The following is a 142,150-nucleotide window of genomic DNA, read 5'->3' as shown; positions in this document are numbered from 1 at the left end:
TTGGCTTCCTGATAATTGAAAGAGGAAGTGAAAACAATTAGATACCATTGACGGTAATGGGGCATGGTTAGTGAAATATTTTGATACTGTTTCTCAAAGAAAATATTGGTCTTATCCATGTATTTTACATCCATGCCCCAAATAATAAAAAATAAAAAATAACTTAGGTTTCAGTAAATTGCATGAAATATGCTTCATAGAAGGACTGCATGTTATTCATTGGTTTCCGATGACTTAAAATTGACCTCACAGACTCTGGGTGATGCAAAGATACCTTGGGGTTTCTAATGAGAAACTAGGGCTTCTATATTATCAAATATAGAAACAGAGACAAATTTGTTTCTTAGGCACACAGCAAACAGATGATACATACTAAAGGATCACATTTACAGATTGGCTAGCCCCATCAGATCAACTAGTGGATGTGATACCTTCTTCACACAAATATCTTAACCCCTCCTAAGTATTAGGTTCAAGTTTCAATTTTTGGCAACAAATGCATTTATAAAGTAATTCTTTTAATGGACGGCCAAGCTTAGCCTGAAGTTAAATGCAAAACATCCTGAGCTTGGCCTAAGGTAAATCAGACTTAGATTGACTAGCACTGAGCTCAGCCTAGAGAGTAGCAAACCTCCCACCTATATGCTAAACTTTTTACCCACTATCTGATGCACTGTTAAATCCCCTTCCCATTTTTGCATTCCTTTGGACGGTTACTCTGAATCTTGCCTTGTCATAACCATGCATTCCCACTATTGTATTTCTCATCAGCCAAACAATTTGGGGGAAAAAGAACCCAATATCCAGCCCAAGCTGGTTCTCATATTTCAGGGGAACAAAAAAATAACTGGAAATTGATATAAAGAATGCTAAAAGTAGTTAAATATATGATATCATGCCTGAGCAGCAATGGCCTGAGTTACACTGTACTCTGTCTCCATCTTGAATTGCCTCCACAAATTTTTGCACTGAACAGGGGTTATCAATGTTTTTGAGGGAGGAACCTGGACAGAATTAATTAGCCACAAGAAACACTTAGTGCTTTAGAGTCAAAAGAACAAAATTTTCACACGTAGAGAGATCTTAAATAATAAAAAAGAATGAAGCTCCAAGGCAGATTGCAACTGAAGGCAATTTTCATATCAAAATTAAACAAAGGGTATTCTATTTATATTTATCTCTGCTAATATAAATCTAGACGTGGTGATTAACCAAGTTAAAAATCTCTTTCCAGCATAGATATTAACAATAAATTTGGCTGGAGCTAGACAGATCACAGCCAAAGCAGTTTAGGTTTAAATTATGTGTTACAAAAAGCCAATTCAGGCAATGCCCATCACATTGTAAGTTCACAGTCCAAAACACTTATTCTATTGAATAACACTTGTTTTCTATGATGGATTACAAAACTGAGCACACAATCAGACTTTAAGAATGCAAGAGAAAAAGAGACCTTCATCAAATGAAAATAGTTACCTCTTCCCAAGTGCTTGAGGCAAGTGGATCAACTGTTGTGATGCTCCTATTGGTAACAGCACTTTTCACATTATCCACCAAAGCAGCAGATAAAGTATTCTCGATATTATCAGTATAATCATCCAAACGTATTGCAGCCATAACAGAAAGCAACTTCAGGGACTGAAAAAAAAAAAGTTATAAGATTTACAGATACAAATGTAACAAACAACTGAAGATCCAACAATTGATAACAAAGTGAATCATACAGAAGAACGAGCAGTTTTGGTGATTGCACGAATATCTTCTTTCCCAGTCCAGACACGTGGCATTGAGTCAGAATCATGGCTAAACAATGTCGCAAACCTGCATGCAGTAAAATCCATCCCCATTTGATACAGTCCAAAGCAGTAGATCCCGATTTCTTGTAATCTAAAAATAAAAAGGGAAAATAAAAGAATTTCAAATAATGTAACAGTTGCAACCTGTCCTTCATACGGATCAGGACCCTTCCAGCTTCTTCTCTTGCTTTTGCTTCAACTACACCTCTTGCATAATTTTCTAAACTTGCAAGCATTTTATCTTTAGTCTGTTCATCCATGTCAAAACCAGAAAGTGCACTAGAGAGCCCTAAGATAGCTGATTCAGTCTCACGTAAAAGAAGCACCCTTATTGCCGGCCAGGTCTCATTGCTAGCCCCATCTAAAAGAGCTTCCACTGGTCCTGATAATCCTTCATTCAGTTTTCCCTGAAGATGTACCATTGCCATTAGTAGGGTTCTTAGTGAAAATTTAATTTGTCAACAGTAACCTGGAGAAATTCTCCAAATGTTGTAAAGAAGTCCCTAATTGTATGCAACTTTGTTATTATACCTAACTTGCTTCCATGGAATAGTTCAATAATGTACTATAATTAGCAATTATTAGCAAAATTACTCATTAACATGATGAGTGTTAGAATAATTAGAAAAACATCACAGAGAATTACAGAAGGACCATATTTGCTTCATTTTCTCCACCATGTTTTCACACTAATCAGAATTATTTGTAAACATAATAATTGTTACTGTTTTATCAATAGGTTTGCAAAATTTTCCAAATTAATTTGAAAAGTACCATGTGCCAAACAGTTCTCAAATTTCAAATTTGTCATTATAATTCAAGTCACTAACTTGAGCAAGCATAGGGTCCAAAGAAAATGATTCACATGCCATCATACCTCATACAAGGCAGTAAGTTCAGACAGTTTGGTAGCACGAACTGCAGCAACATGTGCATCTATGTCACGACGAAGCTTATCTCTTACTTTAGAGGTGTCCCAGTTTGCTTGCTCAATAACAGCATCTGCAAAGATAAAATGTCAGTATACAATTGCAATTTTGTGGACAACAAGCCTCAAACCTATGGCTTCATAGTTCCGGTTCCCCTCACCAACCATTTGACTTGTCATCAAGCCCATCCAGCAAATTATCCAGTTCTCAAGAATCATCAGGAAGAGCAAAGCTTTGTAACATAAGTAAATTTTGACAACAGTAACTGTTGATGACGTCAATTTATTTCAGTATTTTATCACATACAAAGGCAATTTTTGCTATTCCATGATTCTCATAAAACGACATTTATCTCTTTCAAAAGGATCCATTCCAGTTCTAGCCATACTGGACCACCATAAGACCACTCCATTTTTTGCTGCATTTGCTCCATACTAGGAATTGCATGTATATAAAGGGATGAAAAGAAAAATGACTAGTAAGCTGCATTATGCTTATGCTAAGCTAAGATTAACCAGATTTTTATATATATCTCAAACCAACAGTATGAAATCCTTTTGGCATTCTTTTTTGCAGAATCTCTTTAGCAATCTTGCTCATCCAGCACTGCTACTGCCATTGCTGCACCTTACTATTTTTGCTTTTTTAATAAAACTTCCTACAAGCTATGTTGGTTTGAAGTTCATTTTTAGTCAAAAAGCAAACACAACAATGATAATAAAAAATGGAAAAAACAAAAACAAAAAAGAAACTTTGATTTACCGTCAGCATCAATAGCAATATAAAGATAAGACAGAAAACAATCCAAAGGTAAGCTTGTAAGAACACGCCGTAAGTGGGCTAATGAATTGGCCTTGAGAATTTTGTAACTATACCTGCACATTCTTCATCAAATTGAGTCATGACAGCCTTTGTGCAACCATGAGTAGCCACAGCAAACCCTTCTCCTCCACTCAAAGCCTTATCAAATGCTTCCTTGAATTTATCTAGTGTTCCAGACCTTATGTGTCCCAACATCAATTGGTAGGCCGGTTGAACAAGCTAACAGATCAAGAGCCAAGAAATGAGAAAAATAAATATAAAAATAATAAATAAATAAAACTGAAAATTAGATAGGAACAACTGGAACTTTTATACATATTCAAGAAAGAATGGTATAAGAAGGCAATTGCACTAATTTAGTAATTTAAGCCCACAAGAGCCTCCTTTTGCAAGGTTCCCCAATGTTATCAATACTCTTTAGACTACGTTATTTATACTACTTTTCAACCCCATAGGCAGAGTATGAGAGGACCAAAAAAAAAAAGGAACATTCCAACATGAAGAAATATTAATAATTTGGCCAACCACCCATCACACTTCCATCATCTTCCTTCTTTCTTAGTCATCCATGATATGACAATAGAAAAATCTCCTTCTGCTAAGAGATTGGAGAGGACTAACACTTTTGCCCGCAATAACACTTTCAAAAGGACTCAAATCACTGTCTCAAAAGGTAAACCTAGAACTACAGGTTTAAAGAATGTTCTTACCACTATGGCAAAGTGGTCCCTAAGCAACCCCCCATGCTGTAATCCCTATCTACCGTGGGTTATCACCCAAGGAACATCGATCCAATTTTAACTTAACAAGACCTGTTAGAGGTGGTATTCAAAAAGCGTCTCCTTCCTCAACCTCATGGTTCTACACACTAGTTCCAATCTATATGTTGTAGACTAACCAATAAAAACACATGTAAAACAGTTTCAGATGTTTTTTTCATAAGAAAAATTATATACAGGACTCATATAAGAACACTTAAGGAAAAAGAAAAGGAGACAAACAAAAGGCCCTTCCCCAACCTAGACACCTGAGTTGTCAATGAAATCTAATAAAAAAAATATTATCAGATATTGTTTTGTTTGCCAGTTTTGATATACTTGCAGCATTTCTGCCCTTGAGACCTGTATCAAGAGGTCAGCCTCATTTTAAAGATTTATTATTCTTGATATTCTCAACCCCTAAATTATACATCACACATAAATAATTCCAATCACCTGACATCCTACATTCTCAGTTTAAGTGCAATTCTTCCATCATCTAACTATAAATCAAAAATGGCATGAAACTCCTAAACTTTATGCAAAAATACTGTTGGGAGGTATTACTTGCAGCAATTTTGCTTCCAGCTGTTCCCGCTTTGCAGATCTAACACCTTCATCGAAATATATAGCTTCTGCATCATACCTAAATGTACAAAAAAAGAAAATAAATAAATAAAAAAGCAACTAAATTTTTTGTTCTTATAGGCAAATAAAAATTTCATTAACAGACAAAGAGGTGAATCCCAGTGCATAAGGTGCATACCAACGCAAATAAAGAAAAGCCCCAATTAATCAATGGCCAAAACAAAATATCAGTGATAGACAAGTTGATATTTGAAAATTAAATTGACTGTTGTATCAAAACTTACTGACATTAGGCCATACCATCTAATGAAGCAAGCAAAGCCAGAAGATCAAATAATCAAATGTAGACATCATCTAAAAAAATGATCACTTATTCAATTCATGCTGTCTTCATACTGTAATAATGCAATAATTTTGGCTATATGTAGCTCATTCAATAAAGAAACTGTTCTTCTCCACTAATTTCACCACCATTATTAGTACTACCAATATGGTAAAAGTCAAAAGGTAACCCTGAGGCAGCATTATCCCATATTGCTTAACATGCTTACAAAAAATGAAGCATGATTAGAATATCAATAGAATAATAAAAAATAATTCCAATATTTAAAAAGACCTATCACCAGCTTTATTTAAAACAAAACTTTGGAAACAAGACTTATACCACTACAATGAGCTATGCTCTTCATTTGATGCATAAAATACCTTTCTAGCATTAAGCTTCTCATCACATAACTTTGGATATTCTATATCCTTTTGAATTGTAGCTGAGTTTCTTATCAGAGTTCCTCATCAACAAAGCTTGCTTTGTGCCAAAGGTGATAGATAAATTTGCCTTACCTAAGATGAAGACATAGCTCTACACTTAGTTTGAGCACTTATGAGTTCCTTGATTGTTTTTGACAGATTGCAATCTATTTTAACTAATGTAGCCAAATACTTAGTTTTGACAAAGCTTACGTATCAAAAGATTTTATCATAACCTACCACAAAACCACAGGGAAAATAGATAACGCCTCAAGAGAATATACTTACCCTGATAGACAAGAACCAATAATTAAACTGAGCTTCTTTCCAAAGCCAGGAACAGTACCAGTTTGCACATCCTCTTCAATTTGACACCACTCCTGGTATAATTTGAAAAGCAAATTAGCTGGTGTCAATAGTTATAACAAGAATTTTATCATAAAAGCATCAAAACAAAAACTCAGAATATTAAAGAAGCTACCTCATTTGAGGCAAAATAGGCAAACTTTTCATTGGCAATCTCTTCACAGCGAACAGTAGCCACCATTACCTATGCATGGACAGAAGACAAAAAAATGAGCACATAATGCATCTCTTGTTTGTGATTTCTGACAAGTAAAATTCACATAATTACCTTGTGAGCAGGAAGGTCAAGGTCCTTATTCTCCTTAATAACTTTCCAGATCTGCTGAGCACTAAACGAAAATCCTGAAGCAGGTACTACAGCTCGGCGATCTCCAGCAAGACCACCAGGTGCTATAGATTGGTGGAATCGCTGCTTTAAGCTAGCAACCTTCATACATGACAAAATTCAAATAATTACAAACAAATGTATGAACAAGAGGTATGGCTATGTAATAAGCCAAAATCAATAAACTAAGCAATGAAATGACGCTAAAATGCAAGGGGACACTCGATACCATGGAATCAAAATGATTCATTTTCAAGTTCCATGGGATTTGAATGCAACAAATAATGTAAAAAAGACAAATCGTCAAAACAGTGAAAAGATTCTAAGTGAAATGATTTTCTAGCCTGAAATTCCTTCTTTATGTCTTCTGAAACAAAAGTCAAGAAAAACAAACAAAATGGGTTATTATGCATGCTGGAATGAATTTTATTCCACACATGCCTAAATACCCCTTGAGAAACATCATATATGCATATTGTCCGCACCTGCTCTTTAAACAGTTCTTCCTTCTCCTCATAACTAGAAAGAGCTGTAACTTGAACCTGACCATTTAATAGATATAGTAAGCCAAACATAAATCCAAAAGCAAATCCTCGTGAAAAATAGAAATGGACATTCCTAAGCTTATCTTGCCTAAAATTGTAACATCTTACATTAAAAAATTCACTCAGCGGAGTTTCCTTATGTGCTTGTGGCTTAGGAACAGAGTCCCATATCTGCATACAGTAAAAGAACACATTACAAAATCAACAACTCATGGTTAATAAAATAAACAAGGAAACAACAAATTCTTTACCTTCTGGATATCTTCCCTTAGAACAGGTTCTAAATTTTCCAGTGGTGTCTGTATACAAAAAAAATCAGCACTTAAAGTTCAGCTCACCTTAATATCTCACTTAAACAAACAAACATACAACTAAAATACTAGCTATCCCTCGCACTATAACATCAAATAAGGCACAAGAGAGAAAACACACCCTTGTTTTATCACGAATAACAAACATCAAAGTTGTTTTTCGTGGACTAAACAATCGCATCATAACCTGTAAGGATATAACATCATAAAGTTAGACAACTGAAGCTCTTGAGATTCAGAATAATTGTCAGCATAAAGAGATACCTGGAATACAGTTTTCAGAAGAGGCTTATTTGCAGCCTGCTCACGACCAATATCATGACACCACCTAAACAAAATTCGCTTCAAGATATTACTCGCATAAACCATTAAAGAGATACCTCAAAACATGTTTAACTGAAACATAATCTGTAGAATCCAAGTTATATGCCTTGTTTTGTAATAAAACTTACATGTTGATTAGCACTATGTCTGAAACAGCAAGAGCAAAAAGGGCACTCTGCTTCTCAAATGCAGTATCATCCTGACAAGAAAGCAAAAACCAAATATTAGGTTGCAAGAAGTGCTAAAAGTAATCCATTTTCCTTCTTAGTCTAGACAGATCAAAATCATGTAAAGATCAAAAAGCTTTAACAAAGGTTACAAGATCAAGAAGCTTGGATACTGTTATGGCTTCTTTTTTGGTTTTTTTTTTTTATGTGATGAGTCAGTTATAGCATTTCAAAATATCACAAACAAAGAAGAAGATGACAGGGGTTATACACTACAAGCATGCAAGGGAAGGAACAAAAGTTTGCACAAAAAGTTCAAACGTAGGGCAAGGCATCCAATCGAAAACTATGAAGTGATCACAGCAAACAAAAGCATATTAATCCACAGGCCATGTCTCAGATGGTAAAGAGACAGGTTTGGGGTGGGAATGGGGAAAGTCTATTGTTTGAGCATCAATGTTCTAACTCCTACATATGCATCAAGTGAAAAAAAAAAAAAAAAAGGCAGATGAACTTCTATATAAAGAGCTTGCAAAGGCACCTCTCCTCGTTCTCTTCCGTCAGTACCCTCCAAATCCATTACAAGAGTACAAGGTTCAATGTCAGCACATCTTGCTAACCAAATACCTTTAGTGGTTTGAGACCTGAAAGAATTGGATCCTGTCAACTTTCCCAAGTTTGATTAAAAAAAATGAAAAATAAAAAGGTGATCAACACGAGACAATCATGATTACATGCCTTCCTCTAAAAGCATCCATCTCCCTGAAGTTGGTACCAAACAAATGATTTAATAGTGTGCTCTTCCCTGTTCGAATTATAGAAAACAGTATCAAACCTTGAGATAAAACAGTATGACGGAAAGAATTTTTGACACAGCAATATATGCAAATGAACAGATACCAAATACAGTAGTTATCCCTTAGACTTTTTGATAGAGAACCTGGTTTTCAATGACCAATGCAACAGAGTCCTAAATAGCAGCCTCATTTGAAGGCATTCTTTTTCGTTTATTCCATAGTATTAGTGAATCACTCTAACAAATAGAGCGTAAGTGAAAATTGGATAACTCAATTGTAATCTCCAACAAAAATGCCTCACTTAATAAAACACAACAAATAATAATATTGGGCATGGATTAGCAGTTCATACCACTACTCTGTGGGCCCATGATGGAAACTACAGCATATGAAAGACCACATTCAGCCAGTTTCACCTCCTTCATAAAATTTTCAAGTCCATGAACATTAAACATGCCATCCCCATCAATGAGCTGTGTCGAACAACATTCATCGGCATTACCTGTGAAAGGAGACAATCTTATTACTCAAAGAAACAATACAAAACAAAAATTATACTTCTCATATTAAGGAATGCTCATGAATTCATACTGGGTTTACTTTTTACACTAGACAATGAGCAATACTATAAATCCCTAATGTATACAAAGGAATACCATAAGAACGTATTTCTCCATAAATACTTTTGGACATTGATCTATATTAACTTTTTGTACAAATTAGCCATAAAAGAGAACATTTTCGAAGTAAGAATCTTCCTCAAGCTCAAGAAGAAGACATTTCGGACACAGATCAGCCACAAAACTCAAAACGAATCTCATACCATATCCGGGAAAATTTGCTCTTAATCCATTAACCCTTCACAAAAATTTTGTAACCCTCTATTTGGAAGCTGAGAGAACCAAACAAAAAGACATCCCAACTCGTATTTTCAATTTTGTCATCCAACCAAAATAATCGTATTAGCCCCGAAACCCGGGTAGCTACTTTCCAATATAACAAAATACCCATAATAAAAACCTCTACTCTCACTCCTTTTCCCCAATTTTCTCAGCAACCAGACAGAACGACCCAACCCAAAATCCCAAACGCACAAACCCACCGCCCTGTGATTTAAACGTAACAGATCAAATTAGGGCTGAATCAACCCCATTAAATTCAAATTAAATTCTCAAAAAAATAAACAAACCCATCAAAACCCAAAACGCCCCATCAACTCTAAACACCGCCAATCATCAACAAAACCGATATAATTGCAGTCAAAACGCATACAATCAATGAATTAAGATGAAAATTAAACGGGGAGATATAAAGAGAAAGAGCAAATCAGATGGATCCAATGGTGGGAAGTTGAGAGCATACCCATTTTGACAGAGATTCCAAAGGTAGAGATGACCTGAGAATTGTTGCGAAGCCCAAGATTTGGCAGGAAGAGCGATGAGAGGGGGCTGAGGATGGCGATGGCTTCTCTCTGTTCTTTAAAAGTGGGTTTGAGTGTAATAGATTAGGGGAAAAAAAATAGTTAAAAAAATAAAATAAACAAAATTTAGAAAGGGATTTGCAAAATTAAATTAAATCAAATTACATATTTAGTGGGACATGTAGAGTATTTGTCGCTGCCTATGCCACGTCAGCATTAGAAAATTTATTGAAAATTAATTATAAATTGGCATTATATTTTCAATAATCTCAATAAAAATATTTAAATTGTTTTATTCTTTTCCAAATTTTTTAAAAATATTAAGATCATCATATTTTTAAAAATTATTTTTAAATTAAAAAATAAAAAATAATTTTAAAAACAAATTTTATAAAATATGGTTGATTCATATTCTTTTTTTTGTTTTTAAAAATTGATAAAATTTCCGGATAACAACGGCTAAAACGATTTTCTATTTTTAAAGGTGATTTTTGTAATTTATATTTGTTTATATTTTTTTAATCATCATTTATCATTAAAATTAATAGTAAAAAAAAAAAAAGAGTAATATTCCAATATAATTATTCATTTGAGGTGGGAAATTGAAGAATTCAATCTTTTAAATAAATTAATATTAATATATTTAACTTTTTTTTAACCTAGGGTCTATGTACTAATGGTGTGGCGGTCCACGTTCACCGACTTTGTGGGGGCCAACGCCGTCCACCTACGCTTTTGGGAAAAGAGGACGGTGTGGTCGCCGGTGTTCGTCGGAGCGCGTGGAGCACACGGTCCAATCACCGCATAGCACACTGCTGACCTAGTTTTTTTGATCCGGTGTAGACCCACCATCTCAGTATCCTAGTCCAAAGGCAACATTCTCCACAGAGATTATTATAAATATATATTTTTAAAAATTATTATAATTTACTTTTGAAATCATTTCTTTGTTTTTTCTAGTGGGCTGCATTCAAGATTGGTGAACAAGCCATGTGGGAAAAGGGAATTCTATGTAGAACTATTTTTAAAAATAAAAATAATTTTTTTTTTTTTGCAATTAATCATTTATGAGGGGAATGAATTAGATGATTATTATTTTTAAAAATCTATTTATACAATTCCCAAATTTAAGAACTTATCGAATAAATACAATATTACGGGAAAACAATGAAGTAGTAAATTAAGGGGTAAGGAAAAAAATGCAAACAAATATATTGTTTTAGTTGGATAAAGCCCACCAATGTCCACTTTTTCTAAGTCTTGATAATTTTTCCCATGATAGTTGAAGAGTCATCTAACCAATAGTCAAGCACAACAAAATTTTCACGTACCAAGGGACCTCGACATATTCTTCATATATCATGATTTTCTCAATTTTCTACAAATTTACAATTGAAGAATAATTGAGAACTTCCATTTAAATGTTAAGATTTTGAGTACAATCAAGGAGTATATAAATTTATGTGGGTGTTTGATAAACCAACTTAGTAACTTAATGATATGACTTAAAGTCAAAAATAATTTTAAGTAATAAGTAAAAATAATTAATTTATTCGTAAGTTCACATATTTATTTTACATTTTTACCATAATTTATTATAATTACTTCCATAATCTCTTTTGTTACTTCATGACCTTTATTGTCACTTGACCTCTTTTACTTTAATTATAATTTATGATGATAAATATATCAATTTGATAATTTAGAATAAATTTTATCAAACAACTTTAATACTAAAAAGTAAGAATTAAATAATAAGTTTTAAGTTAATAACTTAAGTATAATATAACTTAAAGTCAACTTAAGTAATTAAGTAATAAGTACTAAGTTTTACCGAACACCCCTAATTTTGATGCACAATAAAATTAAAAGAAATGTTTGAACTTGAAGTAATAATGATTTGTAAGTTATTGGTCTATCTTAAATGAGTTACATAGTCATATATTATAACATTTTGTTAAAAAAAAAAAAAAAAAAAAAAAAAAACCTAACTATCAAACATATTTTTCCCATTGAATTGAATGATCGGATGGTTGAGCAAAAATTAATCTTGATGGACATTTCATACCATTGTAGCTGGTTGTTGGGCCTCTAAAAGTTTGATTACTTGATCCCTGATGTGTTACAAGTGATATATTTATGATATTTTATTTTATTTTATTTTATTTTATTTTATTTTTAAAATTCATGGTAGAAATAGTTGGAATAATATTGCAACTTTGATGGGTAAGGGCTAAGATGGTTTTTTTTTTTTTCATTCTATTTTATAACATTTATTTTGCTAAGTATGGATAATCTTTTTGTTTATTTTATTTATTTATTTTATATATTTTGTGCTTTACAAATCCACTTATGTTGCTAAGTGTACCAATGTAGACCCCCATTTGGGGCTCATTTTCATGCAGATTATTTTGTCAAGTGTCACTGGGAAACCACATGTCGTCTTTGGAGAGGCTGTCGGAGAATCAAGTAGTGGCTTGAAAGAAGCAATGGGAAAGAAATAGGTGGAGGGAATATTCATAGGGGAGCGTATTTTCAGTTATAGAGAGTAGGTTGTTTGTTATAGGGGGAAGATATTTTGAGAGTAGCATGGGGAGAAAGACATCCAAAGGAGCGTAGGTTTTGGGGGTAGCTAGGGGGAAAGGTTTTGGGGAGGTGAGATATTTTTGTGAGGGGTTGCAGAGAGATATTTTGTGGTGGTAACTTGAGGAAAAGTGAGAGAGAGAAGAGCTAGAAAGAAAACGAGAAAGCTTGGGAATGAGAGTATTCTGTTGCCTGAGGGGAAATATTTTGGTTGCTTGAGAGGTTATAGAGGAGCAAGATTGTTTAGGCAAAAAGAGATCGGCTAGATTTTTCTTGGAAGGGAAAGCTGGTCAGAGATAGGAGGAAACACGCAGAGAAATCATCTTGAAAGAAGGCGACTCAGGTATTATTCCTATAAGCTGCTGATCTTTTCGTGTTCATGCCATTTTTATTGTGTTTTCTGAGTATTATGAGATTTTATTCTAATATCGGAGTTTGCTCACACTCATGTTGTGTTTGATTTCTAACCTATTTTATGGGCTTTGCTTTGAGTTTTTTTTATGAGTTATTGGCCATCACGATTTGATTTCTCTTTGAAACCTATTTGAAATCCATTTTGGCCCACCCCTGCATCTAAGCTCTTTGATTGAAACATGGAACGCAGCTTTTATGGGTCCCTTTTGTTCCTACTCTGCGTTCTATTTTGTTACGCTCCTTTGTTCTTGGTATTTGGCCAGGGGGAAGGTTGCACCTTGTGTATGGAGATGAGAGTATTGGCTTGATAGGTCTGTGTTAGCCCAAGGGTTCTCCTAATCGAGTTTTAATGATAACAAACCATGGTTAAGTGACTAATTGGTTTGAATGGTAAAGAATCTCATGTATAAATTCAGAAATTCATCAAATGACCAAATGGATACAAGATTGAGACTTTTGAAAGAATTTTGATAATAGGAAACGAATGTAAGATGAATGCATGGGTGCAAAACTCTGTTTATCCTTTAAATTTCGATTTCATTAAAACCCGAGAGTTATCAAATGTACCTTACGCAAAACATTTTAAAATTGACATATTAATTCACCTAAAGACCTTACCTAAGTGTTAGAAAAGAAAGGAATTGAAAAATATAGGTTTTTAGGGCCAAAAGGCTGAACCAGTTGAGGTTTTGGCCAACAGGCTCAACCGGTTGGGGAACCGGTTGCCCTTGTTCGATTGAGGTCCGATCAAGGAGTGCCAAAAATACTCTCTCTTATCCAATAGCTTCCTCTTCCCAGTTGAGGTTCACTCCTTCTCGGTCGAGGTAACGGTAACCTGCTAAAACATTAAAGGTTCCAACAACTAGTGGATCGGTCGACCCCCAACTCGACCAATCAAGGCTGCCTTTTGTTTTTATTGGCTCCCGAGCTTAGAAACTTATAAATTGAGAGTTCCACTTCATTTATTAATAAGATAACACTTGCAATCAATTGTCTACCTACTCGTTTTTGGCCTAAAAGCTCTCATTTCTTTCTTAGTGCATTAAATCATCACTTGCATATCTTTTAGTGCACCCTTGTGAGTCATCTTAACTTTGTTTTGTATTTGAGCTATCTTTGAGCTAGGTTGAGGGATTCATTCTTGTAAAAATTGAATGTTAAAGCCTTTAAGAGGTTTGAATCTTGAAAAGATTATGTAAAAGCCCATTGGAGCCGAAATCCAAGTGTAAAAAGATTGGAAGCTTGGTTGAAGCTTCAAGTTAGTGGAACCCTCACTCGGTTAGGAAATTGAGAAGAGTGGATGTAGGCAAGGAAGTGTCGAACCACTATAAAATTCGAGTTTGAATTCTCTAACTCTATCTTTTTATTTTTTTATTATATTGTGCTTGAACTTGTTGTGTTGAAAAAGTATTTAAAAAACCCAATTCACCTCCCCCCTCTTTCCTCTTGGGTGTTTTTCTTAATTAAGCATAACCTTTATTTTCTCAGTCTGGATTCTCAAGTTGTCCATCATGGTAGAAGCCTGTTATGGGGACTAGTTCCAAGACTCTGATGTGTTTTTGTTGCTGGAGAAGCAACGATACCCCAAGGGCAAGGACATCTCCTAAGTTTCCAAGCTGCAAGGGAGACTCGCCTTCAATACTATCACTGAAACCATCAACCAAAAGGAGAAGTTGACACCATGGAAAACCATCTTGATTTCAAACTTTAAGAAGTCTTCATTGCAACGAAGTTGGGCTGAATTTACCAGAACTCGAGAGCGAGAGAGAGAGAAGCGTCTGAGGACTTAATTGACACCATATGTGATGCGCTGAGGAAAAATCTAGCTGGTGACACCATCAATGGGTATAGATATTGGGAAATATCAAAGGCAGTCTTGGACACCGAAATGAAGTGGGCTCATCTAAATGCAAGGACATGCATGCAAAAATGTAGAGGAAGAGCTGGGTACATATTCCCAATGCCCAAATGTTAGAAATGAGGGTTTTCTGATTAAGGGAAAGATAGCATGGTTACAAAGCACAATGTTATGGATGCTCCATGAGTTTGTGATAATTACAAGGATGAGAGTTATTTGAGACGGGATATTATGCCTCTTGAAATGATCTTGACTAGTTGTAAGAGATAGGTTGAGAAGAATTCTGCAATGAACGTGATTCATTATGGTGCATAATTGATGATTCCAGAGTTGTCGAGGTTTGCAAATGACACTAGATGGGAATGCAGTCACTGCAGGGTATAAGATCCTATGAGTGGGCCGTGATGGTAGGTATGAGGTTTATGACCCAATGAAGAAGTCATGGGCCCATCCAGGAAGCATGCCCTCACAATCAAGCTACCACTATCACTAAACTTCATGTCACATGTCGTGTCCGTTGACGGCCCAGTTTACTCAATGCATTCAGACCCAGATGGAATAGTGTCACGAGATATGGTTCTTGGGACCTTAAAGCAACCCATAACCCCCGCCCTGCTGCGCCTGATTGACCATACACTTGTCAAGTGTGGAGGCGGTACCATGCTCATGAGGTTGTTGACAAAAAATGCCGCCACATGTGTATGCACATGCGAGGTGGCCATGACGATATTAACCGGAATTCAGAGTATGGAAATGCAGCATGAAAGTTTGCTTCATTACTCACTCTCCCATTAAACCCCCTTCTCTGCAACTCCGTCCACCATTCATATTCCTAATCCGCTATACCCATCATCAAAACTCAACATCATACCCTCACATACCCACAAACTCATCACCAACCGCTCCTCATACCAATATTCTTCAATGTCACTCACCACAAAACCCCTTCTCTCACTACTTTACCACTCCTTTCTTACCTGTTCTCTTTACACCTTACCCACGTTTACGTGGCCTATGCATGCATGGCCCCACTAAACCTTTGCAAAACCTTCAACTAATTCCTTCCATATCACCACCTTCCCATCCTAATCAATCTTCATACCCATTTTCAAACCCGTATATCATTCTTCCTTATCCACCCAAACCCATTTTTTCTTACTACCTCTTCCACTCATTCCACCATTAGTTTCCCATAAACCTCTTTCTCACTCTCTCCTTTGTGCATATGACCCGCATGCAGGACCGTTTTGACGCATGCATGGCCTTTTTGGACACCTCATTTCCCAAGCATACAAATGCATGAGAACTTCCATCAATGGCAATAAAGGCTTGAAGACGGTAGTCTTTAACTGAGAACTAAAAATCATCATGTTTGACATGTGTTATCTACAAGGTGGTTGATTCTAGGCAATGAATTGTTTTCATTTTCCACCTTACCATCCAGAATCTTCTGTCATTTGCTTCTTAGGAACATGATTACTCTTTTTGGTTTGATAATCACGAAGGATAGTTGCTCTTAGAACTGAAGTTGTTGAGCAAAATTCATGTCTCTTTCTTGGCAGATTTTTGGAACGATAGACCCACGCGTATCTTTAATGTTGATGGCGTGATCAGGACTGTGTGCACCAGAGTTATAACCAAATGTCTTCATAGAAGCCTTCATCACCTGTTTCAGATGACACGAGTTGGAATTTTCACTCTGCATGTCTAGTTTTTAGCTAATAAGTGCACCAAATGGTAAGCGCGAGACGGGGTCTGGTCCATTAAAACCTGGTACTTATGCTGTTGAGGGATTGGATCAAAGCATCGGGCCCTCATTCCTAAATAAGTCTTGCAGTTTGTGGCTTTCTGGTTCATCGTCCTATTTACAGAAGGGCATAACTTAGAACTTCTGAGGAATTTCAAGATACCTGAAAATTGCATGGAAGACGCTAAAGAAGCCACAATAGGTACAATGGAGATGGTTCATCCGATCTTCGATTGGAGAAGAGCACTGTCTACTATAGTGAGGCTTCTGGTGGAAGGTACATTCTTTGGGCTGTTCTCATGGATCTTAAGCTTGGGACTATGGACTGTATCAAATCGAGGCCGTATGGAAGGATCTTCTGCCCTAACCATCTCGTCTTTGGTTAATCCAGTGTCGGCAACAATTGGGCCGATAGTCATTATACTGAGGGGGCAGAGTTGATTGATGCGATTCTTGATATTGTTCGCAAGAAGGTTATGAATTGTGATTGCATGCAAGGCTTATAGGTGCACTACTCACTTGAGGGAGGCATTGGTTCTGGCATGGGGCCCTCATGATATTAAAGATGAGAAAAGTATTCCCAGATGGAATGATGCCCATTTTCTCCGTCTTCTCATCTCCAAAAGGCTCTAAGACAGTTGTGGAGACATAAAATGCAATCCTCTCGATACACCAATTGGTGGAAAATGTTGACGAATGCATGGTTCTGGACAATGAAGCTCTTCATGATATTTGTTTCAGGATTCTCAAGCTCAGCACTCCTAGCTTTAATGACTTGGACCACTTGGTCTCTGCGGCTATGATTTGGATGATTTGCTACCTGAGGTTTCCTAGCCAGCTAAACTTAGACCTTTGTAAGTTGGCTTCAATGGTTCATAAGAAGCAGAGTCACTGCGATTCAAGCTTTTTAAAGGACTTTCTGTTCGGATGGTTTACTATAGTGTTCTGAGTTTTGTTATGGTTTACTATAGGATATGGGGTTATTGTGAGAGAGAAGCTTTGTGTTCAGCATACCAAGTCAATAAAGTTTAAGGAGGGATACTTGATCTCCTCTGGTCAATCTGTTGAGAATTATAATGACTCGATTGAAAGACATGTTCTCCTCAAATAGGGCGTCCCTGGTATCAAGGTCAAGATCATTGCTCGACTAGGATCCCAAAAACAAGTAGGGCCCACAACATCATTGCCTAATTTGGTGACTATTCAAGCATCTAATCAAACCTTTATGGCAGACACTGCAGGGTGCACCTTTGGCATGAAACCTTTGGGCCACGTGTCATTTCTCATTTCATCATCTTCGATTTTTGAAAATAATTTTCACAAACCCCATTTTGTAAATAATTTTCCAAATTCCGGTTTTTAAATAATTTCAAGTCTCCAAAATTTTCATCCTTAGAGTTTTTAGGTCGCAAAAATCCCATTTTGAATCAAATTTGCTGCCATTTTCTTTCTAGAAAGTAATTTTCACATTTTTCCTTTGATTTTTAAAATATTTTAAAATAAGCAAGAATCAAATTTCATAATTTCAAGTGATGGAATTTATGGAATTGATTCATGCAAAAATAAATTGGACTTTGGTGGGGGCCCAACATCAGAGAAGTTTTAAAACAAAAATAAGATTGGGTGAAGTGGAGTGTGATATCTAATAACTTCTTACTTTGTTTAGTGGCATGTGTGACATACATTGTGTTCATATTTGCACACTAACCTTATTTCCTAATAGCGTATTGTCATTTGTTGCCAAGGGACACACCCGCTCTCACTATGACCATTCTTTATGCATGTTTTGATTTCCATATGTGTATGATCGTTCTGGGTATCCATTGATTTCCTTACCAATTTCCATGATTGATCCATTTTATTAGTAGAGACCCGTCTTTAAGGACTTAGAGGGGTGCTACGGTCCCTACCATACCTTCTCGATAAGTAACCTGACCCCCGAGTCCCGATTCGATTTTTCACATACCACATTTCTCAAATAAAGAATCACACTTAGGGTTTTCTTTCTTATTTTGTTTATCCTTTAAAAATAAAACAAAAATATGTGATGACTGCAAGTCATTTTCTAAAAAACAAGTCATTTTCAAATAAAAAACAAGTTTGCCATCGAATGGAAGCGCATGAGTAAAAATGCGAGGTCCACAACCATTCTTTTATTTTTATTTTTTACTTTACAAACTCTTCTATCTTACTATTTAAATGTTTAAAATATTATATATTGCATAAAAAACTTTTGAAATTGTCAAATTTTTAAATAATATTAAAAATTAAAAAGTTCACAAACAGTTAAGAAAAGTTAAAAACTTCAATTTTTTTTAAAAAAACAACTATATATATATATATATATTTCCAAATAATAAAATTAATTTGGAAAATAATTTTAAGTAGAAAATTTGGAAAAGAGATTTGAAAAATAATTTAAATTAAAAAAAAAATCCTTTTTAATTTAAAATATGAAATCTCTCTAAAATTTGTAAGTTTCTAAATTATTTTGTAGTCAAATATGATTTCTATATTAATTCTAAGTACATTAAGTTTTCCTTTATATATGCCTATCGGGAGAGTTCTCTTTAGGGGATGTGCCAAAATTTTTAAGTCAGTATTCTCTGTGCTTAACTCAAATTGAGTTGGGAAGGAAACTATATTCCCTCAATAGTTAAGATAAGATCTGTTGGAGCACATAAGGCGTTGCATTGCAAACATAAATTATATCATAAGTTACATAAAGTAAGTTTAAGAGTAGCATCTATTAAATAATTTTGTACACTACTTTTTTTTTTTTTTTCATATAGTGGATTATTGATTTGAGGTTCTTGACTGTAGTGGTTTTTCATCTCTACACAACTAGGGTTTTTCATGTAAAGATACAATGGTATTATACATAAAAACAATAAAAGGAAAAGGAAATAATCCCATATACAATAAATAAAATAAAAACTATAAGGATTCTTCTAAGATTATCTTCATCCATAGCATGGAAAGTCAAATCTCTCTATATCTTCAATAATACTTTCATACCTCCAACATCATTTGGAGACGCTTCTTATATTTGACCTTTAGCTGGTACATACCTTCGCTGCTTGAGTTTTAGTGGGGTTTGCTTGAGTTTTGTTGGGGTCTGGGATCATTATTTGTAGACCTTTCTTACATTTGATCGTCAGCTCAGTAGCTTCGTCTATCTTCAATAGAATGTCTTTCCCAATAGCTTAGAATAAGAACAACAAATCAAAAGATTAACAACATTCTACTTTCCCATTGAATACATTTGGCACTATTTGGTAACGGTTTTCAAGAACAAAAACAATTTTTTATAATGTTGTTTGATGTTTTGTAGATCAAAAGTCAGTCAAGAAACCTTAACCAATTTATAATATTGTTCTAATAAGAAGAAAATATGACAAAACAGAAAATTGGGGAGAAAGAAATTTATTCAACAATACCGGTAATATTGATTTCGAGAAAATCGCTTTCCTCCACCCAAACACCAACATTCTTTGTCCGTTGTTGTTGCCCTGACATTGATAAGGTATGAAGGAAGCAGCAGAAGGGTGTTAGGGTTAGGGTTAGGGTTAGGCCTTGAGCTGGTAATTCATGGCTTTGTATATATAGCTGGAAAATGGACCAACTTTTCTTGCACAGCCGTGCGAATCTTATTCCAAACTTTTAGCTTTCTTGAATGTTCAGACCTAGGATTCTAACTCAGGAAAAGTACCATTCCTTGCTTTTGATCACGATGTTTCAAACTTTGAAAAAAGGAATAAACTATATTACCCCTTTGATAAGTAAATAATAACTTGATTCGATGAGTTCGGAGGATAGGTACCTTCGCCGGAAGGCTCTCGTTCCAGTTCTCGACGGCTGGTTCACTAACCACAACCTCATCTGGCCTTCTCTCTTGCCGTTTCGTATCCTTCTTCTTACGTTTCTCAATTCTAGGGTTTTCAGGTGCTCGATTCTTGACCGGTTAGGGTTAGGCTCTCGTTTCTCAAGTCTAGGGTTTTCCCTGAGTGACAGGAGTTGAAAAAGGAAGAAATAAGGGGAGTTTTGATTGGCTTTAGTTTTCTCGTTCTCTCTGTTGTTTCATTTCTCAGTTCTGGAGTTTGTGGTTCTTGATTGGTGGTTTTTGCTGAGGACTTGGATTTCAAGGAAAGGAAATGAGTGGAGAAACGAAATTTGGTGTTGTTTTGTTTTGATTTGATTTGGTTTTCTAGTCTGCAGAGCTTGCATTGTCTTATTTCTCAATTCCAGGGTTTTGAGGTTTTCTTTCTGGTTCTTGGTCAGTTGAGTTCGTCGTCTTCAGTCAGGAATCTGATTGTGTTTCTGTCGTGAAGGTGAAGGAGCGTAGAGAGGAAGTTGGATTGCTCTGATTCGTGAGGGAAAATGAATCTTTTTTATGGCTGTGTTTATGCTTCTGTTTTTCCTTCTTTTACTTTCCAACATTTTCTAGGCAACCAAATGGTCCAAATCATATAATTAATGCTATATATTGCATAAAAAGTTTTTGAAATTGTCAAATTTTTAGATAAATATTAAAATTAAAAATTAAAAAGCCCACAAACTCTTAAAGAAAAGTTGGAAAAAATACTTCATATTTATTTTAAAAAGCAACTTGATTTAAAAAAAAAAAAAAAAAAACTTTCCAAATAATAAAATTAATTTGAAAAATAATTTTAAGTTGAGAATTTGGAAAAGAGATTTGAAAAATAATTTAAATTTTAAAAGAAAAATATTTCTAAATCATTTTTATTTTAAAATATGAATTTTATATTAATTCTAATAATTTGTTTGACAATGATTTTAAAAAGCGTTTTTAATATTTTTAATACTTTGTAAATTTTTATTAAAAATGCTAGAAACGTTTTTTATAATCATTTCTAAATGCACTCTAAATTTACTAGATTTTCTTTTATATATGCCTATGGGAGGAGTTCTTTTTAGGGGATGCGTCTAAACTTTTAAGTCATTATTCTTAATACTTAACCTAAATTTGATTGAAAACGAGACCTACATTCCCTTAGGAGTCGAGACAAGATCTAATAGAACATATAAGATGTTGCGTTGCAAACATAAATTATAATATATATTTTAGAAAGTAAATCTAAGGGTAACATTTATTAAATAATTTTCTATACTACTTTCTTACAACTCTGTGAGTTTTTATCTCTGCATGTTGTATAAGGGTTTTCCAATCAATTGAGTTAAAAAGGTTTAAATCTCATTCACTGGTTTAATTAGGTTAAAAAATTTAACCTGTATTTTTTTTAAAACAATATCATTCTTTTCAATATTTGTTTTGTCGAGCATAAAAATATACATTAAAAGAACAAATGTAAAAAGATGAAATAAAAACAAAGAAGGCTTATTGGGTCTCACCGATATCATGACATCAAGAATATATTTTTCGTTGTATATTCTTTAAAAGATACAATCGTATTATATATAAAAACAATAAAAGAAAAATAAAATAATCTTATATACCATAGAAGACAATAACCATTATTTTATATACAATAAAAGTCAAATATCTTCATGTCTTCAATAATATTTCCATAAATGATACGCTTCTTGCATTTAATTTATAGTTTTCTTGGAATTTCGCTTGGGGCCTGGCATGGGGTCTCGGATGATTATTTGTAGATTCTTCTCATATTTGATTTCTGACTGGGTGACTCCATCTTTCTTCAGCTCAATTTCTTTTCCAGTAACTAAGAATGAGAACAACAAATCAAAATATTAACAACATTCTACTGTTTGGTAACGGTTTTTGAAAATAAAAACAATTTTTCATAATATTATTTAATATTTTGTAAAATAAAAGTTTGTCTATAAATCTGAAATATTCTTAACCAGATTTTAATATTTTTAAATTAAATATGCTTTAAAAATAAATTTTATATTCGATACTTTAGTTTTTAATTATTATATATATTTGTATAATTAATTTTTTTTAAACAACTTTGAAAACACAAGTAAAACAACTAAAAACAAATATCTGAAAACATTGTATTTTCTATTTTTAAAAATAAAAAATAAAAAACAATTATTACCCTATGTGTTTTCCTCTATTTTTGAAAATAGTTATCACATAAACCATTTGTTTCTAATAAAAAGAAAAAAGTTTAAAGTAAATTTTCATCAAGTAGGCCTCCGAAATAAGATGACAAAACAGAAAATTGGAGAGAAGAAATTCATTCAATACCGGTAATATTGATTTCGAGGCAACCGATTTTGTCCATCCGAATGCTAACAGTCTTTTTCTCCTCTTGTGAGCCTGACGTCCCTGACATTGATAAGGTATGAAGGAAGAAGCAGAGGGATGTTAGGGTTAGGGTTAGGCCTTGAGCTGATACAATATTAAGTCATGGCTGTGTATATATAGCTGGAAAATGGACCCACTTTTCTTGCTCACCCATGCAATCTTATTCCAGACTTCTTTCTTTTTTGAATGTACTTTAAGTCTATGCTTAGCTCCCAAAAAATTTAAGGTAATGTTGGGTTCCATTACCTTAAATATAAAAAAAAAAAAAAGTGGTTTTCTAAATAAAGAAAAAAAATATTAAGAAAAATGATTTTCTAATATTTAGTTTCATTATGAAAAATACAAAAGAAATCATATATCATTAAAATTAGATATAAATTTATGTATTTTGTAATTATTTAATATTAATATGATTGAGAAAATTAAGTTAAATGAGTTTAAAACAACATATAAAAATAATTTATTATTTTTTAATATATATTTTATTTATTTTTTACTTTTTATTTCCTTTCACTTTTTCTCTCAATTTTTTTTTCCCTCACATTTTCAAAACCAAACATAGTATTAGGTTATGTTTAGCTCCCAAAATTTTTTTTAAGGAAAGCATCTTAAAGGAATGGCTATTGACTAAATCTTATGGTTTATGGTTTTATATTGGGTGAAAGCATCTTTACCATGTAAAAACAAAAGGATATCCCTATCCCATGTTGCAGAAGTAGCATCTTCTATGCAGCTTCATAGGATAACTTATATGAATGGCTTTTTTCCTAGTAAATATTCTTAAAATTGACTATTTTTAATTTAGTGAAAAATAAAAAATAAATAAATAAATAAATAAATAAATAAATATATATATATATATATATATATATATATATATATATATATATATATATATATATATATATATATACATCCCATATGATTATCTTTGTGGAAAAAGTGAGGTTGAGGAGCATCTTCTAAGCAGCTTCATTCACCAAATTCTTTTGTATGGCCTTTTTCAAATTAGAGGCATAACCTAAATATCTTTGGTTGTACCAATAAAAAAAAACATATTAAAAAAGAAAAAAAAAGAAACCAATCTTGAAAGGGATAATTGAAGAGAATGAATTCATTCACATGCCACATGGAGAGAGGCATTGATGATGATGATGATGATGATGAGTGTGTGTGGATGTGGTCCACATCATCATCATCATCATAACCATATCCACCTCCAAAAATTCAACTTAGAAATCCATGCTATCTGCCACTCAATTATACATGCAGTGCAATTGATTGCCATTAAGATTGGTTATGAAACCAAAAAACCATTTTTTTTTAATATCTTGTTTCTTTCCTTAGTACTTTATACTTATATGAATATCTTTGATTCTTACCTATAAAAAATAAATTATTAATATTTTGATTATCTTATAAAATATGATATTAAGCATACCCATTATGAGGTCAAGACTAAAGAATTCCTTCAAACTTGACACTTCGGACTTGATTTATGGCTTTAATACCATTTAAAAAAAAATTATTTCTTTAATATTTCCTTTTAAATGGCTATATATTTATTTTTAGGATTATTTGATTAAAAGCGTGTTGAAAACTTCAAGAAATTTAACTCTCAATCATTTTTGGCATTGTTTGGACAAAAATACCCTTATTATTTTATGATAAGTATAATATATATATTTTTTAAAAACTTACATATAAATACTTGAAGTGATAAAAAAAAAAAAAAACATATATGTTAAAAATGAGTTACTTTTCAAGTAAAAACATGAAAAAAGTTAGGGCATGTTTGGTAATTGATTTCAAAAACAATTTTGAAGTTTTTGAAAATTATTCTCTATTTTTATAAAACAAAAGTTTGTTTGAAAACCTAAAATATTTTAAACATGTTTTTAATAGTTTTAAAAATAAATTTTATATCTAATATTTTATTTTTAATCATTCTTCATATTTGTATAATTATTTCTTAAAATATTATTCATAAAATAAGTGAAAACAATATAAAACAACTGAAAGATGTTTTGTGAAAACATTTTGTTTTCTATTCTTAAGAACAAAAATTAAAACAAGTTTTTGGTTGTCAAACATGTTTTTTATACTTTTTATTTTTTGAGAACAGAAAACTGTTCTAAAAAACAATTTCCAAATAGACCCTTAGGGTACAACTACTTTAAAGAACAATTTTATGTTTTTTAGAATAAAAAACAGAAAAACACGTTGGACAACCAAAAAACTATTTTTTGTTTTATATTCTTAAAAACTGAAAACAAAAAGTGTTTTCAGATAATATTTTTTTAGTTATTTTTACTTATTTTTTAAAGGTTTTATAAAAAATAATTATATAAATATGTAGAATGATTAAAAATAAAACACTAAGTATAAAAATTATTTTTAAAATATATTTCAAAACATTAAAAATATTTCAGATTATTGTATAAAATATATATATAAAAAAATTAAAATATAATATTTTTAGAACCGCTTTTTGAAAATACTTACCCAATAAGCACTTACATTAATATAGGATTATTTTATCCTCCAACTAGCTTAATTCTTATTTTAATAAACTTCCATTTTGGCAAAATTATTACATCATCAAAATCTCAAAAGCAAGCACTCTTCCTACGTGCCATAAACTTGCTTATGTGGCGAGGTTTGAGAGTTCTGCTAAAAAGGCCAGTGACAATCCCACCCACTGAATGCAGAGTGTAGCGGGAAAGCCAGAGAATGAGGAGCAGTAGCAACATGGTCAATCAATTTAGCATATTATGTAATCTTTATCTAAACATGTTATATAAAAAACATTAAATAGCAATTAGATCATAGACGGAATTATAAACTGATCGGAAAACATACCTCCCGCCATTGCCATTCTACAGGTTAAAATGGGTTTTGCTAATTTCGGGTTTCAGGTGCTTCTAAACCTTCACAATCTCCACTTAGATAGTGTTTTGAAAACTAAAAAGAGATTGCAGACTTAGGGTACCCTCCCATTAGTGTTCTGCCTCGTTTTAAAAGACTTTCTCCATCACTAAGTCTACCTGGAATGTGCACAGAACACGGGGTAGTGATGCGAACATGGTTTGGAGCATGAATCCTCGTTCCTAAATTGATGGAATGATGTGGACCACATTCCAATCACGTTTTCGGTTTATTACCGAAGATGTAGGAGAAATAAAATCCCAACATTCTCCCACTTGGTCCATATATTCCATCATTCATCATAGTAAGAAACAAAACACATGAATCATGGCGATAGGTCCTCTAATATCGAGTATTATCTTCCATGTATCACAATGCATCATGTTTCTTAAACACTAGCCCATATGGCTTAATGAATAAACCCTATGTTTATTCTAGGTCCAAACATTAATGATATTTCTCAATAAATGAATAAAAGCTTACACAAAGAAAATCAAATATGAGAAAACATCACAAATAGAGTTTCATTGAAAATAACATTCGTTCTTACAACGAAAATCACAAAAAGGAACCAAGTCCCAATCTATCTACATGATCCTTAAATTTCAACGGTGGTATGCCTTTAGTCAAAGGATCAACAATCATCAATTCAGTGCTAACGTGTTTAATAACCACTGTTTTCTCTTTAACACGTTCTCTTAGGGCTAAATACTTGATGTCGATGTGCTTGTTTCGACTGCTACTTTTATTGTTCTTAGTCATAAAAACTGCAGCTGAATTGTCACAATATATCTTAAATGGCCTAGAAATTGAATCCACAACTCTAAGCCCAAAAATGAAACTCTTTAACCATACACCATGCGAGGTAGCCTCAAAACAAGACACGAACTCAGCCTCCATAGTGGAAGTTGCAATCAAAGTTTGCTTTGCACTTCTTCAAGAAACAGCTCCACCGGCTAGCATAAAGACATATCCTGAAGTTGATTTTCGCAAATCAATGTAGCCAGCATAGTCCAAATCAGAGTAGCCAATCACTTCCAAATTATCAGTCCATCTATACATAAGCATGTAGTCTTTCGTCCCCTGAAGGTACCTCATCACCTTTTTTGCAGCTTTCCAATGGTCTATACCTGGATTACTCTAATATCTCCCTAACATCCCAACAGCAAATGCAATGTCAGGTCTTGTGCAGACCTAAACATACATCAAGCTTCCAACAGCAGAAGCATAAGGAATGTTCTTCATTTGTTCCCGCTCAAGATCATTCTTCGGGCATTGGTCCAAATTGAACCTATCGCCCTTCACAATGGGAGCTATACTTGGTGAACAATCTTTCATCCGAAATCTTTCTAAAACCTTGTTGATATAGGTCTCTTGAGACAAACCTATAAGGCCTCAAAATCTGTCTCTCTGTATCTTAATGCCAATTACATAAGTCGCATCACCCATATCCTTCATATCAAATTTTTTAGATAGAAACTGTTTCACCTCATGTAGCAAACCCTTATCTTTGGTTGCAAGTAAAATGTCATCCACATACAGAACAAGGAAACATATCTTACTCCCACTGACTTTTTGATATATACATTGATCCATAATGTTCTCCACGAAACCAAATGAAGAGATAACATCATGAAACTTTAAATACCACTGACGGAATGCTTGTTTCAATCCATATATGGATTTCTTAAGCTTGCATACCAAATGCTTACCACCACTAGAGGAAAATCCTTCTGGTTGTTTCATGTAAACCTCTTCCTCTAGATTTCCATTGAGAAATGTCGTTTTTACATCCATTTGTTGCAACTTTAAGTCAAAATGTGCAACTAATGTCATAATGACACAAAGAGAATCTTTCTTAAATACAAGAGAAAAAGTCTCCTTGTAGTCAATTCCTTCATTTTGAGTGAATCCTTTAGCAACGAGTCTCGCTTTATATCTTTCAATGTTGCCCAATGAATCTTTCTTTGTCTTGAAGAAAGACAAAGACAAAGAAGGGGATGGCATGCTGCACACATCGAGGGAGAGTGGTATTTGGAGGGGTGATGGCAGTGGATATAATTAAAAAGAAGGAGAGCCCCATTGACGTACGTCAGTGGACCGAATCTGACAACCATTCAATCAAATCCTACGGCCACGACACGGCCACACAATGCTCTCAAATGTCGTGGCCCTATCTCACTCGTTCGGGTCATGATAGCGACTTGTTAAGTCAACCACTCTCCTGTTGTGGAACACCCTGGCATCCTAACCGTTGGATTAAAAAGGTGAGAGTTTTGGATTGTACGTACCATCAGCTGGTTCAGAGAGATGGGGCAGTCACTTAGAAATTTGACGACGAGGGTCATGGCGGTCGGCAGAGTCTCCTCCCCGAGGATCATCATCTCGATCAGATCATATATGGCATAAAATGCAAGGAAAAGAAAATGCAAAGAAAATAAAAAATAAAGAAAAATTAAAAATAGATTAAAAATTGATAATTTTTTTTTTTTTACTTTAAATTCATTTTATTTTTTTTAACTCATCAATATAAAGATTAAATAATATTAAAATATATAAATTTTTAATTAATTTTATTTATATCTTATTTTATTTTATATTTTTTATAGTACAATCAAATATGAAAAAAAAAATTTGTTTTTTCTAGCAGGCTACATTCAAGATTGGCGAACAAGCCATGTGGGAAAAGGGAATTTTATGTAAAACAATTTTTAAAAATTATATATATATATATATATATATATATATATATTGCAATTAATCATTTATGAGGGGAATGAATGAGATGATGATTATTTTTTTATACAATTCTCAAATTTAAGAACTTATGGAAGAAATGCAATATTATGGGATAACAATGAAGTAGTAAATTAAGGGGGTAAGGAAAAAAATTCAAACAAATATTTTGTTTTAGTTGGATAAGGCCCACCAATGTCCACTTTTTCCAAGTCTGGATAATTTTTATGATGATAGTGGAAGTCATCTAACCAATAGTCAAACGCAACAACATTTTTACGTACCAAGGGGCCTAGACATACTCTTCATATATCGTGATTTTCTCAACTTTCTACAAATTTACAATTGAAGAATAATCGAGAACTTTCATTTAAATGTTAGGATTTTGAGTTCAATCAAGGAGTATATAAATCTAAGTGAGTGTTTAATAAACTAACTTAATAACTTAATTTAAGTCGTTAAGTAATTTAAGTATATTCTGTAAAATAACTTAATGACATAACTTAAAAATTGTATTTAAGTATATTTGGTAAAATAACTTAATAACATGATTTAAAAGTAAAAAATAACGTTAAGTAATAAGTAAAAATAATTAATTTATTCTTAAATTCACATCTTTATTTTATTTTTTTACCACAATTTGTCTTAATTACTTCAACGATCTCTTTTGCTACTCCACGACTTTCATTATCATCTGACTTCTTTTACTTTATTTATAATTTATGAAGATAAATATATCAATTTGATAATTTAGAATAAATTTTAAGTAAATTTTATCAAACAACCTTGATACTTAAAAGTAAGAATTAAGTAATAAGTTTTAAATCAACAACTTAACTATAATATGATTTAAAGTCAACTTAAGTCATTAGGTAATAAGTATTAAGTTTTACTAAAAAACCCCTAAGTTTAATGCATAATAAAAGTTAAAGAAATGTTTGAACTTGAAGTAATAATGATTTGTAAGTTATTGGTCTATCTTAAATGAGTTACATAGTCATATATTATAACATTTTGTTTAAAAAAAAAAAACTAACTGTCAAACATATATTTCCCATTGAATTGAATGATCGGGCGATTGAGCAAAAATTAATCTTGATGGACATTTCATACCATTGTAGCTGATTGTTGGGCCTCTAAAAGTTTCAATCACTTGATCCCTGATGTGTTACAAGTGATATATTTATGATATTTTATTTTATTTTTTAAATTCATGGTAGAAATAGTTGGAATAATATTGCAAGTTTGATGGGTAAGGGCTAAGATGGTTTTTTTTTTCATTCTATTTTATAACATTTATTTTGCTAAGTATGCCTAATCTTTTTGTTTATTTTATTTTATTTTATATATTTTGTACTTTACAAATCCACTCATGTTGCTAAGTGTACCAATCTTTTATTTTTATTTTATATTTTATAAACTCTTCTATCTTACTATTTAAATGTTTAAAGTTTTATATATTGCATAAAAAGTTTTTGAAATTGTCAAATTTTTAGATAAATATTAAAATTAAAAATTAAAAAGTTCAGAAACACTTAAAGAAAAGTTAAAAAAAAATAAAACTTCAAATTTATTTTAAAAAGCAACTTGATTTAATATATATATATATATTTCCAAATAATAAAATTAATTTGGAAAATAATTTTGAGTTGAAAATTTGGAAAAGAGATTTGAAAAATAATTTAAATTTAAAAAAAAAATTCTAAATCCTTTTTAATTTAAAATATGAAATCTCTCTAAAATTCTTAAATTTTTAAATTATTTTGTAGTCAAATATGATTCTATATGAATTCTAAGTACACTAAGTTGTCTTTTATATGTGTCTATTGGGAGAGTTCTTTTAAGGGATGTGCCAAAAATTTTAAGTCACTATTCTTTGTGCTTAACTCAAATTGAGTTGGGAAGGAAACTGTATTCCCTCAGGAGTTGAGATAAGATCTGTTGGAGCACATAAGGCGTTGCATTGCATTGCAAACATAAATTATATCATAAGTTATAGAAAGTAAGTTTAAGAGTAGCATCTATTAGATAATTTTGTACATTACTTTTTCATATAGTAGATTGTTGATTTGAAGTTTTTAATCCTAGTGGTTTTTTATCACAACACAACGAGGGTTTTCCATGTAAAAATATTTTGTCTCTTGCATGTGATTGATTTTTCATTATTCTCTTTAATCAATTGAGCTAAAAAGGTTTAAATGTCTTTCATAGGTTAAAATACATTTCATAGGTTTAATTGGGTTAAAGATTTCAACTTTTGTATTATAATTTTTATAAATCATCCATTCACTCACTTACCCTACTACTATGTATTTCATAAGTAAGATCTATAAACTCACTTTTGTTCGTTACTTTTTTTTCACCTTCCTTCTTTGTTCATTACTCCATTATTCTTTCTTCTTTTTTTTCGACTTACCATCATTGTGAGCGGAGAAGGGTTGTTAATACCATGACATTGAGAAAATATTTGTCATTGCATACTTTTTAAAAGATACAATGGTATTATCAATGTTTTGAAAATCAGATCAAACCGATCGGTCTAACCAATTCAACTATTGACCGGTCACATTTCTGATCCGATTTACCCTATTAAATCGTTTGGGCATTGATCTGGTCACAAACCGCCTAAATCAATTGTTGGACCGGTGAACCAATGCAACCGAACGGTTCAAGTTGCCCCTCATATTGTAGGCATGAGGACCCCATTTATAAAAGCTTTTGGCAAAAGCCCATGCTGGGCCATCTCTCAATATGACAAAGCCCATACCCACTCCAACCATTAATGGGTTGAGTTTTGAGCCCACAAGATGGATTGATGCCTTGGCCTTCATGAGGATAGCTTTTATAGGCATCCTTTGCACCCTTATTCCCCTGGATTGCTAATTAATCAATGAAAAAAACTTAACAAATGCACCTAAGAGGATTTGAACCTTAGATCTCAGGTTTTGTAAAATTAGTTTAAATTTTCATTTTTAATATATTCACATTTAAATATTATACATATTTCATTTAATAAAATTTAAAATATTAATATGATTTAATTTGATAATATCAAATATATAAAATAATATTATTGATTTTAATTTATTCATATATATTTTAAAATTTTTATAATTATTTTTAAATTTAATAGTATATAAATTATATATTTATGACGTCATCGATTCAACCATCGATCCAATCCGTGAATCGTGAATCGGTAATTTTTTCGATTCAATGACCGGCTCGATTCTGAAAATATTGAGTATTATATATAAAAACAATAAAAGGAAAGAAAAAAATAATCCTATCTAAAAAAACAAAGGATTCTTCTAAAAATATCTTCATCCATAGCATGGAAAGTCAAATATCTCTCTATCTTCAATTATACTTTCATACCTCCAATATCATTTGGAGACGCTTTTATATTTGATTTTTAGCTGGTAGCTTCGCTGCTTGAGTTTTAGTGGGGTTTGCTTGAGTTTTGTTGGGGTCTGGGATCATTATTTGTAGACCTTTCTTACATTTGATTGTCAGCTCGGTACCTTCGTCTATCTTCAACAGAACGTCTTTCCCAATAGCTTAGAATAAGAACAACAAATCAAAAGATTAACAACATTCTACTTTCCCACTGAATACATTTGGCACTATTTGGTAACGGTTTTCAAGAACAAAAACAATTTTTTATAATGTTCTCTGATGTTTTGTAGATCAAAAGTCAGTCAAGAAACCTTAACCAATTTTTAATATTGTTCTAATAAGAAGAAAATATGACAAAACAGAAAATTGGAGAGAAAGAAATTTATTCAACAATACCGGTAATATTGATTTCGAGAAAATCGCTTTCCTCCACCCAAACACCAACATTCTTTGTCCGTTGTTGTTGCCCTGACATTGATAAGGTATGAAGGAAGCAGCAGAAGGGTGTTAGGGTTAGGGTTAGGCCTTGAGCTGGTAATTCATGGCTTTGTATATATAGCTGGAAAATGGACCAACTTTTCTTGCACAGCCGTGCGAATCTTATTCCAAACTTTTAGCTTTCTTGAATGTTCAGACCTAGGATTCTAACTCAGAAAAAGTACCATTCCTTGCTTTTGATCACGATGTTTCAAACTTTGAAAAAAGGAATAAACTATATTACCCCTTTGATAAGTAAATAATAACTTGATTCGATGAGTTCGGAGGATAGGTACCTTCGCCGGAAGGCTCTCGTTCCGGTTCTCGACGGCTAGTTCACTAACCACAACCTCATCTGGCCTTCTCTCTTGCCGGTCCGTATACTTCTTCTTACGTTTCTCAATTCTAGGGTTTTCAGGTGCTCGATTCTTGACCGGTAAGGGTTAGGCTCTCGTTTCTCAAGTCTAGGGTTTTCCCTGAGTGACAGGAGTTGAAAAAGGAAGAAATGAGGGGAGTTTTGATTGGCTTTAGTTTTCTCGTTCTCTGTTGTTTCATTTCTCAGTTCTGGAGTTTGTGGTTCTTGATTGGTGGTTTTTGCCGAGGACTTGGATTTCAAGGAAAGGAAATGAGTGGAGAAACGAAATTTGGTGTTGTTTTGTTTTGATTTGATTTGGTTTTCTACTCTGCAGAGCTTGCATTGTCTTATTTCTCAATTCCAGGGTTTCGAGGTTTTCTTTCTGGTTCTTGGTCAGTTGAGTTCGTCGTCTTCAGTCAGGAATCTGATTGTGTTTCTGTCGTGAAGGTGAAGGAGCGTAGAGAGGAAGTTGGATTGCTCTGATTCGTGAGGGAAAATGAATCTTTTTGATGGCTGTGTTTATGCTTCTGTTTTTCCTTCTTTTACTTTCCAACATTTTCTAGGCAACCAAATGGTCCAAATCATATAATTAATGTTATATATTGCATAAAAAGTTTTTGAAATTGTCAAATTTTTAGATAAATATTAAAATTAAAAATTAAAAAGCCCACAAACTCTTAAAGAAAAGTTGGAAAAAATACTTCATATTTATTTTAAAAAGCAACTTGATTAAAAAAAAATATATATTTCCAAATAATAAAATTAATTTGGAAAATAATTTTAAGTTGAGAATTTGGAAAGGAGATTTGAAAAATAATTTAAATTTTAAAAGAAAAATATTTTTAAATCATTTTTAATTTAAAATATGATTTTTATATTAATTCTAATAATTTGTTTGACAGTGATTTTAAAAAGCGTTTTTAATATTTTTAATACTTTGAAAATTTTTATTAAAAATGCTAGAAACGTTTTCTATAATCACTCCGAAATGCACTCTAAATTTACTAGATTTTCTTTTATATATGCCTATGGGAGGAGTTCTTTTTAGAGGATGCGTCTAAACTTTTAAATCATTATTCTTAATACTTAACTTAAATTTGATTGAAAACGAGACCTACATTCCCTTAGGAGTCGAGACAAGATCCAATAGAACATATAAGATGTTGCGTTGCAAACATAAATTATAATATATATTTTAGAACGTAAATCTAAGGGTAACATCTATTAGATAATTTTTTATACTATTTTCTTACAACTCTCTGGGTTTTTATCTTTGCATGTTGTATAAGGGTTTTCCATGTAAAAATTTTATCATTATTTTCTTAATCAATTGAGTTAAAAAGGTTTAAATCTCATTCACTGGTTTAATTGGGTTAAAAATTTTAACCCGTATTTTTTTAAAACAATATCATTCTTTTCAATATTTGTTTTGTGGAGCATAAAAATATACATTAAAAGAACACATGTAAAAAGATGAAATAAAAACAAAGAAGGCTTATTGGGTCTCACCGATATCATGACATCAAGAAGATATTTTTCGTTGTATATTCGTTAAAAGATACCATCATATTATATATAAAAACAATAAAAGAAAAATAAAATAATCTTATATACCATAGAAGACAATAACCATTATTTTATATACAATAAAAGTCAAATATCTTCATGTCTTCAATAATATTTCCATATCTCCAATATATATTTGGAGACGCTTCTTACATTTAATTTATAGATTTCATTGCCTGAGGAGGGTCTAGCTTGGGCGCCTTGGATTTTTTGTTGGGCTCCGTGGATTTTGCCTTCTTACAATAAAAGTATCTACTAGATAATAATTTTGTGTACTACTTTCTTACAATCCAGTGGGTTTTTATCTCTTTGTGTATGTTTTTTCCATCACATCTTCAATAATATTTCCATATCCCTAGTATCATTTGCAGACGCTTCTTGCATTTAATTTCTACTGCCTTTCTGATCTTTCTTGGGGCCTGGCTCGGGGTCTTTGATGATTATTTGTAGATTCTTCTTATCTTTGATTTTTGGCTGGGGGACTCCATCGATCGTCAGCACAACTTCTTTTCCAGTAACTAAGAATGAGAACAGCAAATCAAAAGATTAAACAACATTCTACTTTTACATTGAATACATTTGGCACTGTTTGGTAACGGTTTTCAAAAACAAAAACAATTTTTCATAATGTTCTTTAATATTTTATAAAACAAAAGTTTGTCGAGAAATTGAAATGTTTTTAACCAAATTTTAATATTTTTAAATTAAATATGTTTTAAAAATAGTTTTTATATATATTTGTATAATTAATGTTTTTAAAACAACTTTAGAAACACAAGTAAAACAATTAAAAAATAATAATTTGAAGACACTGTATTTTATATTTTTAAAAATAAAAAAATAAAAAACAATTATTACCCGATGTGTTTTCCTCTATTTTTGAAAATAGTTATCACATAAACCATTTGTTTCTAATAAGAAGAAAAAAGTTTAAAGTAAATTCTCATCAAGTAGGCCTCCGAAATAAGATGACAAAACAGAAAATTAGAGAGAAGAAATTCATTCAATACCGGTAATATTGATTTCGAGGCAACCGATTTTGTCCATCCGAATGCTAACAGTCTTTTTCTCCTCTTGTGAGCCTGACGTCCCTGACATTGATAAGTTATGAAGGAAGAAGCAGAGGGATGTTAGGGTTAGGGTTAGGCCTTGAGCTGATACAATATTAAGTCATGGCTGTGTATATATAGCTGGAAAATGGACCCACTTTTCTTGCTCACCCATGCAATCTTATTCCAGACTTCTTTCTTTTTTGAATGTACCATTCCTTGCTTTTGATCTCCCACAATTTATTGGGAATTTGATAAAAGTATGTTTTAAAATTTAAGAAACAAATAAAATACTTAACTTAAGTGGTGTTTATTTTTTTTGCTTTTTTCTGAAAGCAATTTGTTTTCAGAATTTAGATTATTTCTTTTTTTACTTTTTTATGACTTATTATAAATTTTTTATTAAATAGAAAAAATCAAAATATGTAGTTTTTTTTAAAATTGAAAAAATAACATAGTAGTTTTTCTTTACTTTTTTAATATTTAATAAAAATAAAATACTATCAAAACAAACAACCTAATATTTAACACTATTAAACATTAATATTCTATTTAGAATTAAGTAAAAAAACTAAGACCACCTTAATTTATAACTTAATTTGATAAAAGGTACCCTTTGGTTTGATTAGTATAACTTAACTTGATTTGATTAGTGCATAATCATTTAGCTTGTAACTTAAGATTTTAAGTCTATGCTTAGCTCCCAAAAAATTTAAGGTAATGTTTGGTTCCATTACCTTAAATATTAAGAAAAGTGGTTTTCTAAGGAAAGGAAAAAAATATTAAGAAAAATGGTTTTCTAATATTTAGTTTTATTATGAAAAATATAAAAAAAATCATATATCATTAAAATTAGATATAAATTTATGTATTTTGCAATTATTTAATATTAATATGATTGAGAAAATTAAGTTAAATGAGTTTAAAACAACATATAAAAATAATTTATTATTTTTTAATATATTTTTTATTTATTTTTTACTTTTTATTTCCTTCCACTTTTTCTCTCAATTTTTTTTTCCCTCACATTTTCAAAACCAAACATAGTATTAGGTTATGTTTAGCTCCCAAATTGTTTTTTAAGGAAAGCATCTTAAAGGAATGGCTATTGACTAAATCTTATGGTTTATGGTTTTATATTGGGTGAAAGCATCTTTACCATGTAAAAACAAAAGGATATCCCTATCCCATGTTGCAGAAGTAGCATCTTCTATGCAGCTTCATAGGATAACTTATATGAATGGCTTTTTTCCTATTAAATATTCTCAAAATTGACTATTTTTAATTTAGTGAAAAAAATAAAATATATATATATATATCCCATATGATTATCTTTGTGGAAAAAGAGAGGTTGAGGAGCATCTTCTAAGCAACTTCATTCGTCATATTCTTTTGTATGGCCTTTTTCAAATTAGAGGCATAACCTAAATATCTTTGGTTGTACCAAAATATATATATATATATATATTAAAAAAGAAAAAAAAGAAACCAATCTTGAAAGGGAGAATTGAAGAGAATGAATTCATTCACATGGCCCATGGAGAGAGGCATTGATGATGATGATGATGAGTGTGGATATGGTCCACATCATCATCATCATCATCATAACTATATCCACCTGCAAAAATTCAACTTAGAAATCCATGCTATCTGCCACTCAATTATACATGCAGTGCAATTGATTGCCATTAAGATTGGTTATGATACCAAAAAACCATTTTTTTTTAATATCTTGTTTCTTTCCTTAGTACTTTATACTTATATGACTATCTTTGATTCTTACCTATAAAAAATAAATTATTAATATTTTGATTATCTTATAAAATATGATATTAAGCAGACTCATTATGAGGTCAAGACTAAAGAATTCCTTCAAACTTGACACTTCGGACTAGTTTGGCTTTAATACCATTTTTTTTAAAAAAAATTATTTCTTTAATATTTCCTTTTAAATGGCTATATATTTATTTTTAGGATTATTTGATTAAAAGCGTGTTGAAAACTTCAAGAAATTTAACTCTCAATCATTTTTGGCATTGTTTGGACAAAAATACCCTTATTATTTTATGATAAGTATAATATATTTTTTTTAAAAAAACTTACATATAAATACTTGAAGTGATAAAAAAAAAACATATATGTTAAAAATGAGTTACTTTTCAAGTAAAAACATGGAAAAAGTTAGGGCCTGTTTGGTAATTGATTTCAAAAACAATTTTGAAGTTTTTGAAAATTATTCTCTATTTTTATAAAACAAAAGTTTGTTTGAAAACCTAAAATATTTTAAACATGTTTTTAATAGTTTTAAAAATAAATTTTATATCTAATCTTTTATTTTTAATCATTCTTCATATTTGTATAATTATTTCTTAAAATATTATTCATAAAATAAGTGAAAACAATATAAAACAACTGAAAGATGTTTTGTGAAAATATTTTGTTTTCTATTCTTAAGAACAAAAATTAAAACAAGTTTTTGGTTGTCAAACATATTTTTTATACTTTTTATTTTTTGAGAATAGAAAACTGTTCTAAAAAACAATTTCCAAATAGACCCTTAGGGTACAACTACTTTCAAGAACAATTTTAAGTTTTTTAGAATAAAAAATAGAAAAACACGTTGGACAACAAAAAAAAACTATTTTTTGTTTTATATTCTTAAAAACTGAAAACAAAAAGTGTTTTCAGATAATATTTTTTTAGTTAATTTTTAAAGGTTTTATAAAAAATAATTATATAAACATGTAGAATAATTAAAAATAAAACACTAAATATAAAAATTATTTTTAAAATATATTTCTAAACATTAAAAATATTTCAAATTATTGTACAAATATAAAAATAAAAAAATGAATTTTAAAATATAATTTTTTTAGAACTGATTTTGAAAATACTTATCGAATAAGCACTTACATTAATATAGGATTATCTTATCCTCCAACTAGCTTAATTCTTATTTTAACAAACTTCCATTTTTGCAAAATTATTACATCATCAAAATCTCAAAAGCAAGCACTCTTCCTACGTGCCATAAACTTGCTTATGTGGCGAGGTTTGAGAGTTCTGCTGAAAAAGCCAGGGACAATCCCACCCACTGAATGCAGAGTGTAGCGGGAAAGCCAGAGAATGAGGAGTAGTAGCAACATGGTCAATCAATTTAGCATATTAAACATTATTAGATTCACATATGAGAATTAGCCTAAGAGAAAATGAATCTTGTGTATGGGTAAAATTAGAGTTTATTTGACAGTGATTTTATAAAATACTTTTAATTTAAAAATTAAAAAAAAAAAATAAATGTTTGACAAAATTTAGGAAATGTTTTTAAACATCTAAAAAATCATTTGTACTATTAAAAAATCATTTATAATGTTTTTTTGCAGAAATACGTGATATGTGATTATTTTAAAAACATTTGCAAAGGAAACACTATCAAACATTGTAGACCCCTCTTTTGGGCTTGGTTTTCATATATATATTCTCATTTCATTTATTTTGGGGTCTTTTCCCGCCACTTTAAGGATCACCTGGAGGAGGACATTGGGAGTGGGAGGGGACCGGCTTCAAAATAGCGAGCTGCTGAAGACGCGTGGCAGAGGACGTGACTAGAGCCATGGCGGTAGTTGGGACGCCAGGGAGGCTGAGGTGGTGAACAGCACAAGAGGTGCGGGTTTTCCGAGGTGAGGAAAAAGACAGGAGGAGGCAGAGAGGATGACGGGGAAAAAAAAAGTGAAGCTATGGAGGGTTTTTTTTTTTTTTTGGGAGAGAATCCTCAGACTGGAAAGGGAAGACACCTGCTACAAGGAGACGAAGGACTTCCTGGGAGCATTTTCTTTTCGGTTTGCTTGTAAATAAGCTTTTCAGGTTTGGATTTTGCTCATTATTTTCACTATCTTGTAATGGGATATCTTTGTTTGTTTTATGCATGAATCTCAGGCCATAAGATTAGCTTTTACTGATCTTTAGGATGATTACGGTTTTGTTGTCATTGCTATATCATATTTTTTCTTCTTGAAAAGACCTTGGTTCTGTTTTAGCTCCAGCGTGAGATATCTCAATGCTTGCTCCCCTGTTTTTGTGTAAACCCCTGGATCTCTCCACCCCCTTGCAAGCCCATGGACGAAACGAGGAAACGGGTCTCCAATCATTGCTTCTCTTGTCTTTGAACTCTGTTTTGTAAATGCTCTTTTTCACATTTTTCTCTGTTTTTAAGGGAATGAATCGTGAACATGGTGAGTTATGGTTTGAGTTGATGAGCATGGTTGCGGTATTTGGCTTCTGGTGAAGAATTCTGTGTGGGTACAGGGTCAGTGGAGTCCTACTCCATCTCTGACCGAAATTTCTCTATTGTACTAAAATACTTAGCTTTTTTACGTAGTAACTCTGGTCAAGAAAAACTAGAGAAAGAGTCACTACGGCTTTTGTAGTATTTCGGGTATCGTTCTCAAGGATTGGCTTATGAAAATTGTCAATACTAGAATAAATGAATTGTTTTTGTTTGAATCCTTAAGTGAAAAACAATATGTGAATAATGTGAAACTAAGTAAAAGAAATTAAATTAATAAGAGAAAATGAATATTGATTTTAAATTCAATTGATTCAAGTTTGGGGTTTTCCACAATCCAACCTAGGGTATAGAAATTATAGAAAACAAGGGTATTTTAAGTAATATGTCTTAGGGTTTTGGGATCCTTGGCCACTCGCGATCAAGTTGAGTTCTATAACTCAAAATTGCATCCGAAACCTAATTTTTCCTTTTTAAAACAGATTCCTAAAACCATCAAATGAATGAGATTGATTATCAATTTAAGATTTGACTTTTTAACTATTCCTACTCCTTATAGCTTTGTTTAGGGGCAAATAACGGTAGGTAAGATGAGGATAACTAATGATCAAGAATTACCAAGAATCACTAGTATCAAGTAATAACCTACCGTATCATTCCCTAAACGAACTCACAAGGATAGGATAAAAAAATTGATAAATTGTCACTTAACCAATAATTAATCTCATTGTTATAATAATTCACCCATTGTCCCTATAGGTTTCCTAGACCTTAGGTTTTCATGCTTCAAGCCCCAAGTTGGATCTTAGCCTCTCATGGGGGTGATGTCACATTCACAATCCATAGTAGGGTAAAATCCATAATTTGAATCAAAAGAAACTAAAAACAATATATTCAATAAAGAAGAAAAAAAAAACAAACCAAAGTTCTCGTCTTCTTCCTCCTTCAATGTCAAAAACTCCAAAAAAAAAATCCAAGATCCCTAAAACCTAGAATTGCGAGAGTTTATATAATATCCTCAATTACCTAACATGTGGCACACTCTCATTGGCCACTTATTACAAAATAATTTCCTAAAAATGATTAAAAAATAATAAAATGGTGATTTCTAGTCGTGTGGGGTCCACCTAGGGCGGATGGAGTGCTTTAGATGCAATTCCCGAGGTAGAGGAGGCGGAACATCAAAGTGGCAGTGGGTGAATTCGAAATTGGTGTCATTTCGAAGTGGATTTCGAATTCATAAGTTGAATTTCGAAATCATTTCGAAATGACCCTCCAGCTTGGTGCAGTTGTCTTCAAATGGCCATAACTTCTTCATTTTAGCTCCGATTTGCAAACCGTTTGAAGCGTTGGACTCCTGACTTCCCGAGCTTCAAAACGATATATAGTATGTATATAACGGACTCCAGAAAGTACTCCAAATTTGTCCTAAAAGTCAGAGTATATAATACCATCAAATTTTTGAGTTCTAAATTTCCATGCAGCTAAATCTTGCTTCATGTCTCATTTCCCATGCTTCCTTGCCTTCTTTCTTACTCCATAATGGTCATTTATCATCCTCCAACCTCATGATATCCTTGTTTTGCCTTTCCTTACATTCAATGAATCTTGATTCACTTATTTCCTCATTTAGCCCTTTCTTGATCTTTCAAAATCTAAAGTCATTCAATTTGCACAATTTTCTTTCCTTGAACCTGAGATAAATCTCCAAAGTATAGATTAAACTCATGGCTAGGGCCTTAGCATTGATTTAGGTCAAGTTGGGTGATTTAAATGTTCTTTGGTGCACAAATCATATCGAATATGTGTCATTAGAGCACATATTTTGGCTCCAATCAATCTCCTAGTGTGTTGTGGGGTATTTTGAAGTTGGCGACGCTAGCATGCCGATGGTCCATCTCTCATACCCCCATATCTCTTCATACCAGTATCATTTTCTCTCTCCACCATGCCACCAGTCCCATGCAAATCACCATTCACATATGCTTGCCCATATCTTCCTCTTTACACCACCATGCATATACCCATTTCTCTCTCTAGATTTCCACACTATTCTCACCACCACATCCATCCTAACCTTCATGCAACTCAGTTGCTTCGTGCCCACTAACCCATTCACACCTGCATGCGCTCTACTGTCAGCCTCGTTGCTGAAGATGAAGTCTTTTTGGCCACGCAGACGGCCCCCCTTGCGACGCGTGGCATAGCTAATTCCACCTGGACGGAAATCATCCGGAATTCTGTCCGGCCAACGTTCTACCTTATCCGGATGTCTCACAGCCACAATTCTATCCGGATGACATCCCACATGTCTCACAGCCGCAATTCTATCCGGTCGACATCCCACTTTATTCGAATGTCTCACAGCCGCAATTCTATCCGGTCGACATCCCACTTTATCCAGATGTCTCACAGTCGCAATTCTATCCGGCCGACATCCCACTTTCTCCGGATATCTCACAGTCGTAATTCTATCCAGCCAATGTTCCACCTTCTCCGGATATTTCACATCCGGCGCCTGCCGCCGGATGGGAGAGGAGGACGACTCAACTTCCCCGGTCAGACATGTTGAGATCCTCTGATAACGCTTACTCGGAGGGCATCCGCAACCAACAATTCAGATTCCCCGGACAGCTTGGCTTGTCAGACACTCGCGATTCGCCGGATCCATTTCCGCCCACAATCAAAAGGCAAACTCCGATAATATTGACGACCAAGCCTCCTGAACTGTCACTCATCTTTAATGCAAGATAGATTGGGCTTTGGTGGGGGCCCTACATAAGTGACTGTAGAATTGATTGATTGATTGGTTGATTTAATTACCATGCATGATTGATGTTATTCTGCTCTATAGCATGCTCGAAAATATTCCTTAATTGTGCACTAACCTCACTTCTTGATAGCGCATAACGGCTCGTTGCCCAGATACGCACCTATTCTCACTCTGGTCACTCTATATACATGTACTAATTCCCATATGTGCATAATCAATTCGGGTATTCATTGATTTCTTTATTAGATGTCACGATTGCTTCATTTTATTAATAGAGACCCGTCTTTAGGGACTTAAAGGGGTGTTATGGTCTTTACCGTACCTTCCCGATAAGTAACCTGACCCCCGAACCCGATCCTGTTTTTTGTAGACCAACCTTTTTCAAAACCAGGAGTCGCACTTAGAGTTTTTCTTTCTTATTTTGTTTACCCTTTTAAAAATAAAACAAAAATAAGTGGCGATTTTGAGTCATTCTTTTAATAAATAAAAATCATTTTTCAAAATAAAAAGCGAGTTTCGTCATCGAGTAGGAAACACATGAGCCGAAATGCGGGGTCCACAAACATACTCTTAAAAATATTTGGAACTAAAAAATATGAAGCTATTATGGATTCTATACCACTAATAGAAAGTTGAGCAAAAAGGGTATCATCGAAATTTTGAAAACAAACAATAGATGATTTAGCAAAAGATTTTATACCAAGGGCCTACTCATACAAAAGAAGAAGTGGATTGTAGACTTTTACGAAAAAATGAAATTCATCTTTAAATTGCGATTTGATGAACATTCATTGTACGTTGAATGGACCTAAATTGCAACTAGTTTTTGTTGTATGATCTCATATTGGAAAAGCAAGCACAACCAAACATCCTTACCATTGAGTAATTAGTTATTGCTTTGAATATCACCTTTTTGGGTGAGTCGTGTTGTAGTGTGATAGTAGGCAAGCATCAAAATATAAAAAAAATATGAAAATATTTTACGGAAATATTGGGAAATACTGAACCAAGATTCAAAAAAATAAAAATCAAAATCAATTAGATGGAAATTGATTACGATTCAAAAAATATGGGGAAAAACTAAAAATAAATAAATAAAAATAAAATAAGTAATAATATATATTTTTAAATATGTATATAATGGAATTTGTGGCATTTGGAAATAATATACAAAAATACATTTAATATTAAAATGATAATTTATTTAATTTGGATATATTTAATGATATAAAAAATATTAATATATGTACAATTATTTTTTGTTTAAAAAGTTTATAATTTTATTTACAAGTTTATATTTCTATTATATTTAATAAATATAAAAAAGATATAAAAATTCTTATTAAAAAAACTATCATATGATGGATTATATTTTGAGCAATCAGTTTATTGACATTTGAAAATGACATAATTGAAATTAATTTACTTACCACGGTGTAATTTTTTAATATTCATTTTTCTATATGAATATAAAATTAATGGCTTATACGATATTTGGTTACAAGAGCATATTAAGGAAATGAAAAAAAAACTAAGGAAATATGAAACAAGTACTAATTAAAATCAACTAAAAACTTCTGCATTTTTCACATTTTTAAATCTTTAGTAAGGAGATAAAAAAAACGAGTTTAAAAAATCATGTAAAAATAATTTATTGATTTTAAATTCTTTTTTCTTTCACTTTTATTTACAATTTTTTTTCTTGGGCTCTTTTTTATTCTCACTCAAAATTTCCACCGAGTTACTAGGTTTGAACCCAATCCTCCTATTGATCTTGGCTTTTCTTTGAGTAGTAAAATAGTGTAATTTTGTCCAAATCTATTGAAAAGTTTCACAACTAACCATACGAAACACTTGTAAACATAGAAGAAAGTAGCCAATAATCTAATAATTAATCTTAATGTTCCAAATCAAGAAAATCTAAATTTATCTTTTCTCCAATTTCATCCAATGTTTTCATAGTCGAAACAATGATTGAATCGAAAAAATTATCCATTTTTTGTCTAGTTGAACTGCTAATTAAACTAGGTGTGCAATTTGGGCAAGCTAACCCGATCCAATCCTACATTTGGGTGGGTTTGGACAATCATTTTTAATACTCGGATTGAGTTTGAGCTATGTTTTTTCAATCTAAACTCAATTTGAGTTGGGTTTAGGCTAAGGATTGAACAATCCGAAGCTAACCCAAACCGATTTAATGTTTTTATAATATTTATAATACATCTTATCATATATAATAATATTCATTTTCTTTTTCTATTTTTAAGAAAAAATATCAAATTATATTATATTATATTATATGTTTTTTATTTTTTTAGAAAATATATAAATTTATGTTTTTTTTTTACTATCTTGAAATTTTGTTCTACTTTTTATTTAAATTTTCATATAAATCCATTAAATTTTTTTAAAAAAAATTATAGATATATTTTGAATTATGCAACCCAACCAACCCGAGTTTAACTTAATCAATTTTAGTCTAACTTGAACAACCCGAAATTGACCCAAGCTTAGAAAAATGAGGTTGCATTGGGCTTGGGTTGAGTACCTCATATCAAAGTTCAAGATGGGTTGAATTTGGGTTGATTATTTCTTAATTTTGGTTGGACTTCAGCAAATCATCAACTCGACCAACTCGCCCAAGTTGCAGTCCTAGGCTAAACCCCCATCAAACTAGTAACACTATAAATATATAATTTTTATATTATATAAAATTAAAATAATTATTAAAAATTAGTATGAACATATGTTTAGCATGAAAGGAAAATATATATTTAATTTTACCAATATGTCAAAAGCTTAATATTTTGTTATTTTATAATTTTAAAAATTATTCAATTTAACTTGTATTATTTTCATATTTATATAATTATAAAATCATCATAAAAATAAATATGGAGGTAAATATTTATATTAATTTAAGGATTTTAAAGGTTGGACTGATGGATTTTTAAAAAACTTGGGTTTCATCCAAAGAACTCAAAAAACATTATGGACTTGATCTAACAGGACATTCACAACTTTCTAATTCATTTTAGTTTCCTATGAAGTAACTAATATTGGTTTACGGATGTAGGAATAAGGTGGTGGACTTCCATTGGATTGCATTTGATCCATGGACAATTGTAAGTGTATTTGATGATGGTGAAAATAGTGGTGGTGGTGGTGGTACACCCCATGTAATAAGAATCTCTCAATTTTACTTTGAAAATTCTATTTTTCTTAATCTATAGACGCATTTTATGATCATCTAATTTATTCGTTATTGATAATTAGCAAACATATCGTATGATAGAACTCATGAAACTATTTGTCAATGAGCATGATATGCATATTGAACTCAAATCTTGTAAATTTAAACTTTTAAAAAAATTGGTAGTTCAACATTATATTGAAGCTTGGTTTGGTGGGAGGTCTTGTATTTGAATCATCTCTCCATAATTTACATTTCTCCCATTTGTTTCATTGTATACTTCAAATGTGGGTATGGGTTGCACATGGGGCAAAGTCTTAAAGAGCATGATATGTATATTGAACAAAAATCTTGCAAGCTTAAGTTTTTAGGAAATTGGTAGTTTGACACTATTTGTTGGTAATATTTCACAATAATAATTTTTATTAGGGTGCAACAATATTGTTCTTAACTTGGGGTGCAACAATAGGTTCACAAGGTGTGATGCCGAAATCCATAAAATATTTGGTTTGACCTCATTAGATACTAATTGGTTTTCAAATGAGATGGTCAAAGTTCAATCCAACAACTTTGTCAAGGAACAAGATAAAACAACTTTATTGTCTCATCTCGGGTTTTTCTATTATTAATTTTAAATCCAAATTACCATCTTGATCTTGTATACTCTAGTGTTTTTCAAACATCAGACACAACTCACTTTATGCAACATGAATTGTAGCAAGCATGACGAATCACTGATTTGCTACATAAGGCAAAAGATAGGGTCTTGATCGAGATAGAAGATGCCAAATCTAAGATGGTTAGATGTTCAAAAGCTAAGTCGAAGATGCTTAAACCTACTAATTGAACATTTTTTTAGCCAATGACTTCTAGCCTCTTTTGAAAAGATCCAACCTATTTAGTTAATGCATAATGTGTAACTATGGGTGCTTCATCAAATGAAGTTATTACATATGTCATTTTTCTAGTCTCCCTATATGACAAATTTGATTGGTTTGTGTTGGAAACCCTTCAAAAAAGGTAAAAATCATAATACACCATGCTAATCAATCAAGCAAGCAAAATAAACTAAATGTTCTCAACTTTGAATTTTAGAGTATTAATAATAAACAAACATAGAAATGACATACAACATCTTCAAACAAACCAATAACTTACTCCATATAGGAATTAGATTCTTTCAAGTATTAAAGAAAAAGTGGAAGATAAATCTTATGGTTTTCCTTTTTTGCAACATCAACGAAAAAACCAAGCTCTAAAAAGATACGTTACAAAATTTTGAAGAGAAAATTTATTATAAAGATGAAGTTAATTTCATTCACATTGGTTGAGGTTTGGACTAAATATATCTTACCATCATTAGTTTGAAAACCTATCAAATATTTGAGGCACTTACTTTAAACCTAATTCTAGTAGGTGAATTAGAGTACTGTAAAAAAATAACGATCAAAATCTAAGTAAAACTTTTTATTCCTATTTCCTTTTTTAAAATCTATATATGATAATAAATTTAAAATAGAATGATTTTTTCATTTTAATTTTTTATTCTCGCATTCTAAACATATTCTTAATATAGATGTATGTCCATGGTAACAAAATAACCTTAAGTATTTTTTTTATAATATTCAAATGTCATGTAGGAATCGATATATTTGCGTATACGTGTCATTATATTTTTAAATTTAATGTATTGCATTCCATAACACATGTCATGATGTTACCTTATCATTTAATATGTTATGTTGTAGAAACCCTAAAAGTTACACATATAAATACATGGTAATCCTATAGGGCCGCCTAATGCAACTCTATAACATTTGCAACATAACCCTAAATTCTAATTTATAAATAGGAAATGACATCCGATGTAGCTTAATACAAGTTTCAAAGCAAGATTCTCAATTATGAGCATGGTAGAAAACGAAGTCGAAGATGTAGATGATGATCTTTTAATAAATTGTTGTCTTCTATAAATTGGATCAGTAATTTATCATCGATAAAACACAGGTTTGACCTCTTGATTACTATTCTATAAGTTTATACTTTTGAATTTTTTTTCATCGAGCATGAATTGAAATGAAATGATTATTAATACTTTTGCATCAAATTATATTTAAATTCATTATGTATTTTTATTATCATATTATATAAAATTAATATTAATGTTTTAAAATAAAATTTGATGAAACAGGAATGGTGGTGGTATGAGACATGATATCACAAGCCAATTGCCAACATACACTACCACCCTTCATTTTTTTCCACATCAGCGATCCTCCCAGGAAGCAGCCATCTATACCGGCCGGAACAACCAGGACCGGCGAAAAGGGGGCAGAAGAGTGATCGGCGACCATCCCCGCTGTTGGTGCATTTCAGAGTATATATATATATATATATATTTACAATTTTTAATTTTTATTTTATTTTTCTATTTTCTAGTTGTAAGAATTAAGATTGCCCCAAGGAATTTGGACTCCCCAGAAGCAATTTTCTGGTTCCTTTATCAGCTCTTTGTATTGTCATGTGGAAGGATGTATCTATTTTCCCATTTTAATATATATTTTTTAGGATTATTTTAAAAAATGATTATATAAATATGAAAAATGGTTAAAATAAAACAAGTAAAAATATAAAATAATGTTTTCAATTCCCAAATAAACCCTTTTTTAGTTTAAAAAAATAGCCATTTTTAATAAAAATATCTTTATTTTTTTAATAAAAATAATATATTTTAAAAAACCCATTTTTAATAAATATCTCTATTTTTTTTATACAAATTATATTTTCTATTAAAGCTTATATATAAATAATCGAAATATTAAAGAATATTTATACAAAATGAATTATTTTTTAAATTAAAAATGAGAGATTATATTTACAAATTTCGGATTTTTTTTTAATGGTTAATTAATTAATTCAAATTATGGTAGTCATTAATTAATTCGAGTTAAGATTAGAATGTGTAGGAGATGAGATGGGAATATTTATCAAAGAAATAATATCAATTTCCACGTGGTCACTTTTGACACCTGTATATGCCCACATCACCATATTTGGCACGTGTTTATGCCCACATCACCATAGTTGGCACGTGTTTATGTCCACATCACCCTATTGACACGTGTAAACTATTAGGACTTTGTGGCAGCATAAAACCCTGAGGGTGCTCTTAGAGGAAACTGAAGCAGTGCGGTGACTGTAAGGCAGAATCAACAGAGTGAGAGAGAGAGAGAGAGATGAAGGAGACGAGCACAGCCGGCGAGACGTCGATTTCGGTGGACGAGAGGTATACCCAGTGGAAGTCTCTCGTTCCGGTGCTCTACGACTGGCTGGCCAACCACAACCTCGTCTGGCCCTCCCTCTCCTGCCGGTTCGTATACTTCTAATTTTCTCTTTTTGTATGTAGGGTTTCGTGGAAGTTCCAGGGTTTTTTTGGGGTTTCTGATGTTTGATTGGTTGGAGTTTGGTTTTTTGACGAGGAGAAATGGTGGGTAGGCGGAATGACTACTTGGGTTTGGTACTGGGATGGGCGTTGTTGGTGGTGGGTTTGTGATTTTGAGTGATTTCGAGGGGATTTTGTGTGTTGAGTTGGTTTGAGATGTGTTTTGGAGAATGTGCTAGGGTTGGGGTTGAAAAGGAGGGGAATGGGTGGGAAAGGTTTGACCTTGTTTTGTGCCGAACGGATTCAATGAGTAAGAACTTGAAGGAGATGGTCCTCATTTTGGTGATGTTATGAAGCAGTCCATTCACTGTTTGGGGAAGCAATTCGAAGAGAAAAACATTTTCCCCCTGGAAAATGGATAGGCCAAAATGGTTGTGCGGAGGTTTTTGTTTTACAGTGTTTGGAGTTTGGTTTCTTTTATTTTCTCGGTTACCAAACGGTTTGAGTTGCGTTTTGTCATTTGGGAAGTTGAGCTAAACTGATGAAAATTAATTTTTTTTATATTGGCTTCAAAAGCTGGAGACTTCGGCTCAAGTTAGCCAAATTGTTGTCTTGGGCTTTGTTGAGTGGATTTACATTTTTCTTTATCAGCCAACCAGTGGGAAATGAGAGAGTTGATGTGTTGCTGAGAGAACTAAGGAAGAGAGAAGAAAGTAGAAATGCTCGTTCCTAGAACTCAAGATGTTTTTCTCAAAATGCAGACTTACCTCAACCTAATGGTTGTGTTAGGGTTGGTTGAATGGGTTTTTCCTCCCCTTTATTTCTTAATTTTCTGCAATTTTCCTGTGAGGGAAATGAGAGAGTCGAAGATTCCATTGCTGAGATAATTGAGGGAAAAAGAAGGAAATAAAATATTTGATCTTATGTCTTGTGTTGTTTTGTTGAAATCACAGTTCTGTTTTCCATGTTTTAAATAGGTGGAAGATGTGATGTGCATTTTGCTTCCTTTGTACTTGTGATTTTAAATGTTTAACGCTGTTAATCAGTCGTGTATTATGTGTACTGATAGATGGGGTCCGCAATTGGAGCAAGCTACCTATAAGAATCGGCAACGGCTTTACCTTTCAGAGCAGGCAAGATAATCAACTCAAACATGTTTGCATGTCTTATGTTGTTTAGTAATCAAAAGTCAGGGACATCTTATTGAGTTGGAGCAAACATTTGAACAAAATGCTCCAATTATGCGATTTTATCATTTAGGAAGCTTTGTTCTATTTGTTTGTGAATGCTAAGCTATCAACACAGTGAGTTAAAAGTTCTTCTAATTGAGTTAGGATGCGAAAAGTTGAGTTGTTTCTATACACTCAAATCCAAAGCTCAGTTGCTGGAAGTGTAATGATGACCCATTTATAGTAATAATGGATTTTGAATTTCCAAGATTGTTTCTGAGAGATGTTAGTTTGATTGTGAGGAACTGTTTGTATGTTTGTGTTTGTAGCCATACCCAAAGGATGGCCAGTTTGCCTTTTTTAGAAGAAAATCAAACTAAATTTGAATTGGCTTAGGTGCTTGCTGCTTTAGGTGCCATTTATGGAAGCATGCCGTGCTTTGGACACCAAGTTTTTTGTTTATGTAGTGGAAAAATGACAAAGGGTCATATTTTGACTAAGTTAGTTTGTTTTATAGCTTCCTAGATGGTCCCTAAAGATTTTTCTTTTTTGGCAATCATAAATGAATAATTTGCACAGCTCGGAAAAATTAAGCTAGTGGAGTCACATGATTAAATGGTGTTGAACTTGTTGGATATGGTAATTCATGATATTTGTTCGGTGTGGATAAGGTGTTCTACTTGTTTGCTCATAACAGTGTTGGTATTTTTTTTTTTGATAAGTAATAACGGTGTTGGTATGATGTTGTGATGATCTTGGTATATGCTATCTGGCATACTTATTCTTGTTCTGTCATCGTCTTCGTTGATGATCATGTTTTCTGCTTAACTTTGTTTTCTCCCAGACTGATGGCAGTGTTCCGAATACCTTAGTTATAGCAAACTGTGAAGTTGTTAAACCTAGGGTAGCTGCCGCAGAGCATATTGCTCAGGTAATGTCTCCATGACATGTCATTGTTTGCCTCCTCATTCCATGTTCAATTTTCTTTTAGTTATTATCCTATTTCTTAGTTCTTGCTCAAATTTTCAGTTCAACGAGGAAGCGCGGTCACCCTTTGTAAAGAAGTTCAAAACAATTATACATCCAGGAGAGGTATCTATTTTGAGCACTTGTTCTGTTCCTCCTGTTTCATGAATTGTCAATCTACTGATCAAAGAAGTAGGGTTTTATATTTATATATTGGTTGATTTTTGACCCTATCAAACGCAAATAATCTTCATAAAAGTTGATATTGATTGATTTTTGACTCTATCAAATGCAAATAATCTTCACAAAAGTTGCCTAATGGGAATTAAAACTAACTATGCAATATTTTAGAAATGTCAAAGGAGACATTCTTATAGCTGAACATTCAAAACTTGGAAATTAAATATGTGCAATTGATGTGGGAATGGAGATTTCAAATCAAGGTCTTTTTCACAGTCAATATGAAATGGATAAGGCTTACCAATCTTCTCCTGTGATTTCATTTCAAAATATGATTTTTTTCATTAATAGAATGAACATACTTGCTCTGAACAGAATTCTAAATGCACATCTTTAATCAAGCATAATCTTGACTGTGCAGGTGAACCGAATCAGGGAACTGCCACAGAATAGTAAGATAGTGGCCACACACACTGACAGTCCTGATGTAAGAACTCATTTTTGTATTTTTTTTTAAAAAGTCAGTTTGAATATGTAAGATTTCTTAGCTTATGTTTATTTTTTTATATGAAGTTTATTGAAATATTGATCTCAATGTTGTTTACTTTTGTTGAATAGGTCCTCATTTGGGATGTTGAAACTCAACCTAATCGTCATGCTGTATTGGGAACTCCAGAATCTCGTCCAGATTTGGTGAGTCATTTGCTTTAACTATGAAAATATTAACACTGGTACTGTTGTTGTCATATGTATTTCTAAATATGTTATGGCTTCAGTTTTGGTTTACATTTTCACTAGCTGTGAATTTACATGATGCATGGAGCCCACCCAACAAATCGGGAGAAAGATTTAGTGGCACCTTTGAACCCCGTATAACAGGTTCTGCTTATTTAGAGACTACAGAGGGGAAGGTTTTGTTCCTGGTAACTTGGTCCAGCCAACCCCTATTAGAGGATATTACCTTGTTTTGGGACAAGGTTTAAATTCTTGGTCTGATTTGGGTCAGGGTAGGATCTTACTTATTGTTCCGCCTCTCTCTTCTTGCCTTCTCTGGATGGAGAGTAAATTTACAGCTTTGCCTTATTTATTCAATTAATTACAAAATTTCCTTAGTCAATGGCATGTCTCCTCTTCATCCTGAAATTAGGGATGCCACCACTTGGTCAAAACAAGACTTCAGGGGCTGCCTTCTGTTATATGAAATTGCAAACCTTCTCTCTTGAAAATGTCCACTAACAAGGTGAGCACTTCTTGCTTGTCATCAGCAACCCCACTGTAACCCATTGCCTTTTCAAGTCCAATCATGAATATCATGATACAGGTAATAGAAAACATTTCCTTTTGATCCCATGATTGGATGGAGCAAGCACATCAACTCAGAAATTAGTAGTGTCCACGGCTTCAAATCCAAACATCTCTCCACCATCAATTCCACTAGTCATCTCATCTTCTTCAAGAACAAGCTCTTGAGGCATGGAGCTCAAGCGGTAAAGGGTTGGGGTTGGTTTAGGGGAGGTTACAGGTTCTAGTCCCAATGGGGACATATATATATATATATATATATATATATATATAACCTGTCGAAAAAAAAAAATCTTCCTCAAGAACAGTTCCACTATGTTGTCGGACTACTCCTTCCAAGCTATCAATGACCAAATCTTTGCCTGAAACTGCACCATTGTATAAACAGGGTTAGATGGAGTGGGTTGTTGACCAACTTAAAGTTCGTGAGGTTTTTGTGGGTTCAAAGCTTGGTTAAAGGTAAAGTCTTAAGTCCAATCCACATTTAGCTACATATGCTCTGTGGATGAGATGACAAAACTTGCATGAATATAAAGAATTGAGGTAGCTTGAAATTAACCTTTCTTTTTGTAGTACAATATTTAATTAATAGGTAGTTTGAAATAATACTTTATTAGTGCATTGGGGACTTTATGTTGCACTAATGTCATTAGCTGTTATATTCTCTTCAAAATTTGAAATTTTTTTAAGGAGATTCCTATATAAATGACATTTTCCTTTCCAGAGTTCAATTATCTTTTCTGCTTTTTAATGCATAGATGCCATATACGTAAAACAACACTTTATCCTGCAGATATTAACTGGGCATAAAGATAATGCAGAATTTGCTCTTGCCATGTGTCCAACTGAACCATTGGTGCTCTCTGGAGGTTGGAAGCTTCTATTTATTATTGTGAGAGTTTTAGTGACTCCTGATCTTTATGTGATATGGTTGTTAAATTTGCTGCACTCTAATTTTTTAGATCTAATGAATAATATGTTTAGTTGAGCTACATGGTGATATTGTCTTATGTCATGTGAAATAATTGTCATTATGTTGAGCCATTCCACATGTAGCAGAACTTTTGGGGGCAAAAAAAAAAAATGTATTGGTGGTGTTTATTGTAGCATAATGGGAATCAGATGATATGTGAACCATGTAGCATAACAGGAATCATGTACTTATTTGACCATGTCCTTTTTGGTCTTCTCCTTGTTGTAGCACGTTCAATGAGAGCCATTATACCTCCTTTTTTGGGTAGTTACATTTGTTTCTCATTAATAAATCATGTTAACCAGTTGTCTTTCATCTCGTCTCTAATTGGTGCTCCCTTGTTGCCTGAAACCTTACACAAATTTTTGTGAAGATTAGTCCTGAGAATGTTCTCTGAAATATGCCAAATAAGAAAAGGAGATTGTAATGAGTTTCATTTTAGTTGACTTGTATATAATATTAAGGATATGTATGCCAATGCGGGATGATGGGAGATATGACACAAGAAAAATGTTTTTTTGATAGCATGTGGAGAAAGTGAATTGCAAATTTTCAGTCACTGATCCTGATAATATGAGAAATATTTATTGTAGTGTTCTCTCTAATGCTTAAATCTTGTATAGTTTTTTGTTGAGATATAGATGCCTTTCTTTTAATCAACATGAAATGTTGGTTCTTTGTTTGTTTTAATTGTTTATTTCTTATAGAGGGTGGTTGTGGTGCATTGTATAATTCTGTAATTCAGCTTAATGATGTATTCTTTAAAAAAATTAAATAATAAAAAAACAAAAGAAGGCTTGGAGTTTCAATAATCTTGCTGCTTTTTCTGCCAGCCAAAAATCTCTATTCTTTTCATGCTTTTGTGGAGATGTATTGATTTTTCTTTTAATAGCGTCTAATCTTTTAAATTCTCATGACAGGCAAGGATAAGTCTGTGGTGTTGTGGAGTATTCAGGATCACATCTCGACTTTGGCAGCAGATCCAGGGTCAGCAAAGAGTACCTCTAAGGCTGGTGGTGGTAATGATAAACCTGTAGAAAGCCCTTCTATAGGAGCACGTGGTATCTACCAAGGGCATGATGATACTGTTGAAGATGTGCAATTCTGCCCATTAAGGTATTGAGCATAATCATGGCAGATATATTCATTAGGTGTAGAATAGTGATTGTATATTCATGACATTCCATTTGGCATAGAAAAGTACCCTTGGTTAAGTCACACGCACTTCACTTAGAAATCAGGCATGTTGTTTGATTTATTTATTGTTCGGCATTAAGTCAGATGACTTGTACATAGAAATTGCCCATATGAAGTTATTTCAAAAAGATGAAGAAAACAGAAGCTCTTTCCCATTTCCTGAATCATTTTTTTTTCTTAGTTTGGTTGCAAATAATTTTGTGCTATTTCCCTATTTTCTGATATCCTCTTTCATTTATTTTCATTCTTTGGGTGCTAAAAGCGCACAGGAGTTCTGTAGCGTAGGTGATGATTCTTGCCTTATCTTATGGGATGCAAGATCTGGCACCACTCCAGCCATCAAGGTTAGGCTCCAACCTTATATCTGTGAAAACGATTCTATCTTTTGGTCTATTTTGATAATTATGTTGTGTAGGACACTTGGTCCCTCTTGATGAATGGCATGATAAACACCTGTTGACATGACACTTGATGATGATGTTGTAATAACAAATGAAATATCCTTTTTGGCCATGGTACATGACGCCATTCACTGTACTGACTGCTTAACTGTCAGCTCAACACTATCTGAATTTTACTTAAATTTACTCCTTGCTTAGAATGTGCTGGACATTCTTTTTGGAGAACATTCCATCACTTAACCTGTATTAAATTTCAATATCCACAATTAGATTTAAATAAGGCAGTGGAATGATTTACCTCAAGCACAACCAAGGAACTGTCCCAAGACATCTCACACTGTTCTAAAGTGTCATACTCATCTGTAAGTGTAGGGCTGAGACCTAATTGTCAAAGTGGTATTTTCACTTGGTAGGAAGCCCGGTATTCTCATCTATTCTGCAATTGGTTAGTTTTAACCCAACAACCTGTGCAACAAATTGCAATTACAATATTAGAATGTTTCTTCATGGCTATTACTTTGTGGCACTATTAATTGCATTCACTGAAGATTGGTCTGTTGATTTTAGTAATGTATTTTCCCTGGCACTGTTGGTTTTTTGTTGTTGTTATCTGTTAGGTCGAGAAAGCTCATAATGCTGATCTTCACTGTGTTGATTGGAATCCTCATGACATAAATCTTATTCTAACTGGGTATGTATATCTCCCATGCCTTTTTCCATCCCTGATTTATTAGCCCAACTAGGCAAATACTGTGAACACTTAGATTTTGCCACGTGGTATTGCCTGGTGGATGTTTTCTGTTTCTGCTCCTACTTAAACTTCTGAATTTAAATTTCTATTGGAAGGAGTGCATGCAATTTATTGTTATTTTAATCCACTATGCTGCTTCTTCAGATCGGCTGACAATACTGTTCGCATGTTTGATCGCCGAAAGCTTACATCTGGTGGAATTGGATCACCAATCCATACATTTGAGGGCCATACTGCTGCTGTCCTTTGTGTACAGGTATTAATAAAATAAATTTATTGTCTTCTTTCTTGATTGTCAGGACTTGTTAGGCTTCATATTAAATTAATGTATTCTAATGGGTCACTCACTTTCAGTGGTCTCCGGACAAGGCTTCGATCTTTGGGAGTTCTGCAGAAGATGGTATCTTAAACCTCTGGAATCATGAAAAGGTGTGATGCCATGACGTATTTTTATTGCTTCTCCTTTATAAAATGGAAATCTGTGTTTGTGCATGTCCTTGACATTGTTACACCTGTTTGAGGTATTTAATATCCAATTCCCACATGTATTAGTAACCATATGTATCTGTTCCAGATTGATAAGAAGCAAGCTCCCAACGCTCCTCCAGGTTTATTCTTCAGACATGCTGGCCATAGGTATATGAATTCCACTTATTGTATTTTGTATACTTGTGCTTTGTCATATGCGATGGCGTCATATCTCCTTCACTTTCCTGGTGTGAGAAAAATTTTCTCATTCAGAGAAAGTTTGGCATAACTGATTCATTTTTTATGTAGGGATAAGGTCGTGGACTTCCATTGGAATGCATCGGATCCATGGACAATCGTTAGCGTATCTGATGATGGTGAAAGTACTGGTGGAGGCGGTACACTCCAGGTAATAAGATCCTCTCTTAAGTTGACATACATATGAAACTATGCCTTGACCTGCGCTATATTTCTCATCCATGAATACCGATATCTGGGAAAACATATCTTACCATTAAACTAGTGAAACTATGTGGGTTTGTAGTTTGACCCAACAAAATTCATTCAGCACAGGAAAAGGGTCAGTCGATCCATCATTCTAGTTTGGATTTAGGGCAGAAAATAGGGCATAACTCTCTTTCACATCGGTTCCTTGTCTCCTTGTTCTGTATATTTTTTTCCCTCGCCATCCTAATAAATAGCATTCTAACTTAACATCATCTCATACCGTTACAATCTATGTTTGGCTGCCCAATTCTTTAACTTAATGATTGGTTTGGTGCAGATATGGCGGATGATCGATCTGATTTACAGGAACGAAGATGAGGTGCTGGCTGAGCTCGATAACTTCAAAGCTCATTTGGCCACATGCTCCCCCTGAACACTCCCTCCATGGCTATGGCTTCCATTTGGTTTCAGAAAAAGCAGTAACTCCTTGGGTTAATGTATAGAGAAAATTGGAAAATGGTGCCTTGCTCTCTTTGCAGATGTTGCATTTTGATGTAATTTCATGTCCTCAATATTTGAATTTAAGCAACTATATGCTATTATGCTTTTCAACAATTTGTACTATGAAAGTATTGCAACAGAAATGTGTTCTTAGTTGTGTCTTTGGTACCAATGGAATTTTTTTTTTTAATTTTTTTTTATTTTTTATTTTTATTTTTGGTGGGTATTGATGTGAATACTCTTCTTGAACTTGTATGTGAGCTATAGGAATTTTTATTTTTAAAAATAAAATAGTAAATGTATCCAAACATGGCATAAGAAACTTATTTTTCATATTTAAAATTTTAAATATAATTTTATTTCTAAAAATAATATTTTTCTTTGAAAAAAATAGTTTTTGAATAAGTTACCACATATAAAATTTATACACTAATATTCAAAATGTCCTTTTCACTATTTTGATTTTTCAATTAATTCTTTCTTTTTTCAATTTCTTTAATTGATTTATGATGATGCCCTCTCATCTCTCAAAAGTCAAAAGTATGAAGTGTTTGAAATTATTTTAAATTGCCAACTAGCTATTATTGATGGTTGTGTAGCCTCACAAAACCCTATGTTCATTTAGATTTTCAAGGATTTAATGTAATTTAATATGATTCTTTTAGAAGTTTTTGAGGCTGTTTGAACAATTTTTTAATATGTCTAATAATTAACAATTATTTTTTTTATTATTAAAAAACAAAAAATAAAGTATTTTCATATACCATTTTTTAGTTATTTTATATTATTTTCATTTATTTTTTTAAAAATAATTATACAAACTATAAAAATTATTTTTAAAATATTAAAACAGGTTAAAAACATTTTAGGTTTTTAAATATACTTTTATTTTATAAAAACTCTTTTTTACAAGTATTTTTAAAAATAGTTATTAAACCAGTTCTTTATTTGTAGGGCGAAGATTTAGAGGATTTAAAGGGTTGTTTTTTTTTTTTTGATAATAATAATAAATTTTTATTTTTATTATTATTATGATGTTTTAAAATATCATGACTCATTATGGAAGTCTTTCTTTGATTCTCAAAACAAGACCAAGCTCATGAGCTTGGTCTTAAGTCGAAACAAATTGATAAGATCGGTATGTTTATATCCCGGAATTCTATTTGATACTTTTTTTCAAAAAATTTCAAATGTTAAAAATATTAAAAATATTTTTTAAAATTACTCCAAACTCCAAAGTAAGGACTAAAAGGATTTGGATGTAGAAGTTTATTTCTATTGAGAAGACTTTTCCTAATTTGTGCGATTGGGATGGTATGGAAGTAGGTTTATAATGATTAAAATACAAAAAAATTTAATTTCACTCCGAGAAAACAAATAATCTCTTATCAATTTTCTTATTGTCAAACAAAATAAATCTCCGATTCCATTTTCATTAATAATTTCATTGATTTGATTCTTCAACAAACCAACCGAAAAAATGATTGGATTTTGGCATTCAATTAATGATATTATTGTGTTGACAATTGAAAAGGAAAAAAAGACCCTAGTCATCATTTTCCCTCAAACCAAACAAACCCATTACCCCTTTGACCTTAAATGATAAAAGACGGTAAAATAAAATAAAAATAAAGGAAAAGGTTGAAATAGCATAAATAAGCTTGGAAATAGCAGAATCAATCTTTCTATAGAACCCACTGAGACTGCTCCAACAGCTCTCTACATTCTCTCTCTAGAACCAGCCATGGATCGAAGCTCCAAAACCCTCTTTTTCTTCGTCCTCCTGATCTCTTCGGCGCACTCGTTTTACCTTCCTGGCGTCGCTCCTCGTGATTTTGAAAGGGTATTTTCGAAACCTTAAATTTTTGTTTTGGTTTCAGTGGTTTGGATCTCTGTTTTTGTTGCTTTCCTGTGTTTGAATTTCGTGGTTCTGTGTTTTTGTTAGGTTGGATTTGGGATCTAGGGTTTTGGGTTTGATTGTATCGATTGTGGTCTAGATCTGTTTGATTGTTTGTTTGGATCTAGGGTTTGGGCTTGGGTTTGGGGTTTTGTTGCATTGTCTGGATTCCTGGAGATTGAGCTCACGATTCATTTGTTTTGAACATAATTTGAGACTGCGTCTGGTGGCATGGAGAATTAGGGTTTGTGAATCGGAGGGTCCGCCTCCAAATCCAGCGTTTTTTTCTGATTTGTATGCCAGTGGATTTGGAGTTGAATTTGAATGCCACTGACCCTTACTCCGCAAGTCAATTTCATAGAACAAGCTATACTTTTGAGTTATGCAGAATTGCAATTGCATTTCCTAGTTAGATCCAACTACTTGGATTAAAATGCAGCCTCAACGTTTCCTTGTTTGATTTGGGAGTTACTCTTGATACATTTGTTGGAAGATCTCCTAGAATTTGTATAACCAATATCAGGATTCGACGTGTATAACCAATTTCAGGATTCAATTTGACGCGTGTAATGTGCTGAATGTGGAAATTAATACAGCTGGATTGTTAGTTGCTGGGTCTTAAACAATGTGCATTTTTTAATGGGAAATAAGGAAATATATGAAACGGAAAGGAATCTTCATCGGCAAAGAATTAACCAAAATTAGACTTCACGAAGTAGACAATGTAGAACTAAAGTAAGCCAAGAAAGTCTAGGTGCCATTTAGTCTTCGAGAAAGTCTTTACTTTCATTTTGGGTGATGATGGAAAGGGAAGAAAGTATAAATTCGAATATTGTTTTGCTTCCAAATAATGAAAAATTTACCTTAGTTTCACTTGAGTGGAGATTGTGGTCTCCGGTGCCAAATGAACGACATAAGGTTTGAAAAGATTGTTTTATTTTCTTTTTGTTGATTTTTCAACACTCAATTGGAGCATTAAAGGAAGAGCATTTCTTGTAGCTAGGAAATCTCCACTTCAATTGATGGACCTTGATACGGGATGAAAAATTTCAGCCTTTTTTGATGCATATCTAATGTGGGCTGGGGATTTTGTAAATATCTAATTAGTATTACGATAGTGTTGGAATGCACTTTGAAATTAATAGCTTACGGTACCTGGGATTGATTTGTGTAACATAAATGACTGTGCTGGATAATTATATATTTAGGCATTTCATTAAGAAATATATTTGTCTTTTTGGCATCTTTCTGTTCCAATCTTATTATATCCCAATGACCAATTATTGATGTTTTCTCACATGACTGTCTTTCTCTGAATAGGGTGATCCTCTTCAAGTGAAAGTCAACAAGCTCTCATCTACAAAGACACAACTACCATATGATTACTATTACTTGAAGTGGTGTAAGCCCAAGAAGATCATGAACAGTGCAGAAAATTTAGGAGAGGTTCTCCGAGGTGATCGCATTGAGAATTCCATTTATACTGTGAGTGTTTTCTAGAAAAAGAAGATAAAAAAAGGTCTTTATTAGATGTTACCATTTTTTATGTTACTGAATTTATGCATATCTAAGTCTATGAATTTTTTCCCAGTTCCAAATGAGGGAAGGGCAGCCATGCAAAGTGGCTTGTCGAATGCATCTTAATGCTGAAGCTGCGAAGAATTTTAAGGAAAAAATTGATGATGAATATCGAGTAAACATGTAAGTACCAAATAAAACTCCTATTCATTGTGTTACCACTGTACATGTAGATAATTTTCGTGTTTTTTCTTGGAGCCCTTATTGTGAAAATTTCACTATAAGTTCTTTCTTTTCCTTGGGAACACGCGGTAATGAAGTTATATGGTGCTGTTAAATTTGCATGGGTTTCCGTTTAAGCTGAAATCTCTGGAATGGATGTGCAGGATTCTGGATAACCTTCCGGTTGCAGTTCATAGGCAAAGGAGGGATGGAAGTCCGTCAAAAACATATGAACATGGTTTCCGAGTAGGGTTTAAAGGAAATTATGCTGGGGTGAGTAGCTGAAATCTATTGCTATTATAGAATACTCACAGGTTAAATTTAATCGCCCACTTGTGTACTTTTGCAGAGTAAAGAGGAGAAGTATTTTATCAATAACCACTTGAGCTTCAAGGTCATGTATCATAAGGATCCTGAGACTGATTCTGCTCGAATTGTTGGGTTTGAGGTTACTCCAAACAGGTTCTGTAACTTATCTTTTTCTTGCAATTTTTATCAGTTCTGCATTTCTCATATGCTGCAAGCTGTGATTGACATGTGTTGACTATAGGCCTCTTTTGGTTGGGGGTAATGTTTGTTGCTTAAGTTTTTATCATTTCACCTTTCTTTTATTGCTATTTTTTATTTTGGATGGTTTTGTTGCTTAAAGTGGTAGCAAATATGTATTTCAACTTTTTCTTATTATGTCCCTTCATATTGGAAATGTTTATGGAAGAATCTTTGCCATTTGCTCATGTATATACATTTGGATCAATCACACAATAATCTAAAAGACAAGGGTATCTCAGAGCAGGCGTTAATCTGTGCTTTGTCAAATTAGTAGATATTTTCCATTCTTTGTCCTTCTCACATAAACTTTTGCAAACAGTATTAATCATGAGTACAAGGAGTGGGATGAGAAGAACCCTCAGTTGGCAACATGCAATGCAAATACCAAAAATTTGATTCAAAGTACCACTGTCCCACAAGAAGTTGATGCAGATAAGGATATTGTATTTACATATGATGTTTCCTTCGAGGTAATTCTTTTTCGAAATCCTTGCTTGTCTTCTCCCATGATACGGTTTTTTTTACTTGTTTTTGCCTTATTATTTTCAGGAAAGTAACATCAAATGGGCTTCACGGTGGGATACATACCTCCTTATGAACGATGATCAGATCCACTGGTTCTCCATCATAAACTCTCTGATGATTGTCCTCTTCCTTTCTGGTATGGTGGCCATGATCATGATGAGAACTCTTTACAGAGATATCGCAAACTATAATCAGTTGGAAACTCAAGATGAGGCTCAGGAAGAAACGGGATGGAAACTTGTTCACGGAGATGCTTTTAGGGCACCCGTCAATTCTGGTTTACTCTGTGTTTATGTTGGGACAGGTGTTCAGATCTTTGGAATGACACTCGTCACAATGATATTTGCACTGCTGGGTTTCTTGTCACCTTCCAACCGAGGGGGCCTTATGACTGCCATGGTTCTGCTATGGGTCTTTATGGGCTTATTTGCTGGTTACTCGTCAGCGCGCTTATACAAAATGTTCAAGGGAACAGAGTGGAAGAGGAATACTTTGAAAACCGCATTTATGTTTCCGGCTATTCTTTTTGCCATTTTCTTTGTTCTGAATGCCCTAATCTGGGGGGAGCAATCTTCTGGGGCAGTGCCCTTCGGAACAATGTTTGCCCTGGTGTGCTTATGGTTTGGGATATCAGTGCCTCTAGTCTTTGTGGGCAGTTATTTAGGTTTCAAAAAGGCGCCCATTGAAGATCCTGTGAAGACGAACAAAATCCCTCGGCAGATACCAGAGCAGGCATGGTACATGCAACCAGTCTTCTCTATACTCATTGGAGGCATTCTTCCTTTCGGGGCTGTCTTCATTGAACTCTTCTTCATCTTGACATCCATATGGCTGAACCAGTTCTATTACATCTTTGGCTTCCTTTTCATCGTGTTTGTGATCCTTCTAATCACATGCGCTGAGATAACTATCGTGCTCTGCTATTTCCAGTTGTGCAGTGAGGACTATCACTGGTGGTGGAGAGCTTACCTTACTGCTGGCTCTTCTGCTCTATACCTTTTCCTCTACTCAGTTTTCTACTTCTTCACCAAATTGGAGATCACAAAGTTTGTTTCAGGCATCCTTTACTTCGGGTATATGTTAATTGTGTCCTATGCTTTCTTTGTATTGACGGGAACAATTGGCTTCTATGCTTGCTTCTGGTTTGTCCGGAAGATCTACTCCTCTGTGAAGATCGATTGATACAAACATGCAGAGAGAGGGCAAAGCTGCTGGAGGGATGCGAGGCCTGGATGAAGTTGAGACGTAAAGTGAGGCAGCAAGGTGTGCACTTAGCTTCTGCAGGGTAAAGATTACAGTCTAGAAAGTTTTCCTCCCAACCTTGATAAAACCTTTTGTCGTTTTGCTGATGGTAGTGTAGGGCTTGGCTTGTATGTGCCCTTTTTTATTTTTTAATCTTCTTATCTACACTCCTGTTAACTGTTATGAACTGTACTTTTTGGTGAATTCTGCACTAGAAGTTTAAGCAGTTATCTAAATCTGATATCATCCACACGATCACAAAATTACTGAAATCTGACATGCTCTTTTAGTTAATTGTTTTGTTTTTGAACCAGTTAAAAAGCATACAAGCAAGCTTGCCGTCCAGGTATCCTTCTGAATGCCAGGGTTTGGCTGTTATTGTATTAGGGCAAAGGGTTTAAAAAATCCAGGATAAATACCAGAAACCTCAAAGAACTTGTCCATGGTTGGGATGAATGCCTTGTTCAATGAAAATGATAGGTCACCCATACCAAAAAATATGGCAATTTTTCATCAGGTGTTAACACTTTTTGGTGATATATATTGGGAATTTGGAGTTGTATTTTCCTTTAAGTGAATCGACTGTTTAATATTTTTACAATGCCAGAAGGTTAGTTTGAAGCAAGAAGTAGGAAATGAATGGTAGGTTTTGTTACAGTCAACACTGAAGAGAACTATACAAAACACCAAATTCATTGCAGCATTAAACAAATAAATGCAATATCTTCTTACCGAAAACAAAGGGTTATATATGCCTAAGCTGCTGTCACAAGGCAAATTTCCATTCCTACAACTTATTTGAATATGATGATGTATGAGCAATATGATAAGAAACCCAGTTTTTGGATAAAAATTAAGCAAACCCAAAACCGAGAAAAATCTCCCATCTTTCAGAATATTTTTTTTTTTTCCCCATACGTAGACTTGGGGTCAAATCCACAACTCAAGTCATGTCTGTTAAGTTCTGAGACACATTCACTACTTTTGGTATCAAAAGGCCATGCATAGAGAGAGGCCTTCTTGCAGCTTATCAGCAAAGTTCAACTTCCAACAGGATGGTTTTGGTTGTTAGCTAGTCGTGATATACAATGCTGAATTTCTCATCATATCTAGAGGATTTGATTGATTAGCATCCACTGGGAAAACCTAAAAGGAAAATGAAACATTTTAGTCAGGTTCTGTTCAAACAAATTGATGCAAAGAAGCATGTTGCAGCTAAAAATTGCATGAAAGGGAATGCTGGGATGATTCATCACCCGGTTATTGAATGTACGTACCACTATTGGTGAGACTTGAGTGTAGTTAACAAACAAATGCTTTCATCAGCCCGAGCAAGACCTTGGCTTGCCATTCTTCTGCCTGATATGGACAAGCAAATTATGATTATTGATGAGTAGTACCAAAAGGGATTATGAACTTGTCATTTAAGATTGGTGACTGACCAGAATGAATCCTTCTTCTCCTGAGCTAATAACTCTTCAAATGAAATGTCAGAAAATTCAGTATCTGTACTGTCTGTGCCTTCCGTCAGCTCGCCAGATTTGGCCTTCAATTCCATGCAGGCACTAATCTCAAGCATCTTTAATGAGAGAGAGAGAGATGGGTTAGAATTATTAGAGCCTGTCAGATAGGATCAAAGAGGAAATCTCCAAACTTTGAAGAGATCTCCCAAATAGAAAAAAGCAAGAAACTGGTATCCTGATACATGCTTTCCCCTACATAATTCAAAACTATTTCCACTATGATAAATGCAAATCGCCAACTAATCACCAAACACAATATGCTAGGTTGCAGTATTAATGGTGCTGCTATTGTTCAACCAAAATCATTGATGGAAATTGTCAATAATTTTCATAGAAACCACAGCACCAATTTAATTGGGAAAAATAAGGAACATGGCTGAACCACAACCAGCAGAATGTGATTGGCCTGCCGCAGCAATGACTGTTGAAAGGGTTGTGGAGGAGCCAAACATTGCCCATTATTATCACAATCAACAACTTACAAAAGAAGGATATTTGATACCTTTTTGTATGCTGGTGAGAGCTTAAGTTGTTGTTGAAGCCAGTTATAAACAAATGCATCCTCCTCTAATCTCTTTTGTTCCATTTCTAGCTTGTATATCTGGAGTCATCAATACATTAGTCCCCTTTTTATCCAGACCATATGCCAAAGTTCAATAAAGCACTCTATGACCAACCTGTTGACGAAGACGATCAAATGAAGACCTATCTGCCTTGAATAATAGAGCCTTTGTTATCGTGAACTTACGTTGGATGACCTCAGACCTGTAGTACAGAAGTTGATTTACACTCATGAATTTGAGTTTAGGAACCATTTCTTGGTAGGAGTTTGGGAGCCAAATTACTGACAAAACTATCATGAAAAAGTTTTGAGTGAGGGGGGAGGGGTGTTGAAAGCATGTTTGGACATACACAAATAATTTGCATATTATTCACGATATTTTACAGTACTTGTTAATAAATCATCTGCATTTATTTTAGTTATGAAGTTGCACAATTTGGGAATTAAAAGAAGGGAAAGTTTGCACAACTGCCACAAACTAGAGATTTGAGAAAAGACCAAAAAAAAACTTCCAAAGACTATTGGTTACAATTTCTGGACAGAGATTTATGACATACTTGTGCTGTAGCTCATTTCTAGCCTCAATCAAGCAATTAGCAAACTGTCCAACCTGCAACAAGTTAGAAAATTAAGAGAAGTTCAATTGTATGGGCAGCTCATTCAATTTTCAAATAATTTGTAGTTCCATCCTAAATTCATTTCAAAAAGATAAATGTGCTTTCATCATTTGGAGTTAAACATATTGATATAGATCCATCAATAACTTGGTCAAAGCATTTCAGCATATTATCACAATAAACTTTTTTGGATAACAACCACCAGTTGGAATTTCAAATTTCTGCTTTGTTTATGGTAAGCCCAAGTCAGAAAGCCCAAGGAGGTGGGATATCTATTCAATCAGATGATACCGAATAGAAATCCCATATTATTGGCCGTTTCTCATCTCTTAAAAATTTGTCCTCAGTGGTGTTTATGTACACAGACAGAAATATCAATGAGGCTAAGAGCAAGAAGTAGACCATTTTGGTATCAACTTCTTAGATCAATTTCTGCCCTGCAGTTTCAACAAGAACTACAAGGAGAATTGATTAAAACACAAAATGTGATAATGTAAAAAGGGCATCTCCATTAAGCTTTTTCCTTTTCTTTTCCGGTGAAAGCATTTTTCCCTTTGTTGACATATCTGAACCATAACTACACAGAAATTTGTGATCAACAGGGTAAAGTATTATACAATTTCCCAATCCTTGACAGAATTATTCACTAGACCCATGTAAGATAGCACAAATGCTTCTTAGCTGCAAGTAACCATGTCAAAATGAGTCCCGAGAAAACTTCAACTCTATAACTTCTGGACAGCCAATTTCCTTTCACATTACTCAACCAACGTGGATTCTAGAACTTTGATAGAAACCAACTTGATGGTATTTTAATTTTGTGATCAACCTACAACCCTTTCAACTACAGATCCTAAGCCATAAAATCAGTAAAGGAATGATACACAATTCAGCACTTCTCCCAGAGTTGAAACACAATATTTGATAAAATATTGGCATAGAATATTACAAAGAGATAGGTGGTTCGAAAGGCATCCCTTTTGTGCAGAGGCAGGAAGGAGCAGGTGTTGGGTTTATAGGACTGTGGACTGCCTACAGGAGTGGTTCCACCCACTAGTTTGAAATAAGAAAAAATCATCTAAAGATTCTCAAAGACATACAAATGGCAATGCATTATAATAACGGAAAAGGATGTAATATCAATAGTATAAATGGCAACTAAAATTCTCTTTGAACCAACAAATTTAACATTTGGTTCAAATTTAACATTGGCCAGACAGATCAGTGAAATCAACACACCAGATCAAGACACAAAATATAACTATTCATTAAGAGCATGGTTTGAAATCAGCCCAACTTGAATAGCTATGATGCTTTAAATAGCATTAGATGGTCCAACCCCAATTTCATGCATGTTGGGCACAAAATTACAGAAAATCACAGGCATCTCATGAAGTGTGGTGGAAAATTTGAAATGGTGCCACGCTTCAACTTGTATGATGATGTCAGCCATTTAATTTCTGTGTGACCCATCATTATGTAACCATCAACCAATGACAAACTAGGAAAGGAACCCGGCATTTAATCTGACAGAAATTAGAAATATCCAAGGTAAACAACAAGAATCAAAAAGGAACATTCAATATTAAAGGAACCCAGTTTTACTCTCATAGAAAATAGGAATATCTAAAGCAGACACCAAGAATAAAAAGTAACATTCAATATCTAAATATCACTTCCTTCTGCCTTTTTCTCCCAAACAAACAGAGCATAACTAAACAGCTAACATCTTCTCTTGTTATACATCTTATATGAACCAAATCCATCCTAACAAACTTCACAATAATTGGGCAGACCACAAGAATTTGAGCCAATATAAAACACTGCCTCTTAAGTAAACCGAGCTATTAAAAATTGTAAGTACCAAATCCTGATTTCTTTCATTTCCCTTCATTTTGCTGGCAACAACACTGATCTTAGAACAGCTAGAACTTAATTTTGGCTAGAACAAATAAAAATCCAAATCAACATCAAATAATCAATTAATAAACATCAGCATTCAAAACCTAATACTCAAAATCTTAATTTCTGTTCTTTTTCTCCATTTTCTCAGAAAACAAATAGACCCCAACTAAACAAAAACAGTAACAATCGAAAACAAAAACCATTATTATTTTACCTAAACATCGACACTCAAAAACCTAAAATTCAAAATCTTAACTTCTTTCTTTTTTTCCCCATTTTCACGGCAACCAAACAGACAATGATTAACAATAAAAAAACAAAAGCCATAGGTTTGGGAAGAAAATTGAAAACCTGAGCCAGTGTTAACCCCTTAGAGCCATGGCACTTCACAAGTTGATCATACTGTTGCTTGATTTTCCTCTGTGTAGCACTAGAAGACGATGTAAACGGGTACAAACACACCAATTCTTGCTTCTCCTTCTCTTTCTCCTTCTCCTCAACAGCATCGTCTCCCCCCTTCGCCCTCTTCTTCTTCACTCTCTTCTTCTTCTTCTTCTCCCTCTGCTCCCCACCTGAATCACCCTCACCCCTCTCCCCACCCAACCCCCCCGACCCATCAACACCCGGGTCCCCACCAAACAATCCCTCCCATTTCGCAGAATTGGAGGGTAAGATCTCCAAAAGAAGCGAATGGGTCAAATGGGTCGGGCTCAGATCACGAGGCTTGTGCTCCAAGATTGGGTTCTGGGTTTGGCCCTCTGTTCTATGGAGCCTCTTGTAGAGCGAGAAACAGAGGAGAGAAAAAGAGAGAAGAGAGAAAGTGAAGAATACAAGTGTATACATAGGTTGTTGTAGCTCTAGCAGGTGTGGGAGAAACGCCATTAATAGGCACAAGTCGGTGCCAATTGAAACGCGTCGTTTCGGACAGGACAGCTATAGAGAGAGAGAGAGGGGAAAAAAAAAAAAAAGCTCTGGTTTTTGGGGTTTTGTGTTGTGTAAAAAACAAAAGAAAAAGGAAATGGGGTTACGGGCTAAAGTAGGTTTCTCATTCGGTTCCTTCTAGTCGTTGCTTTGAAGCTTCTATGATCTTTTTCTCCCCCCCTCTCTCTCCACTTTCTAGAGAGAGAAAAGCGTTTGGCATGTCTGAATCCATTGCCTCTTTTCTAACCCATAAACACTCTTCAGCCTTTGATTCTAAAGTAAAAGATATTTCCAAACCTCAATTTTCCTCATTTCCAAACAACATTTGAGCATTTAAAAACATGTTAATTTTGTAAGATCATGCATAAAATTTTCCTTTTTTAGGGTTTTGATAATTAAGTTTGATATAATTGTTGACCTAGGTTTAATCATTTTTAGTTAAATTTGTTTTTACTTGTTTTAGAACAAATTTAAAAATTAAATTTTAAAAAATATGGCCAAACAAAACCTAACTTTTTTTTATTAATCTAGGTTGACTACAACATTGTATCAAGTATCAAACTCATTACCTCTCAATCCAACGGTTCAGATCACTCCAATCCTCATGTATGATAAAAATAAAAAATAAAAAAAATCAAAAGGGTATGGAATGAAAATGAGAAGGGTCCACCACAGGGATGAATCCAAAATGGTATGTTCATAATAAAGTCTAAAATTCCACAACGGGATGTTGATGTTTTGAGGGATGAAGTCATAAGCATCTTAACACAAATGCGACCGTATGATGTAATGACTAACCCACGATGTAGATTTGGTCAATTTGTAGTAAACAATAAGTTAATTTTTTAGTGGGTGGACTTTTTGGTCATATTCTACCTGTCTAGATTATTATTCATATAATGAGATGTTTGATTTTAACCATATCTACCAATCTTTTATTAAGAGATGTTTGATCACATTTGAAAGTAATATTTTATTGGTATTATGTCACTCGGAAAAATCTTATAAAAAATACTAAGGTATTGTAGTAGTGCCTATCGAAGAAAAGATTTGGACCGTTAAATATGTATAATAAGATCTGTCGTTAAATGAAGTACAAATGAATAAGATTAAGGTACAAATAATAAGACCTAAAAAAAAAAAATATATATATATATATGGTACCACTTGGTTGATGGAATATTTTGGATAGATACTAAAAAAATACACTTAGGTAGAGTAACCAGACCCAAATCTTATATTTTGATGCCAAGGAAACCAATGAGGCTTTTACCAAAATGCCATGCTAAAGGCTCATTTGAAGCTAAGCCCAAGTGTTTCTCACTTGGCATAGGGCTTGGTTTATCAAAGTCATCTGATTCCTTTTTTTTTTTTTTTTGGAATTTATCTCAAATATTTGCAAATATGGGTAATATGGGCTTGCCACTCCTCTCTACCATAAACCACTTTCAAGTGTTAAGAGGCCCAAACTAGAAACCTCTATTTGAAATGGAAATAGAAAGAATTTCTCATTCTCATTCTCTATTCCACCGTTCCAAACATGGCTTAAAAGGTATTATCCATGAAAGCATCTACCAACCAAACAACAATGCCACATTCTCCAAAGTGGGGATCCTCCCATTATTGCATATATCCATGGCTCAAATCCAACCCAGTATTCTACACGAAAAATCAAAACAATACAAGATTTTCCAAGAAATGAAAGCACTTGAGACACTGATAACTTGATATTATTATTGAAGTTGAAGAAAAGCAAATGAAACAATTGCTCCCTCAGGAAGTTGCAGACAATACAAAACATTGAAAATCACAGGAAACCGAAAATTTTCCATCTTCTACCATTACAATACTGGCACATGGACAAAATCAGTATCATCATCTCAATGTGCTTCTAATAACACCCCTCCCTCCCTCCCTCCCATCTTCCAATTTTCTATAACAAGTAGGGCACAGACAAAGGCTAATCATCTATATACATATTTTTTTTATCCCCCCAATCATCTTCACAATCTATACTGGCTTCTAGCCAGATGGTGTGTTGTATGTGTTTGTACAACTTCACCCTGGTCAAAGCCAAAACAAATGGTTGCGGCGATCTTGGATGTATAATAAGCTTAAATAATACTAGTTGTTTGATCTCAAAATACTGTACCTAAGTGTTAAAAATTTTCTTCAACCCTTCTTTATTTCGCATTCTTCAGATACTGCAGGTTACTATCAGCTGCAAATGGCTTCCACAGAGAGTTTCTTCATGACACTTGGACATGGATCTCCTCCAAATATTTCAGGTGCCACAGTTACAGAGCAAGAGTTCATCCCAATGCAGCTCTGCAAGAAAAAAAAGAAAAAAAACTCACGATATGATTTCAGGTGCATGGGAAAGACCACCAAAGAATCCAGGCATGAAAATGGTTAAAAGTTCAGTTAGTTCTTTAGCTCTAATAAAATGTCTTTAAAAGAGGTCATGTAATGAGATGGCTTACCCGTTCAAATGCATCATATGACTTGTGGGCATGGCAGCTTCCTTCACGGTAACTCCCACAAACTCCTTCTGGTGTTCCAAAACTAGCGAACTTGATTGATGAGATTTTCTGCCCAGGAGCACACCATAAATGGGCCTTAGGTCTCAGGGGCTTATTGACTTTACCAGAGGCTTGCATCTCGTAATTCATAAGAGTTGGCTGCCATTCATATATATCAGCACATACACTTTCGATTTCTCTTTCAACCAAAGAGATCCCAGCAGGATTTCCACCCGATTCTTCAAACACAACCAATAAATTCCCTGTTGGGCTCAACCATGAATGAGGAACATGATACCTGAAATTATTAACCATTACTTAATTTGTCAATAAATTCATATCTTCCAAAAATGGTTTGAAGCAAATAGTTTTTTCTTTTTTCTTTCTCACCATCTTTGGGAAGGTTCTCCACAGTTGCTTAAGCATTTCTTCTCACTGTATGTTCCAGCATAGTTACAATCACCACAACCACCAGTAGCTTTATATGCAGGCCAGTATCGTCCCACGTTCTGTCCATTTATCCATATTTGACCTTTACCCATACTGCCCATGTCTAAAGCCAATGGTGTATTTCCACCCGGGGCATTGAAAGTAGTCTGGAAACATGACAAGAATAAGTCAACTTATAAGCCTTCGTAGACCTAGTAAACAAGTGCACCTCAAAGCAGCATTTAGGTGCTGGTTTTACTCAAAGTTACATTATAAGGAAAAAAAATGGTTCTGCTGTAATTCATCAATTAAGATCGTCTTTTCTTCCTACTTTTGTTTTGTCAAACATGGGCATATTGTGAGGAAGCAACCTCAAGTACTTTAGTTATGAACAGGAGCAGGGAAGAAGGATGTTTTTGTGGTGTTACAAATGCTCTTCCTTCGGAAATTCAGAGAAGCAACAAAATGCTCTTGGCTGAGTAAAGAAAATACTTACTTTGTACCATGTCAGAGGTTGCCCCCGAGCCATCAAAGACCCTTCTACCCACTCAACAGAGGAACTCCCACTAAGTGAATGAAGACTCAGAGCTTCTCCTTTTAGACCAACCTGATCAATCAAATGATGCTTTAGCATATAAGGGCAATTAGACAAAAAAGTATAAATGCCTGAAGACAAACCTTGTAAGACCATTTCTGCCAAGACAAGTCTCTCCTTCCCTCATTGAGACCATTCAATGAAACCGGACCAAGAACACCAGCATTCCACGTCTCAAAATGGGGACCAACATTCTGAACTCAAATCACATGCACCATAAAGAATAGTATCATCAGACTCAGACCATCAAAAACAATGATTATAGAATATGACAACCTAGGCACACATGTATGTCCAAGAGAGAGAGAAAACCAACCGGGAGACCAACAGCAATGCTGAGTAGTGCAATCGTGTTAACACCAGCTCTCAGCTTCACACCCTGACTGAAGGTTAGTTTTGGGTTCTCCAGACTTCCATAGGCAGTTCCTGCCAATTTTCGAGAGAAAACATGTTTAGGGGAGAAAACATGTTTAGGGGAGAAAACATAAAAGGATAAAGTGATTAAATTATGAACCACTATTATCAGACAAGGTAGGAAGCAGGAGATTAACGAAGCCTGATATCTAAATTATTTCAGTATTTATTCCTGAAAGAAGTATATATCTGCTTTATTGAAATGAAGACTAATTGAGAAGTTAAAACTTAAGGTGAAGCATTTTTTGAAGTCACATAGCCAAACACTGTTTTTCCACCATTTTTTTCCTTAAAAAATTAATTCTCAAACAGGAAATTAGAATCCTTCTAATCACTTTGAGAACTTAATATTCATATATTTGTCTCAAAAGTTCCATCAATATCCAAAAAAACATGCTGCCCACCTGACAGTCGACCGTTAATGAAAACATGCAAAGCATGGCCAGCTGATAAGACCGTAAGCACAGGATACCTTCCACTCTTTAAAAATCCTTCATTGTAACCAATCTTGACACTGAGAAAGGAAAGAGGATATGCATAAATTTTCGGAATGTAAACAAGTATAGCTATTTTTACTGGAAACATGTATTTTTTCATAAATGTTCCAAGGAAAGACCATGCATGGTTATTTGTTACTTACTCTGTGGAGTACCACAAGTAATCAGAGACATCTCGGGTTGTATTTATCTGCTCTAACAATCCAACTGCTGCAAAAGAACTGTCATCATAAGAAGCCGTTTCTTCATTGTATGACTGCCATCCGAATCTTCCACTAACAGGAGTCATCTTCATTGTTGCACTTTGAGCCCCTAACTGTATGGAGTTACAGATAGATGTCAGATAGAGAAGTTAGAGGTAAAACGCCATCAACTAGAAAAGCTTTCAAAAAATCTTGTCAATGTAATGTGGTAATGATTTGGATAAGAACAATCTTATGATAAATATGCTAAAATGGAAGGAAGGATTTTCAAATTAACCGAGAATCTCTCACTCACCCTTGCAGTGTTATAGACAGTGTTCTTGCAATCAGGAAGAATGCTGATGGACCAAGGAGGCAGATTGTAATGCATATTCCTAAAAGACACTTTTGCATAGGATCTCGGGTTGTAATTTGCAAGGAATGCAGCACAAGCACCAGACTTTGAATGGAAAACATGAGCCTGTAAGGTAATTATAAAAGGAAGTATTTGTACTTTAGTTGTGAAGCCAAATTGAGGAAGAAATAAATAATTCTTCAAAAATTGAAGTGAATCTAACCTCTTCATAATTTCCAAGTGATGTCACAGTGGGATCTCCAGAAATTAATGCTGGTTCACAAAGCTTGATGGCTCTGTGAAGATCTTTCAAGTGGCCCCATTTAGGTTGCCTCAGTAATCCTGAACGGAAAAAAGAAATTGTAATTTCCGATCCCATGATCAGTATTGATATTTACATATTTAAAGATCCAGCATTGTTTGAAACATGTTAAAGGAAGAAATGTTGGAAAAAATCAGGAGGGAAAACTGTAGGCTGCAAATTAGAAAGTTCAGAAGTAAAAGTACAATGGTACTATCTCGGATTAGGACAGCTTTGAGTCATCACAATAATCATCTTTTTGGTCAACCTTTTTCCTACAAATCTCAACTATCATCATCATATGATAGATCTGATCCCATGATCAGTATTGATATTTACATATTTAAAGATCCAGCATTGTTTGAAACATGTTAAAGGAAGAAATGTTGGAAAAAATCAGGAGGGAAAACTGTAGGGTGCAATTAGAAAGTTCAGAAGTAAAAGGACAATGGTACTATCTCGGATTAGGCCAGCTTTGAGTCATCACAATAATCATCTTTTTGGTCAATCTTTTTCCTACAAATCTCAACTATCATCATCATATGATAGATCTGATCACCATAATGTCTACCAATCAAAATGCACCACACTATGATATGGAGGGGCATGGTTGTCATTTCACCAAAAACAAATCGGATGACACACTGATTTGTCCTATGCCACCAGTCATATAATGGCAACCTGATGTGGCACAGTGTGATTGGTAGCAAGCAAGTATCTGAATAGAATGTAGACCAGCCGAAACTAAACTCATAATCTCGCCTTCTTTTATTATGAATGCAGAGACAACAATTTCAAGAGAGAAACCACTTTAAGATGTTGGCCATGCAGACTTACCGAATTCATCGAGAGGAGCATCATAATCATAGCTAGTGGCAATGAAAGGACCACCAGCAGTCCTGCCAAAATTTGTTCCTCCATGGTACTGATATCATAAAAACAAAACAATAAAAAATCAGTTGAAATCTTCCCAGGTTTGGATTCAATTGGTAAAATCAACAAAATGAGTCACTTACCATATAATAATTAATGAATGATCCTCCCTTCTGTATAAACCTTGCAACCGAAAATGCCAAGTCTTCAGCAGGTCTGTGAGGAACAGCACCTCCAAACTCGGTAAACCTGTGGAGAAAACAGAGGGTACAAACCGATAATCAGAAAAAATATATATATATATCTTTATGAACTTGTAGCTCTTTCCAGAGGTCGTAAAGATACAGAAACTTGTGCTCAGTAAGGTGACAAGCACGAAAGTTTACCAGCCAGTCCAGGCTTCAGTCCACATCTTGGGCTTATAGGCCTTGTTCGGGGAGAAGTAGTCGCAATAGAAACCATTGCAGGTGTTGATCTGTTAGAAAACAAAAATAAAAGAATAATGAAATCTAATGAAACACAATATATAGAAAAACTGATCATTCAACACAATAATGTATATCATAAGATTACATATGATTTGAACAAATGACAAGTTCAACCAGATGAAAATATATTACTTCCTCTGTACATCCAAGATTGAAAAGAACAAGTACTCATTACTTACTATGGGAGTAGAAATCATATGACAATAATGAAGAGAGAGACAGCAGCATGATTCCATCATTACAAAACTTGAAAGCCAGGGCAATTAAATAAGGACAAAGAAGAACAGATAGGATACAGAAAGAGCAAAGGCCACCCATGTGCATGTGAGATAAAAATTCATACAATCCATGACTGCACAGGGAGACAACACACTGTTTGGTAACAACCCCACTATAGATGAGGAAACATAACATGAGGGCCACCAGCATTGTCTCTGGAACATTGAAGGAAAAGGCGAAAACCTACTGTGTAAACAAAAATGAATTGAAACGTTTGGTTTGGTGGCACTTACGATCGGATCGGGGGCATCATCTTGCTTGCACATGACCCATGGGACGCCAGTGCCGAGCCCCACAGCCATTTTGGCCGCCCATTCAGTGTAAGCTCGACCAGGGGCTCCAATCTCATACTCCATGGGCCCATATTCATTCTCAATCTGTGGCACACAATTTATAGAAATCTCAGTTCACAACCTTAATGTATCAAATGGAACAATTTCCATTCAATGAGTAAAATCTAAGCAAGTCAATCAAATAACAGAACAAAAAGAAAATGGACTGTTTTGCTTACTTGGGATAGTATTATCGGACCACCCTGAGATTCAAACAACCCTTCGGATTTCATCATATCCACAATCTTCTTTGTAAATCTTTGCATATGCCACTTCAGTATAGAAAATTTAGAAATCAAATTTACATGAACAAATATAGTAAAAGAGCACACATGAATTGAATAGGGAAATTTAAGGCGCATGAATCACAAGTCCCTCACCTTGAAAGGCTCATTATTTGTCCTGAAATTGATACCTTGAACATATTTCAGCCAAACAGGGAAACCCCTGAACAAAGCAGAAAATTTACTTCAAGATTTGGAGAGAGATCATAATAAAAACAGATTTTCTTCTCCTTTTTTCTCCTATTTGAGAAGCTATATGATTGATGTTTGTTAAAAGTGTGAAGTTATTATTATTATTTACCCAAAGTTCCACTCAGCACAAACATAAGGGCCAATCCTGAGATTAACATAAAGGCCTGCTTGCTTCACCAGCTTGATGAATCTTACCAGATCATACCTCCCCTCAAAATAATACTGCAAAAACAAAAAAACAAATATATATATATCATTTTTTGTTTCAAATATATATACAGATATACAAAAAACACATAGAAGAATGGAGATTGTTTCCATACTTTTCCCTGTGAAGGTTCATGCCCGTTCCAGAAAACATATGTTTGGATTACATCCAAGCCTCCTTCTTTGGCCTTCTGTATAAGATCAGGCCACATCTGGGACACCCAAAAAAATAAACAAAAACCCAAAAAAGTTATCAGAGACAAGAGAGATGAACAGAGGGAAATAGACAGACCCCTATGGTGAAAATCCAAAAAAAGCGGAAGAATAACAAGACCCATGAAGCACATTTGGGAAAATACCTCAGGAGAGCTTCTTGGGTAGTGAATGGATCCAGAAATGAGTATCCTCCTCTGCCCATTAATAACAATAGCTCTCCGGTCGTAGGATACAGAGGCTGTAACCCAACAAACCAATGAGCTCAACACCACCACCACCACCAAAAACGACACCGTTTTGGCCCTCAACCCCTCCCACATTCCAAGCTTGGAACCCATGGCCACCATCCCCAATATCCCCCTGCAATCTACACAAAGCAATGGCCTTTTTTTCTTGGCTTGGTATTCTTTGCCTCACCCCACTTTATTCTATACTTCTGCAGAGCTAGAAAGAGAAAAAGGGTAGAGAGAGAAAGTGGAGGAAAACAGCTGTAGATGTTGTTTTTCCTTTTTTTTCTGGGGGAGAAACTAAGAGAAAAGTTGCAGGCTAAATCAATGGTGGGCAAAAATGGGGGCTTTGTGGGTTCTTTTAAACACACAGTGTGGGCGCCACATCCAGCGTCACTCTCACTGACACTCACCTTCGTCCAATTACTTTTTTCATTTTATTACTAAAAAATAATAATCTTTTTTTAATTTTAGTAGTAAAGGGGTGTTTGGACTGCAAGAAAGAAAATCGAGGTGGCTTTATTAACGCGTTCTTCTAAGTGCCAAACACAAAGATTCTTTCTTCTTAATCCCCATATGGTCGGTTACGAGCCTACTAACCTACTAGTCTACTACTTTCAACCCATATTTTAGGTTGGCTTTTCAGGGTGTTTGGCTACGCAAATAGCCAGCGCTTGAGCAAAATTATTAAAAAAAATACTTTAATTTCCATGGATACTTTTACAAAAATAAAACCCATTAAATATTTTTTTTAATAAATTCCATGAGGCTCTTCACAAATATTTTTAAAAAAATGGGAATTTTGTGGCATATATTTTGTTTTATTTTTTTGTTTCCGACAATCACGAACATCCAAACAATGTGTAGATTAATTTTCCTAGGAAATATCGCCCATCACAATGTTACTAGTGTTTGATCACACCCCGAGATGGTCAAACTTCTCTTTAATTTTTTTAATTAATTATTTAATTATCATTGAATCCAATAAGATATATTTTTCATAAATTTTTTGTTGAGTATAATTAGATTTTGGTTAAATTCGTGTCCATTTTTATAATCCGTTTAATAAATAAATAGTTTTTAAGTTAATCTTCATAACAGGAATTTCAACCAAATTACCCCATTTAATAATCACCATTGATTATTTTAATTACAACTTAAAATTATCTAAATAAATAAATAAATCAACTCAATCATAAATATGTTTAATTAAGATATTAATTATATAAACTTATAAAAAATCTAAATCAACGTGATTATTAAATAAAATGATTTGATCATTAAACGAGTTAAAATGGGTCACTCGACATGTTATTTAATAATTATGTGGTATTTGGATTTATATTTTTTACATTATTATTATTTGTATTGAGTTTGAATTATAGTAGAATATCTAAACCTTGACATGATATGAACACGTCCTACCAATACTAATTGTCACCCCTAGATCAAACCATAATTGAAACTCGCTATCCAAAATTTGGCATACCCTTTGGTTCATTTGAGGGTCGAGAGGTAACAATGCAAAATCCACATTCACATCCCGACATTCAATTTTCATCAACTCAATCAAAATTTCCTAATAGATGAAATTCTACATTAGTTAATAACCAATGTATATAACCATGATTGGTTAAGTATAAATCAGTCAACCATAATTTATGACACCATCCATATAAATTTTTGCATATAACCATCTATAAATACACAAGAATGATGTCATAAATTATGGCTAGATATTTATAGTCGGCTTGTGTAATTGGTCATTGATTAATACAAAATTTAGTTCATTAGGAGATTTTGATTGAACCGATGAAGTTTGAATATCATGATATAAATCTACAAGATTGTAGGGATAAGATGGTGTACTATTAAGCGGTGGTTAGTTTTCTTAGTTTTTGGTATCTGTTTTCAAAAACATAAAATATACGTTAAAAATATTTTGGTTTGTAAATAAAGTTTTATAATAATTTAAAGTTTTTTATTTCAAAAATTATTTTTTGGAAACACTTATCAAATATAGCGTTAACATTTATGGTAGTTTGCTCGTGGGTTATTTTCTTCTTTCAAATGCCTCACATTGATGTCCTAACTTTTTTGGTGGGACAAATATTCAATGTCAGCCATTTGATTGTACTTCAATTGCCCCCTCTTCTTTTTTTTCTTAAATAAATATAATTTCAACGAATAACTTATCGAGATATAATATATAAAATAATTCAATATTTAGAAATATATAAAAAAAAATATCCTTGTTATAATAAAAATATTTTGAAATTATATATATATATAAGTTTGATAGTGAGATCATTCAAAAATATAAAAAATTATTTGAAACGATTCATGAACAATCATTTAGTAGGTGAATATTCCAAATTTTTTATGCATAATATTAAAAAAAAATTACTAAAAGGCAATTTTCTTGATTTTGTCCAAATATAATGTAATTTTATTTTAAATTAGTTGTCAAAAAATAATTAAAATATATTTTTGAAAAACATTTTATTCTCATAACGGATGTCAAATACTTTGAGAACAATCTATAACCAAATATGTTTTCATATTTTTTAACATTTTATAATCAAATATGTTTTTTTTTTCCCTAAAAACAAAAAAGTGTAAATCAAAATGCATTCAACTATCATTATGTTCAATTCAATTTTGAAAATAAAGAAAAAAAACCATTATGTTTTGATTGAAACTTATTAAAAAAAATTATAAATCAATTTTTTTAACTCGACAATTAAATTTGACAATTCTTTTTCTAATCAAGTTAAAATCTATATATTAAAATCAATACAAAATGATAGTACGCAGTTTTTTAATTAGTAATAGATGACCTAATTGAGTAATCGTTCACACAAACAACTTTTTTTTAATTATTTTATTTTTGAGAAGATCAAAATATGATTTTGCACATAAGACAACGAGTCCAATTATTCAAATCAAATTATTATAAAATTGTTAGAGTTAATTGAGCACCACATGTTATTTAAAGTATAAACCCTATCTTTTGTTTAATAATTAGGTGGATGAGTCTAGTTTCGAGTCACATGAAAATTTTGTTTAATAATTTGGTAGTTTCGTCTTATTTTCCTATAGATTCTTCACTAAAATAATAGATCTGATACACATTGGACATATCCAAAAGGATGATCACTAATCAAATTATGAACTTTCTCTCTCTCAATAATGCATGTTCATAAAGGCATGATCAATAATTATAAATAAAAAACAATATATTAAAAACTTATTTTAAAAATATTTCTAAAAATAAGTAAAATTTTAAAAATAAAATTATTTTTATTTTTGTTGTAAAATTACTCATATAAAATGTTTAAAAATTTTCACATTATTATTATTTTTTGAACTTTTCAAGATTCAAAATGATCCTAGGTGGAGGATGTTTGGAGAATCTAATCAATGAGAATGTGTTGGAAAAGTAATCACCATTAAAGTAAGAATCTTTCACTTTTGGAAATCTAGCTAGTTTGCTTGGCTGAAGGAGAAAGAAAAGAAAAGAAAAGAAAAGAAAAGAAAAGAAAGGAAAATGCTTATCCAATATGAGTTTGTTAGTTATCTTGAGAATCCCATGAACCCAAGCAAAGAAAATAATAAATAAAAAGCATGCATGCACTTCTCTTCCACTCACTAACCCCATTATGACAATCACCAAACTCCTCTCAACTTCCAAGTTTCCCACGCCAAAATCATATCTACACCACCCTTTAGCCCTAGTTCACCAAATTTTCTACTCCACTTAGGGCACAAACCCTAATGAGAAATGACCATTATGCCCTCACAATTATTTATTTTTCTAGAGTTTATGAAAGGGAGGTGGCCATTTGGCCATTTCATTTATTTTAATAAATAAATAAATAAATACCCATAAAAAATTGAATGAGACCCAATAAAGAATGTGGGCTTGAGAGTCAAACAACTTAGCTGGCAAGATAATTAAAATATTAAATAATAAAAAATAATTAAATATAATATGCAATATGGTAAATTTAATGAGAAAAGATGAAGAAAGAAATTAATTTATGAAATTTGTTTTTATTTAATTATTTATTGTTAGGTATATATCCAAATAGTGTGGAGTCTTAAAGAAAAGTTCAACATATGGGACACTGAGATCTTGTAAACCCATCTTTTAAGGGCGGGCAAATCAAAGGGAAATATTGTCTTTGAAGCATCAAAAGAGTGAATCTAAATTTTTTAAAAAATATGCAAATAATTGCATTGTTTGGTTGGAGGGAAAAAGGGAATGGAAACTTGCAAGGAAGTGGTGGTTAAAAAGATGGTAATTCTAGCCTTTAATAGGGCCCTACTTGGTGGTTTGTCCAAATTTTTTTTAAAGGGTAATTGAGAATTGATTGATTCACAAGTTCATTCATACTAAAATTGGAAATGAAGGGATGGATTTTCTATTCACTTTATGTAGCCATGTTTTTCTCTTCTCCCAAACAGCCCCTCAAAACATGGATTTTCGAGCTCAATCTTGATGTCTCCTAGGGTTGCGTGAAGCATTTGTTTGGCTGCTCTTTTAGGGTTTGAAACCTGCAAACATACCTATCTTCATTTCTACCCTCCCCTGAACAGTCCATGTCTCTTGTATTTAAATTTATATTAATATTTAAAATAATAATTATTAATATTTTCCAATAATAATTATAATGTGATGGGTTTTGGAGGTTTAATTCATTACCCATTTAAGATAATAAATCATTTTTCAAATAAAACATGTTAAGAAAATAATTATGAAATTAGTAATGTCAGATATGATTCACTTAATCTAAAATTTTTCAAATTAATATTAGCTTTTTGAGAATTGTCTATTTATCTTCTTTTTTTAATTGTCAAAACTTTAATATCTTAATAGTTTTTTTCTTGAAAAATAATGTTTTATTTTTTTAAAAAAAATCGTGTGTTTTGAATAATTATTTTTAATTGTTTTAAAATAAATTTAAAAAAATAAGAAATAGATTTAAAAACAAGTTCTCGAAAAGATTTTTGTTTCAAAAAATATTTGAAAATGGTTTTCAAAAAACTCTTTTTTAAAACTGTTTTTAAAAAACACTTTTCCAAACATTCCTCAAATTTCAATTTTTTGTTTTTTTTTTTATTTAAAAAAAAAAAACAAAATTGACGACCCAGTGAGCTCACGATCTGTCAAACTGTTTGGAAAATGATGGACAAAAAGTCAAAAAAAAAAAAAAAAAAATCTTTGCGAATTCTTCTTGGAAGACCCACAGACCAATAAAGAGTTTATATATATATAGGTTAAAAGACTGTGGGTTCACGTGGATGATTGATTATTGAATGAAGCCATGGTTTTTTGCAGTAGAAAAAGGTGGACAAAAGGAAAAAAAAAGGACAGAGAAAAACATGTGGTCAAGAAAGTGGGCGTGTGATTTTAAATTCAAACTTTTCTTCAGTAAAAGCTGTGACCAATCACTCTCATGAACCCTAAAAAATTTCTTTCCCTCTGAGCTCAGGTGAACATGTGAATCCATTTTCGTATGTTACGCGTTTGTCATTTTTTTCTAATACAATACACTTTCCATTGACTTTTTTTTTTCAATTTAATTTTTTATTTTTTGACAGAAAAACTTCAGATTATCTTTTTAAAATATCTAAAATTCGAAAAAATAGTTGTTTCACCGTTCAATTCTTTACTCCACATCATGAATTGAACCACGTTAAAATCGAAAACTACTCTGTTTCACGTTACAAAAACATTTAATAATTTTTTTTTCTTACTTTTCACGTCACAAAAACATTTAACTTTCTTTTTCAAAGAACTCTTTTTTTTCCCAACCGAAAGTAAGAGTGAGAGAGAGACTCAACCTTTTTTTTTTTTTAAATTGGGGCCATGGATAATTTTTTATAATTTCAACTCCTACTCCCTTTGATCTTTTATTTGATCGGTTCTGGTTGGGTCAGCCTAACTTAGGCACTCACCCAACTCTAACAACACTCTTAGAGTTCATTTCGTAATGATTTTAAAGAGGCGTCTCTAACCTTTTTAGTACTTTAAAATTTTTTAGATTTCAAATGTTAGGAATATGCTTCATACAATCAATATCAAATAAACTTTTAAAATGCATTTAGTAGTAATTCTAGAAATTGTTTTTATCATTTCTAATACTTAAAATTTTTTATCTTTCGTATATTATAAATGCTTTCTAAAATCACTATCAAACGCACTCTTAAAATCCGTTTAGCAGTGATTCTAAAAAACACTTTTTATTTTTTTAACACTATAAAATTTTTATCTTTCAAATATTAAAAAAACTAAAAATATTTTCTAAAATCACTACCAAATACACTCTTAATACAATATAAGGTGAGACCATGTATTAGGGTTTTAGTTCAATAAGATATGATTGATCTATTCCACAAATATATAAGAATAATGATAAAAATTAGAAAAATAATATATATATGATATTTTTTATTTTATTATTATTAAAGTGTTTAAAATTTTAAAATATAATATTTTAGCTTTTCTTAACATTTACTTAATTTTAGGGAAAACCAATGTAAAAATAATTTGTAGATAAGATATACCCATAATATATTTTTTTTCACATTATGTTTATTTTAGGTTTTTTGACAACATAATTATTAAAATTTAATGTAAAAAAACATATATTTAAGCATCCCAAAATTAAAGAAAATTAATCATCCATGTAAAATTTTGACAAATAATAATTAAAATTTAATATTAAAAAACTTATATTTAAGCATCCAAAATAAAGAAAATTAATTACAGATGTAAAATAAATAAAATTGATATTGATGTATGAATTCCCTTTTGGTCCCATGTGCTATGCAGAAGTCAAAAGCCATTGACAAAAACCCAAGACTATCATTTTTCTACCATTAAATTCTCAATTATGCAACAATATGGATAATGTGAAGATTCAACAAATTTTATTTTTTGTTGGAAGACAGCTAATGTTATTTATTTTTCTATAAATAATTCTCAATAATACCTCCTTTTTAAATTAAGAATTGATTTAAAAAATTATTATGAGATCTTCATTTGTTTTTTTTTTTTATATTTGAAGTTTGAATAAATCTAAAATTATTTAAAATATAAATAAAAATCTATATAAAAATATCATTTAAAGTTTAAATTTCAATAAAAAAAATGAAATATTTAAGAAAAATGTTAAAAATAAAATTTAATCATACCCAAAAAAACTAAAATCAATTAAAACCTTAATGAAGAAAATAAACATAATACATTATCACAAAAGTTATTCATCTTTCTAAATTAACTTTTTATAATTATATAAAAATTACATCATATACTACCAAATTTCTTTTTAAAAAAATTAATAAAATAAATTTTAAACCCAATTTTATTTTATTTTTGATAAAACAAAATTCTTTTTAAAAGAAAAAAAAATGTCCATAGTGGGTGTGAGCTTCATGCAACTTGGCCAAAGATATGACAACTTTGTTGGGTGTACAATCACAATCACCGTATGAGTGGCTCCCAATTAATAAGCACTTTTTGGGACCAACTATCATCACTTTTACCCACAATTTCTTCAAGAACCAGCTCATTTATTCTTTCTAATCACACCTATATTTCAACATTTTATTTATTTATTTATTTTCCCAAATATGAATAATTGGGCTATCTTGTGCACTGCACGTGACCCCACACCAAACAAGCAAAAGCTGTGAAAAATCATGGCCATATGATGGTTGGGAATCAAGTGCCTAATTTGAAATTATAATAATTTGGAAGTTGGTTATTGGTGGGTATAGAAAAAATGAATGAAAATGACAAAAGATGGGAAATGGATCCATTCCCATTTCCCTTCAAAGTCAAGTTTTGTTTGGTACTAATTTTGATTAATATAAGGGCTATGAGTTGTTTATAAGGATATGATTTTTTTTTTTTAGACTTTTTTTAGTATTTTCTTTTCTCACGTTGTTTTTCCTATGTTTTTTTTTTTCGATATTCCTCCGACTATTTCTCGTCTCTAATTACTTACCGCCATTAGCCGATACAAGTCATAGGTTCGGATTCTAACCATTTAGGCTTACAATTACTAAAATTCTTAAGTTACAAAAAAAAAAAAAAAATCCATTTTTCATCATCATCACACATACATTCAGCTACTAGTCTTCTCCTTACTGTTCCATTCAAAAACCTCAATTTAATATCCAAAGCCCTTATCCTCTGATGACTAGGTGCCGGTGCTCATTTCCTACACGACCTTTATCCAATATTCTTGATCAATGACCCACAAGAGAGGCCCCAAATGTCACTACATGTCTGGGCTGCTAGAAACCCGAAAATCCCGGTGGCGGCTCGGCCACGTTGGACATGACATGGCAATGGTAGGATTAGGGTTAACCCAAGATAAGGGTTGCCACATAAGATGTAGGACAATGGGAGAAAGAAAAATGGTAGTATTGGATGGTTAGGAAGAGGGGGGTTGTGTGAAGGGAGAAACCTAGAACTTATCCTTTGTGTGTGTGGATGAGTTTGCCACATGCGCCATTTGGATAGCCCCATTGCTTTTAGCCCTCTTTGATTTGGTGGGGCTCTTAAAACCCTTTGTGTGGGTCAATTTTTGTGACCTATTACTAACATATAATAATACTACCAGCAGTATTTTTAATAAAAACATTTTTTAAAAAACCACCTCTTCAATATTTGTTCAAAAAAATATTATAAGTAATTTTTCAAAATTTTAAAATTATTTTTCAAATTTCACCAAACATCTTATTTTAGGCTAAATAATATAAGATTTTGAAAAATGTCATAAAAATATTTTTTTTTGAAAAAATTGGTATTTTTTGCTAAAAACCTCCTAATAGGATGGAAACTATGGGTATAAGTACAATAAAAAAACCAATCTAAATAAACCAAAACTGATCATATCAATTCAATTTTCAATAATCATAAAAGTCAATTTGATTTGAGAATTTTGAAAATTGATTTTATTGGTTCGAATTTTGGTTTCATTGTCTTATAACCAATAAAAACTAAAATGAACCAATATTCAAAAACTTATACATAATAATTATTCTTTGATGAGTTTTTTAATATTCAATTTTATTAAAATAATTCATTGGTATCGGTTTCAATTAGTTTTAAAAAACAAATTAGACTAAAGACCTAAATTAACTTGTATCCAACCGATCCTCTAAACCAAATAAAACCGATCTTAATCAAGTCCGGTTTGATGTAATATTTCCATCACTAAAAAGTCAATTCAATTTTAATTCAAGCATAAATTGACCATATTGATTTGACAAAGTCTTTTTCACCAAAAATCAACCGAACCACACCTTTTTACACCTCTAATAGCGACCCAAATAAGCCAACCCTTTAAACTTAGAAACATTAAAAACCATACTATATATGTAATAAAAATTTTTAGGTCAAAGTTCACCTCACAACAATTAATACACAAACAACCCTAATGATGAGGACAACCCCAATGTCCACACCTACTATCATCAATGAATAAATTAGCAAGCATCAGAGTATATTGACATATTGACAAATACCTAATGCATGGCAATATTTATTGTTGATAGATCTAAGGTCAGGAGTCTACACGGCAAAGGGTTCCATGGTTGTAAACAATACAACATGATGATGTCTGCAACAATAGTGTACGGTAATGAACTCGTGTTTGTTTTTTTACTCAATTCTAAATAAAACTTTAATGTTTAAAAGTGTTAAGTATTAGACGGTTTGTTTTTATAATATTTTATTTTTATTAAGCATTAAAAGGTAAAGAAAAATCAGCATGTTATTTAGTCTATTTAAAAAAAGCCAAATATTTTCACTTTTTTTATTCAACAAAAAGTTTATAATAAGTCGTGAAAAAGTAGAAAAACAAACGACCTAAAGTTTAAAAACAAATTACTTTCAGTAAAAAGTTAAAAAAACAAACATCCTCATAGTCTCCTACCAAAATGATCGATACAAGGAAAAAATGGTTCATACAAGAATATTATAAACAAAATGATTGTCTTCATAATTGATAATGATTCTATTGTCTCAACTCATGTGTGTATCTTGTTTTTTCTCTTCATCACCAAGATTCCTTCCCTTACAATAATGTGGGTTCCATGACAGAAGGGAGAAGATAGCTAATGAGTCATAGGTAAGGCAACAATGCATGGATTGTATTTGCATGCTAGGACCCTTCTATGGTTGGATTAAGACTAGACCAGGTATTTTTCAAACCTGTGATAGTCGGACTGTTATCTTTACTCACACATACCCGTGTCGATGTGATATAATATGACAAGGGTGTGGGTGTGGGTGTGGGGATGGGGATTCCTTTTAGATACAATTATCTGCTTTGCATTTTTCCTATTTTGATTTTTTCCTTTAAATAAGGATGAAAGGGCAGAAGGAGAGCTTTGTTTTGATTTGAATTCTTGGAGAGGTGAAGGATGGGATGTCTAGACATATACCCACGCGTGAAAACTATACTCAAACCCATATAACATGGTTTGAAACTACTGTCATAAAGAGATTCACCAATGAAACTAAGGTTAATAAACATCGTCCTACCAATTTTTTATAATAGCCTTTGCTTAACATGTGTTATGGTTTATAGCTGTCTATGACAAGGTTATGGCAACTTTAGCAATAAGTTTTGATTTTGAACCATTTAAAGCTCTGGTCAGCTTGTCACTGTCTTAAGACTATGAAATCCCACCAATCTCCCAACTAAATTGACAATTTCACTAATATCACTGTCTAAAAATCATGGGTCCTAATAATTAAATCATGGGTTTTACCTAAATGTACTAGTTTTGACTAATCACTATGGGATTTCTTACTTCAATCCAGAAGTACTTTTTGTTATAGCGACATTGAAACATAAACAAGATCATCAGTAATCATAATGATACATACACTTCCACTGTTGTGATCTTAGAATAATTTCAAGCAGTCATATTACTATTATTTTAATTAGCCCTGCCTAACACGTCTCTAAAGTCAGATACTTTCAACAAAACACACAGTAATCGTGTCCTAAGTTCAGACTAGTTCTTATAAAACACTGCTTTGAGAAGATATACAAAGGAAACAAGATAAACATCCAAAAAAAGAGCTAAGTACTTTGACCTTAATGTTGCTGGAAACAGCTTTGAACCCTAGTTTCTTCTAGTTTAGAGTCCTATATGGTAATGATATAAGGTACTAAAATATATGTTTGAACTTGTACTGAGTAATTGTCGTTATGTGTTAAGGCAGGACTTAATTGACAATGAGAATAAAGCGTTAGCTCAACTACCACTACCACCTCTTTGAGAAGTTTTGACCTGCTGCTCCATTAAACCAAATATTAATGCAACTTCTACCACCCCCATCTCACTTTTTCTCTGCCTTTCTACTGTTGGTTGAGATGGGGCACAACCCATGTTCTTAATGGTCGATGTCCCAACAATTGGTCCCTCTCTCTCTCTCTCTCTCTCTTCTCCATCTTCCTCATTTCTATGGGCTTAAACCCATGTCAAGATGTGAATGAGCAATGGGCTAAAAACCTAAAGATTCTGTCCCTAAAAGGAGCAAAAGAGCCCCAAACCATTCACTGTCACAACCATGGACCACAAGCCAAATGGGTCCAATATCATGTTTGGAAGATACCCTTTTAAACCTACTCTAAAAAAAAATACATATATAGGGCACTATCCTTCACTATATCAATCCCATACAAAGGCCTAAACATCATATTGATCCCTAAACACTAATTATTAACACCAAAAAATGCATCATCAATGAGCTAACCACTTGTATTGTGTAGGCCATTTCACTAACTTCTATTTAATTAAGGATGAGGATGACACTTCACCTTACTCCTTATCACTGTCTATAAAGAAGACAAGCTCCATTTCTTTCCTGCAGCATCATCAGTAGTTATCCCTTTGAACATCCTCACTTTCTGAGAGCATTATGATGAGTGATTGATAATGAAAAAATGGATTGGCCTTATCAACATCCTTGTCATGCATGGAAGAGATCAGCTCAAAAGGCAATGAACTTGAGAGAATAATTGTGTGCAGTTTCACAATTTCATTTTTGCTTCTTGCTATTTCAGCTAAAACTAATAATAGAAAGGTGGTGAAACTTAGGAGTAAGTGCCAAATGACATGTAAAAAGTGAAAAACTTCAGGTCTTGCAAAGACATAAATTCCATAATTTAGAAATAAGGTTGAACTTGAAACCCAAATGCTTTGTTTGATCCCAATACAAAAGAGTAAGAGAAAGAAAATAGAATACAAATTTAATCCTAATAAATTCCTTATTTACTCTTTTTTCTGACTCCCATTACCTTTTTATATAAGAACTTTAAAATGTATAATTTTGTTTCTTGAATTTTACCATGTTTCCTTCTTTTTTTTTTTTTTGGATAAGTGAATAATTTCACCATGTTTCCGATGACAACCAAACAGTAAAAGTTGATGTTTCTTCCACATTTTTTTTCTTCCTCTCATTTCCAAGATCCAAACTAAACCTTTTCCTCTCCCCCATGATTTTCAAGATCCAAAAGGAGCCAAAAACAAAGGGAATGACCATCCTAGAGCCATGCAGGAAAAGAGTGGAAAAGGTTCTCTTACGATCTTATCTATCTTATCTCCTACGGACATACATGCTACATACTCAACAAAGACTCTCAATGAGAGCCATATACTAACCTTTTGGTCTGGTTGGGCCTACATGATCCATTAGAACATCTCATATGTTTGCACCTTTTTCTGACTGCATGTGGGATTTTGTTTTGAGCTATCGAGCCTGATTTGTTTTTTGTACCACGCAATCTTTAAGAATCTTATACACACGATATAAGTGAGAAAAATCTTTTGTAGTTTCTAAAGACTTCTTACAAAAAGACATTGGTGAACCTCAACTATCACTATTCAATTTCAGATTCACTGTTAAAACAGACCCAAAGCTTCTAAGCAGAAGCATAGATACAGAATATTTACCAAAATTTCAATTTTGTCAGTGCAAAATTGCCATTAATTGCAGGTAGATACCTTCGTTTGTATAGGTGATAAGGACATCTTTGAAGGATAAAAGCACATGGTAAGATACTGTGTGTGTGGTCACCCTGAAGATGGTATCAACTTCATGAGCCTCTTCTGAATTAGCTGCCAGCTGCAGAAACAATTGGAGATAGTGAATATATACCATTGGACTTTCAAATTAAATTTTAAAGCAGTTTACTGTATAGCCACAGGTCAATACATCTCTTTACAAACAATGCACAACATGGATAAGAGGCGGTGATTGTAGTGACCCAAAATGCTATGTACTAACAGCTATTCTGATAAGTTCCCAAGACAACATGAAAAAGGCTCAAAAGGACAGATTTGCTAGCATGGGACCCATGCAGCAGATCCCAAAAAAGTTGGGCCAAAGCATGAATGATAATAGTGGGGACAATGATTTATTGAATCAAAGCTAAGAAAGTGGAAAATAGGAGCATAAGTTGGTTCAGAGTATAGACAGATGATTGGCATTCTCAGAACTAAGAGGTGAGACCCGATTCAGTCTTTCAGAGCACATAATAGGATTAACTCCACATTAGGGTTTGTCAGTGCCAAGTAGAAGCACAAAAGCAGAATGACAGTTCCAACAAGGCTCTGTTTGATTTCTTTGTGAAGAACTTTAAAATTAAGATTTTCATCATTTTTCTCGTTCTTGAAAGGGTCTAAAGATTATTCAATGATATGGGTTTTAGGACTTGAGGATTATGGAGAAAATGATCCTTCTGAATTTTTCAAGAACTTCAATTTACGTCCAAAGCTGATCACAGTAATATTTAGGGAGCTTTAATATGAAGGTGTTGCAATCACAAACCAGTTAAACAGGAAACACGTGCATGCTTGCCCAGGAGGGGGTTTCAATGAGTTTATTTTACATCACACTATAGTATGATGTCAAGTGATCAGAATTTCAAATTCATTTCGCGGGAGGGAACAAAAAGAAAAGAATAAAAAAAAACTTGCATCAAATTTTATTTTGTACCGGACTGCTGTCCCATATCCAGCAATCAGATTGTCACTCATAATCCATGGAGATGAAGAAGAAAAAAGACAAGGCTGTCATTGGGTTCATCAGACTGCAGTATCATATTGAGCGATGGAGCAAAAGATGATATGAAAAAGTCGATATCATTGCACCAAGTAACAAGACTAATTAACCACCATGAAAAAGGAAAATAGTAAGTGCTGCATCAAATAGTCAGACTATAATAAAAGAAGAAAAGAAAGCACACAAGATTCTCTCACAGAAGAATTCTGATTTTAGTTTATAAGCCAGCAACCATCAGATTACACATCATCAGCAGTGCTTTAGAACACATGTGACAGCTGACAGATGCAGGAATGGAACCAAAAGGATTAGCAAAAAGGCATAGAATAAGTGAAACAATGCTCTACGAATGCATTTTAATAACATGAGTTTCTTTTTACTTAAATAAGATGATGATGTATCAGCCCTAGCATGCCTTTTATGTAAAATAGATCACTTGCCTTGCATCTTATTATAACGTCATATATAGAATTTAAAAGTCTTAATGTCATATTATAATGAAAAAAATGAAGCCCAGGTTTCACTAAACTCATTACACAAATGCATGGGCATAAAAAGGGTAGGACATCAAGGGTATGGTGCAGCAAGTTCAGTTCAGATATGTAGGATGCTCAATGTGAATTAAACAGTAAACTTAAAGCACGCCCTAAACATATGTTAAGGTCAACTTACTATCTGTTTCCTGCAAGCCCAACTGGGTAGAAGCATCAGTTGAGAATCCCAACTTACGCATCACCTCCTCCAAACGATTCACATCTGTCAGGTAAAGATAACCAACCTGCAAAATATTACCATCACTAGGATAGTTACACCAGTCCGATAACATTTTTCTTTATAGTGTCTCACCAGTTCTTCTGAGGATGTTCAAGTGAAAATTTGGCTACTAAATCAATTAAGTGCTTACCAATAAATTGGTTCCACTGAACTGCTCAAGTCACAGTACATCAAAAAATAGTATACCTAACTCTGTAACCTTATATGCAAAGTTTTCCTGTGAAACCTTGATGAGTTATCATGCAAATGCCTCATGTATCTCAACACAGCCGATTTGTTGAAGACAATACTAGTTAGTAGTTATCCTCATTTCAGTGCTAATAAACTATATAAAGTGGACAAATAATGAACCCAAGTTTAATCAAATGCATTTCCTAGTATACTAGTAAACCAAAAGCCCAAGAAAACCAACAGGTACAAGGACACTGACCAGTGTTTCCAGTGAAGATGCTCTGTTATAAACTGCAACACCAGCACGTTTTTTTGTCCGTGTTTTAGCTGAACCAATATTTTTTCCCCATCGGAGAACATCCCTGTGGAGATATTCATCAGATAACATGAGCGAATAGCAACTTCAAGTGAAGAAAATGCCACTGTAATTTTACCAATAATTTCATAAAGCTGTGAGTCCCACCAAAATACCTATGGAAGTTCTTAATGTAACAGAGGAAGTAAATCACAAACTTTGTCATAGTTTCAGATATTGTAGGTGGGTTGAAGGCAACTGAAACAAATAAATTTTTGAAGGATGGAATCAAATTATGCTCTCTCAGTTATGAGGACTCAAGTGTTTGTAATATAGAAGTCAAGAAGTTAAACAACACAATTATCATTATAAAAACATCAATCTTCATTTCCCACAGCTATAAAGATTTCTCAGATGGGTTTTGCGTGAAAACTCCTTCACAACATCAAGCTTAAAGTATTTCCCAGCCAAAGAAACAAGTTACCATGGATTAGGCATCATGAAAGGTCATTATGCATGAATACCTCCCTTACTCCCTCTCTTAAATCAGCATCCAAGGTAGCAAGGCAATGCTGTATTACCAACTCCTGACCAGTGGAAGTTTTAAGAAAGGACCCAAGTGTGTGGTTGGGAAGGAGTTTGCTCTGCATGCATGATTGGCAGCCATAAAAATTAAGCCCATTCCCAAGTCCAAGAATCTCTATTTTTCCACAGGTTATTTTAAATCCTGGACCATTGTTAACAAATCTCATGGTGTAGCATAAAAAACAAACTTGGCGGAAAGTGGCTCACAGAATTATAAAATGTTATGCAGCAATGGAAGACACGAGAACATTGGTGCTTCCTTGTGGGTCAGAGCCCAAGTAAAGTCCATGGTTCCCTGCTTTCTTTGATTTCACCATATGAAAAGAGTAATTTTTCTCTCTTTTTTTTTTTTTCTCTTTTTTCTTTTTTCTTTTTAAATGTTGTTAGGGTTAGCTCATGTTCAATTCTTCTGAAACTAAAGATTCATTATACCTTAATCATGTCAGTAAAGAAAAAAAATGGAAATCATAAAATTTTATACCAACCTTTCCTCTTCTGATAAGTAATAATCATCAAGAAGTTTCTGCAGGAGTGCATCCTGAAATGCAGCAAACACAAATATTGGAAATTTTTTCATAGCCAATGATGAAAAGGAAAGTTTTTTTTTTTTTTTTTTTTTTGATAGGTAAAGAGAAATATATTAAACAGAAAGAGAAAACACCAAATTAGTGCCCTCTAGGTATACAGGGAGTATAAAAAAGCAGCCCACAGACTCGAAACCAAGGAAAGGGAAAAAAACAACAACCCCTACCCTTACTTAGAGCCTAGCCACTCACAAAAGCTAACAAGAGAATATGGGCTCAAAACTATAAACATCCTAACCCAATACCAAATATTACATACAAAATAATGTTTCAGCCTTTGGAGTGAAAACACCTCATTCCCAAAGGCCAACAAAATTCTTTCATTACAAACTGACCAAAATATACATAAGGCGGCCATTTGCCACACCTTTTTTTTTATTTAAATTCAAAGTTGTCTTTGATATAAAAAGGAAAGTTATTTATAATCTTCTTGTTATCCAGACAATTGCAACTGAAACAGGATTCCCATAAACACTAATAGATAGTCCTTAAAAAAAAATAGAAAATATTTTTTTTTTATCATAAAAAATAGAGAATATGAAAAACTATAAAATGTGAAAGATTTCTCTAGGACAGTAAAAGCAATCAACTTTAAAACACTTACCATAAACCCATATACAAAATTAATGCCATGATCTGGAAATTCACCTGACTGAGCATTAACTTGCAGAGGAGAGTATTAAAATATAGGCTTACACAGGGAAGATAAATGTTAAGAGACGACAAATAAGGCACTAGAGAGAGACAAATATAGAAAAGGGAAAGAGTGTGTGTGTGTGTGTGAGAGAGAGAGAGAGAGAGGGAGAGACAGAGGAGTAGAAATTAACTTTAGAACCCACTAGAGAAGACACAAATTATAACACTTCATTAGTGAGGCCACTATTTAGGGCCCCAATCAATTTCTAAAGAACTACTACTAAATTGTTCAAGTTCAAAAGCAAAACTATAATTACATTAGCAAAAAGCAAAATCAAGGCAGAGATAATTATAGGACAGAAAAACCCTCATAGAACACTAAATTGTGAATTAACTCAATATCCATGTGAGGCAAGAATATATCATACTTGTGCTTCACAACGAACTACTGCCATCACACGGTCATTGTATTCTTCCATATTCAGTGGAGGAAACAAAAAGTGTCTGCGAGCATATAGCTGCAAATTTTAAGAAACAACAGGTGTGAGATGAGTAGGAATACAGAACTTCAGGAAAAGAGCAACACGGCAACATTTTAGCAAGTATATTTATATTTTATATAGATGTACTTGCTTCCTGAGAAAATGATAAGAGAAAAAGGAGGAGAATTTGTTCTCTAAAGAGGGCATTCATAGGCAGAGACTAGTGAGGTCCTTCAACCTGTAAATTTATATATTTTTAACCTTAAAGTGATCAGTCCAGATCTCAGTGTCTTACTTTTCAGTCACCATTATTTTATAACTACCAATTATTTTTATGAAAATGTAATTGCCCATTTTATTGGACAACTCCATGTAATCACCTTCCTGTTTTATTCACACATCTATTAGCACCTCGTAACCAGTATAATCTGATTTTAAGTTTTGGTAATTTACATTGTTATATTCTACAAATTTTATTGTATCCATCTCAAATATAAGATGGTTTTTCCAATAACTAGAGATTTCTATGCCTTCAGAGCCATATGCCCCATGGTAGGAACACTGCCCTTTCTATGACATCACTATATATTCCTGCAACAATTGTTCATCCATTATAATTTCACCCAACAATGCATCTATATTTTACTTGTTGAACTACTAATTTTCCTAAAGGTTTAAACTGTTAAAATTTGGGCTCATAGTGTATATCATGCTCTAAACCCCCCCTCGTGTGAGGCCCTATACCTGCTGTGGGAGGCAGATCACAATGGCAACAAACAAATCACACTTTTTGTGATCCCAATAATTAAATTGATGGGAGGAGGATATGAACCTAAATCCTCTAGTTAATCAGAGATAGTGATCACAACAAGTAGATAAATAAATTGAACTTGAACCTGAGACCACCATTTAATTAGAGCTTTGATACTCCAACATAGTTCTAATACCATGTTGGACTAGATATCCACACATGGAGAGACAAACAAGACAGCATCCTTTGGGCATAGATGTGGGTTTAATAAATTAAACACATGGTACGGTTTGAACACATGATCTCTTGCTAAGGAGAGGCCTCGATACTATGTTAAATTATCAGTTTTCCTAAAATCTTAATCTGTTAGAATTTGTACCCACAATATATATCATTCTCCAACATTACTAAACTCTAGTTGAATGGGAAGTAATTCTTAATCTTACTTCATGTGTACTACCTTTTGAAAATCCAGTTTTTTTCCTTCCATTGACACATTCTCCCCAGCCGCAAAGTCATTTGGGAACTTTATGTCCTTTATGGTGATCAACATGAGCAAGATGTCAATCCCTGATGAGACAACACCAAAAGATTTCTTAACTTGGGAAATTCCCCTATCTTGCATACCGAGATTTTTTTACAACTAATAATTTTGTTTTAACAGAAGAAGGCTAATGCCAAAAAATGCATGAAGCATGCTAAGGCAGAAGGCCAATAATGCTCTAGACCACAATACACAGCACCTGAATAATTAACAGATGACACTCCTACAAAATCCTTTTTTTTTCTTTTTCTTTTTTTGATAAGTAAAGAGAGATATATATATTAAAAAGAGGCACCAAAATGGCGACTCAAAGTATACAAGATGGATACACCCACCCCAACCCAGCTGGAACAAAAACAGCTGTCAAAAAGGAGGTACAAAAAATATCACCACCCTCAATGAGAGCCCAACCAATCAATGAAACCAACTAACATCAAAAGACCATCTTTTATGAACAATTTTGTCTACGATCAAAGAAAACAAACAAAAGAACTTTTAAGTCTTTGGATGGAAAACACATCATCTTCAAACGCAATTTTGTTCCTTGCCTTACAAACCGTCCAAAAAATACATAAGGGGCCCGCTCTTCACACTTCCCCTCTCTTCTTTGCCACACAGGACCCATCCTAGTCCAAAAGTGTCGCCCTAACTAAAGAAGGCAACACCCACTACACCCCAAGGAGAAACTCCTACAAAATCCTTAAGTACAAGGTATGCAAATAAACGAACTTATCAGAAAAAAAAAAAAAAGACATGCAAATAAACAAGGATCTAAGTAAGACCTCTTCGAGTTGAATAAAAGGGATCTCTATGTCCTAAATATGCTCCTCCTCTATACAAAGTCATGGGTTTTGACTGGGGGATGCAAATGGTTCAATTATGATAGGGAACTCACTCTTTACCAACTAGATGTGAATGCATAGAGCATTTTCAATCTCCATTCATGTTGGAACAGTTATTATGGGCTTTAGATTTTCTAAGGTACTGAGAATATGATAATCACAAGATTGCATTTGTTAGTGCAGCTTGTACACCCATCAACCCCAAGAAGTTATGCAGTATTTATTATTTATACTCTTCTATGAGAAATCTTTACTGTATCAGATATTAAACAAAATCCCGAGTTTGTAAAGTTCATAGAAACACAGCTTCCTCATAACTACACATGCAATACAAGTTTTATGGAACTTCAAAGGTAATTTCGGCACAAAGTAGTCCAATGCATTAATTTTAAACAGTGATAAAAGTAACAATAGTTTTAAGTAAAATTCATCACTCACCTCAAATATGCAATCTCCAAGATATGCCAATGATGCTGCATTGTATGCTGAACGAGGCTTCTTCACTTTTGGTGGACTTGGCAACCATATATCATAACCCATATATGATTTATCCGATTTAACTATTTCCCAAACAAATTAAAACATAAAAAATAAGCCATTACAATAACCTCCATAATTCCATTTGTAAGAAAATAAAGGAAAATAACTAGCTTTCTGATAACATTAGGAAGCTTATTTTGCTTTTGTTCCCACGTACAAAAATACAAACTTTAAAACAAGCCAAGCCAGATGGTTAAATTTGACTTGGTTTAGAGGAGGATTTTGTTTTTCTAGCTGCAAATAGTAATAAATCTAAGTGCAAGTTGGTCCCAAGTTTCAGGACATGCTTGGAAATACATTTTATGGAATTTCAGAAATGGAAAAACCAAAGTTTTGGAGAACAAGCTCATTCATGAATGAAAACTGCATTTTTTTTTTTTCAAAGAATGGAAATAATGAAAAGGGTGCAAAAACTGCATTTGATAGTCCATTTTCAATCAAACTGGATCACACAATCAAATTATTGTCTTTCACATTTTCAAGAATGATCCTTGTGATGATCTAAGTAGATTTGGTCTACTTTGGGCCTATAAGCCCTCAAACAATAAATATATAAATACATTAAATATAAGTTAAAAATATTACTATTTGATTTTATTATATTGAATTATATGTTATATATTTATATAATTTAAATTTAAATCTAATTATCAAAATCTTTTTTCCTAAATTCCCAATTGAACATGATTTCAATTCATCAAATATGGATTTCTAATTAATATGAAAAATAGAAGGTGTTTTTTTTTTTGATAAATAAGCAAGCAATAAATTAAAAGGCAAAAAGCCACAAGGCATACAGGGAGTATACACAGCAGCCTAACCCAAAGGACACAAAAAACAAACACCCTCACCAGCCCTTAAGTGGATGCTAGCCACTCCAAAAAGCCTAAGAGAGACAAGGACTCCCCACCAATGTACACCCGAGCCCAACTCCAAAGATTACAAACATATGAAAAATAGAAGGTTATAAAATAAGAATAAAGCACTAACAAAAATGACACCATTTAGTGCTTTGCCAAAATTCCTAGTCCCCAAATGGAAAACAGAAGGGGTAGAGGAATTCTCAAATCTTGGCATTACAGTAACCATGAATGGGGGATCAAGAATCAAGATGTTATCAAAGATCAACTGCCAATGAAGAAAGCCGATTCAAACTCCAACAACAAGGTTTGTGGGCTTGAAGCCATAGTCTTAGGGCATCTTATGGAAGAACTGAACGGTAAAGAAGAGGTGAGTCACGGGTCACTACCAAAATCCTCATTTCAACACAATGAAGGAGTACATGATCAACTCCTCAACCTTAAAAACATTATATTTATTCGTTAAATTCCACATATTTCGACTAAGAATTAGCTCTAATACCATTTATAATGACCCATGTAAATGTCTACTTAGGGATCACCAGTTCACATGACTCTAAAATGCATCTACACATACCAAATGAATCACCCCCTATGAGGATTAGAAACTTCTCCCCCAGGTAATGCCATGTAACACTTCTTTCAAATTCCAACCAATGATGGCAGGGCTTGAAGCACAATCAAGCGCAAACAAGGTAAGGACCATGCTACTAGGTTGTATAATTTTCTTTTTAGTGATATCCGATGTTACTTAGGGAAAGAAGTTCTTTATAAAAGATAACCCATCTAGTATGCATAGATACATTCCAAAGTTGAGAGAGTTATGGACCTCAAAAAACATCTACATTAATTGTTATTACATGCTATTATCTCACGTAGCTTAGTGAAGAAGTTTTTTACCCTTGTAAGGAGATGACTCATCTTGTATGTGTAAATGCATTACAAAACTGTGAGAGCCAATAGCCCCAAAGTGAAAAATATAGACCAATATCCTACATTATTGAGGAGAAGAAATTATTAACCCTTATAGGGAACAACTCATCTATTATGTGAGATAAATTTTAAAGTTGTGAGAGTCAATGGCCAAAGTGGAAAATGTTCAAAAGGGTCATTATGGTATCAAAGTCACCCCAGTTGGAAATATATGGAGTTTGACTAGCCATTGATCCCATGGGCTAGATTGATGACGTTATGTCTGCATTTAAAGTCATAAAGACCAATTGGTCTATTGGCCAATGGACGATATCATAATCAATCCCTAACTAGAAATGTGCGAAGTTTAGCCACCCATTTGTGTCTACATTTGAAAACCAAGAGAGCAAATGAGCTCAAAGTAGACAATATCTATAAAGATCATTACAAATAATATAGAGTCAATCCCTAGCCAAAAATCTGCCAAGTATGGCCACTCATTGAATGTGATATCACTTATCACTTGGGGAGAACTTTCTGACCCTTATAAACATGACTCATCCGATACACTTTCTTTCTTTTGAATCCAAATTCAATCAAGTAGAACTTTAAGTTCTATTATTCTATTTTATCAAACTAGTTAGCCAATCAAAATAAGTAAAAATCAGAAAATTTGAGTTTTCATTAGTGACATAGTATCTAATTTTAGAAATAATCAAAGGTTGCAAATAGTTTTTTTTTTTTTTTTTACCTATATTCCTTATTACTAATAAAAGTGTGGATTCTTCCTTTACCAAGGTTAGGCAAAGGCAAACAAAAAAATTCTGTGCGTTCCTTATGCATGTATATATAACTCAACCATGGCCAATATGGATTATTGGTATAGAGTCTTGCATTATCCTAGGTCCATCGCGAATCCCCATTTTTACTAAGAATCCCATCCTACATCGGATTTTAACAAGTCTTTTTGAAGATATGGAAGAAGTTTCTGACCATTTTAAAGTGTCTCATATGGTATGTGCAAACATTTTTTAAAACCAGCAGGTGTACGATATTTACACAATCCCACTCATTACAATCCTATTTAATAATTGAAATAAATCCAAAAATCAGCATTCAAGCTGAAATGAAAACAATGTAGGTGTCTTCAATTTTTTTTCTAGCTTATTAAACTACTTATATTTTAATACTGAAAAGTGATCAATTTTTAAAAGACTTGATCCATAACAATTTCCAAACCCTATTCATCTTTTTTATCTTCAAAACACAGACCAGCTCGACTCTTACCAAACACCACAGTCAAGTTGAACATTTCTATTTTTCAGAAAACCGTTTCATTACTCAATGTATTTATCCCCTTTCAAGCAACAACACAATACAAAATTGGAAAAGGAAAAAAAAGAACCCACAAAAACATCCGTTTGTGAGAGAAATTCATTGAGACAGTTTCACAATCCACGGCCATTGCATCATCCCAACTTCCAAAAAACACAAAAGAAAACACCTTCAAACAAACCAAACTAAATACAGCCCATTCCTCAAACCTCCAAAATTTCTTCTTCTACCCTATTTTCCCAACAACCAAACAAAACCCAGAAAAACATCAGACAACAGGTCAAAGAAAAAAGACAGTTAGTACCTTGACTGGAGTTCTGAATGTCGCGTCTGAGGAGCTCCGCAACAGGGACAACCGTACCAGTGGGTGAGGCAACTAGAGTGACAGGGGATGGGTTTAAGGGGGGTTTAAGAGAAATGGGGGTTTTGGGTTTTCTTCTGTTGTGGGGATTGTAAGGAAGTCTTGGCAGTGTATCCCATGAAGCTCTCACACTCAGTGAAGCCATTCCTACACCAGCCATGGCTGTAGCGGGTATCTTCGCCTTTTACCAATGATATCTTCCTCCACCGTTTTCTTCCTTGGATTTGGATTTATATAATATATAAGAAGAAAAAAAATATTCCATAACCTGTTTTTAAAAAATATTTCCAATGTTCTTTTTAATAATTTAAAAATATTTTTTTATTATGCCATTCGGATAATCATTTCTAGAGTGTTTCCAAAAAAAATATACTATAATAATATTAGATACTAATTAGTATTAAAACAAGATACTCTAAACCCGATTTAAGGAAAACATCTATAATAAACGAAGCTATAAGAATTATGATAAGGCTAACACTTTTATTTTTTTTATTTTTTTAGTCTAAATAGATTTGAAATATTAAATAAATTTCTACACTAATCACATAGTGACAAGTAACATTTGTTCATATCAATATTTTAATTTTTTTTTAACCCTCAAATATTTAATTCAAAAAGTAATTAAAAATCCAATTTTAGAACTTTAACTTTTAATTATTTTGATAAAAATATTTTTATATTTTTATTTTGTTTTTGTAAAAATAATATATATTTTTTAAACATATATATAAATATTTAAAATGGTAAAATGTATTTATGTAATTATTATTAAAATAAAAATATAAAAAGGATTAAATTCACAAATCCGTGGATTATTTCATTATTTTAATCTATTATTATTTCATAAAAATTTATAAAGTTTTGCCACGTCATCACGGGCCCACAAGTATGAGTGGGCCAGTGGTAGAGCACGTGTATTGCACGCGGATGACATCCGCGTAGCCTTTTGAGCGACAAAACATCACAAGCGGGTAAACGTAGTGCAATAACCCTTTCGTTCCCATCAGGTTAGCTTCGTTCTTCGTCTTTCAGCTTCAATCAACATTCTGTACCCCTGCTAATCTCACCGCTAAGTGCACGCACACATAATGAGCCGCTACGATGGTCGCTCCGGCGACCCCGGTTCGTACCGTGACCGGAGGAGGTAACCCCTCTCCCTCTCCCTCTCCCTTTCATTTTCATTTTCATTTTCATTTCAGTCGACCAAAAAAAATCGAATTTTGTTTCGTTCACGCTCCTGTTTGGCTGCTGAGAAATGGAAAGAAAGAAAAATAAAAGGAAAGATTTGGCTTAGAGAAGTCGAAAGCTTACTTAAATTTGGACATTTAGTTGTGTTAGGTTCAGTGGCGGTTGTTGCTTTGGTGATGAATTTGAGGTTCTGTTTGGGGTTTTGGGTATTTTTTTTATTACATTTTATCGTCAGTCAAACAGGGAATCGTTTTGTATTTAGTGTCATTTTGTTTTTCGGTGAACTCGAAAGCTTACTTCAATTATTTCAATTAGTTGTGCTGGGTTCAGTTGAGCGAGGATTGTTGCCCTGTGATCAATATGAGATTCAGTTTTAGGGTTTTTCTTATCGTTTTTCCTAATTTTTCTGAACAGCTAAACGGGGAATTACTCCAAGTTTGCTGTCATTTCATTATGTGTGAACTTTAAAGCTTACTACAATCTGGCTAATCGTCCGTGTTAGGTTCAATGTAGATTGTTTGTTTGTCATGAATATTTAGGTTTTCTTGTTCTTTTTCTTGCATTTTCTGACCAACTAATCAAAGAATCACCTGGGATTTAATGTCATTTTAACTTCCTTGATTTTTATGTGTTCAGTGAATCAGGGTTTGGTGGGGCTTCTGGATATGGTAGTGGTGGTGTTCGCTCATCCTCAAGCAAGAGAGATCTTGATGGGGTAGAGTCACCAAGGAAGCCGGATTTGGATGGGTTAACTCCATTTGAGAAAAATTTCTATGTGGAGTCCCCAGCAGTGGCAGCAATGTCAGAGAAAGAGGTGGAGCAGTATCGGGAACGGAGGGAAATCACAGTTGAAGGCCGGGATGTTCCAAAACCAGTCATGAATTTTCGCGATGTGGGCTTGCCAGGTACTTATTTGAACTTTGATATCAAAATTTTTTTTTTTATCAGTTGAGTTTGAACATTTTACTTAATCTGTCCCGATGCTGGTCTTGACGATAAAGCCTGATAGATTGGAATGCTGTTGAAATTTGAATTGGTTAATAAATTCTATTATGATCGTCGCAGTATGTAGTGGTGTCAAAATGTGTGTTTTCTTCCCTTTTTTGTTGTGTATATGAGGATAGGAAACAACTTCTATTTTTCAATTTTCATAATAGATTATAAATGAAATTAATTAATAAAAGCAGAGACAGAGATAAACATGGGGTGGAGGGGAATTTTCATTAATTAGTAAGTTTAGGGAGTCAAAGAACCTGCAACTTCTTCTTACAGAGGATGCCATGAACTTAATAACATCAGAAGAGTTGTCTTTAATGATACATAGAGATGGTAACTTTACAAGCCTTCTTGACCTACGTAATAACATTGTAAAGTTGTCTTCAGTGGAATCCATTGAAAAGAGCATCGATTTCAACATTGATTTGTTCCCCAAGCATGGGGTTTTGAGAATGTGAGACAGCAAAGCTGCTTAGAAACTTTCATTTGCCTTGGTTTTGAAGTAGTCAAAATAATCTGGGATCAAACACCAGTGGAAGCAGACATGTTTTCCAACTTTTATTAATTAGAGAATACAAAATGCTTTTAATGGGGTACTAGAAATTGTTGCACAAAAGGAAACTTTAATAAGAAAATCATCCACAAAAAGGGGCCTGCCTGTGCACTTTAGATGTGTCATTCCGGGTATTACAAGTGTAAGACTTAACGCTTCCCAATTAAAAACTGCTGGAAATAGTTGAATGGTGTGTAGACCTCATATCTTATTTAAGTTGTGTTTCTTACCTACTGTTGTGCATATTGTAAAATGCAACCTAGTGCTATCTCAAGGATATGTAGCATCTTATGATAAAATATTTATCATCTGTATCATAGCATATATCATAAAATATGAAATCCATACAGGAAACTGGTAGTTGTTCAAAGCTGTAGGCACAATGTCATTGTGTGATTTTATTGATTGGTTGGGTTCTCAATAAGAGAGGGAGTAATTTTTTTTTTTTTTTCCTTTTCCCTATTTTTTGGTCATCTTTTGGCAGTGGCGGCCGTTGTATACGTCCTATGTACTTTGGTGCACTCATTTTGATGTGTTTTATGCATTTCTTGTTTACCTATCAAAAAAAAAAAAAAAAAAAACCTGGTATATGTTCAAATCAGCTACTTAGTCATTTCTTGTTTTTCCCACTGTCATCGTCATTGTGAGATGCAAGTACTCTGAAATTAATTGCTTTTACTGCTATATATGTTTGTACATATTTTGTTGATGGTCTAAGGGGCATATTATGTTAATGGTTTCTCATGGTGGATAAATTTATCAGGTCCTCTCTCTTTTTTTTTTGATAAGTAAAGCAATTGTATTAAAAGCGCCAAAAAGCATAAAAAGTATACACTATGTATACAAGGCCAAAAAAAGGAGGGATAGACAAAAAACCAACACCCTCGCTTCACTTACAGCCCAACCAATCTATGAAATCTAAGGACAAAGAAGCAAACTCTATATGTACCCTAACCCACTCTAAAAACATGTACATGAAGGAGCATAAAATCGTGTGGTCTGTTAGTTCAGAATCTTCAAAAGGTCTTTGATTTCTCTCATTCCATAAGGTCCAAAATAGACACAAAGGTGCGGCATTCCAGGCCTTCTTCCTTTTCTTCCCAACAAAGGCGGGCCAACTAATGAGGGCATCCTTGATTGAGAACGGCATCATCCACTGAACATCAAATATAGCCAAAATGAGGTGCCATAAGGCCCATAACATGTTTGCCTTAGGACAATGAAGGAGAATATGGTTTACGGACTCCTTTTCACCCTTACACAAATAACATCTATTTGGAAGACTCCAACCCCTCATTTTTAGTTGATCCAAAGTTAGAATTTTTTCCCAAATCGCTTCCTAAGCAAAGAAGATGACTTTCATCAGTACCTAAAGATTCCACACCAAGCTTGTGGGGAAACCTTTTGGATAACAACCTATTAAGGAGGAGTAGAAAGATTTGACAGAAAAGGTGCCCCCCTTCGCCAACCGCCAAACTATAACATCCTCTACTCCTCCATTGATCACATACCCTTGCAATATTCTAAGCAACCCTTCCACCTCACCTAACTCCCAGTCATTTATCTGTCTTGTGAACACTGGATTCCAACAACCAACCTGCTCCCACATCTGATCTACCCAAGCTTCTTTATCAGTGGCAATTGAAAACAATTATGGAAATGTCACAACTAAAAGTTGCTCCCCACACCACCTATCTTTCCAAAACCTTACCCTTTTGACATCCCCCACCCTAAAGCCAATCCTATCATAAAACCCCTTCCACCCACATCGAATCGCCTTCCAAAGATTCACCCTGTAGCCTTCTGTCAAAATTCTAAAACACCATGCCCCCTCTTCCTCTCCGTACTTCCTTACAACCATCTATTTCCAAAAGGAATCATTCTTAGAAGCAAATCTCCAACACCACTTCCCAAGAAGGACCTTATTTAAAAAAGATAACTTCCTAACTTCTAGGCCCTCTTCCTTTTTTTCCAAGCCAACAATTGACTGTCTTACAAGATGAGACCTTCTTTGGAGCTCTCTTCCCCCTTAGAGGAAGTCCCTTTGAATTTTTTTCAATCTAAGACTCACCTTACGGGGGATTACAAATAAAGACATGAAATAGATAGGTGGGCTAGATAAAGTGCTCTTTAATAAAATCAGTCTCCCTCTTTTTGACAAGTATTGCCTCTTCCATAAAGCAAGTTTTCTTTGAAATCTTTCCTTTACTACTTCCCAAGCATGAACAAATTTGAAGGGGGCTCCCAGGGGAAGACCCAAATAAGTGGAAGGAAGAGAACCCACTTTGCACCCCAACACCCTAGCCAAATCCTCTATATTAGAGACATCTCCGATAAGGATTAGCTTGCTTTTGTCTAAATTAATTTTTAAGCTCTTTGCTTGAGTCACTGAAAATCAAAGTATCATTGGCCAAAAGGAGATGGGACATTGTTGTTCCCATTCCTCCTCTCTCACTAGCCAAGAAACCCTGAATGAAGCCTCCTTCTAAAGCCTTCTTCAATATATTAGAAAACACCTCTATTGCCAAAATGAAAAGAAAGGGGGAAAGGGGGTCCATCTGTCTCAGACCTCTAGAACTAACAAAGAAGCCAATAGGAGTTTCATTAATCAGAATCAAAAAATGAGCAAAGGAAATGCACCACCTCATCTGCCTAACCCACTTGGCCCCAAGGCCCATTTTTTCCATGATTGCTAATAAGAACTCCCAATTCACATGGTCATAGGCCTTTTCAATGTCCAATTTGCAAATGACCCCCTTTTTAGAACTCTTAAGCCTTGAATCTAAGGCTTCATTAGCTGTGAGGATTGCATCCAAGATTTGCCTACCCTCCATGAAAGCATGTTGGGAATTTGAAACTACTCTCCCAACCACTCTTTTCAATCTGTTAGCTGAGACTTTGGCTAGAAGCTTATAAAGGCTCCCCACCAAGCTAATTGGCCAAAAGTCCCTCAAATCCTGTGCACGCCCTTTCTTAGGAATGAGCACAATAAAAGTAGGGTTAAGGCTTCTCTCAAAGAGACCTGAATGATGGAATTCAACAAAAAGTCCCATCACTTCAAACTTTACAATGTCCCAACAAAATTGCCAAAAGGCCATGGAAAACTCATCCAGACCTGACACCTTATCCCCACATAAACTGAAAGGGGCAGCAAGGATTTCTTCTTCCGAAAAAGGATTCTTCGGGGCCCTCGCTTCTTCACTATCCAGAACCGGAAAGGGCAGCCCACTGATACTTAGCCTCCACTCATCAATTTTTGACAAAACTCTTTGGAAAGAGTTAACCACCTCCTCCTTTACCTCATCTTCCTTAGTCAACCTTCTTCCATTCACTTTGATAGCAGTCAAATAATTTCTCCTCCTTTGGGCATTAGCCATCTTGTGGAAAAACTGTGAATTTTTATCATCTTCTTTCAGCCACAGCTTCTGTGACATCTGCCTCCACAGCTGCCGAGTTAATTCTCTCTCAATAATTCCTCTTGGAAAAGGAAAGGAGAAATATACCAAAGGGAGAATAATTTGCATCCTAGCATAAGTACATTCTCTAGCATCTTTTACTAGACTATTACAATTTGTGTAAGCTCAGAGGGGGATTCACCAGGTAACAAGAATCTAACATTGCCGCATAGCTTGATCTCCCATCAGCCCATGAAGGCTTCTCAGAATTCAAAGAATCTCAAATACTGTTGAGGTTAGTAGAATGAGAAGGCTGTCATCAACATACCATCAACAATGAATGCCATCCAACCAAAGCTGACTATACAAAATATCTCCAATAACATATTTGATACTTGAATGAAGTGGTTGGCCAAGGTGCTAGCCAATAGGATGAAGGGGGTGTTAGCTAAGGTGATTTCCAAGGCCCAAAATGCTTTTGTGGAGGGTAGGCAAATTTTGGGCGTTGTGCTCATTGCGAATGAAGTAATAGACTCGATATTGAAAAGCAATGGAGGAGCGATTCTATGTAAGCTGGACATTGAGAAAGCCCATGATCATGTGGAGTGGTCGTTCTTGCTTACGATTATGGAGAAAATGAGGTTTGGGGAGAAGTGGTTAAAATGGATAAAGTGGTGTTTATCCAAAACCAGTTTTTCCGTGTTGGTTAATGGAACACCTTCGGGTTTTTTTCAAAGCTCTAGGGGTCTAAGACAAGGAGACCCGCTCTCACCTTACTTTTTTGTGATAGCAATGGAGGCCCTCAGCTGTCTTTTGAAGAGAGCAGTTTGTGGTGGTTTTTTATCAGCTTGCCAAGTGAGGGGAAGAGAGAGGGAAGGGGTTGAGGTCTCTCACTTGCTATTTGCTGATGACACACTGATTTTTTCTGAGGCGCATGAGGAGCAAATGACGTTTTTGTGCTGGTTGTTGATGTGGTTTGAGGCAATCTTTGGCTTGAAGGTTAATTTGGATAAAAGTGAGTTGATCCCAATGGATAGGGTAGAGAATGTGGATGATTTGGCAGGCGAGCTGGGCTGCAAGGTGGGTAGATTTCCGTCTACCTACTTAGGAATGCCTTTGGGGGCTTCTTTTAACTCCATGGCAGCTTGTTGAGGAAAGATTCCGCAAAAGGTTGGCTATGTGGAAGCGATAATATATCTCTAAGGAGGGGGAGGAGGGGGGGGGGGGGGGGGGGGATGATTACCTTGATTCGGAGCTCTTTGTCCATCCTCCCTATTTACTTTATGTCCATCCTTCATCTACCAATAGTGGTTAGAATGAGATTGAAGAGGATTCAAAGGGACTTTATGTGGGAAGGTGGGGCTCTGGAGCGAAAACCTCATTTAGTGAGGTGGTCAATTGTTTGCTTAGATAAAAGTAAAGGGGGGCTGGAAGTTAAGAGCCTTGCTTTGCTCTCAACAAGACTCTCCTTGGCAAATGGACGTGGCGTTTTGCAAACGAAAGAAAAAGACTTTTTTGGAACCAAGTTATAAGGGGGAAGTATGGGGAGGATCGAGGTGGGTGGCTTACCCGTGAGGTTAGGTAGGGGCATAGAGTAGGGTTGTGGAAAGCAATAAGGAATCTTGGCCATCTTGTTAACTCTAGAATTTCTTTTGTGGTGGGAAATGGCCAAATGGTGAGCTTTTGGAAGGATAAGTGGTGTGTAAACTCATCATTATGCAACTCCTTCCCTTCCTTATATGCGTTGGCTGCAGCCAAAAAGGTTTGGGTGAGTGATTTATGGGCTGTTTCAGCAAGTGGGGAATTGGTGGGGAGTGGGGAGTGGGAATCCTCGGTTTACTAGGCGTTTCAATGATTGGGAGCTGGATGAGGTGGAGGACCTGTTGGGGCGTTTGTGCGAGGAAAGAGTGATGTTGGATGAGGAGGATAGGGTGAGGTGGTTGATGTCCAACAATGGTAACTTCTCAGTTAAGTCTCTTTGCAAAGTATTAGAGCCAGATTCTTCAATGTTCTTTCCAATGAAGATAATTTGGAACCCTTGGGTGCGACAAAAAATAAGCTTCTTTGCTTGGGAAGCTTCTTGGGGTAAAGTTCTAACTTTAGACCCAAATTCAGAAGAAGGGTTGGGCTTTAGCAGATAGATGTTTTTTATGCCAAGATTATGAGGAGTCTATTGACCATCTTTTTCTCCATTGCGAAAAGATGAGGGAGGTGTGAAATCTGTTTTTTACCTTGCTTGGTGTGTGTTGGGTGTTTCCTTCCTCAGTTAAGGAGACCCTTGTGGGATGGGATGGTGCTTGGGTAGGCAAAAAACGCAGAACAGTATGGAAAGTGGCCCCCCTGTGCTTGTTTTGGTCAGTTTGAAAGGTTAGAAACAACATTGCTTTTGATGATGGGGTGCTGTCCCTGCAAAGGCTAAAAGCCTTTTTTGTTTTTTTCACTTTGGTCAGAGACCAAATGGTCCTACAATGTTAATAGATTCCATTGATTGGGTGGGTTCCCGTTGAGGGAGGTCTTTTTTGTACATCTTTGTTTGGTCTGTTTTTGGGTACAACTGTAAGGGGGTAAGTTCTTTTATCTGTACATCTTGGACCGCCTTTTTAGCGCCTCTTATTAATACAATGCCTTTGCTTACTTATCAGAAAAAAAAAAAGAAGACAAATTTGATACCTGAATTACAACATCTCTACTATTAAAAGACTTCTTCAAGACCAAGAAGACCTCCCAGGAGCCTGACATGTTCAGGTGGAATTATTTCGCAGATGTCCAACTGATGTTTGTCAGCCCAAAAAGAATCTTTCAAAATAGTGAATATTCTAAAATTTTCCAACGATCTGCTTTATTCCAATTAACCTCTTTTGTAATACCCTGCATCCATTCACAATTTACGCATGCTAACTTTTTCAAAGGCAAGATGGGATGTTTTTTAATCAGGATTAGCACTCTACCAAATAAATTTAGCCGTTAGCTGCTCAGTTCTATCAATAAGAGATTGAAGAAGAAGGAAAATGTTGCACCAATAAGTTGTAGTCATGGACCTTAAACGTTCAAGCCTCCCAGCAGTCAGTACATGACTTACATCAAAATTTCCAAAGTCTGAACTTAACCATTAAAGCCTAAATCAGTGACTGGCAACCTTTCTTGAGAAGTTATGCTTTGGATGATGGATATTTTAAAATTGAAGTTTTAATTATTTAAATGTACCTTTGTGACTCCAGAATATGTCATGCAAGAAATTACAAAAGCTGGCTTTGCTGAACCTACACCCATCCAAGCTCAAGGATGGCCAATGGCTTTGAAGGGCCGTGATGTCATTGGTATTGCTGAAACAGGATCAGGAAAGACACTTGCATATCTATTGCCTGCAATCATCCATGTAAATGCTCAGCCAATTTTAGGTATAAGTGTCTTTCTAATTCGTTGATGTCGCTAATTTCTGATTTCTATCTATCTATCTATCTATCTATATATATATATATATGCACACACATTTTTTTCTAGTTACAAGTTTTGGTCTTTCTCTGTATTTTCTCAGCTCCAGGAGATGGCCCAATTGTATTAGTTTTAGCTCCAACTCGTGAACTTGCTGTTCAGATACAACAAGAAGCAGCTAAATTTGGTGCATCATCGAGGATTAAGAATACCTGCATACATGGTGGAGTTCCTAAGGGACCTCAAATTCGTGATCTTCAGAAAGGTAGGTGATTATCAGGTTTGAGGTGACTCCAGTTACTTGTTTTAGATTTAAGACAATTGTGCTAATTCATTATGATGTTCATAAGCTTGTATCCTGCTATTACTACTATTATTACTTTTGTACTCATTGTTGCCGCTTTTTTATTTTTCTTATTGTTAAACTTCTTGTTTTCTGGCTCAGGTGTTGAAATTGTTATTGCTACACCGGGGAGGTTGATTGACATGTTGGAAAGCCATCACACAAACTTGCGAAGGGTCACTTACCTTGTGCTGGATGAGGCTGATCGGATGTTAGATATGGGTTTTGAACCGCAGATTAGAAAAATTGTTTCTCAGGTTGGTTTTTGACGATTATATTTGCTACCATCTTTTTATGCTAATAATTGGAAAGCATTTTCTGCTACCTTAGCTCCTCTTTTTAGAAGAGAGTATTAATACATGAACAACCCTTACTCTGGAATACTGTTAACTAAGCTACATTTGGATGACTAGATGGTAGCTATTAAGTTTATTTATTAGTCAATGGCAATTATGCAATTTTTACCAAATTTTGATAGTGTTGCACTTTGGATATATTGAGTTTGATTGGCACCTACCCTTCCACCTTCTCTCTTCCCATCCGGCTTACCTTTCTCCTCTCTTCCTTGTAATTGTATCTGTTGAATTCTGCATAATCTGGAGATATCAGGTTCCTATTTATTGGTTTGCTTTATGTAGATTCGTCCTGATCGTCAAACCCTCTATTGGAGTGCTACATGGCCCAAGGAGGTGGAACAACTTGCTAGGAAGTTCCTTTACAACCCATGTAAAGTAAGATTCTCTTACATTTATGTTGAAAATATGCTGGCTGATACTTCTCCAAATGTTGAAAATATGCAAGCTGTCAGTTTTTTCCTAATTGTATTATTTCTGTAAATATGCAGACTAATATGCAGGCTGTAAATTCTCCTAGAATGGTGGCTGGACTGATTTGATAATTTCCTAGAATAATTTCATAGAGCTGCATATATATCCTTGTTGAAATCTCAATATTTGTATGAATGAAATTCAAATTTCGCCACAATATATCTTTCATAATGTATGGAAAACATTGTTTATCTTATTTCATAGAGCTGCATATATATCCTTGTTATAATCTCAATATTTGTATGAATGAAATTCAAATTTCTCCACAATATATCTTTCATAATGTATAGGAAATATTGTTTATCTTACTCCTGCATTTCATTCAATTACCAATCATGATATGCCGGTTCTGTATTGGGGGGATTCTCTAGTCTTTCCCTCAATACATGATTATTTGATTTGTGTTCTCGTTGGATTTTATGTAGGTGGTTATAGGATCTGCAGATCTAAAAGCTAACCATGCAATTCGTCAGCATGTGGAGATTGTTTCCGAGAATCAGAAATACAACAGGTAAGGCCATATTAAATGTGATTGTTTAAAGATTTTAAACTTTATACTTCTACATCATGTGGGATTGGGTGCAGGACTCTTAATAATTTGTTTCACATAATTTCAGATTGGTGAAGTTGCTGGAGGATATTATGGATGGCGGCCGAATTCTTATATTCATGGACACTAAGAAAGGGTGTGACCAGATTACTCGGCAGCTTCGCATGGATGGTTGGCCGGCACTCTCAATTCATGGAGATAAGAGTCAAGCAGAAAGAGATTGGGTACTCTCAGAGTTCAAAGCTGGAAAGAGTCCGATAATGACTGCAACAGATGTTGCAGCTCGTGGTTTAGGTATGTATGGGACATGCATGTACCATGGTACCTTGAACCTTCATTCTACGTTTAAGCTTTCCTTTCCATCTGGCATGATTGGTCATGGAATCTCCCTTCGACATTTATACTAAAAGGTATAAATAAGACACCGAAGGGGGCGTTGATAATTAATAGAAACTGTTAAGAGAGAGAGAGAAGAAAACCTTGATTCTCATTCATTGTGTCTACTTACAATTAAGAACATATATATATACAAGGCTAGGAGTTCTAACTACCATACATGTGACCTATACTAAAAAGGAAAGATTGTACACTATAAATTCATTATATTCAACAGAAACAATAGTCATCATCCTAAATCTCATTCAAAAACATCACCATTGCTATCCACATCTTCTGTGCTTCTCTAAATTCTTACAGGTAGGCTGTTTGAATCCTGTTCCACCAGTTGACCCTTTTTTGGAGCTCTGGTTTCCTAGTATATGTTGGTTTCACTTCGGCCCAAAACTAGAGCATTCCTTTGCTACCATGGAACTCCTTCATGGTGTCATTATTTGCAGTTTCCAATTTTCAATTGGCTCTTAATTATACATGACCTGTTGGACTGCAACTTGGTTTTTAACCATTTCTTATACATCTAATTTTCTGTCCTAATGCTGCCTACTTGGGCATCTTCTCATCAGCAATTTTTAACTAAATGCACATATTGTTTCTTGATCACCTTAACTTTATTCATGGTCTTATTGCTGTCATACCAAAATCCTTCTTACTTTAATTAGTGTATCCTTATCACCTAGAATTCATGAAATACCTTCATTTGATTGAGATGACTACATTTCTGTGGGCAAATCCTCAACACTGCATGGTTGATCCAAGATAATGAAGCTTCCACTTGGATCTCTCCTGACCATTAATTTCATGACACTTCATCTCGTGTGTGGGCTACAAGAACTGTGCTGCAGTTGGTGTATTGGCCTAATTTCTTAGAGGCCCCCTCATATTTTGAAGCATCTTTCCAAATGTTTGGGCGTGCATTCTTACCTCCATAGTCTCTTTCATCAGGTTTATGATGATGATGATATAGTGCATATAAATGTCCATCTAATCTGCACTACAGTTTGGCTGGGTGGGGGTTGGTTGGTCTTGCGTGTGTGGTGTTCGTTCAGAATTTTCTTTATTTGTCAATTTGAAGGTGGTGAGCCACAATGCCTGACATTTGGGCTATCTAGCTTACCCTTTGTTGGTTAAGATATCTATGAGCAACGATATTGCTTTCAGGGTGGGGCTTGCCCAGTGGACCACGGTTAGGGTTGTCTATTTGTTTTCTTCTTTTTTTCTTTATGTTTGTGGGATGATCTGCGAATACTTCATGTATTCTAGGGTTCTCGTTTATGTCATTTTAATTACAAATTCAGAACAAGGCTGAGAAATATATGGTACATGGGTTGTTTGACATGGCTAAATTCTTGAAAGGAAGTGAGAGCATGTCCACCCAGGATGACTTCAAAAGCTGCATTTCAATCTTCTTACATGTTAGGTTTTGGTTGCAGATGTCAAGGATGTGAAATTTGTGATCAACTATGACTTCCCGGGATCTCTTGAAGATTATGTCCACCGCATTGGTCGAACAGGAAGGGCTGGGGCCAAAGGAACAGCCTACACTTTCTTCACAGCCGCCAATGCCAGATTCGCTAAGGAACTCATTACCATACTTGAGGAAGCAGGGCAGAGGGTCGCTCCGGAACTGGCAGCCATGGGTCGTGGTGCACCTCCTCCTCCATCAGGTCAGCTGGATTCTCCTCCTGCCCAACGTAAACAAATGTGATAGTGGCTGGTAGTTATTGACCGTTTCTTTCTCGGGTTTGTTCATGTTTTTCTTCAACTAGGTCATGGGGGCTTCCGAGACCGTGGGAGGGGCCATGGCAGTGGACGCGCCTGGGGCTAATCAATCACCTTAACCTACGAAAACCCTACAAAACATTGCAGACTCTGCTATCAAATTCTCAGAACCATGAGCTTGTAGATTGGATACATTGGAGGTAGATGGTTGGTTGGACGCTTACGGGAAGAGCGGTTTTGATTAACAGATGGAGCTTAAGCTTGAGTATGATTTGCCCGATTGAATCGGGGGCTGTAGTGTCAGTATTCATCCCTGTGAGATAGAACCTGAACCCTAAACTTTTACCATCTTTTTTATCATCTATCTTTACAAATCATTGAGGAAGAAGAAAATAGGAGGCAGAACTTTTCCAGTTCTTCGTTCTTAGTTTTTTCTGTTTACTTAAATCTCCAGACATGTTTGGATGCATCTTTCCCTTTTGTTCTTCCCTGAAACAGGATTTCCTTTAATTAATCATCCTAGAAGAAGAGGAGATAGATTAAGCAGGAGTTTTGTTTTTATTTTTATTTTGTCTTTATTTGATTAAGAATCAAATTCAAATTTTATTTTGAATTTGAATCTGATTATTAAAAAATAAAAAATATTTTTATATTTTAAATAAAATTAACTTTATATATTTTTACTGTTAAATGCAAATATAGAATATTTACATGAATTAGTTGATAATAATTTTTTTTTTCCAATCAAATCCCATCTTATGGTTACAACTCAGTATAAATTGTACTCTTTCATTCTATTTTTGCTTGTAAATTTTTTAAAACTTAATATTTGGAAAATAATCTTAAAATTCAAGTGCTATTTCTTTTTTATTTTTTAAAATTTGTAGTAAAAATTAAAACATAAGAGATTGTCTTAGAATTCAAAGAAAAATTAGCAAAATTTAAAATAGCAGGCATTGCGAAAGGGAATTTAGAAAAGAAGTTAATCTGGACGAATAATGAGAAGTGTGATTTTAGTTAGTGATACATGATTTGGATTCGAATTTTGCCATAGATGGTATCGTGAATTTACTCAATACTGGTTGATCATTTTGAGGTTTGGGTCCTCATAAAAAATCTTAATATTGGTTGATTATCTCGAGGTTTGAGTCCTCATAAAGAGTCTTAAGGGTTTGGCTATAAAAGGTTACTAGGATGAGTTTATGAAATATGTTCATAAAGATATAAGCAATCATTTAGTGACTTAAAGCAGGATTGATGTAAACGACGTCGTTTGACTCTCACGGTTTGAGATGATCTGAAAAGGCGAAGCTTGCAGTTTGACCGTTGCCCCAAACGATGTTGTTTTCCTTTCTACGTTTCCCAAGTACTAGACCTGTCAAAACACAGTCGTTTCTTGTGTTCCTTCTCCTTAGGCTTTAGATCAGACAAAACGATGTCGTCTACTGTTCCTCGTTTGTGATGCTTCGTGGATGTTAGATAAAACGACGCCGTCTCTTCAACTCTCTTCTCCAGAATTTCTGTGTCTACGAAACGACGTCGCTTCAACTTGCACCTTGGACTAAGCATGGGCTTGATATCCACGGCCCAGCCCTACTTCCCAAATTCAAACCTCCCACCCTGGTAAAAACAACATATCCATCAATTGGGAAGATATATCCATCAATATTTCTTTACTGATATTTCATCCATTTTCCCCATTTTCCACATTTTTGTCACTTTTTAATCGATATTTGACCGATGATTTTTTTTTTCTAATTATTAAATAAATTAATTCTAAATATTTTATTTTTACATATGATTTAATTTATAACCAAAACTATAAAAACATAATTTTTTTATATAATCGGTATATTTATTAAATATAAAAATAAAAATATTAAAATATTATACATATATTATTATTTATTTGATATTATTAAATACATTTTAATCATAATTTTAATATTAAATTAAATATATTATTATAAAATAATACATAATACAACTTCGTAATAAATATATATTTATAAAATTTATACTTTTTATCCACTTATTAAATATGATAAATTATATATATTAAAAATATCAAATTTTCCGTTTTATGTAATTTTTTAGAGTTTTTTTTTTTTTATAAATATTTTCAGAATTTTCATTACTTTTCATCTATATTTTGCGTCAAAATATCCGTGGACTCGATCGCTTTTCATCCTTGCTTAAAAACGACGTCGTTTTCAAGCAACCGTCTCTGTGAAAATGCAAACAATGGCGACACAGGTTTTGACTACCCAGTGTAATACAGAGAGAGGGTGAGAGTGAGGGAGAAGACCCACATCACCATAAACAATGAGTGAAGGACCAAAACTCTACACCAACAGACCCAAAAAAGGTGAAAGCCAAAACGCCCAAAACACCCACAACGCCATTTCCCCATTTTTTTTTCTATTTTCTTTTGTTTTTTTTGCTGCTTTCATTTTCTTCTCCAACACCCGGAATCAGAATCTTTAAAGATTTCTGGGTTTTCTATATATTTATATATGTGTGATTGATTGATTGATTGATTTATTGGTTGGTTGCATGTTGGGTGAGGAGCAGCCCAGGTGAAGCAATTTCTGCAACAACAACAAATGAAAGGTACTGGTTTATCAGCATCATCGTCGCCAATGGGTGCGCAGTCTTCTCCGCCGCCTCCCCCGCAGCCGAAGGAGTCTTTTGTTCGGCGTTACAAATTCATGTGGCCTCTTCTCTTGACCGTCAATCTCGCTGTTGGAGGTCATTTCTTGTTCCCTCTTTTTGATCCCTTTAATGGGTTATTCAAAATTATGGAATTTGTTTGTCGGATGATACGGATCTTTGGGCTTTTTTGTTTGTTGAATGTTTTTCTTGATATTGTTGTTTGTGGGTGGGATCGATTAATTGTCAATTTCTTAATTTTTCAGATATTTTTTAGTGAAATTTAAAGTAGGGTTAACCCCACAAAACCATTTTTGAGAACTGAATTCCTAAACAGCTTTTTCTTGCCTCTGCTCTCCTTCAGCAAGAAGATTGACTTTTGGCTTGAAGATGCCTCCCTTTTTCATTCATTTGACTTCAAGAAAAATGCTTTGATCGTGGAAGATTCCTACTTTCATATATAGAGATGTTGTTTCTACTTTCTGGAGTTCAAACTAAATGGTTTGGGTAGATTTTTGCAACTTTGCCAATATGTGGTGATCCCTAATGATGGACCTTACTTTTTGTTTGTGATAGGCACACATAAATTATGTTATAAGGACCTAACAATGTGGTGATCTATAAAGATGGACTTTACATTTTTGTTTGTGAATTGTGCTAGGCACACAGTAACTATATTAAAAGCGCCTAACCAAAAAAGGCAATGATAGACCTTACTTATCTTAATGCAATTTGGAACTTTCTCCCTTTTTCTTCTATTGGGCTTGGACCATGCAGCTCTAATGTCATTTCTGTTTGATGTGGAATGTGTCATTTGATTGTAATGTTAGTGTGGTTGGTATTGAGGCACTTGCATTAGTTTGGATGAATGATGCATGCATAATCAGCACATTTTCAAGAGAGCTGCATTGTAGAAATGTGAAGCTATGTTCTTTCATTTTGGAGTCTTTGGAATTTTATGGCAATAAAGTATAAACTTTAGGCCATGTTTTAAAAGGCTATTGAGGCTTACGCCTTGAGGCTCGCCTCAAACTGAGGCTCTACATATTAGCCTTGAGGCTATAACTTTAGTTAAAGTAATTGAGGCTTAAGCCTTAAGGCTGTTGATGCCTAAGCCTCAAATATCCAAAGGATTTTCAGCCTTTATGGGCTTTTGGTTTATATTTTATAAGAAGCTTAAGTCTCAATATTTGATGAGACTTAAGCTTTGAGGCTAATTTGTTGAAACTTAAGCCTCAAGGCTATTGAGACCTAAGCCTCAAATATCCAAAGGGTTTTTAGCCTTTATGAGGTTTTGGTATATATCTTATAAGAAGTTTAAGTCTCAATATTTGATGAGACTTAAGCTTTGAAGCTAATTTGTTGAGACTTAAGCCTCAAAGCCTCAAGCTTGCCGAGGCTTATAGCTTTGAGGTTGTAGCCTCAAGGCTATTGAGGCCTAAGCCTCTAATATCCAAAGGGTTTTCAGCCTTTATGGGATTTTGGTATATATTTAATAAGAAGTTTAAGTCTCAATATTCAATGAGTTTTATCATCTATGCTTTTATGGACTTTTGACATAGATGAATTTTGTATTGAGTCCTTACTTGGTTAAACTTTTTACAAAATTAGAGATTACTTAACTTTTAGTTAACTTTTAAATTGGAAGGGAAAAAAAGATTGACACTCGCATAAGAGAATTGTTGACACTAGTAGTGGTTGATCTCATATATAATCTAATTATTGATATATAAAAAAAGATATCACTACAATTGGTGGACGAAGAAGAAGAGGGATGGATGGATATTAATACAAATGGGGAGGATAATATAGCAATTGGATGTTATTCTATTTCTTAGAGGATCCTAGTGATAGTAACAATAATGTTGAAAATTATTTGGTAAGAGTTAAAACCATGAAAGAAAGTTAAATTTTATGAGAGAAAAAGTAACTAAATTAAAATTATTAACAATGAAAAATGATTAATTTTATCATTGTGAAGTTTATGTGATTTTATGAGTTTTTTTATTTTTTATTTTATTTTTAATTTTTTGATAATTTTTTATTATTTATTTGTTTAAGTTAAGGCTTAAGCCTCACTCTACCTTGAGGCTTAAGCCTCACACTACCTTGAGGCTTATGCCTCACTTTGCCTTGAGGCTTATGCTTTGCCTTATTTAGGTAATATGCCTCAAGACCCTTTTTAGCCATTTTTAGCCTTTTAAAACATTGATTTTAGGTAAATACATAACACCAAGTGGTGTTGAATGAGCATGCGTGTCCTTTGAAATTTGAATATCACTCTTATTAGGAAGTGATTTTTTGGATGGTTGGGCCTCTAGGGTGGCAAATAGGGGGAGTTATTGGAGTCCATTGAAGTTCATCTCTTAGGGCCACTTTGTGTTTTCATCATATTAGATATATCATTAAAGATGGTGCAGGGTACATTTTTTTGGAGGATTTTTTGGGTGGGGAATTCTCCACTTCAACTGTTCTTGTCTCATATATAACGCCTTTCTAGGGTTGGGACAGAGTGATTATTGACTAGCTTGTTTGTCCATCCTCTCTGACTAGCTGGACCTACATCTTCTTTTAAAATATCACTGCTTTGGAGATTGATGGGTTATATTCTCTCAGTCTATCTTTAGGTGATGTTTGGCTGCCTCTTTCTAAGGCCACATAAGAGATATTGCCAAGTTCAGATGTTCAGTTGGCCTGGTGATGATTTTGCTCGAGTATATGCGCGTGTGTATATATATATATGTAGATATAGATACATCCTCATTGAAGAAGATTCAAAACTGCATAATGTTTCATCCTCTGAAGGGATTTGGAAGTTGGAGGTGCCTAAGTTTATTGTCTTGGCTTGGATGGTTGTGTGCAAGAAGGTTATATCAATAATTCACTTTAAAACAGAAGACAAAGTACTTGCTTTTCCTACAATTCATGTTAGAAGACAGTGCCGAAATTCCAGGGTACCTTTTTCTTCATTGACCAATGATTCATGTTTTATGGCAGAGGATTTTAGTGCAATGGATCTTACTTGGGTAGCCTCTGCCCATGCTACTTTAAGGTTGGAAACGGGCCTTTCATGATTTTGGAAATTGGAAGGAGTAGGAGAGGTGAATGTTTGTGGTATTGGTGCTTTGGATGGAAAGGAATACTTACACTTAAAAGTAAATTCTGAAAATATTAAATTTCATGGGACAAAACTAATTTTTTGGGTGTCAGTTTTGAATAGTTTGCGGGATGCCTTTGATGCTTATTATAGGTATTTTACAACTACGTCTTGGGGCTATGGGGTGCAGTACTTGAAAGCCTTCCTCTTTTGATGAGATTAGAAACCACAAAGGGAATGAAACCCTTTCCTATTCAATTCCTCATTCATCAGGGGAGTTGCTATTAGGGTGGAACTTAGTTTGTTGAAAGAGGCAGCTTCCCTTGTTTGAAAGAGGAAATCTAGATGCAAACTCTACAGTAATTGCTATGGATAAATCAGAAAGCATTGTTTTTTAGATAAGATTTCATGACAACTAATTGATAGGACTGTTGCTACATGAATTAGTTTTGACTGGGTCTGCAGATCTATGGACAGTAATACAGCTTTTTGTCAAAGAGTAGGTTGTTTACTGGAAAGCATTTTAGACTTCATTTCTAATTTACTTGAAGTTGGGATATGGGTTGTTCTTGTATTGCTGCTTGCATCTGAGGCTTGGCTCAGGTGGCAATGAATTTGGGGTTGGGACAGGGAGGTTTCAGGTTCAGTTCCATGTCCCATGAATAAAGATTCAAAGTCAACATGTGGTAGCCCCTATATTGTTGTTTGTTTGCTCTCCCTTCTTGTATTTATTTTCTAGCTTAGGTTTGGCTCCTCTTCCTTCTTTCCTTGGTAAATTCTTTTCATTAATAAGGTTGAATCCTTATCCACAGAAAAATAAAAATAAAAGATAAAAGCAGAAGAATTCTTCTATCTTCACAAGCTCACCTACCTACAGAACATATTGCTGCTGTTCTGATTGGTTAACAAAATTTTAGCCTTTGGTTTTATTTATGAATATATGAGGATTATTTCTACTAGTTCTGAAATTGCCAATCTTGAGAATACAAGAAATGTAAGCTCTGGACTGGGGTATAATGATTACCATTAGACTGGAATTGGAACCGTCAAGTTGACATTCAGACAGTAATTATGGTTGTATGTTCAGTATTGTTGATGAGTGCATTTATTTTTTCTTTTCGTGTAAGTTGTGCTTAAATTCAATGCTTTCCTTTTAGTTTCAGGCCTTCAGATCTTTTATTTAAATTTGTCTAGATCTTGTAGAATGACTATCTTGTTATTTTTGCAGCTTACATTTTTATGAGAACAAGAAAGAAAGATACAGGCATAGAGGAAGAAGTTGCAGCAGCTGTTGTCACTACTCCAGTTTCAACTACGGCTGCTTCAACTGCCCCAGCTCCGGTTATTGAAAAACCAATACCATCTCCACCTATCATGGCACCTGTGAAGTTGCCTGACCCAATTCCAGAGAACCAACAGCGCGAGATTTTCAAGTGGTTATTGGAAGAGAAGAGGAAGGTCAAGCCAAACAATCCTGAAGAGAAGAAGCGCATTGATGAAGAAAAAGCTATTCTGAAACAGTTCATTCGAGCAACATCCATCCCAACTTTCTGATTGTTGAACATATATTCTTGTTTGATCAAACTGAAGATTGAATCAAATTTCTTTTCTGGATGATGAAGTTTGTACCTTGTTCCTTTGGAATATTGTGAATAATCAATCATTTTCCTGAAAACATGTGCCTTTAGGGATGAAATCTGCCAGATTGTCTTTTTCTTTGTCTATTGCAGAAGCTCTTTACTCGTTTCTCTGTGGAGTGTGTTACAACGATGACGCTCATGTCATCAGGAGAAAGAGTGGTGCCCACTGGTATTTCCTTGCTCTTCAGGCACAAGCCTCATCATACCCATCTCTCGTATAGACTTCTTTTTATTGTCTCTCCAATAAATCTGGATAGAACCCATCATCAGATAGTAGTCACAGAGGTATGTCCACACATGCTGCATAGCTGCTAGTGTTCTTCAGCTGGATTTTCTATTGAGAACTAACTAGATTTTGTCTATGATAATGCAGCTAGACCTATATTTTGTCAACAGTGAGTAGTATCATTCAGTGCCCTGTTTGTTTGGTGATCTTCTGTTTATTGGCATCACTGGATAATGAAAACCTGTATCTTTCATACTTTCAAGCCTATATATGTATGTGGGTGCTGTGGAGTTTATATCAAATACCCATTAATTCCCCCAAACTTCCATCATATCTTTTTTTTCTTCTTTTGCAGTTGCTCTATTTTCTATTGATACATCATAACTACATTCAAATCCCAAACCCACCTTAGCATTTTAGCATCTGAGCCATGGCACAGGGCCAGGGGGCTGCAAAGTCCAAAAAGGGAATAGAAAAAGCTGCAAGGGGCCGTTTGGAATGCTGAGATTATAAAAGTCCTGCAACAAAGAATTCTTTCTGTTGACTAGGTTCACTTTCCCACGGCAATGAATTTCAATTTCATGTGGGTGTTTCATAAGGATTCAAAATATAGAGCATATTCCCTATCTTGTAGAGAGCCACTTGCAAGCCTTCACCATTCCCCAGAAGGATGTGGACACCACCCCCTTATGCCCACCTTGATCCTCTTCCCACAACATCCAGGCTTCCAAAATCCAACCAACAACCACCACTGAACAAAATTCAGAATCATTAAATTTTTTTAATGAAAAAATCCCCCCCAAAAAAGGAAAAAGATAAAAAAAAACCATTTTTCTTGGGTTCTTTCTCCATCCTGCAATCTTTCTTATTATAATTCATCTTCATTCTCAATCTCATGCTTGAGATATTCTTCATGATTTCCTCGTAGACGGATCGATAAAGGTACTTCTTCTAAATCATGTTTGAAAAATCCTTATGATTATTGGACAAATGTACTTCATTCACAAATACGTACTTTAATTTTTGTTGGGTATGATAAAGTTTTCTTTCTTGCCATAAAAAAATCCCAACTACACCCATCATTAAAGGTTGGCTTGCCCATCTTCCAATCCTTACTAGATTTCTCTCCCTATTCACCCATAAATTACTAAAAAATTAGAAAAAAATATTCTCTATGATTCTCAAGCAAAAGATATGGCAGAATCAATGAACAAAAAAGTTAAGAGAAGGAGCTGAGCAATACGATGGAATGAATGATGATATCCAATGAGGTTAATTTGTTTATTGAATAAATAAAAGTTATGTACATGAGCATCAGAAGTTAGGTACTTGGATGAAAGGCTATAAAGAATGTGGAGAAATGGAGCTTAGGATAAAAAACAATATGGAGCCATGGAGGGAATTGAATATTTAGTTGGAACCAGTCAAAGTGGGATGCATTGGAATTAAAGAAGATGGGATTATTAAGCTGTCCCAAAAAAAGAGATGGGCTTTTAATTTTATTATTCTCTGTAGATTTGGACAGCCCTTATTTGGAGGTATTCATGTGAAAAGACTACATTGTCCAACCCTAAACTATGTTGTGTTTGGTGGAATTAAGGGCAAAGTTGGCTTCTCAAGTGGCCTTATTTGTGGGGTTGGTCAAGGTTTTGGGTACCCTTGAGACTATATTTTTCATCCCTAGAATGGCCTTGTGTTGTTATTTTGAGGGTATTCATCAGAAAAAAGACAACATTGTCCATCCCTAGACTATGCTATGGTTAGGAAAATTTAGGGCATTATAGACCCTCTCTCAAGTGCCCTTATGTAAGGGTGGTCAAGGGTATTCATGATAAAAGGACACCATTGTCCATTCCAAACCATATCATGGTCAGTGCAATTATGGGCAATATTGGCTTTTTTCAATGGCCTTATTTGTAGAATTTGAGGCTATATACCCATAATGAAAAGACCACATTAACCACCCTTAAACTATGCCATGCTTAGCAAAATTAAGGGTAATGTTGGCCCCAAATTCTTGTATGAGGAAAAAGACAAAATTGCCCATCCCTAAACTACATCTTGTATAATGAAACCATGGGCAATATGGGCTTTCCAATGCCCTTACTTGAGGCTATTCATAAGCAAAAGACAACACTGTCCATCGCTAAACTATGCCATCCTAGGTCAAATGAAGGGCAACATTGAGCCCCAAAGCCCCTATTTTTTGGGTGTGGTCAAATGGCATATCCCTAAACAACAAACCATGTATTCATTAGAACAAGCAAAGGGCAATGTTGGATTCCACAAAATGCCCTAATTTTGTGGGGGTAGCCTTATTTAAAAGAGAATTTTTGGTAAAGAGAGGAGGGGCACAAGTGGGGTGGGGGGCAAAGGCATATAAAAATGAGAAAGAAATGGGGGAGAATGAAAGTAACATGAGAGGTTGGGCTAAGTTGGTGGTGTTGGTGGTGTGGTGGTGGTGTGTGGATTGGGTGATGATTTCGGTGGAAGAGAGCTAGGGACAAAAGTTGAGGGAAGATGATGGAGAATGTGTTGGATTTAATGAGTCTCACATGAATGCACGAGGCCACCAGCTGCACTGCAAACCCACAGAGAGGGAGAGAGAGAGAGGCACAGTGCCATGATACAATCATGGATGTGGGGACATCTATTTGCCTATTTTACAAACATATCATAATAACCCCATAGATGACAATTTTAACATGTTCTTCTCTAGCTGCCCTTTTCACCTACTAAGCACCATGTTATCCCTAATTTGACTCTCATTTAATGGGGTCACATTTTGTGGGTCACTTGTGCCCTTTCTATTAACACTTGGCTGTTAACTCCTTGATATTAATGCAAGTGTTTGAAAGTAAAAAATGTACTTTATAAGAATATTTAAGCTTTATTTGGATCCACTTTTATCAAGTTAAACTTTTATTTTTATTTTATTTTTTTAAGAGATCTATTTTGTTTGGCATTTATACAAATAAAATTTTATAATTATTAAAAAAAAAACTTAAACCCAATTTTTGTTTTCTTTTTTAATTTTCCAAACAATCTTAAAAAATATTTTAACATTCGAATATTATATTTAGTGTTGAAAAGGTTTTAGCTAGACCTTTAATTAATATGCGAAGAAATTAAAAACTAATAATGTTTTTTTCCTTGTAAGATAGGAACATCTTGTTATTTTTGAGTTGTTCATAGGAATAAGAGGTTGTTATTTAAAGTATGGAAAGAATTCTAAGGGTTAAGAAAAAAAAAGTAAAATGAATTTCAATTTTTTTCTTGGTTTATGGTATCAAAAATAACATAAACTACTTTAAAAGTCAAAAAGAGTTCCTAAACTAAAGGAAAATTGTCTCAAGAGGACATACTTAAACTAATGATATATTTCAAAGTGTTTAATTAACAAACTAATTAACCTCAATCAAGACCCATATCATGAAAATGCTCCAAATCAAGGTTAGATTTACATTATCTCGCTTACCTACATCTTCCAAAGACTTAAATCGAATCTCGATCGTATCATTACAGTCAAGCTATATATTTATTAATTATTGTTTCTAAGTTTAACAAAAGTAATTTAGTGATGGTCCAACCCCGCTAAATCCTAACACTAATCTTAAACCCTAAATTTAATAAAGTAGCTAACTAGACCTAACTAAGAAAGTAAAATTCAATTGATGAAATTAGGGTAAATATGATCATAAAGTTTATAAAAGTGTTTCCATTACACAACAAACTAGTTTGCCTTTCATAATCTATCTTTGTTACACGCGTGCACGCACACATACACATGTTCATTTCTCGTAAGCAAAATAATATCGTCACCGCCATTGTCATCACCATGATTAATCATATTTAAGGGAAGTTAGAGTGAACGTGTGTGTGGAAAAATATCAAAAAATGCACAACTTGTGGATTGTGTTTTTGACAGCCATCTTCTTGTCCACCATAATTCTTCTCTACAGAAACAGATCTAGAATCAGATCATCACCAAGCTCATCACTTCCTCTAGGAACTCTTGGATGGCCTCTTATCGGCGAAACCCTAGAGTTCATCTCTTGTGCCTACTCAGACCGCCCTGAGAGCTTCATGGAGCGGCGGCGTCGCATGTGAGTGTTGTTTCAAGCAGTTCTGCATGTTTACTACTTTCTCATGCACCATTGAAGCATACCATACTTTGATATGATATATTCTTTGGAATGAATACCGGGTTTTATCGCGTAATTAGTATAGGTTTATCAGCTGATACTTAAGCTTAAGCTAGTGAGTATTTCATCATTTTTTTGTGGGGTTTTGCAGGTATGGAAAGGTGTTCAAGTCTCACATATTTGGGAGCCCAACAATAGTTTCCATTGATGCAGAAGTGAGTAGATTTGTGTTGCAGAGTGATTCAAAGGCCTTTGTGCCATCTTACCCTAAATCTCTCACTGAGCTGATGGGGCAGTCCTCCATTTTGCTCATCAATGGAAGCTTGCAGAGGAGAGTCCATGGACTGATTGGAGCCTTCTTCAAATCCCCACATCTCAAAGCTCAAATCACTCAAGAAATGGAGAGTTATATTCAGAAATCAATGGGGTCTTGGAGAGATGATCACCCCATTTTCATCCAGGATGAAGCAAAAAATGTTAGCTAGCTCTCCCCCTCTTTCTCATTTTGCAACAAAAGTAAGAGCCCCAAACAGACAAGAAAAGAGAAGAAAAGAAAAGCAAAGAAAAATGACAACTCCCCGTGAGAAAGAGTGAATGGAATCTTTGGAAGACAGCCAAAACCTGAATTGAGTGTTGGGGGGATTCATAATAACTTTACCTAGAATCATACTGTCTGGAAAAATGGATTCATAATTATTGTGTTTCTGTTCTTTTTTTGAAAAAACAGAACAAAAGAAAAAGTACTAAGAATTTTCCCACTTTCTGTTCTTTCAGATTGCTTTTCAAGTCCTAGTGAAGGCACTGATCAGTTTGAATCCAGGTGAAGAAATGGAGTTTCTAAGAAAACAGTTCCAGGAATTCATCTCAGGCCTCATGTCCTTGCCTGTAAACATACCCGGAACAAGGCTTTACAGATCTTTACAGGCAAGTTAATCGAATTCATTCTTCATATTCCCCAATCTGTACCGAGTACTCTTATGAATAAAAGGACTAATTAGGGTTGCAGGCCAAGAAGAAAATGGTTCAATTAGTAGGAAAAATCATCCAAGAAAGGAGAAATATCAACCAACCCTCCAAGGTCCCCAAAGATGTTCTGGATGTTCTCCTCAATGACTCAAGCCAACTACTGACCGATACCCTCATATCCGATAATATGATCGATCTGATGATTCCTGGAGAGGATTCAGTACCAGTTCTCGTGACTCTCGCGATCAAATACCTCTCCGATTGCCCTGCAGCCCTCCAACAACTGACGGTATGCGACTTATCATCAGGCTAAATTGTCTTAAGTTCCACAAGCTTCTAAACAAATTCTTGGTGACTGTCAGGAGGAGAACATGAGACTGAAGAGACTAAAAGCCGAGCGGGGAGAGACGATGACTTGGAGCGATTACTTATCGCTACCATTCACGCAGACGGTAAGTTCTTGGACTGATTCATGATTAGATAGAAGAGGAAATGAGGACATATAAGTTATAAATGCATATACAGTAAGATGTAAATGATGCTTTTATCAAACAGGTGATCACAGAAACACTAAGGTTGGGAAACGTTATTATAGGGGTGATGAGGAAGGCCATGAAGGATGTGGAGATAAAGGGACATAGGATACCAAAAGGATGGTGCGTTTTCGCATATTTTCGGTCTGTCCATCTTGATGAAAGCCAGTATGACTGGCCTTATCAGTTCAACCCATGGAGGTGGCAAGTAAGAAGAGAACCCTTTTCTTCATCTTGGACTAATTACTTGTTTGATTGTTCTTTTTTGTTTTTTTTTCCTTCGGCCTTTGATTAGGGTTCTAAGTTGTGGGTGGTTTTGGGGTGACAGGACAAAAATATTAGCAGTTGTAGCTTCACTCCTTTTGGTGGTGGACAAAGGCTGTGTCCAGGGCTTGACTTGGCCAGGCTGGAGGCTTCAATCTTCCTCCACCACTTTGTTACTCAATTCAGGTACCCCATTTTAATATCCATTTTTCAGTAATTTTAGAAAATATTTTTAATATTTTTAGCACTTGAAAGAAACTTTTTGGATAAAAAATTTTAAAGTACTGAGAAACAATTAGAAGTACTTTCTAAAATCACTATTAAAGTGCACTTGATAATGATTATATAAAGTGTTTCTAGTATTTTTAATACTTGAAGAATGAAAATTTTCAAATTTTATAAATATTGGAAACATTTCTTAGAATCACTACTAAATGCACTCTTAGAATCCATTTGATAGTAATTCTTAAAAGTGCTTATAACATTTTTTTTAGTATTTCAAAATTTTTATCATGTAAGTGTTAAAAAAATTAAAAATGTTTTCTAAATTTACCATCAAAAACACTTTTAGACTAATTTTTAGAGCTTGTTTGTTAGTGATTCTAGGAAGCGGTTTTAATATTTATAATACTTAAAAATTTTTATCTAAGTGTTAGAAATGTTAGAAATACTTCTAGAATCACTTCCAAATATGTTCTTACTCTCGTTAGACTATTAATTTTCCGTCATGATAATTATGAGTTTTAAGATTAATGGATAGTGGAATAAATTAATAAAAAATAAATTCAAATATAATGTCTTACTAAACATAACGATTTAACTTTAAAAATATTATTTGATTAAAAGAATAAAATAATTTTTAATTAATAATCTAATGCGCTATTGTAAAGGTAATCTTTTTATTCAGAAGTTATATGAAAATAATTCTAATATTAAAAAATATTTATGTAAAAAATGGATCAAATATGGGAAGGGTTTGATTTATAGATTTGAAAATTGAAATTATTTCATCTCTTTTAATTAAATAAATAAGACTTTAATTCAAATAAATGAGAATTAAGCTAAAATACAAACAAATACTATTATTTTCACCATGTGGGTATTTTTTGATTCAACATCATTTTAGTACCATGGAATCACATCACCCTGTCAAAACTTACAAATAGTATAGAAAATTTCAAGAGAGTGAAGACTCAAGAATGAGGGTATTGATTTTTTATTTTTTTTGGAAGCTAATTCATGGTATGCACCCTTGTTTTTTCGTGATCAGACCATTTAATAATGAGTGTCTTCACTAAGCTACAACTTTTCCCATATGGGCAAACCAAAAATCATAACAAACAGACAAGTCAACTTTCTGCCACATTGGGCTCAGAAAGCCTCACAGACTCCATGAAAGAGGGCCATTTACTTTACATGTAAAAACTCATTGATTGTAAACCTTTCTCTTTCTGTGCCTGCATGGCCCATGTCCCCCCTTGATTTGGAACATATATATTAAAAAAGGGGGAAGGGGGGGTATGACTAGTCAAATGCCTAGCTATCAGATATTGATATTTACCAGTCTGTTGTGAACAGTACTTCATGATATATTATATAACATTATGCCAGTCTGTTTTTGAGCTGTGATAGATGGTGTTTGGTAGGTCTTTTTCATTCACAATGTGCAACTATCAACCCTTATTCACTGCCCTTAGACTTGGTTTATTGCTTCTTTTAATTTACTAGATCCTAAATTTATGCTAAAAAGTGAATAAGAAGAAGATAAAAGTGGATTTAGACTCAGCCCAATTCTTTAATTTTCTTTTAGGGTTTATACAAATTAGGGTTTTTCTAGAGTTCCACTCGGGCTTAAGGAATATTGCATTTTAACTTAGCTAATGTAAGTCTTAGGATAGGGAGAATTGTAATTTAGAGATAGCTAAAGTCAATAATTCATCTCATATTTTACATTTTTACATAATTGATGCTAATGACATAAAATTTGAGAGATCAAAATGTCTTTATTAGATATCCTATCAGGTGACACATAAAATGATGATTCGATGAAAGTACAAGAAAATAATCTTCTAAACATGACAACCGAATATAAGTCAACATTTTATGTGTCATCAAATGTGACATTTGATAAGAGTATTTTTGTTTCTCGTATTTCATGTATTTGATATTAATTATGCAAAATATGTGAATCTTGGATTCATCATCAACTTTAACTATTCTTAAAACATAATTATCTTTCAAAAAGCTCATTATTTTTTTAAAGAGTTGCGAGAGTTTCATTTTGGGAAATTTTGTTCAAAAAGCCATTTATATTTCCTTAATTATTCAAATGGTGATTAATTCAATGCTATATTTGAGTTTTCTTTCTTGTTTTACAAATAGGTGGGTGGCTGAGGATGATTCAATTGTCAACTTCCCCACAGTAAGAATGAAGAGAAGGATGCCTGTTTGGGTCAAAAGGAGAAGAGACTACTCTTGAAGGCTTGAACTGCCCTTGCTAGAAGAACCTTTTTTTAGGGCACATTTTTACAATGACGACAAAAAAAGAGAAAAAAAAAAAAAAAAACCCCACCTAATTGAAGAGATGAAAGCAAAAAATGAACACCCTTTTGGGGGCATCACAAGCTGACACAATTATCCTACTTCATAGGTACTCCACATAAAGACAATAGAGATAAATATACTTTCTTTCCATGGGGACCCATGAATTATCCCTTGAATTATATACATTTTTTGTGGGACCCATGAATTATCCCTTGAATTCTCCATGATTCTTCTTTGCCTCCCTTCTTTTACCAATGTGTGTACAAAATGTAATAAGGGGGTTACTATATATCCAGGAGAGGTAGGGGGGCCATAGGCAATGATCAATGTTCATGGGTGATTTTTGGGTCCCAATAGAAAATGCCATTTGGGACCCAATAGAAAATGCCATTTGGGAAAGGTAAATTGTGTGGTAACCCAATTGAATCAAGCCCTTTTAGTTCTTGAAAAGGGTTGGTTGGGAGATGGTGGAATCCACAAGGCTGTCCACCATAGATGAGTAGTATTGATGCTAACTTCAAAGTATTTGTGGGGACTCATTGTGGGTTGTTCATGTACATTCTTGTTTTTTGAATCAACAAGATTGGATTCGATTCTCTTGAGCCATCAATGCTAAATTCAATTCTTGGGCTGGGGTTGGTGGGAGATGGGGAAGTCTACTAAAATGTCCACACTGGATGTTGATGGGGGGCCATCTCCAACCCATCTTATGAGCTTATTATGGGTTGTATATGTACTTAAATTAAATGTGATCCTTTCAAGTCATCAATTGTAGTTCAATTATTAGATGGGGTTGGTTGGAAGATAATGGGTTCTACGAGTATGGATTGTGGCCAACTCCTAAGTCCCAAACAATGGTGGGATTTGTTGGAGGGTTTGATCATGTACATCTTTTGGATTAACAAGAGTGAATTTAATTCTTTTGGGTCATTAATATAGTTTCAAATTGTGATTTATATCATGATAAAAATAGAACATGATATAGAAGGAAAAGTCAAATCAATATAAATTTTTATTTGAAATGATATGGCTTTGGAGTCTATCTTGCATGTTCATATTTCCGATGATAAGTTTCAAAAAAGTTATATTAAAAAAAAATTAATTTATTAAAAAATCAAGAGCATTTACCGTGCTTCATTATGTCCAATGATTAATTTTTTATGATCATTTTTATAAAAAATCATCACTATTACATACCATCATAGAATTCAAGTCTATCCAATTTTAAATATGTTAAAATGAGTATATTTATGTGAAATAATAACCCTAATTGTGGTTAGAATAATGATGGTGGACGATAACTTTTGTTGCCACCTCTATAGAAATTATAGAATTTAAAGTCTATTGCATTTCTAATATGTCAAAATGAGTACGTTTGAACGAAATCATAACCTTAATTATAGTTTGATTAATGATTCAGGGCAATAACTTAAATTCAAGGTGTATCGCATTTTCAATATTTAAATGTGAAATAATAAACGAGATTGTAGTTTGACTAATAATTTAAATTTAACAATAATTTAAACAATGGTTAGCCAAGTTATAATACGTGGACAATCATTTAAACAATAGTTAGTCTAAGTACATCGTGTGTAAGACTAATTTTTCTTTCTTCTCTTTTATTCTTTCGAATGAGAGGTCCACTAAAGTGAACCCTTAATCAAAATAATTATTAAAAGTAAAAAATTCTCCAATTAGGCAAAAAAAAAAAATTGATAAAATGATGAATGTAAAAAGATTGAATCCAATCAAACAAAATCAAATAGTTATTTTAATTTTAGATTTTGTTAATACCTGAATTTCGCATTACCAATTAGACCTACACAAATATTCCATGTATCTAAATGATGTATGAGGGTAAATATGTAAATAGATCCATCATGATTATAAAAATAGTGATTTCTCTTTTCACAAAGCCCTTGAGATGATCTTAGTTATTTTATTTTATTTTAATGAAAGTCTTTTGAAATCTTATCACTATTTCTTTATTATACTATACCCAACTTGGGTTAAATACCCACTTGTTAGGGATGCCGGAGAAAATCTCTTTTCCATCAGTGAAAGCATTCACTTGGTACCATCGATGAAAGAAGAGGTTAATATGCTAATGTAGGCAATGAGAAGTCACATTCACATATTCACTTGATACCTTCGTTAATCATATCTCACATCATTAAAAGAACATTTTTAAATAGTAAGGGAAGTTGTTATCTTCACCTTCATTCATAAGGGAAGTTGTTTGAGTTTAATATTGTTGCATTATGTACCACCTATGCTTCTCTTGAAGGTACTAAAAGCACAACACTTAGATGTCTTTTGCTTGTCCAAATTAGGAGTAGGACTTGGAGAGCCCAATTGGGCTTGATGGTGGAGCCCCAACATCAAGTATATGGGATGTCTCAAAAATTTTTGTTTAGTCGAGCGGCTCACTAAGGCGAAATTGATTCATATGTTTCTAAGCATATTTTGGCTAGATTGAAAAGAAGAGAGATCACTAAGGGGAGCACGAACATGTCTAGTTGATATGGCATGGTTTTCCAATTACCTATTGAATGAACAAGGAGCACCATGTCAAGTCATATGCATATACATTGTTTTACTGTTTGATATATATGTATGATGCCATAACACTTTAAGTATAATGTTTATTACCATGTAATTATTTATATTTTTGGTTGAATTATTTTATATATATATATATGGAATATTATATGGTGAAGTTTTAGATTAGATTATCATAATCCTTGTTTGTAGACCATTTAATTTATATTTAGTTTTTTTAGTATTAAACCAAGTTTTTTATTTGTAATTTTCTAAATTGTATGGTCCAATTTTTCCTAAATTGAATGGACCAAACCAAATTAAATTTTTTATTTGATATTAAGTCTTGTTGGTTTGAGTTAATAAATAAATTCCTTCTAATAGGTTCAACTTTAATTAAAATCAACTAACTTGATTCAATTATTAGATAGATTAAAAGTTAATCAAAACTAAATTATGTCTAACTCCTTACTCCAAACTATGTTTAAGCATATTAATAAGTGAGGGAAAAAAGTATAGAAAGATGCTTTAATAATAGTAAGCAAATTAAGATAAGCCAAGTTGAGAATCAATTTATCTCAACTAGATATGTGTCTACTATGCTTTTTTTTCGCTTTTACTGCATTACTAACTCGCTAATATTATCGAATCCTTACCCTTACGGTCTTTAGTAGGATAAAGTATTAAACTTCACTTTACTGGTGAAATTGAAGACGAAAGGAGTCCTCTCTACCTTTTTTTTTTTTTTTTTTACCAAATTATAATATGAAGAAGTGCCTCTCAAATCGAGTACCCTCTCATTACACGAAAGCCATTATTATTTACTCAAATTTCATAATATTATTATACGACAAAAGGTTTTAATAAGTTCGAAGTTTTAGAATTTGAGTTTTTTTATGGTATAGCTAATGATACAATATCACAAAAGCTAACTTTTTCGTCTTAGAGAAGTAATATGGTCAAATTAAAAAGTATGTTGCTTTATTTAAAAAATAATTTATCACATTTGAAAGGTAGATTATACGAGTAACCTTGTCTATGTAATTTAGTCACATTAAAAGTAAGCCTATCACATTTATGATGTGATTTAGAGCCGTTCGAGAGCGATATTGAAAAAGGTTAGAACGGATTTAAAACCATCCCCAATTTGTGTGTGGGTGGAGGTGTGCTTGAAAGTTTAATGGGCTCACTAATGGAATGAGCCAGGATCAGCCCAAGTCCCCTTAAGACCCAAAAAAACCCTAAAATGGGCTGAGAGATTCGTTCACACTCAAAACGACGTCGCTTTAAGGAAACGCAGGCAGCATAGTTTCCCTTTCACGACGGCTACAAAGACCTGGATTTCTCTTCTCAAGCCATTGATCTCAGTCCCTTGAATAAAAAATCAGAATCGTCATCTCCTTCAAAAGAAAGGTTCGATTTTGATTTCTGTTTCTGCTTTCAAGAAATACTATAATAAATTTTTTGTTTTCGAACTTTTCAGAAATTCATTATCTGGGGTTTTCTTGTTTCATCGTATGGAAATAGGGTTTTGTGCATTTGAGTGCTCAATCATTCATTTGGTTACTGTGAAATCGGAGGAAGAAAAGGGGAAGGGGAAAGAAATTTTTTTAATCTTTGGCGGTAGCGTTGTTCTGGGTGGAATTCGGATTAACTGAGCCAAAGTGGTGGTTTTAGGTTAAGTGGTGAGGGAATACGTAGGGCTTGATATTTTACTTTCTTTTGCTTTCTTTGTATTTCTCGGTGACGAAACGGAGCATTAGGGTTTTGTGATGATGGTAGAATTCGGGTGTTTGTGGAAATTGCTGAGCAATTGATTGGTTTACTAAGGGAGCCTGTGGATGTTTTCACGGGCATTTAATTGCTTTATGGTTATAATTATGGCTCTCCTGTATCATTTTATTCATAGTTGTTAAGGGCTCAAGGGACAGCAATTCCCCAGCTGCCGTGCCTTCGCGCCACCTCTATTCCCCCTTCTCCTCCCCCGCTTCCCCCCCACTTTTTATTTTTTTTTATTTAACTTTTATCCTTGAAATATGTGACTAAAGATAAAAATTTTACAAAATTGCATTAACTTTTGGATTGATACATCTTTTAAATGCTTAGGATCTTGATTCTTTTTATTGCTTGGATTGGAATTTTGATGAGGTATGAGTAATGTTATAAATGTTTGCATGTCTAAATTTACTATATTTTATAAGCTTAACATGCACCCTAGGTTACGCCGCCTGCGCACATTCCACCTTCTGGCTTCAGCCAATGTGAAACAGAGCCTTCCAATTGGGCTGGGAATGCCTCTTCAAGTTCTGATGTTTTGGTTGCATCAGAAACCTATTGTTATGGAATTTGAGTTATTCACTGTTTGGGTCTTGGAAAGAATGTTAACATTTTTTTTTCCTTTTTGCATTGTTTTCATGTGCTAAATGGAGTCTTGTGTTTCCATGTAACTGAGAATTTAGATCAACTCCATTTGAAAATTAAATTTTGAGTTCCACAAAATTGGAATATTGGCTATGTGCAAACAAACGTATCTCTCATGGTGTTTCACCATGATTGATCTATGAAGAGAATTATATATTGAGTTATATTTTTGTGGGGCAGAAAAAATTGCTGTGGGTCTATTGAATCTATCACATCAAGTTTGTTTGAAAACATCAATATAGCAATACTTGGAAAGCCCTCTGGGATGTAGTTTAGTTGTAGTGCTCTCTGGTAATGAATTAGAGGCCCTGAGTTTCAGCTTCCTTAGTATTTAACTGGTGTGGGGTTTGGGATAAACATCTAAGTGTTGGGGTGGATTTTTATGTGGACAGATAGATAGGGTTTAGCTCATTCAAACAATATTCATTTTCCATGCCCTGCATGTCGCTGCCAAGAAAACTGAAGAAGAGGAATAAAATAAAAGCTTGAGGCCAATTATATGTTTCCATTTTTACTCTGCTCAACTGGGGCAAATATGTGTATTAGGCAATAGCTGATTGGAAGTTTTTGTTGTTAGGCCCCAAGTAATTAAACATCTAGGATTTCCAAATATTGTTTCTTCTGTTGACCAATAGTTTCTCAGCCACCAAACAATAGTTGTAAGATTTGCTTTTGTGGTGTTCCAAAGAGAAATTATCTTTTCCTCTCAATGTCTCCTGTATCTATCCCTTACTCTCTTCCCCTCTTTTCTCATCTGATTAATGTTTTTTTATATTCTCCATTCTTTTTTCTTCTCCCATCCCCTTTTTATTTTACCTGCAATTTCACATTCTAGATTCATGAGTTGATCTTAATACATCTGATACGTATTTATTTTAGTCAGATCAATTCCATTTATGTCCATTATAATGAAAGTTCAAGTCTATTCCCAGATGTTTGTAGAAATAAGTTATAAATTCAGTTTCTCCAAGGTTTGTATAACACCTTTTGCAGCATTATATAGAATTCTATCATTAACCTGTTTTCTTTTCTTTATTTTTGTTTTATTTATTTATTTTTATTTTTTTACAGGAGAACTTGAAATGGCAGGGAGAAATCGCTTTCCTCGTGATGCATTTGATGGTCGGCGTGGGTTCCCACCTGAAGGACCTTTCCTGCGTGGTCCTCCTTTGCCTCGGCTGCCTCCTCACCCAGCAATGCTAGAGGAAGAATTTGAAATGCAGCATGCTGAAATGAGGAGACTTTTCGGTGAAAATCGTAGACTAGTTGAAGATAGAATGGCTTTGCAGCAAGAACTAGGCGTTGCAAAGGAGGAACTTCATCGTATGAATCTTGCTATTGGCGACATACGAGCTGAACAAGAACTGCACTCTAGGGAGCTTATTGAGAAAGGTTTGAAGCTTGAAGCTGATCTGCGGGCAACGGAGCCTCTGAAAAATGAGGCTGTTCAACTCCGTTCTGAAATTCAGAAGCTCAATAACATTAGGCAAGATCTTGCTGGACAAGTTCAGAACCTCTCGCAAGAAGTTGCAAGACTACAAGCTGATAATAAACAAATTCCTCTTTTAAGAGCTGAGATTGAGGGTTTGCACCAGGAGCTTATGCGTGCTAGGTTTGTGCTTCTTTGTCTTCTTGTCTTTAATACTTTATGCTTAAAGCCTCTAGTCTGTGGACAATTAGCTTGAGCCCTCTTTCTATTTTCTTTTTTGGTATTGGTTGTACCATATCAACTTCTTGAGTCCTAAAGCAGAGATTTTTTATTTTTTATTTCACAGGACTGCTGTTGACTATGAAAAGAAGGGTAACATTGAGCTGATGGAACAGAGACAGGCAATGGAGAAGAATTTGGTCTCGATGGCACGTGAAGTTGAAAAGCTACGTGCTGAACTTGCAAGTACTGATGCTAGACCATGGGGTGCTGGTATATCAGGTCTCATTTACCTGACTCTAATAACTTTATTTATTTATTTTGGCATGGAGCTCCTTCAGTTTACGCCGATTTATTATGATATTATTTGGTTTATGACATTGGCATCAATGGTACAATGGCATGCTCAGTGTGAATGAATGTTGGGGCACACTGACCATTGAGAATGGAAATGGCTTTGTCAGTGTGAGTCAGTGAATGATAAAAAAAGCATGATCACCTTGCTATCTTCTTAGAATTCTGAATTGTCTGTTATGGCAACAGAGTTATAGTTCACACAGAATGCATGACAAGTAAAGAGTTAATTCTGGTTGGAGAACCTCCCTTCTTTGGCAGCTCTGAATTCCCTGGATAGATTTTTGATGTTTTGTAATACATCCTCCTTAACCTGGATTTTGTGTGCCTGTCCTTAATCTTCCCCTGTAAAATGGGATTCTCTTTATCACCTTTGGAAACCTGAGATTCCAGGTGAAATGTGGAAATCTATGAAACGGTTGTCTTACTTGCCCCTGGTCCCCTCACATTCACACACGCATAGAGAGGGAGAGAGAGTACTGCACAAGTTATTATTTATTAATTACTATCTCTGGAAAAAAAACTTCTTTTCTTTTATACATGAATAAATTCTTAGTGCTTATGATCATTAGGATGAATTTGGTTTTTACCCATTGAAATATTTGTCTTTCATGATAGAATATTTGTGAACTCTTATACTCTCATTTTGTTGCTGAGTAGATGAAGGGGAGGAAAAGAAAACTAGGTTTCATACAACTATTAGGGACTGGAGTGATTCTCATATCGTTCCAATCTTGTTATATTTATTGTTAATCCTCGGTGACCAAATGGAGTTTCAATAGTTTATTTTGATGATCAGTGTGCCCCAATATTTTCATAGCTGCCCAATGCAATAAACTAAAAAGCATGTCATTTCTTTTCCTTTTTGAGATTTCACTGTTATGCAATTGCTCCTAAATTCATCTTCTGGTGGTCAAGGCGGTTCGTATGGGATGAAATTTGGCAGCCCAGATGGCGGATTTCCTGCTCCATATGGAGATGGATACGGGGCTCATCTGGTATGGATGCTTTTCTAGTTGGACACTTGGTTTTTCATTTTCTCATTGTTGGGGGTTAGCTTGTTCAGGTCAGTGTTCTTTGTTTTCTTGATGGTCCTCCACATTGTTTCTTAGGGTGCTGCTGACAAGGGTCCTTTCTATGGTTCGGGCTCTGCATCATGGGGAGGACTTGAGAAACCTCGTGCTACACGTCGTTGAGATGCAGATGGTACTTGGATTGCAACAAGAAGTGCACTTGCTACTTTCTGGCTGTCCATTATCGAATATATGAATGAGAAGAAAGATTTAGATTCATCTTATATGTGCATGCTTCATCAATAGTCTTTATCTGAACATTGTTAGTAATCCTAAACTGATTCATATAGGAGCTCAAATGTTGCTTTGCTTTTAAGTAGAGACAATGAGCTCTTTTATATATCTGAGATTATCACATAGTACTTTTAAACATTCTGGTTCTACTTCTCATTGGCTATATCTTTTGTAGGTGTTGTTACCATAGCTTCTTGTTGATTTATTTTTTTGGGTAATATTGCTTGGTTATATGTTATTCTTTTTACCTTGTCAGAAGTTAATTGCTATTGATGCTGAGGTTATGATAACTTATTGGCCTTCAAAAGTAGAGCTTTTCTTGCTATGGTTGTGGAAATGGATCTTGACTAAGTTGTGTGGAGGCTGGAAGTTTATGTGTATGATTGGATTATCAGGGGATCAAATTTGCAGTCCAAAATGCTTACCAGGTATATTTTTGTCCCCATTGGGACTTGAACCTAGAACCTCCTACAAACCCTCCCACTCCCAACCCTTAACCACTAGAGCCAGGCTTCAAGGGCTTTTTGTCTAGTAAATATTATGCAAATTAAGATATGCTGTTGCTGGAGATCACATTTGTAATGTGTAATTGGTATTCAGTGATTTGGTGAGTGCTTCCTCTGGAAATTTGTTTTTGAGGGTGTTGCTCTTTGGATATTCTTGGAGAGCTTCTTACTTATCAAAAGAAATATTGTTGGAGAGCTTATTAATGCATGTGATGTTTTGTGAGACGAGCATGACACTAATATTTTTTGTGTTCATTAGGAGATTTTGGAGTTCCCTTGGTTATTCATTCCATAAAAATGATGAGGAAACACTTGGGCTGTGGGTTCAGATAACTTGAAATACTTCCTCCTATGGGAAGGTTGAAGACCCTTCGGCACTTGTCAATAATTGCTTTCTCAATATGCGCAGTTCAAGCTATTAGTGTAAGAATTGCATGACATGCAGCTTACCTAGGAATAGAAAACTGTGATAATAAATACTTCTCACAGGTGATTATGCTAAGGTTTTAACTTGTTCATGTTACCCTTTTAGGTCAGTAGCTAAAGACCTCATATTTTGGATGTATATTAGTGAGACTTCTTTTATGGGCAAAGTATCCGTGAGGAGTTGTCTTTTGTGTATTTTTCTATAGTTTATTTTCCTTGGTTTCGATCTGTTGCAATGTTGTAGCTTCTTGAGCTTGTGGCTGTGTTGGAAGGACTTTAGAGGCTCTTGAAATTAGGTATGCCAAATATCTTTTAGAGACTCAATGAAAAATCAGCTGTTGGAAGCATTTATAACAAAGTGTTTGCAGTATCTCTTATTTTGAGGTAGCATTGAAGGAGATGATGCAATTTTTTTCCGGGCTATTTGAAGTAGCATTGTTGTAATGATTAATTGCAAGAGTGCAGATGCTGTTTTTGTTTTTATTTTCATGATCCAGTTTTCGGACCATTTTTGGTTCTTATATCTTGAGTGAAAGGGGGGCTATGTTTATGGTTGAAGTATTATCATCATGCTGGTTGATTGCAAGAGTGCCAATGCTGTTTTTGATTGGAGATTGTCTTGGATGAAGGACAAAGTAGTGATGTAATTGTGCTTTGCAGCACTCTCTGTTAGGTCTAATTTTACAATCGATCTTTCACGGGTCTGGATTGTAAACTAGTTTAGAATATGTGTTTCAGATTAGTTGAGATGTGACCTTACTTTTATGTGATACAGGTCAAAACATGTTTTGATGTTGGATATGGTTTAAGTTAGTTTATTGGAAAATGGAAATTGAAGCTGTATCATTGTTTTAAGCAAGTTTGCTGAGCTGGAGTGCGAAGTTTGATCTCTTTTTCTCATGGAGGGATTGATTGGATTAAGCTTATAGGAGGAGGCATAATGGGGTTAGCATATGACTTGATGTTTGGACAGCTTCTTGTGAATGTCCCTGTGATATAGTTTATATGCCTTCAAAATGCGTGTGGAAGGTCAAAAACTTCCTATACTTGGTGGAAGCATTAGTTGAAGTGTTTGGCGTGTCCTCCTTTATAAAATTAAGATTTCACCTATCCCTTATATGGTTATGCAGAATGCCTCCATTCCTCTGTCCATGCTTCAGCACCGATTTCTGATTCTACATTTGATTTTTGGTTCCTTATAAATCATTCAGTGGTCAAGATATTCTGGCCAGCCTGATGATAAAAAAGTTGCTACATGCATTGAAATGAGCTTAAAATATCTGAAGAAAGGAAGGTGGGCGTGCCATGTGACCTGAGCCAACTACTGATCTGAACTTCTTAGGCAAGTATTCTGTCTCTGTTCTATGGGTTTCATAGGTATAAAATTCTATGTTTTTTTTAAGCTAGACTTTGTAATTGATATGCTTATTCTTGCTCAGTAATATCCTTAAATGTGTTTTGTGATTTAGTTATCCAGAAATATATTTAACCGCTCACATTCATCTTAGTAGTAGGTGTTCATTCATTGTTGCTGTCTAGAGTTAGTGTTCTTTTTCACCTGAGAAGTTGTTTTTAAGCTAGGTTTCAAGGTGTAGCATTCAATTGCATTGCTAGAAGTGAATAATTTCCTTCATGAATTAGTATAACTGTCATCTTTTGCTTGCATCCATGCTAATTTGTTCTCTATTGCCTTAGCCTTGCTTATTGGGGAATCAGTTTCATAGAAATATCAGGAAAGATACCTCAATAATTCAGTGGGTGATGCTGACAAATCCCAATTTTCTTCTTTAAAAGAACTGATTAGTTTTAGCACACTATTGTTTTTAGTTTTCCCTTGAGACCAGGTAATTATACCATTGTTCAATGCACCTAGAATACTTTAGGACGGAGCATCACCCACAAGGATAGCAATAGATCTTGTTAGGTTTGGGCAATTGATTGGTTCTTTAACTAATTGAGATTAGTATGCTTGTCTTTGTGAAGTGTGTGCTTCAATGTAAAGAAAATTTACGAGGATTAGGTAGAGCATGCATAGATGCTTTGAGGTTCTCAATTCGGACTTGGTTGTTTAGCTGGTTTATCTATTGGTCCTCCATTTTGGAAACATAGGATTATGAGGAGGTGGTGTTATTTAGATGGTTTATGGTCCTGCGTTTTAGAGCCCTTAATTATTATGAGATTAGTGGGCTAAATGTATAATGATATAAGTTGGAAATTTTCTGGAAAACCATTGTTTGCCACATAAGCTGTTTGCTGTGGTACTACAATTTACAGATGGTTCTAGCTGAGGACTGGAGCCACCTGGAAAGTGAGAAGTGGAAGAACTTTTGGAAATATGAAATGTGTTTAAGAATTGTTGTATGAGTATTTTTGTTGTGTAGAATGTAACGTTGGAGTGTAATGAAGATCTTTAAATGACATACTCCGTTTTAAGTTTCAACAGTCAAATCTTTGATGTGGATAAGAGTCTATCCACTTGAATGGATTGGATAGTGAAAGCCATCTTGAAAATTTTTAGATTTATTCAAATTCCTGTCAGAATGGTGGCTAAACAAGGTTGGCCTATTCCCTTTGGAC

General features: G+C 34.0%; 10 protein-coding genes, 4 long non-coding RNA genes and 1 pseudogene across 17 annotated transcripts in view; 7 read left to right on the top strand and 8 right to left on the bottom strand.

Annotated features, from left to right (window-relative positions):
• LOC100254873 (protein ROOT HAIR DEFECTIVE 3) overlaps positions 1-10,036 on the bottom strand; it is an 11,284-nt gene extending 1,248 nt beyond the window's left edge. The window contains exons 1-21 of one of the 2 annotated variants that reach the window (XM_010656221.3): positions 9,838-10,036; positions 8,828-8,977; positions 8,417-8,483; positions 8,220-8,322; positions 7,640-7,710; positions 7,452-7,515; positions 7,309-7,374; positions 7,128-7,175; positions 6,985-7,047; positions 6,817-6,873; positions 6,275-6,433; positions 6,122-6,190; positions 5,929-6,020; positions 4,873-4,951; positions 3,601-3,766; positions 2,674-2,798; positions 1,941-2,203; positions 1,725-1,821; positions 1,477-1,638; positions 900-1,004; positions 1-8 (exon numbers count right to left, since the gene is read on the bottom strand). The exon at positions 1-8 is cut by the window's left edge and continues 87 nt beyond it. In XM_010656221.3, coding sequence (XP_010654523.1) covers positions 1-8; positions 900-1,004; positions 1,477-1,638; positions 1,725-1,821; positions 1,941-2,203; positions 2,674-2,798; positions 3,601-3,766; positions 4,873-4,951; positions 5,929-6,020; positions 6,122-6,190; positions 6,275-6,433; positions 6,817-6,873; positions 6,985-7,047; positions 7,128-7,175; positions 7,309-7,374; positions 7,452-7,515; positions 7,640-7,710; positions 8,220-8,322; positions 8,417-8,483; positions 8,828-8,977; positions 9,838-9,841 — 2,018 coding nt within the window. In that variant the 5' untranslated portion in view covers positions 9,842-10,036. Of the gene's footprint in view, positions 9-899; positions 1,005-1,476; positions 1,639-1,724; positions 1,822-1,940; positions 2,204-2,673; positions 2,799-3,600; positions 3,767-4,872; positions 4,952-5,928; positions 6,021-6,121; positions 6,191-6,274; positions 6,434-6,816; positions 6,874-6,984; positions 7,048-7,127; positions 7,176-7,308; positions 7,375-7,451; positions 7,516-7,639; positions 7,711-8,219; positions 8,323-8,416; positions 8,484-8,827; positions 8,978-9,837 lie in introns of those variants that run through there. The other variant, XM_059739446.1, reaches the window with a different exon arrangement.
• A 5,155-nt stretch (positions 10,037-15,191) lies between these two features.
• On the top strand, positions 15,192-17,446 carry LOC100251463 (tubulin beta-6 chain-like; annotated as a pseudogene).
• A 1,720-nt stretch (positions 17,447-19,166) lies between these two features.
• Positions 19,167-20,995, bottom strand: LOC109123106 (uncharacterized). Its single transcript, XR_002030772.2, has 2 exons — positions 19,938-20,995; positions 19,167-19,702 (listed from the first exon to the last, which is right to left on the bottom strand). It is a non-coding gene; the product is annotated as an uncharacterized LOC109123106 (long non-coding RNA).
• An 883-nt stretch (positions 20,996-21,878) lies between these two features.
• Positions 21,879-22,948, bottom strand: LOC104880215 (uncharacterized). Its single transcript, XR_786546.3, has 2 exons — positions 22,697-22,948; positions 21,879-22,202 (listed from the first exon to the last, which is right to left on the bottom strand). It is a non-coding gene; the product is annotated as an uncharacterized LOC104880215 (long non-coding RNA).
• Positions 22,949-31,649: 8,701 nt separating this feature from the next.
• Positions 31,650-33,226, bottom strand: LOC132254341 (uncharacterized). The gene is made up of 2 exons (XR_009466632.1): positions 32,216-33,226; positions 31,650-31,980 (listed from the first exon to the last, which is right to left on the bottom strand). It is a non-coding gene; the product is annotated as an uncharacterized LOC132254341 (long non-coding RNA).
• Positions 33,227-34,238: 1,012 nt separating this feature from the next.
• LOC104880214 (uncharacterized) lies at positions 34,239-35,450 on the bottom strand. The gene is made up of 2 exons (XR_786545.3): positions 35,228-35,450; positions 34,239-34,735 (listed from the first exon to the last, which is right to left on the bottom strand). It is a non-coding gene; the product is annotated as an uncharacterized LOC104880214 (long non-coding RNA).
• A 13,241-nt stretch (positions 35,451-48,691) lies between these two features.
• LOC100244563 (WD-40 repeat-containing protein MSI4) lies at positions 48,692-57,444 on the top strand. Its single transcript, XM_003632802.4, has 15 exons — positions 48,692-48,887; positions 49,969-50,032; positions 50,913-50,999; positions 51,098-51,160; positions 51,636-51,701; positions 51,833-51,907; positions 53,310-53,385; positions 54,410-54,605; positions 54,949-55,030; positions 55,705-55,778; positions 55,983-56,094; positions 56,193-56,267; positions 56,413-56,474; positions 56,616-56,715; positions 57,091-57,444. The coding sequence occupies exons 1-15, from the start codon at positions 48,754-48,756 to the stop codon at positions 57,184-57,186; spliced, it is 1,362 nt and encodes a 453-aa protein (XP_003632850.1). The 5' UTR covers positions 48,692-48,753; the 3' UTR covers positions 57,187-57,444.
• A 1,319-nt stretch (positions 57,445-58,763) lies between these two features.
• On the top strand, positions 58,764-63,479 carry LOC100259978 (transmembrane 9 superfamily member 7). The gene is made up of 7 exons (XM_002279395.5): positions 58,764-59,097; positions 60,472-60,636; positions 60,743-60,852; positions 61,056-61,164; positions 61,241-61,353; positions 61,760-61,910; positions 61,990-63,479. The coding sequence occupies exons 1-7, from the start codon at positions 58,999-59,001 to the stop codon at positions 63,145-63,147; spliced, it is 1,905 nt and encodes a 634-aa protein (XP_002279431.1). The 5' UTR covers positions 58,764-58,998; the 3' UTR covers positions 63,148-63,479.
• A 403-nt stretch (positions 63,480-63,882) lies between these two features.
• LOC100249711 (uncharacterized) lies at positions 63,883-68,945 on the bottom strand. The gene is made up of 7 exons (XM_002275667.4): positions 68,166-68,945; positions 65,850-65,902; positions 65,408-65,495; positions 65,233-65,331; positions 64,650-64,786; positions 64,485-64,566; positions 63,883-64,353 (listed from the first exon to the last, which is right to left on the bottom strand). Exons 1-6 carry the CDS (start codon positions 68,694-68,696, stop codon positions 64,530-64,532), a joined length of 945 nt encoding a protein of 314 aa, XP_002275703.1. The 5' UTR covers positions 68,697-68,945; the 3' UTR covers positions 63,883-64,353; positions 64,485-64,529.
• A 1,498-nt stretch (positions 68,946-70,443) lies between these two features.
• On the bottom strand, positions 70,444-77,469 carry LOC100265181 (beta-galactosidase 1). The gene is made up of 19 exons (XM_010656220.3): positions 77,045-77,469; positions 76,802-76,897; positions 76,588-76,700; positions 76,383-76,449; positions 76,182-76,274; positions 75,904-76,047; positions 75,290-75,378; positions 75,047-75,152; positions 74,868-74,955; positions 73,953-74,071; positions 73,691-73,855; positions 73,336-73,508; positions 73,100-73,209; positions 72,598-72,707; positions 72,365-72,475; positions 72,183-72,293; positions 71,648-71,853; positions 71,219-71,555; positions 70,444-71,063 (listed from the first exon to the last, which is right to left on the bottom strand). Exons 1-19 carry the CDS (start codon positions 77,246-77,248, stop codon positions 70,953-70,955), a joined length of 2,553 nt encoding a protein of 850 aa, XP_010654522.1. The 5' UTR covers positions 77,249-77,469; the 3' UTR covers positions 70,444-70,952.
• A 12,506-nt stretch (positions 77,470-89,975) lies between these two features.
• Positions 89,976-101,159, bottom strand: LOC100242891 (uncharacterized). 2 transcript variants are annotated; one of them, XM_002279220.5, is made up of 7 exons: positions 100,845-101,159; positions 97,332-97,453; positions 94,703-94,792; positions 93,540-93,592; positions 92,434-92,536; positions 91,902-92,007; positions 89,976-90,290 (listed from the first exon to the last, which is right to left on the bottom strand). In XM_002279220.5, the coding sequence occupies exons 1-7, from the start codon at positions 101,059-101,061 to the stop codon at positions 90,280-90,282; spliced, it is 702 nt and encodes a 233-aa protein (XP_002279256.1). In that variant the 5' UTR covers positions 101,062-101,159; the 3' UTR covers positions 89,976-90,279. The 2 variants fall into 2 exon arrangements, with proteins under 2 accessions (XP_002279256.1, XP_010654521.1); XM_010656219.3 differs by lacking the exon at positions 89,976-90,290 and adding an exon at positions 91,291-91,507 and having other exon boundaries at positions 100,845-101,139.
• A 698-nt stretch (positions 101,160-101,857) lies between these two features.
• LOC100248020 (DEAD-box ATP-dependent RNA helicase 20) lies at positions 101,858-114,716 on the top strand. Its single transcript, XM_002279081.5, has 10 exons — positions 101,858-102,048; positions 102,729-102,997; positions 110,255-110,434; positions 110,572-110,733; positions 110,914-111,068; positions 111,450-111,542; positions 112,064-112,149; positions 112,256-112,482; positions 114,015-114,248; positions 114,351-114,716. The coding sequence occupies exons 1-10, from the start codon at positions 101,993-101,995 to the stop codon at positions 114,407-114,409; spliced, it is 1,521 nt and encodes a 506-aa protein (XP_002279117.1). The 5' UTR covers positions 101,858-101,992; the 3' UTR covers positions 114,410-114,716.
• A 1,260-nt stretch (positions 114,717-115,976) lies between these two features.
• On the top strand, positions 115,977-121,727 carry LOC100853480 (uncharacterized). The gene is made up of 3 exons (XM_003632803.4): positions 115,977-116,671; positions 116,878-117,054; positions 121,281-121,727. The coding sequence occupies exons 1-3, from the start codon at positions 116,629-116,631 to the stop codon at positions 121,604-121,606; spliced, it is 546 nt and encodes a 181-aa protein (XP_003632851.1). The 5' UTR covers positions 115,977-116,628; the 3' UTR covers positions 121,607-121,727.
• A 4,039-nt stretch (positions 121,728-125,766) lies between these two features.
• On the top strand, positions 125,767-130,966 carry LOC100259945 (cytochrome P450 90D2). Of its 2 annotated transcripts, none has more exons than XM_059739445.1 (8): positions 125,767-126,024; positions 126,215-126,278; positions 126,838-126,987; positions 127,070-127,318; positions 127,392-127,481; positions 127,585-127,770; positions 127,891-128,012; positions 130,209-130,966. In XM_059739445.1, the coding sequence occupies exons 1-8, from the start codon at positions 125,816-125,818 to the stop codon at positions 130,303-130,305; spliced, it is 1,167 nt and encodes a 388-aa protein (XP_059595428.1). In that variant the 5' UTR covers positions 125,767-125,815; the 3' UTR covers positions 130,306-130,966. The 2 variants fall into 2 exon arrangements, with proteins under 2 accessions (XP_059595428.1, XP_010654520.1); XM_010656218.3 differs by having other exon boundaries at positions 126,215-126,539.
• Positions 130,967-134,075: 3,109 nt separating this feature from the next.
• LOC100253153 (uncharacterized) lies at positions 134,076-138,779 on the top strand. Its single transcript, XM_002278901.5, has 5 exons — positions 134,076-134,324; positions 136,404-136,944; positions 137,108-137,262; positions 138,253-138,332; positions 138,447-138,779. Exons 2-5 carry the CDS (start codon positions 136,415-136,417, stop codon positions 138,528-138,530), a joined length of 849 nt encoding a protein of 282 aa, XP_002278937.2. The 5' UTR covers positions 134,076-134,324; positions 136,404-136,414; the 3' UTR covers positions 138,531-138,779.
• The last annotated feature ends 3,371 nt before the right edge of the window (positions 138,780-142,150 follow it).

Source organism: Vitis vinifera, chromosome 9 (assembly GCF_030704535.1).
Source record: "Vitis vinifera cultivar Pinot Noir 40024 chromosome 9, ASM3070453v1".
In the NCBI taxonomy this organism is placed as follows: Eukaryota; Viridiplantae; Streptophyta; class Magnoliopsida; order Vitales; family Vitaceae; genus Vitis; species Vitis vinifera.
This window is presented reverse-complemented; position numbering and strand designations above follow the sequence as displayed.

Bases quoted from the DNA above. Each gene is read 5' to 3' on its own strand.
- LOC100244563 (XM_003632802.4), top strand. From the start codon at position 48,754: ATGAAGGAGACGAGCACAGCCGGCGAGACGTCGATTTCGGTGGACGAG. The intron at 51,161-51,635 runs GTATCTATTTTG...TTGACTGTGCAG, and splicing joins CAATTATACATCCAGGAGAG to GTGAACCGAATCAGGGAACT. The intron at 51,908-53,309 runs GTGAGTCATTTG...TTTATCCTGCAG, and splicing joins CAGAATCTCGTCCAGATTTG to ATATTAACTGGGCATAAAGA.
- LOC100259978 (XM_002279395.5), top strand. From the start codon at position 58,999: ATGGATCGAAGCTCCAAAACCCTCTTTTTCTTCGTCCTCCTGATCTCT. The intron at 60,853-61,055 runs GTAAGTACCAAA...ATGGATGTGCAG, and splicing joins GATGAATATCGAGTAAACAT to GATTCTGGATAACCTTCCGG. The intron at 61,354-61,759 runs GTTCTGTAACTT...TTTTGCAAACAG, and splicing joins TTTGAGGTTACTCCAAACAG to TATTAATCATGAGTACAAGG.
- LOC100249711 (XM_002275667.4), bottom strand. From the start codon at position 68,696: ATGGCGTTTCTCCCACACCTGCTAGAGCTACAACAACCTATGTATACA. The intron at 65,496-65,849 runs GTATGTCATAAA...TCTGTACTACAG, and splicing joins AGAAATGAGCTACAGCACAA to GTCTGAGGTCATCCAACGTA. The intron at 65,332-65,407 runs GTTGGTCATAGA...TGATGACTCCAG, and splicing joins TTGATCGTCTTCGTCAACAG to ATATACAAGCTAGAAATGGA.
- LOC100265181 (XM_010656220.3), bottom strand. From the start codon at position 77,248: ATGGTGGCCATGGGTTCCAAGCTTGGAATGTGGGAGGGGTTGAGGGCC. The intron at 76,898-77,044 runs GTATTTTCCCAA...TGGGTGTCCCAG, and splicing joins ACCCAAGAAGCTCTCCTGAG to ATGTGGCCTGATCTTATACA. The intron at 74,072-74,867 runs GTAAGTCTGCAT...TTTTCCGTTCAG, and splicing joins TGCTCCTCTCGATGAATTCG to GATTACTGAGGCAACCTAAA.
- LOC100242891 (XM_010656219.3), bottom strand. From the start codon at position 101,061: ATGGCTGGTGTAGGAATGGCTTCACTGAGTGTGAGAGCTTCATGGGAT. The intron at 93,593-94,702 runs GTATGATATATT...GCTGCATTTCAG, and splicing joins TAGTTCGTTGTGAAGCACAA to GATGCACTCCTGCAGAAACT. The intron at 92,008-92,433 runs GTCAGTGTCCTT...AATATTTTGCAG, and splicing joins CATCTTCACTGGAAACACTG to GTTGGTTATCTTTACCTGAC.
- LOC100248020 (XM_002279081.5), top strand. From the start codon at position 101,993: ATGAGCCGCTACGATGGTCGCTCCGGCGACCCCGGTTCGTACCGTGAC. The intron at 112,150-112,255 runs GTAAGGCCATAT...ACATAATTTCAG, and splicing joins GAGAATCAGAAATACAACAG to ATTGGTGAAGTTGCTGGAGG. The intron at 114,249-114,350 runs GTCAGCTGGATT...TTCTTCAACTAG, and splicing joins TGCACCTCCTCCTCCATCAG to GTCATGGGGGCTTCCGAGAC.
- LOC100853480 (XM_003632803.4), top strand. From the start codon at position 116,629: ATGAGTGAAGGACCAAAACTCTACACCAACAGACCCAAAAAAG. The intron at 116,672-116,877 runs GTGAAAGCCAAA...GGTGAGGAGCAG, and splicing joins CACCAACAGACCCAAAAAAG to CCCAGGTGAAGCAATTTCTG. The intron at 117,055-121,280 runs GTCATTTCTTGT...TTATTTTTGCAG, and splicing joins CGTCAATCTCGCTGTTGGAG to CTTACATTTTTATGAGAACA.
- LOC100259945 (XM_010656218.3), top strand. From the start codon at position 125,816: ATGCACAACTTGTGGATTGTGTTTTTGACAGCCATCTTCTTGTCCACC. The intron at 126,540-126,837 runs GTTAGCTAGCTC...CTGTTCTTTCAG, and splicing joins TCCAGGATGAAGCAAAAAAT to ATTGCTTTTCAAGTCCTAGT. The intron at 127,482-127,584 runs GTAAGTTCTTGG...TTTATCAAACAG, and splicing joins CGCTACCATTCACGCAGACG to GTGATCACAGAAACACTAAG.
- LOC100253153 (XM_002278901.5), top strand. From the start codon at position 136,415: ATGGCAGGGAGAAATCGCTTTCCTCGTGATGCATTTGATGGTCGGCGT. The intron at 136,945-137,107 runs GTTTGTGCTTCT...TTTATTTCACAG, and splicing joins CAGGAGCTTATGCGTGCTAG to GACTGCTGTTGACTATGAAA. The intron at 138,333-138,446 runs GTATGGATGCTT...ATTGTTTCTTAG, and splicing joins ATGGATACGGGGCTCATCTG to GGTGCTGCTGACAAGGGTCC.